The sequence below is a fragment of the Diuraphis noxia genome, unplaced genomic scaffold (genome assembly GCF_037042655.1).
Source record: "Diuraphis noxia isolate RWA-SAM2 unplaced genomic scaffold, SU_Dnox_SAM2 contig0002, whole genome shotgun sequence".
In the NCBI taxonomy this organism is placed as follows: domain Eukaryota; kingdom Metazoa; phylum Arthropoda; class Insecta; order Hemiptera; family Aphididae; genus Diuraphis; species Diuraphis noxia.
The window spans coordinates 36,965,717-37,067,226 of NW_028301712.1; the positions used below are offsets into that span (position 1 = coordinate 36,965,717).

A 101,510-nucleotide genomic window follows, 5' to 3' on the forward strand; every position below is an offset into this window, starting at 1 on the left:
AAGAATATATAGTATTATACTCAAACATGTAAAGTGTATTAAAATTGCATACACAGAGCGCCGTTTTGAAAAATGTTATTATCGTATTATTAATTTTTTTATAGTATACCTATAAAATCAACAAACGTATAGCTTACGTGTAGTACCTATTAAGTAAAAATACAAATTTTGAAGTAGATTATTGAATATTCGTTATTCTATACGTTTCTAAACTTAAAATTATTTGGTCAAACTTTCACCAAACTGAAGACCAGAATGTAATGATAACAATCATGATAAGTAACTATTTTTTTTACAAATATCTGACATTTGTATCCGCTTTTTTTATTAATCAAAATATTTGATCCATCTGTCACACGTGGTTATAAACTAATGTGAACTTATTATGAGGTTCCTTACAAGTATATCTCTCGAGTGATCGGTAATCTAGTTCTGTGTTTAGAAAGGAACGTCAAAATATTTACCGGAAACCAGTCTTGAATAGTATAAAATAAATGTATAATACTTTTTAATATATAAATAGAAGATAATTCAGTTGTTTCTACGATTGTATAGGTATTACCTATATATTTAGTTTTTTCTCAAAAAATAGAAAAAAAATATTTAAGTTTCAGCAGGATTTTTAATTTTTTGAACATTTTATTAATGTGAGTCAATAACGTTATCATAAATAACAGTAAAATAACCAACACAGTTTTGTGAGTAATTAAGAAGTCAGCTGCCTACCTTGCACTCAAAGCCTTATTAATTTGGACAGTCAAAGAGTAAGGTCGACTATCAATAAAATATAAATAGAAGATAATATACTAAATATTATTTGATAATAACAATATAACATCTTAGCGATCTAGCGAGACTATAGAATTCTAAATTGATTTATATTTTAATTTATAATAATAATATGTTATAATATTCTATGATGTAATTTGGTAATATTGGTAATTCATGGACAGTAAAAATAATACTACCTACTAAGTATACGTTTAGTATATATATTTGGTAAGTATTGCAATGCCATGGAGATGGTAGTGGGTATAAAAGTATATACAATTATATTACGTATACTGATGTGTTATATTTATGAGCATGTGCTAATAAATGTTATGTTGTATATTATATTGATTATAAATATTCATAAATTAAAAATTAAACACTAAAAAATAACGTGGGTATCTAATATATTCCGCACATCAATACTAACACTTGAACAGGACATCATACCTATTATTAATTAATTAATCGGAACAATGGTATTTAATTTAAACTAAACCTGTATATTTTATACTATACATGTTATTGAATAATTACCCAACAAATAACCTACCGAATACCGATATATTATTTTTATTAACGCAAAAGAGTATCTTGAGTAGACTTCACATCAGATTCAAAAATATTTTTAGAATTCATATCGTATCATAGTAAAAAATATTGATAAATGTAAATTATTTACTACACAATATTAATGATATTTGATTACTTTAATTTATGATTATTATTTAAAATAATGGTCAATATAAAAACGATTTCAAAAATGTATAAGAACAAATATAAACCTTTTGGGTGTTATAAATATTATAAAAATATTATAAACTATTTTTTTAAATTGTTTACCTATAATATTTGTAAAAGCCTAAAAGTTTACAACTTTTCTTATTTATTTTTTAACTTACTTTTAAATTGACCATTATTCTAAATTTGTATACAGAACAACAGAACTATAATATTTGTAAACTGTAGGTAAGTATAAGAAATAGTTATCAAAAATAATAATATTGTATAAGAAAATTAATTACACATCATAAATTAATATTATATATATATATGTACCCATATAATACATTAGGTATACAATTAAGAATAAAAATGTATTAGAATATTTCGTATTTTTAGACTTTTTTATGCAATAAAAAACAAAATCCAGAGTTATTGTTCCGGATTCATTATACATTGGACTATAAATTTGTCTAAGTTATCAAAGCATTTTTCTCCTCTGGCATTCATAGACTCTAAGTAGACGATGAAACACAGTATTATTTCTTTAATCTTTATTATAATTTATTTATTTGGTAACATAGTATCCAATGTCGCCAGTTAACAACAAAAAATAAACTACCTTTTAGTATTTACTATTTAGTAATTAAGTTCCTGGTTTTTCATGCCATAGAATATTTATCTATAAATATTATTTTGAACAAAAGATTCAAGTTCAATTAATTTAAAAATGTATAAATAAATTGTAGATACCGATACCGCCCTACCTATAATCATTTTTTAGATTAGGTACCTAATGTTTACCTCTACATAGACTAATTTAATTTTTTTAAATAATTTTGCAGCTTGGTGACACAATTTCCTACCAGTGTATGTTTGCTGTTTTTATAATTACTAATTACTATAATAATAAATTGTGTGTGAAGCAATTTTTACAATGGGAGTCTGTAACGATGAGAGAAAATATGACCGGTCTTATCTATTACAAAAAAAAAAAAAAAAAAAAAAACTGTAAATGTAAGAATATTTTTTTTTTTTTTTTTTTTATTTGAGTTAAACAATCTATACAAGTTATGTATAATAAGCTTAAGTGTTAACAAATTAAGATTACAGCCAGAAAAATATGAAGGAGAAGCCACCCACTGGTGACACTCCAGAAGAATATTTTACTCTATTTTATAATAATATAAAAATTATATAATATTATTTTATAAAAATAATAATTTTTTCTGTACTTTGAATCTGTTTAAAGTTTTTTTTGTTATTTGTTATTTCTAAAACGTTGGTAATTATTTAATAAATTCCTCAACATTTAATTTTGTTTATAATTTATATGAATTGGGTAGAATAAGGTACCTATTAGCCTTTTACACTAATAATGAAACTTGTCATACAACAAAAAGAATCCTGAATAATTAGGTATTAATGAAAAAACAAAACATTCCTATTAAATGTTAAAAAGACGTATAAGTCGTGGATGTCGCTCTGCTGTACATTAGGTTACAAGTGGGTTACTGTAATGGATGGAATTCAATTTTAATCCAATGATATTATATCATTGTATACGAAAAACGATTCTGAGCGAAGACGGTTTATCTGTCTAGGATATATTATAGATTATTAAACATTTTCAAATCTTAGATTTAAAAAGAACAATTTTTATGAATTTCTAGTTTAAAATAATTTGCGAATTTTCGTGATTTTTACGTATGTTGTCAAAATTCAAACTTTGAATGCTTATAAAAAAAAATTGTGACTATATGTATTTCTTTTATTTTTCAACTGCTGTTGTAAAAATATTTTAGGAGCCTTGTATTCAATTTTCAAATCTTGGATATAAAAGGAAAAATTTGTATGAATTTCTAGCGTAAAATAATTTGAACATCGCGGTAATTTTTACGTATTTAATCAAAATTTGAACTTTAAATGCTTATAAAAAAAAAAATTGTGACTATGAATTTCTTTTATTTTTCAACTGCTATAGTAACAATATGTTAAGAGCCTTGTATTAAATTTTCAAGCTTTTCTGCCAAACAAATACATTTTTATCGATATTAATTTTAAAAAAACTAATAATTATCGAAAATTTCAAATGCCTATGAATAGTTCAACTTAAGTCGAAAATTTTTGAAAATTGGTGGATAGAATATACTTATATAAACATTCGGTGAAATTTTCATGTATCTATGGTCATTTGTTTTAAAGTTACATCAAAAACCAAAATCGATTTTGTCGAAAAATGAGTGTGCGTAAAATTTCCCGTTTTTCCCTTAATTTTTAGTTTGTTTTTCTCGATTATTTAGAAAAGTATTAAGAATTTTTCACTTTTGACCCTCAAAAGTACCAACTAAATTCACTTTCTGATCAAACGAGGTACTAAAGTCAAAAATCGAAGCACTTTTACAGCCCCAAAACGTGATGACAGACACAAAAAAAAACACACATCATGGTAAAATCAATAAATTCATCGCTCCGCTCAGAAATTAAAATTGTGTTGCTTTGGAATTAAACTATGGTACAACCATAGAATCAAAGCATGATGTATTCAACAAATGATTTTTAACTAGTGATGATAAATCTAAAGGAAAAGGTTTGACTATGCTCAGATAAAAAATGTTCTGCTTGGTGGCTTGCTGTGTTTTGAATCTAATAGAAACATGATGAGATAAACATTGAAAACTTCAAAAAGTGGTTTGAACATTGAACACATTTTTTCAAACAGTATGTTAAACGGAACACAACATCCAAACAGTCTGGTACAAAAAAAGCTTCTAAATGAGTCAACAATCTGCATAATACAGGGTGTCATGAAATTAATAATTAAGATAAAGATTTTTGATAGAAAATGAATATTTAAATTTAACAATATATTTTAATTAAACTTTAATATTAAATTGTAACTGTTTTATTCCACCATTACCATGTTTAAAGGCGTAAATAAGTAAATAAATAATCTACATGATATATAAATATATAATCTTATTTCTGTTTATAGAAAACAAAATTTTTCAAAAAAAATACATCAAAATAGCTAAATTTTTAAATTTTTTTGTAAGTAGTTTATGTCAATTTTTAAAGCTAAGGATTGCAAGATTGAAAATAAGGTTTCTCATAGTGTAACCAAAAAATCATTCAACATAAAGCCTTTTAAGTACATAATTAATTAATATATATTATATTTTATATTACTCTGTGGAATTTTCAAATGGAGTAATTTTGGAAAAGATTAATAATTCAACCTACAGTAAAATTAAAATTGAATACTTTATATAAAATATAATATTATTTAAAAAATTAGTAATATAGGGCTATAGAGTATAGACCGTCTTTGCTCAATTACATTTTCATATGCAACGAACATTAAATTTTAATTTTAGCACCTTTTACACAGGCCCATTCGACACCTACTAAAAAATCTGAGCTATGCTCCCTTCCTTTTCTCCACAACATGTCAACATGTCCCTAGAGCAACAGTTCCCAAACTTTTAGGATCACAGAATCCTTAGGAAATAGTATGTGTTTTGCGGAACCCTAATGTCTTTACTTCCAACTCAACCCCATTTTTTCTAAAAAAACCAGTACTACAAAAAATGTTTCAGACATCACATACATCTGACAGAACCTTAGGGTTCCGCTGAACACACTTTGGGAAACACTACCCTAGAACATTTGACCATTAATTGCTTTAACATATCTTGAGACTTAACGCCGAAATATATGATGATTATTTTTATCCATATATGATATAAGATCATCAAGGACAATGTTAGACCATAATTAATAAAATATTAACTATTGTAAAAATAATTTTTCAAATTAAATTTTCTCAACAACTATCAAATATATTTATCACAGTTTAGTTTAAGTGATTATAAAATTTATATTTGTTTACCTTATTCTGAACATTAGTGTATTGAATAAATAAATATATAAACCAAAATATAACATAATATAATAATAGAAAACACAATAATAAAAACCAATAGGTAGGTACCATACAAAACAATATTACTAAAATATTATTGCAATATTTTGATAACTTAATAACTTATAAGTAAACATTGAAAATATATTTATGATTTTTTTTTTAATACAATTATAATATAGTAAATATAATTTATAAATATAGTTTTTATTGAGGTTCAATATTTTTCAATTATTGTTTAAATAACAATCAGCATTTAATTAAAATCAAATTCATACATGACAGATCTATTTTTCATTAAAAGGAGAATAAAAATGATAATTGGAACAGTACAAAAAGGAACAAAGTAGTAATCAATGTGCAATAGTGTGAAAGAAATTAATTGACAAAAATACTGATGAGAATTGAGAAGCATTTACTATTCAGTAAAAAACAGTTATTGATGGGAATTGGGGATTAGTAGATTTTAGATACAATAGACTGATTAGAGTATAAAGGTTCAAGAGATTGAGAATTAATTTTAAATGATTACAGAACATTTTAGTTTTTATCTTCAGGCTATTAAAAGTTGCAAAGCATATCACCATTTTCTAAAGTTAGAATGTATCATGAACAAATAATCAATATATCACAAATTAAAGAATCTTTATGTCACAATTTTTCAATAACTGAAGCGGAATAATTAAAAGTTATCATTATTATTGATAGTTCGATTAAGGTAGAAAAAATTAAGTGATAACATAATAAATTTACCATTTAAAAAATGGAATTTAATGATATTCTAAAGGACAAGAGAAAACCAATTTAATAAATTTAAAAAAAATTGTTTGTTTAAACTTTTAAATTATAATACCTATTTATCCAATAATCAAAAAATAGTGTTGAAACATCAACATTAGAAATTGTATTAACACCCTATAAAATATATTTTTCTTTGATTCAAGAATAGATTTTAGTTGAAAAATTGAAAACAAATATGGAAATAAATAATGGAACAATAATAGAAATATACAAGTTAAACAAACTGGATATCAAATTACAATATTTACCAAACAAATCCTAAACACTTCAATTTTGTCACTATATAGTCCACAAAATTAAGCGTTTTTGTAATATCACATGCTTAATAATTTACACAATGATCAGTCATTACTCAGCAATAACATAAATAACTTTTGTTTCTAATCATAGTATATTATTAGTGGTCACTCTAGCAACACAATTAGTAATACTATACCAAAAAACAAAACTCATAGTACCAACTTGTGAAGAAGGCCATCGAACTAACCAAGATAATGGTAAAAACCAATTAGTTGGAAGTTCTCTCAAAACAGTTTTATTGTAGTTATAATAAACAAATAGAAGATTTAAAATTATCTGAAACAAAAAAAATAATAATTCATTAATAATTATATAAATATAAATATTATTATCTTAATAAATAAAACATTAAATACCTAATTTTATGTTGATTACAAAAAATACTTATGTAATTGGTACACTCGTATGTGGTTTTGCAAAATTTCTAATGGGTTAGGTGGAATAGGACGGCCTCTCTCTCCAGACAGTGTGAACTGCCCAGAAGCAATGCGGCCCATAACTGGGATTTAAACCGGCAACGGTGCGCATCGCAACCAACACCTAAATCTATCTGGCCACTGCACCCCCAATATTATATAATAATATATTATATTATGCATTTTAATATTTATTCAACATATAAGCAGAGGCAATAAGAATAAAAATTGAAAGAGGGAATGAAAAACTACATTTTTCAACAAATTGCGAATTTATCAAAATTAAATTTATAATTTAAGATTATTTATTCAAGATTTATTAAATACATTTTTGGTACTAAATGTGTTAATATTTATACATTTTTTTAAATTTAAAATTGTCTATTCAAGTAAAATAGTATCTATGACGTATTATCAGTTTATAATCATTAACAGGTTATATATTTATAATTAACAATAACAAAAATAATGTTATAAAATAAAACAGTATAAGTTATTTGGTAGTAATCTCAAATACTTAATACAATTTTAGTTTTAAAAAAATAAACTGATGATATACTTACGGAGAAAATGTACAAAGACACTTTACAGATGAATTTGATCTTTAAATTTTTGGTTGAATTTTCCCTTACTGTAAAATTAATATTTAGAATATAAAAAAATTCTTAAAATATAATAATACATATAGTTTAAATTTATTAAAACATACTGTGGTTTTTTAATTGTTCATTTAACTTGTTGATTCTTCGTTGTAATTTTGTATGTTTTGCAAATTCTTTTACAATTGAAATTTCAGATTGTTCTTGTTTTAATAACGATATTTCGTCCACTATTTTTTGATGTTTGTTATTTATATTCGCAAACCATATAACAAACTATGAAAAAAATAAAATAAAATATAATAGGTATAAAATCATATGAATGTGGAAAATATACAATATTATATGTTTGTCATATCCTGCTTAATAATTGATATTTCTGATAATATTTCATAATTTACCTTTGGTATAAATTTGATTGAAAACATATTATAAAAACTAACAATAATTGACCAAACAAGCAAATTCATAACGATTTTATTAAAATAGATTATTATTAAATATTTCGAAGTTGAAATAATTAGTGTTGAGATTTTTGATTCTTAAACACAGGCAATATAATGTTTATAACATAAAATATTTATTCTTGAAGTTTTAAGTTTAAGTTTAAGCTAAATATAACATGATGGTATAAATGTATAATACATTTTATTTAGAAGTTCGAGAAATTGTATTACTTATTAATGAATAAATAAATAATGTGATAAGGTAATAGAGTGAGCTTCAATAATATTTGATTACAATATTTACCACAAGTATTTTCATTTTTCACTACTAGATGGCAATTGAGTATAGATATTTGTTCCGAAAAAATAAATAAATAATAATAGTTAGGTACCTATCTACTAATTATTGCCTTTTGCTTTTACCATTACGGCACGACATTACAAATAATTCACTCTAATTTTAAAAATTACAGAGTAAAATGTATTATTATGTACTAAAAATTGTAATGTAGTACGTTTGTAAGACGGTGACAAAAAATGCCAGTATGGTACCAAGCTATTAGCATTGAGTATAGATAGTACTATAGTATATAGTATACTATCTATACTCAATGCTATTAGCTAGGTGCTTCGATGTTTGCACGTACAATAAAATACCTAGGTATAATAAATAACTTACAATTTAATATTACACAATAAGTCATTAATAGGATAGCTATCTCTTACAGCTTAAATTCAAACAAGCTCCTGCGGCACAACAAGTCAAATGGGAAATATGCAAATTATAAAATCGTTATTTAAATATAGGTATCATATATTGTATTATTTATATGCTTGGGGATTGGTATGGCTCGGTGGTCGGCCTCAGTCGTTAACGAGTGATGTGTATCGGCGTGCATAATCCTTCGTAAGGAGATAAGGAAGTATGGAAATTAACTATTAACAAAGAGAAACGTGTCAATTATGATCAATAGTCGTGTTTAATGCTAAAAAAACCGCAATTTCCCAGGTTATACTTAATACTACTAAAAAAAATGTATTACATAGATGTTTGGCTCGTGTGTTACAAAAGAGGATCTGTCTAGCCTCTAGTGTTACCGTGGAAGAGATATTATAACTAATATAACCAAATACTATAGATCTATAGTATTTGATATAACTATATTCTGTTAAGCGAGAGAACACGCCGAGCGACGACCAAAACTAGTCCCCCTCCTCCCCCACACAATGGAACCGGTTTCTGTTGCAGGGCAACGCGGGGGTCGCACGGAATTGGAGTGTCGTCTACAGACTGAATAGTAATATCACAGATTACATAAAATAAAATAATAATTATTTTTTATATTTATATTTTATATTTTATATTTATTTTTTTTATTATTATTTATATAAAATTATATAAATAAATTATATAATTATATTTTATATAATCTGTGGTAATATACTGCCGATGCCGCCGAAACCAAAGAAAAGTAGCAACACTGGCTATGCGACCCTGGTACTTCGATCCTATACTCGGATCGTATGACATGACATAACCCAAGCGTCTAGATAGACACAGACCAACATTATTATTATTGTTCAATTTGATACGAGCGTGTTACCGTGGCGTTTCAAATGTCCAGTAGACGCATCCGTCTTTTTAATTTTAAACGGACGCGGCCCTGCGTATATGATTTAGAATTTAGATACGTGGGTATTATAAGCATAAAGAAACAATACAAGATATAATTGAATAATATACGATAAGTCGATAACTGTATTCGAACGAAATGTAATATTATAAATTATAATGGTATATATGATTCAAAACTAAGCGAATAGTACCGATTGGTTTTACAACAATGTGTGTTATTCTCATGATTATTTTAACTTAAAATCCTTGTACAAAAATCGTGTATCTTAAATCTTTTTAAATAAATATAATAAAAACGTATGAAGAACTATATAATAAATCTCAAGCTAGTAGACCCAACGAACATTTTTTTTTAGTGATACCTTCTATCATTTATTTTTGTAATACTGTATTGTGTAAATGAACACATCATTGTGTGTGTTTGTGTGTGCGCGCGCATCGCTATGTAACAATACCGCAAACTTTACACTTCTAATTATTAAAATAGATAATTCATTTTTTGGACTTTTCTTTTTTGATGGCTCATCTGCACACCGAGTGCTTGCGTTAGACTGTTAGACAAATAAATTATGAAAATCGGCCCAGTAGAACTTCAGATATAACTGTCACAAGAAATCGTCTCACGTTTAAATAATTAATAAAGATAAAGATTAAGTCTTAAAATATATAAATTATCAATTCTCTTCAATAAAATAGGAGTTAATAGCATTATAAATTCCCGGTTTTTAATTTTAAATATTTTAATGCAACGCAATAAATTAAATACACAATTTATTGAAACATATACATACACAAATGATTAGATGTAGAACATGTCCTATATGATTATGTTTATAATATTATAAAAATTAATAATATAATACCTGCAGGTATTATTGGTCAAGTAGAGATACTATACATTAAGCACAAATTTTAATTGTATTTATTAATTTATCGAAAAAATTATAAGGCTGTCGGAGTGGTATTCACGATTGAATGATGGGAATTATTATCAGGACCTTTTTTTATGGATGATTTTCGTAGCGCGCGTTTCAGGTTACGTCGTGTCCTACGTGAATCCGGCGAGGGCGGCGAAAAACAGAACAGCTTGTTTTCCGCCGCATTGGACGCACCGAACTGCGGTGGAACAGCATGGTCAGAATAGAATTCATTCGTACTCGCCGATCACGTAGGACACGGCGTCACATTGGTTAAACTCATACGCACAACTACGAAGAAAGAAATGCTCGACATCGCTGAAGAGGTGCGTAAAGCGTATCAGGGCCGGATTTAGGGGAGGGCTGAGTGGGCTGCAGCCTAGGGGCCCCCACAAATTCAGGGCCCCACCAATGTTATGATATTTAAATTAGGATACAGAAAAAATATTTTATTAAATATATAAATATATATTAAATACTAATATTTACACATATATAATTAAATAATATTGAACATTATATTTGGACATTTCAAAAATTTAACTTTTCTAACTATAATAATAGATGTATTCGCGTTTTGTTGGCAATGAACGGTCTCTAAGAATCTAGATAAATTAGGTTTTTATGCCATCCGTAATCGGTGTTAATTTTCAAAACGTTATTGATAAGTTTGTACAAATGAAATTAAAAAAAGTTCCAGGCATTTTAATTACCTGACATTATTATTTGTATTATTCTTTATTTAATTACTTACACCTAATATAAATTAGATGATGATATTACTTACACTATAGTCATACTTGATTTGATTAATTATTTATTATTAAATAAGTAGTTAAATTGTTACTACTATAGTAGTATACTAAATATGATAATAAATGTTATTTAATAAGTAAAAAAATATATTTTCTTATTTATGTGTAAGGGGCCCCCAGAATGCATTCCGCCCAGTGGCCACCATATACCTAAATCCGTCCCTGAAGCGTATGTACTTAACCAATGTTAATCGATATACGTACGCGTACGAAAAACTCGCGTATAATTCGTGATTATGTGAAACGGGTCTAATACAATATGTCTAACATGACATGGACGACCAATTTGTAAATGTGGACATTTATTACCATCGAATACGATTGTTTCATGTTTGTGTATAGCAGTGTTTCCCAAACATTTTATCTTTACCGCCCACTTCCAAAAAAAAAAATCCGACAGACGCCCCCCTTAAAAAAAATATTGTTAAAAAAGTATGCAATGAAAAATTAAATTTATTGTTTATAAATATATATATAATGTATAGGTACAAATCAAAAAAAATATCTTAATGAGATGGATGTGGTTGGTGTTTTGCTAGAAGTTCGTTGATATTAGGTTCGATTTTCGTAAGCAGCATTCTTAAGTCCCCACGATTAGTTATTTGTAACCGTTGTCTTTTTTTAGTGAGTAGATTGGTTACTGCACTAAATCCACGTTCAACCAAGTAAGATGATGGAAATGCGATCAGAAATTTTTGTACAACAGCCCACAATCCAGGATAAAGTATAGGTATCTGCTTTTGTAGCCAGAATACTTGGTAACCTTCCTTGAACTTTAATTTTAATTCCTCATTTGTAGTTACTTCTATCAATTCTTCTTCTAATTTTGCAGAATCTATGGTTTCTGTATTTGAAAATGGATCTAAAACCCATTTGGGTATGTTCATTTTAAGAATATCCTCAAATCGTTTGTTGAAATCGGAATGTAGTGCTTCCAGGTGTTGACAATATGTCATTAAATCTTCATCATTTTTTTGTGCCATTGATAGATTTGGAAACTGTATAAATTCTTTTCGTCCTAAATTTCTTTTGTACATAAGAAAGATCAATGTCGGCTCTTTCAAAAATTTCTTTTCAAGTGTTTGAAAATAAAATAAATCCATATTTTTTTTATTAGCATGAACTTTTATTAAATGTTCTTGCAGTCTCGATGGTTTCATAGCTTCATTTGAAAATACTTTTCGGCAAATGAGACACATTGGTAATGTTATATTTGTAGGCGATTGAATAAAACCATACTTCAAATATTCAATATTATACTGCCTACATTTTTTCTTCGATTCAGATGCCATGATGTGAAAAACGTTTAGAATTTAAATAAAATAATACACAAATTAACAAAAATTATTATAAAAACGACAACGAATAAGGTCGGCATTCGCGAGTGTACTAAAAACTAAATACAAAAATAATTCAGATAATTTAGATCACGTACCTACGTTGTTTCTGTTATCGCAATAACGACAGATTATCGACAAATGTCGACAGACGACGAACGATTAATCTAAAAATACAAAATACACAATTCAGATAATTTGGATCACGTACGGTGTTTCTGTTATTACGATAACGACAGATGAAACTATCACCGCCCCCTTTTTGTAATGAAATGCCCCCCAATTAAGCTTGTAACTTCCATTGCCCCCCTGGATAGGTCTAGCGCCCCCAAGGGGGCGATATCGCCCACTTTGGGAAACACTGGTGTATAGGTACCAGTCGGCTACAAATATATTATATTATTATAATACCGATGGCCCATTTTTTGCTCAATAAAGTGACATGACAGTGTGATGGAGAATGTAAATAGATTATGATGATGATGATAATAATAATAATATTTAATAAAGTTATTATGTTGAGCCTATGATACAGACAATATTATAAATTATAATAATTTCCCCATTTCGGTCACATAAAGTTCGTGGTAGGGAGAAACATGACGTAACGTAATAATATTATAATTTTCAGGGGCGTATTTTAGGGGGGGGGCGAAGGGGATAGTGGCGTATTTTGGGTGATTTCTCGGGGGGTGTCAACATTTATTGAACCTCAAAAACAAAATTTTTACTATTATTTACTAATGTAAAAAGACATTGAATTAATTTTAAACAAATTAATATGTTAGGAATTGACAAGAAGTTTTACATTTGATAAAAATAGTATACTATAAAATAAGTGACAACACTAATGTCCAATATATTAGGACTTTTTTTTAAATATCGGGGGGTGTCAAGACATGGAGGACACCCCCCCAAAATACGCCACTGGAAGGGGGCGATGGTCCCCCTGAATCCGTATTTATTTAAGGAATCTATTATATTATTTAAAATACAGTAGGATACACACTTCAATTTTTTATAATGTAGATCATTTTATAACGAATGCCTAAACGAAATCAAATTAACTAACAATTTTAATTTTCTACAAAAATGATGGTTATAAAATACGAATGAGTGATAAGAAATATTACAAAAACACATATTACAATAATAATTGAAGACAAACAACGAACGGACGCGTATAATTATATTATTATTATGTTTTATCAGTATCAGGGCCAAATTACTCATAGGTTAAAAACTTGGCTGAGAAATCAAATGGCCCAACAAAGACTGACCAGTTTGGTTTTAATGAATATCCATCAAGATATAATTATTGATGTCAATAACATTATTGATCGTTTTTCAAAATCAAAAAGAAACCTCGATTTTGTTATTTAATCAAAGTAGTATAATAATTTTAAAGTTTGTTTGTGATGTTAATTTTCAAAAATTTAAAAAAATGTATATAAAAATAAAAATATAAGAATACTTAGATACAAATATACAATAGTATCTAGTAGTCGAGATAACACATGTGATCATAATAGGTACCTAGTCTTGAAAATATTTTGGTAGTCGAGATAACACTTTTGTAGTATTGTGCACCTAAAGTCAAAATAATACGGAAGTACCCATATAACTGTATATTATATCCATTTCACGGTGACGCATACGCATCACGCATGTCGTAATTCAAAAATAAAATACTACGTTCGTGCGCGTGTTTTTTAAGTAAATCGTTCAATTTTATACGTGTCATTGTGTCAAACCATCATAGCGAGGGTGCGTGATATTGTGATAACTTCAAGCGTTTGGTATACGATACGCTTGGCTATGAATTGGGATTTTTGTCGGGTCCATATACTTAGTGAAAAATTAAATAATACACAAGTGTAACTTTCAAAACACAGACAGGTGTTAAAAAAGAACTACACCAAATATTAACCTGATTTAAATATAACCAAAAATGTTGAGCCTGAATTTAAAAAAAAATCGAGTCGCCCCCCCCCCCTAGAAGTAAGTTTAAATACGCCCCTGATAATTTTGTACATTTTACTTGCATATCACTAGAGCGCGGATTTATATGCATTAAAAATCAATCGAATATGCGCTAAAAAATCTTAAATATGCATAAATATATGCACTAAAACGTTAAAATATGCATGGAAAATAAAAAAATATGCATAAAAAAATCATTTTTGGAACATTAAATTAATACAATAGGTATATTATAAAAAAAAATTATGGAACAATACTAAAAATACTTTTCTTTATTTTTTCCACTTTCACTATTCAGGTAGCTTTAAATTTTAATCCATAATATAATATAAAAAAGGAATCAATTTATATCAAAAATGTCTCCTAAAATAAATGTACTTACCTATATTTTGATATCAATCAAAACAATCGAAACTATAAAAATATAATTTTTTTTTCTTATATTATAATTGAAAATAGTATAAATTTAAAAAAATTCCAAAAAAAAAAACAAAAAAAAACATCGAAATATGCATTAAAAGATGAAATATGCAATCGAAATTGTAAAATAAGCCCTTAAAATAGACAAATGACGAAATATGCTAATATACACTAACAAAGTTTCATGTTTTAAATCGTTATGTCATGAAACAATTAATGTTGTGCTCACTTAGCAGATCATACGATCAATCAGAATAAATACGCAAATGAATACAAATCCTCGCTCTACATAATAATCCAATATTTTACAATAAATTAAAATTGTATTTACATATTATTCATAACAACTAGTATGTTGAAATATTAACGACCGTATTAATTGTAAAATCAACATGTGCTAAAATCTTGTATTTCTTATCATACTCATAATTCGGTAGGCGTTTATTGTGGTTCTCCTTTTATTTGTATGAACGTTTTAAACTTTTAAAATGGAAAAGACCGGTATAATAATGGACTCGCTACCTTGACACCTTATAATGTAGCTACTTAAGAGCCTATACAGAGTTGCATGGTATCATTGAATCTAGGAAAAAAAAATCCCCGGAAAAAAAATCTCCAGAATAAAAACCGCCGGATAAAAAATCCCCAAAGATATACCTAACTGTTCTAAAATAATAATTAATAATAATACAAAATAATTTAAAAAAAATATAAAATTTTGATTTATTTAATAAAAAAATTAAAAATATGATTTATCCAGCATCATTTAAACATGAGATTGTCAAAGAAGACAATGTTAATATTATTTTAAGGCGTGATGCCAAATATATGGAAGATATTAACGTGTGGGTTGCTGAGTTAGGTAAACTTAATTATATACATTGGAGATCGTTCGTTCAAATATTCCCATTGGGCAGCGAATTATGTGTTAGTAAGTATTTTAAATTGTATTTATTGAATAATAAATAATTTATGTCATAGAATATAGAAATCCCAACTAAAATAAATTGAACATTTTTCAGTAAAAAATATCCATTTATTAAGGTATTCGCGTTATATAATTAAGCTTCAAAGCTAAAAATTCAAATTACTTGTAGAGACTATCTACATACAGTCGGTTTTAAAATTTATAGTACATATTATAAAAATAATCTTTTACTAAAAAATGTTCAATTAATTTTAGTTGGGATTCCTATGACATAATAATTTATACTATTATCTATGCAATATTATTGCTGGTCTCTAGCGGTTCGTTTCAGATATAAAAGCGTTTCTAACATCTTGCCTTACCGCCAAGCTTACAACATCAATCAGTTCGCCACGATATAAAAAAATGGAGGGGTGACAGAATGTCGCTTCTATAATATTCTATGCTATAACCACAGATTATAAAAACTGTGCTATAACCATGGTTTATTATCATGATTCAATGATTCATAATCTTAAAGCTGATAACGTTGTGATTATAAGTAAAAATAATAATAACAATTTAACATATTTTGTATTTATGGCAACTGATAAGAGAAAAAGTTAATTTTTTCACTAGTCAAGATTTTTAGAAAAAGAATAAGAAACTTCTTGTTTACCGCGCTGTCTACCTATATGTCCTCGTATATTGATCGTCTGATGTAGGGTATGGAAATATATAAGTGTAGGACTACTAGAATTAAAGTGGCATAAATTGATATTAAACAATAGAAAATTATATAGCATTTAGTAGGATGTACTTTTTCTCTGATTAGTGTAAAATAAACTGATATATAATTCATTGATGCTAGTTAATTTTCCATTATTTTTCTTAACCAATTTAATTTTTTGTGTAAACTACTAACAAATTATATTATTATCTTAAAATGGAACAAAAGTTACGCAAGAAAAGGTTAAAGTATGAATCTATGTTGAAGAAAGACATGAATATTGAAGCTAGCTCAAGTCCTTCTAGGGTAATACATTTATGAAATATTATTTATAAGCATAACTTATGCTGATTACCAAAGTATTATTTTTATCACTTACAATTTATAATGTAGTTTATTATTAATTATGATGTACAACTAAATACCTACTCGACTATAAATAGTTTTAATTATTTGGAATTTAGTCAATTAACTGGCTAAAAAATATGATCTCAATTTCAGGACCACACTAATCTCCACATTTTTCACTTATTCTTAAACATATTTCCTGAAAATCCATCATGTCGTTACTGTTAAATTATATAATTGTGTACATTTCTTCATATTTACTTATTGTATTATTTTAATTAAAAATGATTAGTTTTCGAATAGATTGCTTTTTAAATTATTAATTGATTAAATTAGTCATTAAATTATTCATTAATAATTATTTTGTTTTAGAATTTAATGGTGTGCAATTATGGTTTGGTGAATGGTTTAAGTAGAAACGATGTATTGCAAGTTTTTTCTCAATATGGTCAAGTAGAGCGCATAATTATGTTACCTCATAAATCATATTGCTTTATTAGTTTTCCCAATATACAGGAAGCAATAAATGCATGGGAAAAAGTGAATTGGAAAGTAAATAGTCTTCCTGAACAAAAATTGTTTTATTTGATTTATACCGTCTCAGGTAATTATTATATATTATTAAATATATAATTAATGTATTAAATATAATATCAAATACATTTAATTATATTTCCATTGCAGTCCCAAAATTAATAGAGATATCAACTTCAACCCCTCCTGGATTAGAAGTTATTGAAAATTTTATTACAGAAAAAGAAGAACATTTTATGTTACAATATTTAAAAAAACATTGGTCCAAATCAAGTAAATGTTTTGCTGTTAGTTATTCAAATTTTGTAAATAATTTTATAATTTTATTAAATTTGTAGGTTCAATGAAGCATCGTCAAGTAAAACATTATGGATATGAATTTGATTACGACAATAACGGAGTACGATTTGGTTCATGTGATCCAATTCCTAAAGAATTTGAATTTATTTTAAATGCTATATATTTGCGTTTAAAATGGCACCCTAATCAAATAACTATTAATAAATATTTACCTGGACAAGGTATAAATATTCAAAAACATAAATTATCTACTAAAAAATCTGCATAATATCTTGTTTTTAAATTTAAAATAGTTACAAGTTATTTTTCATTAAATATTTTTTTTTATTTGGGTTTATGTATACTTATTCTTTTGTGTTTTGGCAAACAATAGTATTAACCAGAGGCGTCAAATCCTATGTTTAGGTCAGGCCATGGCCCAACATATTTTGAAAATTTAGGATAGGGCTGTTCCATATTGACCACTTTCCTCTCCATGCTATGCCATTTTTACCAATATTAAGATATTGGGTCTCTTGAAATATTTTTCGCCCTACCAGATTTTTAGGACTTTTGCGCCACTGGTATGGATTAGCTTTTATGTAATTATTATGTGTTTCTTTATTTTTCAGGGATTCCAAGTCACATAGATACTCATGGGGTATTTGACGAATATGTTTTGTCTCTATCATTGAATTCTGATATTGTCATGGAATTCAGAAAAGGAAACTGTCATAGTAGTATTTTGCTTAGGTCCAAATCTCTTTTAATTATGTCTGGTGAATCAAGGTTTGATTGGACTCATGGCATAACACCCAGAAAATTTGATATGATTAACACAGCAGATGGTCATGATATTATTTGTCGTGGAACTAGAATTTCTGTAACATTTAGACAAGTAATTCAGAATCATCATCAAAACATTGAGGTAAATAAAATACTAGTTCTTAATTAATAAACTATTAATATACTACTTCTAGTTTACTAAATTACTATTTTAACAGCTACTATTTTATGATCTATGATCTTTATTATTTTTGGAAAACCATATTAATTCATTGACATAATAGTAAACAATGTGGTTAACACATGATAATTGATTACAATACATATCTTATAATATTAGTTTATATTAGTCTCTTCTCTAAACTAGCTTGAGTAATTGATGTACTACTTATAAAAATGTATAATTTAATTGAAAATTAACTAATATAATATGATTGTTTTCAGGTTAAAAGAAATTTATATGAAATATTAGGTTGTGATAAAACCACCCCTTTTGAAACATTGAAGGATAATTATAGAAAATTGCTTGTTAAGCTTCATCCAGATAAAAGTATTTTATCATCATCAACAGCTGCTTGTGCCGAATTGAATAAAGCATGGAGTGTTCTTAAAGATTCTGAATTAAAAAAAACATATGATGAGCAAATTGAACAATGTGATATTGATACAGAAGTAACAATCTTTGAAACTATAAATATTAGTGATTTAGAAAATAATGAAGTGGAAGAAGTATATTCCTACAGATGTCGTTGTGGAGGCATGTTTCTAGTACCTAAGTCAATGGTTGTTGATATTGATCAGAATGAACCTATATTATATCCTTGTGACGATTGTTCTTTATTTATTAAGATTATGTTACCAAACACTAATATTTTTTAATAAAAAAAAGTATAATGAGTCAATAAATAGTTTTTGTGTATTTAATGTGTGTATAAATAAATGACGATAATCATAATATAAATGTAACTATGATGAAAGAAGAAAATTGAATTGTCTTTGAAATGAATTTAAACATTTGATATATGTTAAGTATTTTAAATTCTTGTTAATTTAATTACAAAAGCACAACTTCGTTAAACAAGCAATTAATTTTGTCCTATATTACTAAATTAAGGCTATTTATAACCCCCTCCTCTTCGACATAAAAGTTAAAAAACTATTGTAGATAAAATATTTTTATATGCAAATATGTTAACTAGGGCAGAATAAAATAAAAAAGATTTAAGTTTTAAAGTAAGGTATCTATGTTAACAAAAATATCACTGTAATGTATGGAACACTAAAGTTAATAATAGTTAATTGATTATTTGATTATGACTTATTTCTTTGAAGCATGTTAGTGTACAAAAGATATACCAGTTAACTATAAAAATGGCCTAAAAATTAAAATCTGTTTTATGGGCCTTATTTAATGATAATATGAAAGGATAAGCGTAATTTGGCAGGTAAAAATATGCTCTACCTATAAACATCTCAATATAAAGAAAAAAATTGTAACTTTAAAAACTATTTTCGTTCACCACACTAGTTCAAACCACTATTTTTACAATCATTTTTTGGCAAAAATATAGATTAACGATCCCGTAAGCTATCTAGAATAAATTTGGAACAATTTCGAAAATGCATCCACCTCAAAATTGAGTAAAATATTGTTTGAATGGTAAAATGAATATCAACAAGTGTCACGCCTTCACTGTCAAGACCTTCACGAAAAAAAATTGTGAATTTCGAAATGTTTGGTTTATCGACATAATTGCTGTCATTAATATAAAAGGCTTAAAGGCTATGCGCAGTTTTGCAAATCAAAATACACTCCTTTTACATTAAAATACAAGTAAGTAACATATTTGTTACTTTAAAATCTATTTTCGATCACCACACTAGTTCAAACCACTTTTTAGGCGTAAAATTTTTTGAAATTATGGCTGTTATTTGATGTAAGTAGGTATATGCAGAGCATATTTTAAGTAATTTTCACTGGGTGGCACTTCAATAAAATTGTCTACCAGAAGAACATAGAAAGAAAATCAACTCTCCTATCTCAACAATTTTGATATAGGTTTATTAACTGTACTCTACTGAAAAATACATCTACACGTTGTATATAGGCTTATTATTATTATATAAAAATAACCGATTTTTCAATAATAAAACTTTGATAAAATAAGTAGAACAGAGATATTTCTATCAGTATCTGTATTTAAAAAAATTCGTGTTAAAATTTAAAATTATATGTTTGAATCTATGGAAAAAATTTTTTGTATAAATTCTTGATTCTGGTGTAGCTCTGGGTCAGGTAGTTTCCTTCTTCTCTCTTTAGATTCCAGAAACTTAGCATTTTAATGACAGCTATATTATAATAGTATACACTAGGTATACAGTCAACAAACAGGATAAGATCATTACTATTTATTAATACTAAAATTCGTCCAATATGGGCTTTTATAGCAAATTACGGACCGATTGAAAAATATTTCTCGAAGGACCGAGACTATCCAATCCGGCCCTGGACGAGTATAAGTATTTGATATTTCAATCACAGAACAATGCTATGAAATATGAATACTTCTAAACAATTGTATAAAAGTAGTATAAAATTTACCTATACAGTGTATGGTCGCCTCGCCTGTCTTTCATCAGGAGTACAGGACGAAAATTCAAAATATGTAGAAAATTAGAAATGTTGTAATATAGCACCTTATTCCCACCCAACCTTCAATTTACGGCGATGATCGACGACTTCCGAAGAAATTGATAGCATCGTTAAAATTACGTGTACTATTTTCGTACTACATCAGTAACACTATATCTATTCGTATAATTTATATTATCAATAGGTATATAATATAAACAATTCCGACAAAATAGTTGTGAGCATGTGCCATGTGACATGTTCTACATTCAATAAAATATTATTATTGTTTATTATATAGTATGGGATAAACTATACAAGAGTCGAAAGCTTAAAATAGTTTTATGTTCTTTATACATATAATATTATATACATAATAATTGACATTGGTACCTATCGGTCGTTATGAGAATGTATTAGTCAGTGGCAGCGTGGCACGATCACCTACCAGTGGGTAGCATTAAAATATCACTGGGGGGCACTAGTGCCCCGTACTTTGTATGTTAAAATGTGCTATGGGTATATAGTATGTATTACATATTTACATTATTTTACCACGGATAAAACTATACAATATAGATATTATTAGAAATATCTTTTTATTATTTTATAATATAAATAAATTTACAATCTGTATTTTTTTTTACTAGGTTTGGAGGCTTGACTGAAGGGTGCGTGGTGCGTCCATTGACGCTACTTCAAACGGGGTTTTTTTTGTTATTATTTAGCGAAGTAAATCACGAGGCCAATTTCGTTTTAGTCGACGGGAAGGGTTATCCGGGAGAGTCTTAGAGGAGAGGTTAGAAATTAGCGGGTTTGAATGATTATTTGTTTTAGAATGAAATTTTTTATAGTGTATTGAAGGGAGGGTGTGAAGAGTTGGAATGTTCAGGTCTTTATGGATTGTATGATTACTAACATACCAAGGTGCATTTGTCAGAAGACGGAGATGTCGGAGACTAATCGACTGAAAGGAATCAGAAATACCTATTATTTAAATGTTCCCCTACTAATCCCTTCACGTCCTAATCATGCATGACCATTGACCGGCCACCCTTTCAACCCACTCAACAATTTATGTCTTAATAGCAATATCCGGTATTCGTAAAGAATTATCTTCGTAGAACCATTTACCACCACCTATTAAAATTACATCTAAATGATGTTGATATTCAGTACATTCTAGAGCCGACTGTTTGTTATAACAAGTATCTGTAAACAATATCCTATCAGTGTTAGCACAATAGATTAACATAAAAAATTGTATAGTTGTAATACTAATCTGAGGTATTATTGTTGGCATCATATATTTCGTAATACGCATTTCTTAGGTCTTATCATGACAAAATCTATTTTGTCATGGGTCTTATATTATATAGGTATGTATTGAAATAAGATGTATAATTATTTAACACTTATACGACACCTACGGTATTCAATAAAACAGAAAATTCACATATTTTAAAACGTAAATTATTATTATTTTTATGTATTAAAATTAAGTGGTCCAACATATATAATATATAACTAATTAATTATTTTTAAACGCGTGTTATTCTGTTGGAAATTATTAAGAACACTTAAATTATGAAACTATTAATACATTTTTAAAGTATGTAGGTAAAATGTAATAGGTAACTATCAATACACATATTACGTATTAACCTTTTTAGTACTTTTTTTCTGATATTCATAAATACTATGTATATACAAAACCACAAAGATTAAAACTTGAAACGTATAAGGTTATTATTTAAAACGTTGAAATAATTTAGTTGTTTTTAAAATCTCTACTTATAGTATAGCAATATACTAATATACTATAGGATATAGTAATAGTCATTAGTCAATATTATTTTAGCAATTAAATATAATAGGAATATCCAATCGATAGAATGTAGTTCCCTGTATATGTATATTTTGTATAGGCATTATTGCATTAACGTTGGTAAAATTAAAATACTGAAATACAAAAACACACTATTTTAATATAAATCAAAAATTATCTTTAATTGATCACCTGCTAAAACAATATATTAGTTTTTATATACTCTTTATATTAAAATTTTCAGTGTCGTATATAATCGTGCTGTATGTAATATGATTTTTGTTTTATATTGTACCTAACTTTTGTTTACAATGTTTACATCCTTCTTAAACGCAATATCATTACGATAATCTATTACCTACCTCGTAGTACTTTAACTTTAAATTCAACACGAACCTATTTATCGTAGGTACCATATAACAAATCAAATTATTCCATAAATGGAACACGAGTGTGTTTTTGGCAATCTATTACCATACGTGCGTATCAAAAATGAAGTTAGACATGCGAACATTCTGCGATTTCCAGTCAATTCCAAATTGCCAGTTTTAGAATAATATCAACAGTTCACCCAGTTTATATATGTGTTGCCTTTTATTTCGGATGATTTAAATATGAATTCAAACATAAAAACGTATAGTGAAAAAATGTGGTTATTATATTTTTAGGGAATTTGTTGAAATATAAAAGTGTTGAAGATATTTTTTGTGTGTAATTTTTTTTTTTTAATTTTCAAAAGTTTATTTATTCTTTTAAAATATTTAAATATATAGTGCTTCAATTACATCATCAAATATGGCTGATGTAAATAGAATAATTAAACTTGATAGAGTGTACAAGAATTTGGATTATTTGAAAATAACGTTACCCAGCGATCCAGATTGGCAGTTGAGTACTTATAAAAAATTAGTAGAAAAGCAAAGAGATATGAGCAAGCAAGAAAATATGTAAGTTTACTTGATTCTGGATATAACTATCAAAGTAGATGGTTTAATGTTGATATGCCAAAATATGATAAATAAATTGATATAATTATTAGTGTTATTTTCTAGTTTATACATAATATATACCTAGGTACCTAGTTATAGAAAAGTATTCGTTATTATTTTATTTAGTTGAGTAAGTATTTACATTTGTATATAGTCGTGTATAAAATCATGATCTGTGTTTTAATTGAATTTAATCATCTGTCCCTATACTTATAAATTATAATATATTTTTTTATAGTTGTTAAACGGAACCTTATCCAAATGATAGATTAAGTAGTACATAATATAAAATTATTGTCAATTAATATTCCCTATAAAAAATTTAAAGCTATACATTTATTGGAAGAAAAATGTTAATAAGAGATAATTGTATTTAATGTTAACTGAATATCTTGTGAAGGGTAATTATATAATACGCGGAATACAAACTTAGAAGTAATTAATTATATAGAATTTATGAGACAAAAAAAGTATTTTAATCATAATTTACTTATATGGATGTTTTGAATAGCTGTTTATTATATTTGTTTTTAGATTGTCCTCTTAGAACTTCTTTGTAGAAGTCATTCTTGGTAACATATATTAGCTAGTGTCAGTGACCAGTATTGGTCGTTTTTGATAGTTGATATATTAAAAAAAAATTTTTTTCAATTAATTTAAAACAAGCACACTTATTAATGATCCAAGTACTTTCACTTTAACTTTCATCTAGTATTTGTTGGAAAAAATGATCAAAATAGAAAATTATAATAATTTCATATATAAATAAATTATTACCATGTATAACACTTACATATACTTATTAGGATAGATGATCCAGTTTCAATGGCATCATCGTTAAAAATTGGATATTTATTCGAAACTGCATTTCATAAACCTCCAAAAGAAACCAACGAATTATTAGATGAGGATTACGTATTGGAATTCGAAAAGGATATAGTTGTCGAAGAGTTCGACCGAAATACTGAGCTCTGGACAAACCGTGAAGTGCTGCTTGCGGCTAAAGTTCTAAGTGCAAAAAATCCTAAGAAACATGGTATAAAATTTGCTTCAGACAACCAGATGAGGAGAGTGTATGACATAATATTTGAAGTATTTAGATGTAAGGTTAAAACTATATATATATTTTTGAACTATGATTTCTGTTAAATATTGATGTGATTAATAGATACTCTTGTCATATTAAATTTAAAAAATATTTTTATTTTTTTTTAAATTAACTAACAAAAAAATAATTAAAATTACGATTAAACGGTACTAGACATATTATTACTTATTATTATTTCGTTTCTGCAGGGACTTTATTGGTCTACAATACGCTTGAGTGGGGAGGAAGCTTTTCTACCCAAAAAATAAATTTTTATCGATATTTATAGGAAAAAAAACTAAAAACTTTGAAAAATTAAAATGTCAGTAAACAGCTGAAAACAAATCAAAATATTTTGAAAATTTTATCAACAATAGAAAATGCCTATATAAACATTCAGTGAAAATTTCAAGTATCTGCGTATAATAAATTTAATGTATAAACGTGATATGCTATTAAATAAACTATTTATAGTCATTATAATCAAGGATGTGAATTTGTGAATTTAATGCATTCGCGTGTTTTATTTGTCACTTATTAGAAAAAATGAAGACCGGCCATAATTTATTTTACAGCAGTACCTAGATAACTACCTAGTTCTTTCGTGCATAGATACTCATAGTAATATTTTCCTGTATATTTTTACATACTTAAAGTTTTAAGCATATTATTGCTATTAGTATGCCTAATAGTCGTGTAATTTAAAAAAATAAAATAATAAAATTTTTTATCCATTGTGATTAAAAATGTAGTGAGGGATGACCGGTAAATGATGCGATGCCCCTTCGTTTCCTTAAATTATTAACCATTAATAAATGTATTCATGTTAACACTTTATATAATATAGTAATCCTGAAATCTTAGAATTGTAAAATTAGGAAAAATATATTAAAGTATTAGGTATTATTTATATTATAATGTGTTATGTGTACACCATATACTATTTTGTATACATACAGAATAAAAACGACTAAAAAAATATGAATTATATTAAACGCACACAGAAGTATAAATTATAGGTTGAAGTAATATTCATACATGACGCTTTAAAAATATACATCTAAATAATATGTCCTAATGACTAATATACAATAAATATAAGCATAAAAAAGAGGCAAAGAAAACTACTGGTCACAGAAACAGCCCATTCTCTTTGAACGCAAATTGCATTTTTTAGAATTATAAGAAATTTTAGATAACGTTAATTTTTAGTATGTTATAACATTTTTAATCTTATTTTTAGATAGAACGATTATCAATGACATTTTAAATAATATTGATTTTGAAAACATCTACCCAAATGTAAGATTGTTTTTTCTATTTATATCTTTAACACGCTCATTAATATATTTTAATTTTCATAAGTACTCCAAGATGACACTTCTTGTATGGCTGATATCTTTTGATTATTACCGTAATAAATTTAAGCCAAGAAAATTTGATGAAAAGGAAATATCGAGTTTCAAAAAATTACAATTGATTGAAATAGCTGACATTTTAAAAGAGATAAAAATTCAATTAGCCGCATCTTTTTCAAAATTTCGAATAAAACATTGTGCCTTATCACTGTCTGATATGTTACCAAGCCATTTACGTAATGAACGATTCAAAAAGTCTTCGGAAACAGTTATTAGTTGTTGGATAAACACATTCTTGACCAGGTGACTGCAATATTATATTATATACTAATTATATTATGTTAAATTTTTGAGTTAACTATTATTTGTTTTCACTTAAAGCACAGAGAATGTATTAACTGTATTAAGTAAATCAGGACTAACTCAAATGAAGAATTCTGAAGATTTACTACCCGAAACATTTAAAATGGATCATTTATTGCCTTATTTTATACACATTTATCCGAAAGAAAAATCAGAATTTTTAAAAAAAATACCACTGTTCCAGAAACATTTATTGATTTTACAGGTATTTATATAACATAAAACTAGAAATATAAATTAATAATTTATTCAATGAAATGTGAGGTAAAACTTCATAATGCTGTAGATATCTTAGAATTATTTTAATAACATTATTTATTTGTATTACTTATAGAATAACATGATGCTATAATACTATACATTATACAACTTAATATTTGAATAACTACTCCTGCACTTTCATGATTATTAATAGGTAGGTAGTTCTAAATTGTTAAGTAATATTTAGTTACATTTTGACTGAGGTATAATATGAATTTACTGTACCATATAGATCTAGGAACACCAAATTAAATGATTTTCTAAAAAATTATGTTTTGCTATTATAGCGTGTAATGTATATATTTCTTACTTGTTTACAGCTTGTGCATCATCGACGCAACTATAGACATTTGAACAAGGGGGTGCTTAACCACCAAGTTTTTTTGTGATATTATGGGACCTAACTTTTTAAACAATTTTTTAGGACGCTATAATTTTGATTTAGGGGGTACTAAAGACCCAAAGCACCCTCCTAGTTGTGTCAATGAGTTTGTTTATTTAAAAGTCAGAGTAAAATAATTATCTCGTTAGTTAAATATAATCTATAAGCATATTTAGAAAATATAAGCTAATATAATAAAAGCTAAGCTTTTACTTGGAAAAAAATGTATTTATTAGATTTAACATGTAATGTAGTAAGTTATTACATTATTTCTAATAACTGTATTTAGATTTACAATTAATTTGTTGAACAATATTTAATTTCAATTGTTACATGATATTTTTAAAATTACGCTAAGGTACTAATGCAGTAGGCAGGTACTAATATACCTATTATTACATATTATAGTATCAAGAAAGAATAATCTTAAAGTAAAACTTTTTAAAATATTGATGATTATAATTATTCAATCTTTTTGATTTATATATTAATATAGCAAAGTTTTATATAAATAATTCTTTTTTATGTCATGCCATAATTTTAATGTTATATTCAGGTATTTTGATGATGTTGATTTATAAAAATAATAAATAGCATGAATTAAACTATGTTTAAATATTGACGACTTAAATAAGATATGTATGCACAATTTTATTGATTATTTACCGAATTACGACTTATTCATCTTATCTATACGTTTAAAATGTTAAGTTGTAATCTATATACAATAGACTAGGTATATTATTAGTTTCACATTTTTTTAAGTCACCCGGTATATTAAACAATAATATATAACCATCTCTTTAACCTTAATATAATAAATAATGATTTGGCCATTAACCTTTTTTATAATCAGTAATCACTAATCTGCAGATAGTTGTAGACTTGTAGTGCACTTTGTTTTGAAAAAAAAATATAATAATCTTACTATGTATTATCAGAACAGTAATTTTCTAGTCGAATAATACATAATTACAAATACTTTTGTTCGAGAAAAAATAATATTAGCTCTTAGCGAAAAATATATAGATAGCAAATTTTAAGTAATTTTATCACATTAAGATAAAGACATTCACTTAAGAAATTACAATAATTACGATTATATCGATTACACGTACAAGCACTTGTCATTTGTGGTGTACTTAAACTATTTTGAGGATCACTATAATTAGTAAAGAAAAAAATTAGGTAGGTGCGTGTAAAAAGTTTTTATTATAAATTATAATACAAATAGTTTATTGACTTCAATGTATAAAATAAAAAATAAAATCAATTGATATTGTTATACATCGTCGTATTATTTACAATCATTATTTAATAGTGTCCAAACTATTTACATGATTTTTTTATCGTTATTTAAAAAATATACACGATTAAAATAATAGCATTTGTTTAAACAATAGCATAATATATAGTATTAGAGAAAAATAATTTTTACAATCTATGCTGACTTTTTGAAAACTAGAATACTCTGTTTGCACTAAAATCAATGTACACAGTGCTTTAATAAAAACAAAAATCACTCTTACAATTGAGTTATAGCAATGATATTTTTAATAAACGACGACTGCAGTATTTTCGAGCAAATGCGCATTTACAGCCTTTGCAAAAAAAAAATAAAACATTAACGATATTTTCAGTATTTTCGAGCAATATTGCACCTTTCGCGGCCTTTACAAAAAATATAAACGTAGAGAGATTTTTTCTCTTACACAGAACATCGTCCCACCATGACTATAAATTATAATAATATTATATTGTGTATATATATATGACGTATGTATAACTTTCTACACATCCGACGTATTTGGCAAGTCGTAAAAATATTGTGCGGGTGCTCGAATCGTATTCGTACAAACCGGATGGTCACCACTCACCCACATCTACCTCCGCTATACCTCCACCATCAGTGGTTGAACTCGATGGCGTACAGTCGTTTAGACCAAATCGTCAGTCTTTCTGAGCTGGGCCTGTATGGCGGCGAATGTCTTGCCCTTGGTCTCGGGAAGCCACAGGAAGCAGCTGATTATGGAGGTGAGGCTGAACAGCGACGATATCAGATAATTGCGGTACATGCCGCCATCGTCGGCCAGCACGGGGTAGATCTTGAGGGCCAGGAACGACGCGACGGTCAGGGTGATAGTGTTGACCGCGTTGGCTATGGACCGGGTGTTGGACGGGAACAGCTCACAGTTGATGGTGGACAGCAGCGAGCCAAGGCCCAGCGTGTGCGCGATGGACAGCCCGCCGACGGCCAGCACGCATAGCCACCCGTAATCGGTGACGTCGTACGTGGTGCACCTGTCCACGTAAAAGTACGCGAATATGGCCGAGTCGAACGCGAAGCACGAAGCGCACGACACGATCATTAGCGGCCTGCGTCCCACCCGGTCTGCCAGCAAGGTGGACGGCAACGCAGAAAACAGCACCGAGCACGCGAATACCAGCGACAGCTTGTTGGAGTCGACGGCCACGTGCATCTCCGCGAACGTGATGGACGCATACGATATGAGCGCGGTGACGCCAGCCATCACCCGGAACACGGACAGGCCCTGCACGATGATGAGCGCTTTAAGGCTCACCCAGTCGGTGAACAGTTCGGTGAAGGATGCGTTTCGCATTTCCTTGCATATGCACTCGACTACGACGTCCATCTCGTCGTCCACGGTACTGCCGGTTTCGTCACCGCGCAGCCAGACCAGCGCTTGTTTGGCGTCCGCCAGGCGGTTCTTCATCACGTAAAAGTGCGGCGATTCCGGTATGGCAGCGAACAGTGCGCAGAACACCACCGGTCCCGCCATCGCTGCGTACGTGAGCCGCGTGTAGTCCAGGTACATACCGGCCGCGTACACGTACAGTATGCCCACGTACATCATTATCTGAAACATCGTGCCCAGAGCGCCCCTGATCTTCGGCCCGGCGATCTCGCCCGCGTACACCGGCAGCACCGTGTACGCGCCGGCCGCCAGTAAGCCCTGCGCGAACCGCACGGCCAACAGCCCCTGAAATGTGTCGACGTACAACAGAGCCACCCACGTGGCTAGCGCCATTGGCCCGATGATCTGTAGGCTGGGTTTTCGGCCCCACCGGTCAGCCAGCACGCCGAATGGCAACGACCCTAAAATCAGGCCCCAGTCGATGACAGATACGAACCATGAGCTCTCGTCCACCGTCATCGGGATCGGGCTGTCAGGTCCCAGAAGTTCCTCCATGATCGGCGAAGTCCAGCCGAGTATGATGCCCACGTTCATTATGGACAGTGACCCTGCAGCACACGTAATACAATATATTGATATATTTTATTATAATCATTGTATTATGACATAATATGCTCGACGACATAATGCGCTGGTGATCCGTTTAACGTATACTCGATATTTTAAAACTATTAACGTTTTTGATAATATTTTTATACTAAATAAAGATGATTTTATTTGGCATATACATTTATTATTTATGATTTGGATATAAAAGGATAGTGAATTTGCATTTAGGGCTTACCTTTCAAGAGGTTTTATGTATTTATATACATTTTCCAGGTAAGTTTTATGTTAATAAGGTCATAAAGATATTGAGGTGCATAAAGTAGTGAATAATTAGATTAATAATTTATAATCATAATGCGAATATAGTTTTAAACACATTTTTTAATGCTTGTTTATGATTAATAATTATCTAAATAGTACGTATTATGTATATAATAAGTGCTTTTTTAATATTTGTTCTTAATAATAAAGATAATAAAAACATTATATATAACATAGGCATGTAGGTACTAAGTATTGTACATAATAAAATGATTTGGTTCGATTTAAAAATAAATAATAAAAAATGTGTTTATTGAAATGTAGCTTATTATCAAGAAAAGTTTTAGGTATTTCATATTTTAAGTAATCAGTTGGTACTTTTTAAAATAATTTTTAATTGATAAATTATTAAATATTAAATGAACTAGATATTGCCATTTAAAATTTTAATCAAATCTCATGATTTTGTTGCATATTATACCATATACTTTATATTTATTAATTATTTATAAACGTAGGTCAACTATAGAATTAGCCAATTTGTATTTATTTAGTTAATATGTACTTTACTAGACTTTAGACTTTTTATGTAAAGTTTATGTCATCATTATTTCTTATCTTGGGGTTATTACTATAAACTACAATAGGTACCTACTTATATTAATACATGTAACATGTATACATTTGTTATTTTTATCATTCTGTCTAGGACTTCTGAAGATTAAAAAAAGCTATAAACATCAGACAAAAAAATTAGTCTAACTTTGAAGTATTAACATTTCTCATTTACTATAACCCTAATAATACCTATCACGTTCTTATAATATACAAAATTCGATGTTGTATAAAAATACATAATATAATATAAATAGTTAGAGAATCGGTCTGTCCACTCGAGTTTGATTATTGATTAATATAGTTGTAGATAGAAACTAAATTAAAAATTACACAACACAATAATTAATAATGATAAATATTCTAAGAGATTAATTTAAAACGCATTTCTTAATACATCCGCCAGTCTTATATGATCAAGTAGGTACATAGATAATAATAGTAATGCATTGTTTATTTAAATAGTATTTCGCTTCTGGATATACTATGTAGGTATGTACTTACTAGTAAATAAGTTATAATTAATAATTATATATGATGCATTCACTTAAAAATACAATTTTGTGATTATAACACTTATCATTCTCAACTATCAAGAGTTAAGTAGTTAAACTACATTAGATGTAATTGATTAAAATTATTTATCAGAAATAGAATTGACAAAATAATAATATGTTTTAAAGTGGTACCTGAAGTATCTGACAATAAAAAAATTCTTATTGAAAATAATATGTGTACCTTGTTGGTTCCACTTTAAAATTTTAAATATATTTTGACTTTTGGTATTTAACTTTTTTTGATTAAATTCTTAACTAACAATAATAACTACACTTAATTGATTGATTGATATTATATTACATTAATTTGGAAACATCTTCAACATCGTACTTGGGAGATATACTTAAGATACCTAATTTAAAATTGACTCTTTTACGATTTATTATCAGTTATCTATAATATATTAAATTTAATTGTAAGTTTGTAACCAGTATTTTGTCCTTATTTTTTCGACTAAACTATCGCAATCAAATAATAAATATTTACATTGTATTGATTTTGTTTAATTTAATCAATGTATGAAATAAAAAAATATTGGATACTAATATTTTTGAATATTCTTTCAAATTTAACGATAATTTATTTGTAATTCAAAATATATTAAATATAGAGATTTTATATTTCTTGAGCATTATAAAAATGTTGAAAAATCACTTAATTTAATTATTTGTCTTATTTACTTTCTAGCAAGCAAAAAATTGCATAGCTCTGTGAAAATAATGGCTATATGGTGTTAATTTATATATGGCTATATCGTTCCACTGAATCTCAAATAGATATTAAAGTAGATATTTTTTGTATACAAAACTATGATAAAAAATGGTTTATTACTTTTTTACGGCTGTGATAGTTTAAATAAATTATTAAAAGTCAACTAAGTAAAATTTTATCGTTTATTTAAATTACACTGGATTTACCTGATGAGTCCAAAAGGTGTGGCCTGATAAATAATGATGGATAGTATAGGACGGTAAATTATTATACAAAAGTTCAATATTTCTGATGATGCAATTCGATTTTTCTTACCTGCAGTTGCGGCCAAAAATTGTCTCAAGATTCCTTTGTTTATCATTTTGTTTTTGTTCTTATATTTGTTGAGATTAAAACCGTTCGCAAATAAAAAAATAACTTTGTGAACAATAAAAAATGTTTACATAGATAATCGTCCAAGTTCGTCGAGCACAATTTTTGCGACTGTTACAGTCTTTTGGTAATAGTGTCGGCTAGTTTTTTTTCACTAACTATTTATTGTTATAAACATTATTGTCGCACGCATATGTGGCTGTATTCAAGAAGTATAAGACAGATTGACGGCTTGGACGAATGTAGAATACCGAGTGGCACCATAGGTCAGGCTCGGACACTTATCGGGACGGACTTCTTATCAGTTATCTTTGAACTTGCGAAAACCGACGAGTATTGACGACTATACAACATGAAATATTAAATCTAAACGATAAAATAATCCCTTTACTGACGAGTGTCACGTGTTACGTTATAAAAAATATAAACTATGACAATTACACCTATAACTTTAAATGCGTTTAAAGCATAATATAATATTCTGTGTACATCAATTTATATAAAAATAACAATTTAATATTTCGTTAGGTTAGGGTAATCTTTTGATATTGATTTTATCTGATTTACGAAATTAATTACATCTATAGTGCGCATTAAATTATTTTAATTCCTTATCATTCAATTCATATTTTGAAAGTTCTCTCTATGTAATAAGTTTCGGCACTATTATAGTTACTAATAAACAATAATGTATATAACCTCCCACAATACTAAATTAATTTTAATATTAATAAATATATATATTTAATTGTTTGATTATCCTTATCTATACAATATTATTCGCGTTATGATTACCTGCAGATGTTGATATACATAAAATATAAAAACAGAATATATTGATTTGTTTTGAAATATTCAATATTTCTACTAGACACTATAGTTGTACAATGTCTACTATACATTTTCCATTTCTTTTACACATTCTCAGACCACGTGTATTATAAATGAGAATTCGAATAGGGAAATGATAAAATATGTGAAATGTAGGATGAGATAATGTTTCTTTTTGAACTGTTAAAGTGTAGGTTCTACTAGACCGAAATGACACACTGAATCAGGAGTATTACATTATTATTATATATTATGATTACAGTAAACTCTTGATAATTTATCTAATAAGTTTCTAAGACAACCAGGGACAAGTGAATTTCGAGATTAATCTGCAAAATAGAAATTGAAAAAAAATTCAACAAATAAATTATCAGAAAATTATGTTATGTAGTATTAAATACTAAATAGTATTTAAAGAAAATTAGATCAGTATACACGTTGTGCTTTAATTCAAACATTCGTGTATAATATAATATTCATTTAATCATATTATGTACCTTGTACCTTTATATACTGTAATATGTAATATTTACATACATTTTTGGCAAATACTTATATATATATATATATATTGTATAGACTATATTTTTAAAACTATACTTAGTTCTATGGATAGCGCATATTATATAAATCAACCGGTTCAATCTATATTTTGACTTCGTAGTTTTTTAGGCTTGTCCTGTATGGTCGTATTTATGTATGAATAAAATTAATATAAAACCCACCATTGAATTCATGTCATCGGGGTAAACACTTTAAGAGGTATATAGTTTAATATCAGAATCATTATATCAATAACAATATGTATGTACTTACGAATGACGCATTATGACGTGGGCATAAGATACCTAACTGGATGCCACCGATCGGTGATCACGGAGGATTTTCTGGACACCACTACATTAGGCAGCTCGATTTTGACGATGCGGACGAAAGCTCTGTTCACCTATATACCCGAGTGGCCACGCTTGTACGTGCAGATGAACGACCGGCTATAGTGACGACACCGGCAGTACGGTTGACGACGAAATTGATTAGATCGCGACTCATGCCTAAGTGTATAATATATGCTAGTATATATTAGTATGTACTATATAGCAATGTTATAACTGAAAAGGGTATGTGCAACACAAGGATAACATTTGTGAAATGGGTTGAAAGATTCGCTTAAGCACTACTTTTTTTCTGAATTTATTGGCCCTCCGCATAAAATTCACCAATGTAAATCGGCAGATAGCCAATAGGTACCTAAAAGTTGAAATATATATCACGAAACCCACAATTCGTATAATATGATATATTGATAGCATAGTATTGTTAAGAATAAAAATATCTATTTCCAACTTTCGTCTTTCCATTTTTCTTAATTCATTAAAATATTAAATTCATAAAACCCTTTTATTCCGTGCGCATGCGTCAGACAAACAATACAATGCTCGCATATTTACTACGACGAAGAAAAAGTGGCCCCCTAAACTTTTAGTACCGTGGTACATTGTAATTTAAAAAATCTCAAACTCACGAATCTTTCACTGAGCTGTTCACCGACTGGCCTCGATCAGCCACCGTGCATGGCCTGTCCATGTTTTATGCGATGGTCGGCTCATAATATCTTATAAGCGTCAATCGCGTACGCGCAGATATACACGTGACCCGAATACTATAGCATACATTGTCTTGTCGATTTGGTTGATCCGATGGGTCGCCTGCTACGCATCATAAATCATGATCAGTGGACGTCTTAATTTGCATTATAAATGCGGCGTCGCGGCCATATTCGTGTATCTTTACGTGGACTCGTGTACGGTGGAACTGAGTACAAGTGGCTGTGCGTGGTGGCGGTCGGCTTGCTACTGTCCACCAATCACCATCATCAACTTTGAGCTGTTCCCGTCCTGCAACACCCATAACCAACGCTATTATTGCTGATCGTCACGTCTTTCGTAGCCCTCGAGATATATCCAGGCACCACTTCTCCATTGGGCACTTAGGGCACATGTCCGGGGCCCCTAGCTCCTGATAAATCACCAACCAATAAAAGATATTTATTGCCGATAAATAAACTTGTTTCGAAAAAAATCAAAGGATATAATCACTAATGTAGTCATAATAATACAGTCGACGCGAGTTGGTCGTCCATCGTAGGGGTCCCATTATAATATCACTGCCCAGGGTCTCAAAAAGGTCAAAGACGGTTCTAGATATATCGATTCTGTGCTAACGGGTGTTACCGATTTGCGCCAAAAAAAAGTTATGTTTTTTCAGACAGTCTATTTGCGCCAAATTCACCTGGTATAATAAATCATATAACTAAGTAATATATTTTTTCTCAAATAATAATTAATATAATTTTATTTAAATCATAGTTAATTATACGAATGTTTTTAAAATAATATCAATAATACACATTTTTTTGAAACAATAATTAGATTTAATACAAATTGTTTTTAAAAACTATATACTTAACTACTATAATTTATAACAAATAAGTGATAATATTTTTTATTGATTATAATATATAATAATATATATAATTTGCTTTATAATATATTACTTAGGTGAATTTATATTTATATTACATTTAACACATTTTATTAAAATAAAAATTAATGTTTGCAACATACCATGCTTTTTTATAATTTTTCCACCTTGAATTAATATTTTTGTTGGACATATTTTATTTGAAGATATATACACCAAAATATACTTATGGCCATTTTCAACAACCATTTTCTTCCTTCTTGTGCTTGTCGTGAACTCTATTCTTATAATTTTATAATTCAAATAATTATCATTAATAAATTAATTCTAAAATGTTATTTGGTGTAACATTACGGCTGTCTGATGAAATCACACTGCGAACGTTCTTTTGACGAATAACGATACATATATCCGGTAACAGAGTACCCCGATCGTACAACATAATAAAACTGATATAAAACTTGTTTGTTTATCTTTCAACGCAATAATATACAAAGCTTTAAAATCTATAGATTTAAAAAAATAACTTTACTATACGTTAGAGACACGACGTCTTTAAAATATAAGAAATAACCAAGTCGTTAATTTAAAATGTTTACGCAGGTAAATTTGGCGCAAATGGATTGTCTGAAAAATATACCTTTTTTATTTTGGCGCAAATGAGATGAACCTGCAAAAACGAATTAATTTTTTTTTGGCGCAAATGGGCGATGCCCGTACTTACAGTCTTGCCGATAACGGTACATGCGGTTAGGTTAGGCTACATGCGTACCACAACTATCTGATATAGTTTTTGTTCAGCCTCAAGACCATATAGTCAGGTAGCCCGAGACCAAAAACGCTAGCCCCCATGCAGGTCCAGGAACTCGGACTGAGTTCATTCGTTTCTGATGGACGATAAAGAGAAGAATGATGATTAATGATGACGATGAGATATAGAAGAGAAGGAGGAAGATGATGATTTCGAGTTTTTGGTTGAAAATGTTAAAATTAAGTACGTACTTACTATTAAGAAGTTTTAAATTTTTATTTGGAGTTCCAAGCTGACTAACTTCTTCTACATAAATTATATATATACCTAATATAAATGTACGTATTCAATTAGGTATATTATACAATATATTTATTTGTTACATATTGCATGCCATTTAAAGGCTATTATTTCTTATAGTCTGTATATTGTTCAAATCTATATACTCAATTTTCGGTTAAATTCATTGGATATATTATGTATTTATATACTTCTGTTAACATAATATCTAATGTACGTGTAAACTGCTATATAATATTATAATTTATAATATATGATGTTTAAATATGTTATAATATTATTCGTATTTTTGAAGTACATTTTATTATAGATGTTTATTATTGTATTGCGTGTTGCCAATATCATGGTGTAAACATTAGTTATGTGTATAAAGTATAACAAAGTTTCTAATCTTTTAAATAATAAATGTCAAACTTAAAGGTAGCGAGCGTAATACGTATTTTATTACGTTTAATTTATGTCAAAGTGGTGAATGATTTAATGCTTCAATAAATTATCTATTTATCTGAGTGCAAATCAAATTTATCTATAGGCTGCGCTAATAACTAATAATATATATATGGGCAATAAGTGCGTAATATATATTAATACGTAAGTACCTATTGAATTATTGCTTACATAAAAAACCCTGCAAAAAAATGTGGATTGTTACGATTTACGAATATATTAGTGTTGTTTTTACATTATGGTTCATTATTTATTTTGTTATTTAATTCCAATAAAAGCAAAGCTGTTGTCAGTGTTTTATGTATTACCTATACCTGCTATTTTAGCTGCCTGTAATAATTATCATATGTTTCATAGGAGTGTTAACTCTAGAACCGGCTCTAAAGCAGGGCAAACCGGGCCCTCCGTTTTAACTAGACTCATAAATGTTATCATAATAATATGTATTATTCGCAATCTAATTTTCAACTGTGTTTTTAAATTTTTATAAATAATTGCAAACCAATATTTTAAACTTGTTTAAGAGTGTTTTAGACTCCAAAATCAGTGAAAACAAAATAAATAAAATAAAATATATTAGGAAGTCATTATCGGTAGATTTACCTAGAATTTTAGTATAATCAAACAAATATTAAAATTAAACGGACTATACCTTATTTAATTAACGATGACAATACGAGTTTTCTTAGTCAAACAAAACGTATAATTGACTAATTTTAGGTATCACGGGCGTTTTGTTCCACTTATCACTGTGGCATGGGTACACAATAGAAGCCCACTAATGTAGTTAATAAATGTGTAATGTCACTAAGCAGAGTCTAAACTTCTTCAATTTATGTGAGTCTGTTCTTATTAATTGGACTTATAGTTCAAGTAAATAACTCTAGATATCGGCTTATTTGAAACGCGTTTCAGTTTGTTATTTGTGTAAATTGAATTCTGACACGCATAAAATAAAGGGCTTGTATGCACTGTTTTACAGGTTTATCGTATATTATATATCTATAGAAGATATAGTGCAATTCGTTTCTACCATAGATACCCAATGAGCCTCACTTTTACATAAGTACCAATAAAGATCATTTTAAAATATGTTTAAATAATATAAAACTTATAGAAATATAATAACAAAGCAATTTTAGGGAAAGTGTGTATTTCAAAAATAAATGTTTTTTAACAATCAGTTATATATTAATTAATTAAATATTATGATACATCACATTATAACAGGAACGTAGATATTGTTTGGGGCCCGCAATGCTGGACCGGACGATGAGTGCCAACAAGCTGTGTGGTAATGTGGCTCAGACGCATTTCACGATCCAGACAGCGGTCGCCTACCTGGCGTCTCTGTTGTTCAAACGAAAGCAATCACTAATCGTTTATGGAGCCGCTGACAGGTGGGAAAAAGCAAATTTTACGTCGCACCGGATACGGACAAACTCGAGTTGGGTCCCAGATTTCAAAAACAGAACGAATTGGGTCCCGGTATACTTTATGGAGTACATTAGTTGGGTCCCGGTATATTTGTTGAGGTACATGAGTTGGATCCCGGTATATTTTTTGAAGTACCTACATGAGTTGGGTCCCGGTATATTTTATGCAAAGGCGGTGGGCAAGTTAATGAAAATAATTAACTAAAATAAATTAAAGTTAAAGTTAAGATATAAAATAAAATTAACTTAACTCGGTAAAAAATGTTATTAATTTTTTTTCCAAGTCATAATATTCATAAGTCATAAATTGCACGAGTATCTTGGTTTGTAATGTTTGTATAAATACATTTACCAAGTTAAACTTTACCGCTGTAAACATATAACTTAAAATTATTATTATAGTACATACTACATTATTATTTATTAGTTTATTACTATTTACTAGAAAGTTATAGGCCACATCTATACAATAATGATAATTAACTATAAAAAGCTTCAGTTAAAAAAATACACATTTTAACTGAATAAGTTTATAAGTTAAGAACAAAAATAACTAACTAGTTAAGTTAAAAAAATAACTTTTTAACTGAACTTTAACTTTTTAACAAGTTAATGCTCACCATTGATTTTATGGAGTACATGGGTTAGGACTAGCCTTTTTGCGTTACCCAGGAGACACCACGTGGAGGTTGGCTAGAATGTTTCCCAAAAATTTTTTTTTTTGTTACGTTAAGGTAACGGTCGGATGTAAAAATTATTAATAATTAGATTAATTTAAAAAAATAAAAAATATCATATATTATTTAGTAATAAATATTTGTATGCTAGGGAATAAATTTAAATGACACTTCTTTTACAAAATTAAACCGGTTGAATTCTCCACTAGTAAAAGAAAGCATCTTTTCTCTTCATCGTCCATGATTGATTGCATCGTGTTATACGTCTTATTAAAATAATATACAATATATTCAGTGCCGGTGGAAGGCGTATGCGACCGGCACTGACAATATTACCACGGACCCAATTTGAGTATTATCAAATAATACCGCGAACCCAACTCGTGTTTTTTTTAAAGGATCAAATATCTCGAGACCTAACTCGCGTTTTCCCCCGGATACAGTGTATACTGTATAATATAATATTTTTTTTTTTTTTTTTTTTTTTATTAACATAAAGGCTTCAATTACTAGGATTATTAGCCTATAATTACAAAATGATAGTTATACAATATAAAAGTTGACATTGTCTTTATAGATTATCTTATTATTATACAATGTAAAATATTCAAATATTTACAGTTTTTTGTCTATATCTATTTGTTTGAAAAATTTAAGAATGTTGTCGGAGTTATGTTGATTGAGAGCTTCTTCGATTGACCTTGGATTGTTGAGAATAAAACGTGCGGTTGAAAATGTGGGGCAATCCATAACGATGTGTTCAATTGTAAGGTGGGTGTTGCATGAGTCGCACATTGGTTTAGGTTCCTTGGTGATTAAGTAGGAGTGGGTGATATTGGAGTGGCCTATTCTAGCTCTGTTGATAATTATTTGTTCTCTCCTAGATGCATTTTCAGGGTATGGCCATTTTGTAATTGTTTTTTTGATGTTCCTTAGTTTGTTACTGGTTGGAGTGTCGTCCCAGTGGGTTTGCCATGATGCGAGTATACGTTTTTGAGCTTCGTTTATTAGGTCATTGGAGCCTGGAGGTGCTTTTGGAAATGGAGGTGGTAGATGCTGAGGTGACCGCTTCATCGGCCATTGTGTCCGCTTTCTCGTTCCCAGGGATACCTACGTGTGATGGGACCCACATGAAATTGATTTTGATTTTCGATGATGCGATACATTCTTTGGTGAGTTGAATAAGTTCGTTCTGAGGGTATTGTTCTTGAAGTGATGTGAGTGCACTGAAAGAGTCGCTTATTATGAGAGAGGAGGAGATGTGGGAAGTGGCTACATGTTGTACTGCCGTGTATATCGCATATAATTCCGCCGTATATATGCTAGTGAATGACGGAAGTCGGAATTTTATGACTTCAGTACCATCTACTATTGCAAAGCCGGTTCCGTTTGAGCTTTTTGAAGCGTCAGTATAAATGAGCACGTCGTCGTAGTAGTATAAATCGATTAATTCGTGAAAATGAGATACAATGATTGAGTATAATATAATATTGTATACAGTGAATTCAATAAAACAATAACAATTTACAACGCATAACGTTGAATTTGATCGGTAAAGAGCGATTGAGCATAATATATGTTTTTAGCACAACACGATTGAACATAATATACCTTTTTAGTAACACGATTGAGCATATTATGCTTTTTAGCAACACAATAAAATTGAGTACATACCTTTTTAGCAACATGATTGAACGTATTTTATGTGACGTTGTTACATTCACATTGCCGACAATTTTTAATTTATTATTTTCACGTATTATTAGTTTATAACACCAATTATTATGTTACCAAACTTAAACGAGCCTAGAGCAGTGAGCCGAGCCCTGAAGCTTTATCGAAAATGTTACTGTTTAAAAAAATTAAGTGAAAATATCCATTTCCGAAATAATATAATAATAATTTGATCGGAGACTTAATTATTTCTATATTTTGAATTATTATAATTATTTAAACAAACATTTTTTGTACAATATAATAGTTCAAAATTGAAAATGACAACATTGCAGAGTTTTTATACTCAACGATGTAAGTTTTCTTTTGTATTTGTAAACATTTGATACGCCGACAAAGTTGTTCAATCATGTCGTAAAAACGATGTTTTATGCTTAATCGTGTAATAACCAATTTAAATCAGTTCTTTTTTAAAGCATAAAGGATTTATTATTATTCTAAATTTTGAAAAATTGTAATTTATAACTTTTTTCAACATAGTATTACGATAATATTTTATTTTATGTAAGGCGTAGGTATATTGATTTGTTTTTAATTTTTTACGAATATATATATAGCCATCGAAATATCGTAATGGCTGCTATGCTATAATATATACGTAAATAATAATTGCTGGTACGTTTTGAGTATTAACTTTTGTATATTTTCTATTTGTGTTCAAGGAAAAATGACTATTACAACTACTTCGTGAATTTGGGCGTGCAGAACTGCAAATTAATCACCGAAGATTTCCTCCAGTCGAACTCTAATAATCAACTTTCGCTGGACATCGTGTCCATACTGGCTACACCACCAAACACCAACACTGGGGTAAGATCGACATTTGTCGATTATATTTTAACAAATTTTCTCTGAGTGCTGGCATTAGGGCTTAAAGTAGCACAAAATTCGTAAGTACATTCTTGAAACTTTTAAAGTATATTATTATATATTTTATATTTATACACTCAATGGGGCTTATAAATTCATTTTTTTTCTGAAATAATTAATTCAATTAATCCTATTGTATTTTTAACTAGTAATGTCTAATACGAAAATTAATTAATTTAATACCTATCATAAGGTCAAATATTATGCTATTAATATTAGCAGACACATCTTATTCGCTTTGAATTGTTTTTTGTTTACAATATTTAAAAAATCTGTGTTTTTACTATTTGCGTAAAATAATTATTTTATATTTTTGAATTCATACTAATTAACACGTTCATTACTGTGGCTCTCTAGATACCTATATAATGTACAGCAGAGCGTTACCCTCTTACCCGGTTTTTAAAAATATTAATATTGTATTTTAGAAGCAAAAATATCATCAAATTATAACTATATAACCATAGTTCATAGTATTTTTCAAAACACTTATAAACAAAACTATTTATTTTCGTGTATATCTTATCTTTATAATTCAGGATGTCCAATTTATAAAATTTGTGAATATTATTTTAAATTTTATTTTCACTATATATAGCAGGTGTTCAAATAATCAAGTTAATTTTAAGGATAAGCTAGTATTTATGCATTATGCCGTTGGCTGTAAATAGACGCCTATAGTTTATTATTGACTATTCAAGTATTATAGTAGGTGGTCAACTATAGGAAAAATTGCGAGACTCTCGTGATTTGCAATATATAATATATATCTACTACTAAAATTTATAAATTATAGTGATTTAGTATAGAAATGATTTACGTACCTATACAGGTCACTGATCCAGTTCAGTTGGTGTGTTCGAAAGGTGGAGACCTTACGTTACTAAGGGCCGTAGCGTCGTTGGACTACACCGAAGAATCGTCGGATATACCTTGTATGTTGGACCAGAGAGACACTTTGCGGATGGCTATGTCTAAACCTCAGGTGCATATTATTCCGATTACAATATAATATGATTTTAATTTTAGCCCATCACATTAATTTTCTATATACTTTGGATTGAATAACTATTGCCTATCATGCCTCCAGTGCTTAAATATTATTTGCGTTATACATGTATATAACTTGAAAGTATTCGTTATAGGATGAATACCTATATTGACCGTGTAGTTTCCACACCACCTTTGCTTGTTTAACGATGTTATCACATTTCCAGTGTTGTTTAAAAGTAGGTATGAGGTATCACATGTGGGGCTTTTTTTTATTGTAGTGTCCCCTGTAGGCCTAATCCACACCATAAGCGAGAACACGCGAATGCCGGTCGACTACAATGATAATATTGTAATTTACATAGATTAGTACAGCACTATACAGTGAAAACTGAACTTCTAGCATATATGACATTATATTATGCATTTCATAATATTGTATTGAAACATTGAGGGGCATAAAACTATTTTGGATCTGTATATCTGTCTCTGAAAAATATAATTCTTCGTTAATAATTGCATTCATTGTTGAAGTGTGTATCTATGAAACTAAAAAGGTGTAATGGTTTTAATAGGTTTTATTTTTCACGAATGAAAAGAAACTATAGAAAAGTGAAAATAATTTTAAAATTTAAAAATAAGAACAGTGATCAGAAAATAAAAATATTATTTACGAAAGTAAAAACTGATGTATATACTATACAAATGTATTTAAAACAAAATTAAACATTTATAACATTAATCATAAATATTCTATATTTCTATTTAACCAGCATAATTTAAATATCTACTATTTATTATAATATTAAATATGAATAACTTATTTGTGTACGTTTTATGTTTTGATTGTGGCTAACGCACGATACTATATAAATTAATTTCAAGTAGGTAGGCATAGTGGGCTGTCCTTAGAGCTAGCGGACTCAATGGTAAATAATAATTCATGGTAGATACCTATAACATTTTAGATTAATTATGTTTGGGTGTTAATATTGCAGTCTTTATTGTATTATTGAAAGCATAAAATATATGAGAACATTATCATACTCGAATATTTATAGTAAACCAATGCTGGGGATGTATCTATTACATCCTATTATTTCTATTTTGGCATAATGGTACCTACATCAATAAACGATGGCAGCAAAGAATAGTATTGTTCACTCATAACCTAATCTGCTGTCGGTAATATAGAAAAAAAAAGTTTACCTATCCAGTATTATATCGACTGCACTAGTCGAGTTACCCTCATCATCATGACTATTGTTTTGTAGTTATTTATTATCTACATGAACGCGAATATATTTGAAATTCCGATCATGTGCGAATCATCTACATTGTAGATTCTACAACATATACCGTTGCGAGAATATTAAAATATGCTAGGTAAATGGTAAATCTAAATTATTAATTTCGGCGATGTATAAAAGTATAGAGTATGAAATATAAATGATAATTTTTTTTTTGCTCATCAACTCGTCTTTTTTATTGTACCTATCTACATAAAATCAAGGCTATATGGTAAAAGCACCCTGCCTTATGAAGGTGCTGAGTATGAATATTATACATTTAAAATGCCGACTTTTTATACCGATTATATTGGAGCTATATACTTATATATATAAATTTTTTTTAATTTATTAATTTAATTGTATCAATACACCGAGTATTTTTACAATGTCATAAATTTACAATTTTGATTATGATGTGTTTACATAGTACCTATTTACAATTTTTACTGATTTTTGGTTAATTATATGTCCAGATCCATGTCTGAATCTGAGGTATCTTCTTTAGGTTCAAGTAGTATATCCTGTGGTAGCCGTAGTTTTAAACTTAGGTTGATGGATCTTCTGCCGATTTTATAGTGGAGTGCTCCGTGTGCTTTGTTGAGTTTTTCGTGAAAATTTTTAAATTTCTGCGTTATCCATGCAGAAACGTATAGTAGGCCACTAGGCCCGTATAATTGTGGAGTTGTTTGTTCCTCATGAACCATGGAGTCTTTAGGGCTATTCTTAAACATTTATTTTGGAGAGTTTGAAGTTTTTTTATTTTTGTTTGTGAAGCTGATGCAGTGATGCCCATACCCGGCATGCGTAGGTTATAAGTGGTCTTATTATTGCTGTGTATAGGAGTAGAGAGCATTTCATCTGTATAGTTGAGCTGTGGTTTAGTAGGGGGTACAGTATTCTCAGCCTATTCTAACCTAAGCTTGTTCCATTGGATTTCCTGGTTGTTAATTTGTATTAAAGTTCATGTATTTTTTGGGGTAAATATTTTTGCTACACTTATAGTTGGGTTTAGTTTTAGTTTCCATTTTGAGAACCATAAGGATAGTTCGTCTAGGGAGTTTTGTAAATCACTTAAGTATTGGAGATTCGATATACGTATATATAATAAGATATGCTATACGTGATAGGTGCAAATCGTTGTGTACGAAACGCATTCCCGGTTGGAGCTGGAAAACGGTGGCATGGTCAAGGCTGTGGTCGAAGAGATGAACGGATGGGCGTACGAGAAGCATAACATGGACAATTATTCATCGGTGAGCGCCGACGACAGCAACAAGTTCAACACTTCGGTTGAGACACCTTGGCGGCCTACGGTTTTCCAACCGGTTCAGGTTTGTGTGCATTATAAATTATAATATAATATAATGAAATAATATAATACATATTTACCTTAATTGAAGAACCGTTTGTTTGTCAGGTACTAGGTAGTAAAAATTGTTGGTATATATTACTTACCCGATTCTTTGTTTTTGTTTATTTATTTTAAATAAACAGCAGTGCTTTTATTCGGGCATGACAGTTTTCAACCAAAATCGTATTCTTCGTACTGTTTTTAGCCAAAATAAAAAGTCGGGCGACAATTTGCTACCCTGTGGCATTCCAACTTGAATACAAAAGTAGAACGAAAAGGAGTTAAACCGCCGAACAACAAAAGTTCGGTTTTGAAGATAAGATTTAATTATTAAGAATAAGTATGGGACAGTTCTTAAATGCATGTTTTAGTTTAGAAAGCAGATCTGTATGCCAAACTCGGTCGAATGCTTGCGAAACATCTATAAATACACCAGGACAGTATAGTGATTATTTTCGAATTATGACGATATTAGATCTGTTAGTCTTTGTATATTGATGTATGGTTACTGAGAGTAAAGGATAATATCAAGTGTCTGAAGTATTGGTATAATTTTCTGGAGAATGACTTTTTCAAATATCTTGGCCAAAGTCGTAAATAGACTATAATTATTGGGAATGAGTATGATTGTTGATAGTTTTCATATTAAAGGATATAATGAGAGTCTGAACATGTAATTTAAAGTGTAAGTAATACAAATCAGAATTTTATCGGATAATTTTTTAGAATTTCGTTGGTTATTAAATCGTATCCTGGTGCTTTACTAACTTTTAATAATCATCACTGATCAGTATTTGGGTTATTGTATTTAATTATTATTATTTAATACTCATTTTATTGCTTTTTTCGCTATGATATATCTAAGATACCTAGGTTAAATGGTACACGATGGTCGGTGTATATGAAATTAATAAAACACCATTAAATCAAAAAATAGAGTATAATATAGGTCATATAGATATTTCTACTATTTAAAATAAGTGAAAAAAAATTGGAAAAAATGTCGAAATTATTTATGTACTCTTTAAAGAATCACAGAAAAGTATAGTTCAATATGTTTAAATCTAGTACAAAAATAATGTCAGGAATAGATACATAAAAGATTCAAGGACTAGAAAGGTAAGTTTTTCCTGCAGCGTTTAGCGTCAACTATATCAGACAGGGCATAATATTAATATATTATAATCGGCGTCTATTAATTATATACTCGACGTTTGGCACCGGTGCTGTTTGACGCTGCAGGGAAAGCGTACTTTAAGGCTTTTATTTATAGGTAACTATATACATATTACTAATAGTATATCCTGCCCAATGATTCTGTAGCGCACCCTCACGAGACCGATTCAACTATGACTATATATTAAATACTTTCAAAAAAAAAAAATTTAAAAAAAATGTATATTACATTTTTTTATGTTCATCACTGTAATGTGTTAACATTTATATTAAGATTCCCGACAAGGATCGGTTTGAAACCATGATACTGTATCCAGATAAGTCAATTGAGAATATGGAGAAGAATCATGTTACTGGAAGCCTTTATTTGGCAGCCGTCAAAAGGGTGGTGAGTAATATATACCGTAGGTAATTAATACAGAGCTCAGAAGTAGGAGTCCCATATTATATTATATACTCGTATGTTTTCTAGTAGATCAACCTAGAAATTCAAGCTATACAATTGTGAGTTAAAAATGAAAAATGCAAATTTTTCATATTTTCTAAAAAAGTTCTTTCTTAAGCTGTGTACCTATTTATATATAATATACATATATACCTATCTACGTTCAATAAAAATGAATATAAAACTTAATAATATACGAGTAATTAATGTAGGTTTTTATTGTTTTCGTCGCTCTTGACCATTAATTTAACGACAAGTGACAACGATGCTGATTTAATCTCTATCGATTTATATTCTCATGTACCTATTATCATTCCTATGACAATTTTAAGTGTTTTAGCTTTTTTTAAACAAGTTGTCAAAATGACGAAAAGTTTAATTATTACCAACCAAAAATGATTTATATTTTATATTTTGGAATTTTGAATTTTGAATTTTTAAAAATATTTATAAAAATTCTTTGCATATCTGACATCTTTTCATTCATGCATAATATATCATATTTTTTTTCCTTTTTATTTCTTATAACTTTCGAGTTCTAGACTGATTAAATTTCCAGTATGCAACTTATGTTCTTTATTGATGTTCTAGTCGTTATTCATAAATAAGGCAAAAATTAAATCAAAATATACACCTAGTTACAAACTATTATTAAGTCTTACAGCGTGTATTCTCGTGAGTAAAATTTAAATCATTTTTTAAGTGTGATTCCACTGCATAATCTTTATAAATAACAATTAATTATTATAATTCATGATGCGACACATTAATTATTCAGTGGGTTTTAGTGGTTTATTTAAAATAAGAAAAAATTAATACGTAAATTGTATGTTATTCATAAATACATGGTGTCATTTTTAAAGTTGTATCATTATTAAGTAGCATGCATTTTACAAATTAAAATTGTTCAGTAAACTAGGAAGCTAGTAGAAGTATATTTCTAACAGCAGGGCAAGAATGTATGAGGACAACTGGGCAAATACCTAATGCACAACATTGTAATGATTGATTTCAAGGAACTGATGACTTTTGACGCAAACCATTTGATACGAATGGCAGAGCAAAGAGGACTATTCGGCAAACCTGTTAAAGGACGCAAACAAAAAATTCCTAGTCCCATTATATTGCTGTCTTTGACCAATAGCGATGAACCCAGGTAATACTAATAATTGATGAATAATAATAAAAAATCCAACGAATACTTATCGATTATAAAATTGTGTAAACATGCAAAAACATATATATTTTAGAGTGATGTTGAAATTTGAGCAAATGCGCGTTTTGGTGCCTACACACGCATTTCTACAACGTTGTTCCAGAAAACCACCACAATGTCCTCGTTTTGGTAAACCTTATGATAAGACGTCCATAGCTACTCGCTGGTGGAAAATAAGCGTACACCATATAATCAAAGCACTGAGGAAACCTTTTTTTGCATGGAACAAGGTACAAATGGTTAGATTTGGAAAACACACAAATAGAACACCATTAAGATTGAAAAAAGTCACTACATTTTTCAAACCGCAAAAAACGAAACGGATTTATTCGTGTTCATAATATATAAGTTTGTGACGTATAGTATAATTAATATAATACATCAATAATATGTAATATTATATATTAAAAACATAAATATAAATATTTTATTAACTAACTTGCTTTTGTTAACAGCAATATGTGAAGGTTGTGTGTGCGCATCTTCATCACTTTAGTCTTAAAATTTGGTATTATATAATTTTCTTAAACTTTTGTGTGGTTGCCATTGTTTTAATTTTATTTAAATTTATTTGTTGTCCTGTATTACTTTTGAGAATTTTAATGTTACTGTCTTGTATGTGACGAATCGACACAGTTTTTGGCACAACCCTAGAATTCATTCCTCCTTCAATTCTTCTGATTTTATTACCTGATATGGGTAATCTGTTAACAAATTGAATATTTCCTGAATTTTGACTGGGAACAGAGAATGTTTGGTAACCACTGGGTACAAGTCCTTTTGGTGCTTTGTTTACTACTAGCTTGACTTTGGAAGGTGAGTCATATGCAACCTGTAAAATTAATAAATATTATAATTTATTAAATATAAAACTATAAGTTTACTTTTTTGGAAACAAAAAGAAATTGTGGTATTTTATATTACATATATTTTTTAGAGTATATTACATATTTATTTAGAATATTTCAATTTAAGTGTAGTGATGCAATAACTAATTATTATACATACCTGTTTAATTTTTAGACGCTCAGGAATCGTAGTCCTTGAAATAGTAGGGCATAAGACATCAAAATTGTCATCTTCATCAACAGGTTCTTCTTTGACAACCATTTTCCGTTCATTAAATTCATTTAAATTTGCGATGAAATAGGAACTGTTATCAATATTATGTTTTACTTCAACTTCTTCTTCTTCTTGAGGTTCATCTGCAAAGACTATTGGCATATCCAATATTTGATCAGGTGTTATTTCTTCCACAACAGGAGCAGCAGATTGATCTTGTAGAGACTGGAAATTTGAGCTGCATACCACAATATTCTTTTGGTCTGGCGTGAAAATTACAGGTGAACCATTCATAGATGTTAAAGATGAAGCTATAGTGTTTTCAGAAAATAATATATCATTAATGGATAAGAATATAATTAACAAACACTTCAACACTAATAAACACTAATATGTATTAATCGGAACATACTTGTTTGAGAAACATTGAAATTGAAGTTGTCTTGTTCCTGTAACAATTCTGCTAGAGTAGAAAATTTTTGATTCCCTAATTTTGGTATAAACATATTATCTTCTTGTTCTAAAAAAAACAAAAATTAAATAGATAAAATTAAGAACGCTTAACTTTTTTGATAACAATTACTAAATATCCTTGAGTTGAGTATCTTTTTTAAATATTGTTTCTCATTGCAATAGAAGTATACAGTGTAAACAGAAAATTAATAGGGGTGGGAGGTTCATCACAATAATAAAAAAAAAACTTTAAAATATTTTGGAAGTTTTTTACGTTTATAAATTGATTCATAAACTTTCTATATTTTAATTAGAAGGAGGTTGAACTTCCTATATTCCACTCACTTCCTACTCACACAATATATTTAAACTTGGGATAGTAACATTTTTGTGATTAAAAATAAGATAAAAAAGTAGATAAATTAAATATTTTCCGAAATAACTTACGAATACTGTTTGAGGTAGAGTCAGCATTTTCACACTGAAGATAATATTCTTGTTTAACAGAACTTGAAGGAGGTGGCATAAGTTCTTCATCTTTTGCTATTACATTAGAAGATAATGACGAATTTGATGTTTTGGTAACCTTGCGATTTGCAGTTTGTCTCTTAGGAGTTTGTTTATTGGCAGAAACCATAAGTTTTTGGCTTCCTTTGTTGAGGCGTGCTGAAGATTTATCTATAGAAATAAAAAAATTTAAGTTAAATTTAAAGACAAAAAGTAAGTTAGTTGTCAGAATGTGAAGTTAAGTACAATAGATTTAAAAGTATTAACAAAAGTTTTCATATCTTACTATTAGGTTTTTTTTTTGAGAATACGGGTTTTTTAAAATCTGTATTTTCAACATCAGGTTTACGAATTATTTTAGGGGAAGGTTCCAAAATGTCTTTCAAGAAATTTCCAATTTCTTCCTGTAAAAAAATATTGAATATATTGGTAAAAAGTTCATTAATAAGAAGACGCTATACTTGTATATGTTTTCTGTCTTATAACATACAACATACCAAATTTGTATTTAGCAGACCAAATTAAGGTTGTAAGAATGAAATGATCAGCTAAACTAAAATTTAATATGTTTTACATTTTTAAGAGGAGGCTATACCCGCATTGCTGTCTCCATCTTACAAGGTGTAACATAGAAAATCTTACGATCAGCAGTTCCAATTCAGCTCTGTTAGTTTAAAATATAGAGTGAATTAACCTCGTATAAAAATTGAAAGTAACATTATTATTTAGTTTATCACAGAAACTTTTTATTATATTTTAATTTTAGAGCGAGTTAGAGTATTTAGAATATAGAACAATTAATTATTTTTAAAATACTCTAACTCGCTTTAAAATTAAATTAATATAATAAAAAGCCTCTGTGATAACCTAGATAATAATGTTACTTTTAATTTTTATAAGAGGTCAATTCACATTTTAAACTAACAGAGCTAAATTGGAACTGCTGTGCATAAAATTTGTAATGTTACACACTTTTAAGATGGAGACAACACATGTGGGTGTGACGTCCTCTTAAGATGGAAACATCATGTACAAGTATGGCATCCCATTAAAAGTGAAAAGTTTAAATTATACCAAAACACATCGGTCAACAAGTTTTTGAGTGACTGCTTCTCTCATCTTAGTAGTATGGTTCATGACCAATTCATCATTTGCACCACCAACTAGTATATGATTGGTCTTACATTTCAACTTTACTCTTAATTCTTCCATATCCAAAACCCTATAGAATTTTAGAAACATGCAATTAAGAATAATTTATATTTAATGTACTAAAAAAAAATAAGTAACAACATACGGTGAAAAAATGCTTAGCTGGCCAGTCACAAAAACTGTAGGACAGTCAAGACCCAAAATACAATCACCTTCATAACCTCTTTTTACTTCAGATGAATTAACAATGAACCCAATACATACTAATCCTTCAACTTTTTCTAAAACAGCTACCTAAAATATATAAACAAATATAAGTCGATATTTATTACAATACATGTATACATGTATTATTAAAAATAAACATTTATTATTTTGTAGTAAGTAATATTATACCATGTAAATAAAGTTATGAATTATGACTGAAATGTTTCCACAAAGAAAAAAAACAACAAATATGACGAGATTGGATAGGACAAAAGTCTATATCAACTATCTGTGTTCTACACAGTTGCATAAAACTTATAAATAATTTTTTGTTTTTTTTTTTTCAACTAGTAGATTTGTATTCAAATCCAATTCTCCACACTAGTAATTAGTTACAACTCTCCTTTTTTTAGATCTTTAAAATTTTTAACTCTTACCTCATTTTAAAAAGATTTATAGATATGCCTTGTAGGATGACGCATATTAATATATCAACATTGGTACTATATTCAGATTAATACTCATATTTATTATTTTCTATTATAGTTTGTAAAAATATGAATTGATAAAATATAACTACTTGACAAGCTATAGCAGCACTGACTCCAACACCAGCCAGGATAATAGGCCTGCTGGAATCTTCAGATCGCACTGATACAACTTTACTTCTTGTAGCATCTACCATGGCTTCTAGACTAGTTTCTATATCTAATTCTTCCTCGCGAGAGTACTCTTCATAATCCCATGGTACTAAAATACAACAGTCACATATTAACTTGATTAAAAAATAATTAATATATATTACATACAAAGCATTTAATTTAATATATGAATATAATTTTTGTGATTTAAAAAAATTAATACATTTTTAGTTAATCTATTTTCAAGTATTAAATTAATATTATGAAGTTAAATTATTCCATAATCATGATAATTTATATATTTACAAAATAATGTATCTAAACTTTAAAAAAAGTATTAAGAAAAATTTAGATTTGTTGGTATAACATTTTTTCTGAGTAATATTTTATTTTAATACAGTAGGAGTCAAAAACAAATCAAATAATATACAAACAATAACATTTTTAAATTATAAATATAATTATTAATGAAGATAGAAGATAGTAAAGAGTTCGAATGAGACTTGGTCACATGGATGAATAGTAATCAGTTGCGTGGGGAGGTTGGAGGTTGAATTATATATTGTAACAAAAGCATGTTGTATTTGATTTATCTCAAAAATTGGATATTATTAAACGTTTACGAAGGGAAGAAAGTGCAGTAAGTAAGCACTGTTTAAATTTTTGTTGTTCGCTTAACCGTCTTTTTAATTATTCGTCAAAGCTCTGGTCCCGAGACTGAAGGTTAGTTGAGGTTCTACTGTATTAGGAAAAGAGTTGTAAAACAAGCCTGACAAGATAGAATCTAAAAACATATCTATTAGAGTATAGATATAGTATAATAATGACTTAAATAAAATATAATTCATCAACATATCATACTATTATTTTAAATAATATCATAAAAATTTAAATTTAATGTACAGTGTGATCACGATAAGTGGAAACACTCAATAACTATGTGCAGGCTTCATATATTTCAATTCTGCTTTTTCGGCTAACTAATAAACATTATTATACACATTTTCAAATAATTAGACTATTTTTTTGACACTTAACTTTGCGCATGCGCACAATAACTTTTTTTTTTAAATGGCATGATCCATTTTTGACCACAAATTATTTATTTTGGTATTTTTTTTATGAATTTTAGTGGTTGAATTTCTTTTCTAAGTCAAAAAATGACCGAGTTACAGCAATTTGATTTTACGTTATTTGCACGGGTATAACAGATTATAAAATACTTAGTTAATAATAAAAAAATAAAAATAACTAATCCAATTTATGAAATACCTGTTTACCTATTGTAATAACGTAAAATCAAATTGCTGTAACTCGGTCATTTTTTGACTTAGAAAAGAAATTCAACCACTAAAATTCATAAAAAAATACCAAAAAAAATAATTTGTGGTCAAAAATGGATCATGCCATTTAAAAAAAAAAAGTTATTGTGCGCATGCGCAAAGTTAAGTGTCAAAAAAATAGTCTAATTATTTGAAAATGTGTATAATAATGTTTATTAGTTAGCCGAAAAAGCAGAATTGAAATATATGAAGCCTGCACATAGTTATTGAGTGTTTCCACTTATCGTGATCACACTGTATACCATTTAAAAAATGTATTTACCTTTTGCTGCCAAAGCAACGTCTAATTCAGCTAAATATGATAAGGCATTCATCCAATCGTAAGTCCTTGTATTTGGTTGTGTACAGTACCCAGGAAAGTCTGGTACTAATATTATAACAGGATTTTTTGGTAATTTTAGCTAAAATATTTTTTTGTAACTTAATTTAATTGAATATAAATTATCATAAGTTTAAACATTTGTTATACTTACGGGTGGATAAGTTACCAACATATAGTTAAAAGGATCAACAGGTTCATCTAGATTAATAGATTTTAATTTAATTTCTTCTTTAGAACGTCCTATTGAATTTGCTGATATCATATCATTTACAAATGATGGAGCAATTTGTTTCAATTTCTATTAAAAAAATTATTATTCATAGTAAATAAAACAGAAAAATATAATTATTCAATTACCTCTAATATATCAATGTAGGATGCAAGATAGTCATCTGGTAAATTAGAAATGAATAGTCCATGCAACCATTGAGACAATGATATGTCCCAGTGAGTGTAATTAGTTAATAGGTGGTGCATTTCAGCCACTGATTTTTCGGTACAGATGATTTTTTGAACATACTCTTGAACTGTACCTTCAAACGTTAATCTCGATAAACGATTTGCGTATAAAATAGATAGAGCTCTTTCAAACAAAGTTCGTTCAAGTTTACTCCACCGCTGTCTATAACAAATAATTATATATTATTATTATATATATGAACATATTATTTATATTATGTCCTATCAAGTTAATTTTTAACGATATTAGGAAAAAAGTCCCCGGTGAGAAAGTCTCACGGAAAAAATGTCACCAAATTAATATTTGATTTAAATTCAGTTTTTTATTATATAAGTAATTATATAGGTACATAGGCCATAGGTAATACATGTTACATATTTTGTTGAAAATAATTAACAAACAACTAAATTAAATAGGCACATTTCTAGGATTAAAAATTATTCTCAACATATTCATGAAAGAACATAAAAACAAAATTATTATTCTTTACATAGTATCTAGATATTTTCCTTCAGTTTAATTGATACTTATAAAAAATGCATATAAATTATACAATATTCTTTTATAATAGCAAATTAAGTCTTTTTTGTATAAGTATTTATAAACATAATTACATGTTAAATTTATTGAAAATAATATAATAATATAAAAAATATATATGTATAACATATAACATGTCTAAAAATATTATTTAAAAAATATAAAAATGTATTTATTAAGACATGTGCCTCTCGTAAAATAATTAAAAATTGAATAAAATATGTCTTATCATATTTTTATAAAATAGGGAGTTTTTCCGTGGCACTTTTTTATCAAAACTTTTTTTAAATTTACCATTCACAATGTTAATAGCTAGGTAATAATAAATGTTTACATAAAATCTAACATTTTCTGGATAGCAAAAAGATCGAAGCATCATATAATTTTCAGTAGTATGCGACAATTTTTAATTGCATTTATGATCAAGCAGATCAAAAATTTTAATTTAGTAACTTAAAATTATTATGATATTAAAAGTTGTAAACATACTTGTTAATATTATCTTCCCACATTTCAGGGTCTCTAGGTAATTTAGAATTTCTATATGATTCTATTGATTTAGGTTCAACCTCAGGTCTATATGTTAATAACTTCACATCTTTGTCAATAGTTTCAATGTCAACGTCATCAGAAGAATTTTCACTAAAAATAAAAAAATAATTGTGTTAAGTTAATAAAACAATTCACAATATGGTAAGATAATGCATTAGGCTTACCTTTGAACAAATCTGTGTATAAATAATGTTTGAATTGTAGAACACAAATTGTCTTGCTGATATTCGGATGATGAATAACTGTGTTCGGTTAATGTTGAATTTTGTTGAAATTTCTACAAATTCACATACAATAGTCGGTCATTAAATTATTCATTCACAAACAAAAAATTTTTAATCGGAATAGGTACATACTTTTCTTTGGGATATGTGCTCTAGATACGACGTGAAATCCGATTTTAGTTCGGAGTCTACGTCGGAATCCATTTTGAAAGCTGTTTTGTCAAGACCCTAACAACAAAAACCTATAACTAATAACATTTAACTGTTTAACACCAATGTTATTGTGTTAATAAACAAATGTAAACAATATCTTATCAAAAGTCAAAACAATATGAAATAATAAAAAATCAAAAAATTAAGACTTCAGTTGAAATAAAAGATAAAATTTCGTTACACCACAACTACCATGTAATATGGGTAAACATAACAAAAAGAGATGTTTGCACTTGGAGAAATAAGTTTGATGTAATCATTGTAAGATAAATAAAAATGGGAGGATTTCATGGCGTAAACGATAAATTAAATTTATTTTCGAAAGAACCGCCCAATTTTGAATCATGAATGATATGATTGTATGATACAGCTGCAGTCTGTAGTTAAAGTTGTATACTAGTATACCACAGAAGACAGAACACAAAAGGTAAGTATTCTAATCTATTTAACAATTTTTATTATTGTGAAAATATTAAAATGTAATTGGAAGTATTAAAATATTATACATCATTACGTACTGTAAAATGATAATTTCACATTTTAAGCCATAAACAAATATTCAATAACATTTAATCATAAAACATTGATAGCTCGATTTCTCAAATATGTAAACATTTTTCTTATATTAATATAAAAAAAAATTATGAATTAATATATTTTACAATTAATTTAATAACTAATTATACAGAATTTATATTGTATAATTTTAATATTTTTACCTACATTAATAATAACCCATATACTCATTACTCAGTTGACTTACGACAAACGAATGCAAATTTCACATCAATATCAACTCGTAAAATGTCGATCATTGTTTTTAATCTTTGAGGTTTTAGCTTTAGCCTCTCAAAATTCATAAGTGTTGTATTGCTCTAAGGTCCGTACCACGATTTAAGATATTTAAGATATAATATCTTAAATCGTGCTTACCATTATCAGTTATCAGTTTATCACTTTTGGGGAGAGTGGTTCGACAGACAGTGTTGTATTAAGTTAGTAGGTATCAGGTATGTACCTACTTTTGTCTTTTACCACCGTGGTGGTACGGCTCATGGCGTCATGGCTCACTGTTAGCCGTTAGTTTTTTGTTCAGATTTTTGGAAAGGCTCGATTTCTCAAATATGTAAACGTTTTTCTTATAATTACAAAAACAAATTTTAATTTAAGAATTAATATATTTTACAATATTGATCAATTGATGACTGATAATACAGAATATATGTTGTATAATATATGATAATAAATATTTCTCAGATATATAGCGCTAAAAAAAAACATACAACCTATCTTTTTAACAATCATTTTAAAATTTACTTAACCAGTTATTCAATTTTTTAATTTAAAAACTTTTTTATAGTGACCAATTATAGTACTTAATTTAATTGAAGGTTCATGAAATTTTTATTTAATTATTTTACATTTATTCGTATTATTTTACTCGTTTGAAGACTATAGTAATTTTATTTAAATTATGAAATTTATGAATATACAAATTTTAACAAAACAATATCCAATATTATATTATAACACACGTAAGTTGATAATAAAGCCTTACACCTATTATATTTGAAAAATTTAAGAATTTAAACATTTAACTTATAACAAAATACTGAAATTGATTAGGTAGGTATGTATTTGTGAACCATATGTCACTATCTTAATTAATATTAATACACGTTTTCATTTTATACCTTTTTTTTTTTAAATTAAGTTTTAAGTAATTGAGATTTTGTGTAGTTTTATATTATTTTTGAAGTTTTAACAGAATAATATATAATATTATGTATAAACAGTGACATGTAAATAATGAATAATGGATAATAAAGTACTAACATTATACTAAATTTTCATTATCAATTTCTTGCATTTTATTTTTTTGCTTTTCAGCCAAGTTCAAAAAATCTTGCACAAAACTTATAGGTGGTAAACTCTTTGTAATTTGTACATACATAAGTATAAAATATATAGTTTTATACAGTTTTAAGTAACAATTGCCATTATAATAATGTTACAGACTGAATATTCTTTTAACATTTAAAAAAACTGCTTACACAAAACATAGATTCATTTTTTTAAAGATAAAGTACCTTGTACTTACCTATATTTTGTACTGTTCAGAATAGATATCATTAGTAATAATTGATTTATTTTAAAATTTTGTTAAAAATTATAAATTCTTCAATAACTTTGATATAAAAATTATTACTGAATAATATGTTTTAGAATAATTGATTTAATTCAGTTTTTGCTTTCTTGAGCATTATTAGTTGAACTGTTCGTCTGTTCTTATTACATTGTTATATAGTCGAGTATACTCAACAATTTATTGATTATTATTGATTTAAAATTAATTACTTTGAACTTTGAAGCCTCATTGTTTTTTAATTGTTAAAAATGATTAAATAAGTGTTATATCTATGTGACTATGTCCAGTAAAAGTTATTTTTTTAGGTATGTTTTAAGAAAGTACAAAATTATTTATGTCATTACAACTTATGATTTTATTAACTGAATATTTCTAGGTAATATATTATTCAGGTATTATCAATAGTTGTACTACTAAGCATGAACAGGGGACTCTGAATTAAAAAATATAATAACAAAGTAAATAATAGTCGAGCAGTATTAATATCTATTACCTACTTTATTGGTATAAAAAAACAAAGATAAAAATATGTAATAACATTTGAAATTTATTTTCCATATAGATATTTATCTTTCCACGAACCTCTTGCTTTATTTATTGGAAGTGTGCCTGATATTTGTTTTTGTTCTTCTTGCATTTCTAATAATTTTCTTTGGTTTTCTTTAAAAACTTCAAGTGGGTGGTCAAACTGTTTATAATATGAGAGTACTTCCCTTACATCATTTACTTCACTTGTAGAAATAACATTTAGAAACTCGGCTAATTGAATCAACTGTTGATCACCATCTTCACCTGTCCATCTGGGTATTACTAACGCATTTTCCCTTTGTAATTTTACTGAATCTACATTCCAATCAACCATAATAACTCTAGATAAATCACGGTTAATACGGTCAATATTCTTTACATGATGTCCATCAATATAATCAGTTGCATTTTTAACAAGTCTATACATAATAACATTATTTTTATCCAAACTGTCTAAAATTGGGTAAACATTAAATCCATTTGAAGCTGTGAATACAACTATTTCATAATTTTGAGATACTTGCTCAAGGAAACGATCAACATTTGGCCTCTTTTTAAATCTCCATCCAGTTGAATATGTCCATTCTGGGTGAACGAGCAGGTCTGTCATTTCTATAATCAATGTGTATGGTGGTTGGATATACGGGTATGGCAACGGATCAGGCAATAGTTTTTCATAAGAAGGCGCTCGCATTGATTCAAAAAAATCTCTGATTGCTAACCGTCCACGATTGAATACACGTACTGGATACATATCTTTTTCATCTTCATCTTTTTTGTAATGGTTGTCATCCATTAGAACATAAAGACCAGACCCAAGAACCATCATTAATGACGCACCTATGAAGAAGAATCCTATTTTTAGGTTCTTTATCGCCTTTTCTTTTTCTTTACGTCTTTCATCTTTATCCTCGCCAAAAATATCTAATGGATCGATCGCACGTGTCGTTCCTGATGTTTCAGCAGGTTTTTTTTCAGTTAATGAACTGTAAAATTTCTTATTTAACAATGACGAAAATGACGGTTGCACGTACGAGATCAGTTTGAATGTATTCCGCTCGCATTTGCAACATGCTGCTGTTTTGTTAAAAATAGTGGTGTTGCACAGTCGGAGTCCTCGGAATAAAAATTGTGCCATTCTGATGGTGTTCTCTCAATTGTCAATCTTTAGGCATATTATAGAACACTAGATATTACACACAATACACATATTATCACCAACTTTTAAATTGAACTTCTATGTTAAAAATCACTATTATTTAACTAACAATCGACAAGTAACATGTCACGTTATTAACTGCTAAGATGATACCTTATACCATCTTATACCTAGTATTCAGTACTCACACTAAAGTAGCATACTAAAAACTAAAAAGTAATGAATTACCATTTACCATACACATATTATATTATATATAGTATACTACATAGCAGATTTGATAGTCGATAGCATATCGATAGTTAGGTAGAAAATAATTTTAGATAACACAACATACCGGTGAACATAACCTCAATTGATATCGATAGTATTCGTCACTTAGATCATATACTAGTAAATGTTCTAAGATTCGTCTCTATTCGATACATAGCCACAGAAATCTGTGACAGCTTCCTAATTTTTATCAGAAGTTCATAACTTCATAACTTTAGTCTTTAATAAATAATAAATAATAATATAGTTTTAAATCATTAACTCTTGAAATTTTAAAATTATTACTTACGGTAATCATTAAATATTTAACAGATTCAAATTATCAATAACTAATTTAGGGCATTTAGCAACCAAAAGTTAGAAAATTTGTAAATTTCATTTTCTGAAAGTAATGACGAAATTGATACTTCTATAATAAATATATTAATATTAATAATTTGACATTTAATCGAGGTATATAATATATATGTATATATACATTATATAGAAAGATATAAATATTTTTTTATTAATGCTTGTATATACTGAAGTCACATCTTATCTAATTAGTTATTAAATGTTGATACTAATTGTAATATTTATTATTTAGGTTGTTGCCTTTTCAACATGGATTCTTCATCTGAATTTACAGAAATAAAGGAAGGTAAAGCAAAAATTCGAGTTCCTAGCTCTAGCAAAGTGTTTTATAATCCTGTGCAAGAGTTCAATAGAGATTTAAGGTAAAATTGTAAAAAAAATTTATAATACATAAGCGTTTAAAAATAAAAATATTATGGATGTTAATTTAAATATTATTGAATTATAAACTGATGTTAAATTTTCTTATATATATTGTTGATTTACCTAGCAAATAATTATACATTTAAAATGTTTTGTTCATCATAAAAGTAGTATACGTTTTCAGGATAAAGAGGTGTTTTTTATTATTATTTGATAAATATAATATAGCTTTAATAAAGTTTGTAATTAATTTACAAACTTCCTTAATCCCCTTTATTTACTTAATAAACTATAAACGATTAAAGTAGGCTAAAAACCTGTGTAGTTGAAGCTTTAATAAACTTAAAAAAAAAAAAACTATAAACAATGACAATTTATTGTTCAATTAAAAATGTACATTTTGTTAATACCAGTAGAACTTCGATTAACCGTCACTGTCGGGACCGGGGCTATGACGGTTAATCGAATAGATGGTTAACCAAAATTTTGCAAAAAATTGATCACTGATTAAATTACAATACATACATACATAGTACAATACATACACACATAAATTTATAGTTTGTTTATCACGTTTATTGCTTATATTGGATATGTACATATTACAAACTATTTTTATACACTTGATAGTTACTGTGTTGGGCACCACGACGAGTTTATCACAATCGTCTAATCGCCTAATTATTTTTTTTTCCGGCGATGACCGATGACGGAGAGTGACGGTTAATCGAAGTTCTATTGTATATAGTTTATAGCTTACACAAGTAATAATGATTTGGTATATTTCAGTATTGCTGTTCTTTCGGTATTTTCTGAAATCCATCACAGTGAAAAATTAAAAACTAGAAAAAGACAAAGATCCCCTGATGAAAAAAATACAACACAAGAAGTTGAGCCTGTAAAACTAGAAATTGGAACACAATCTGAAGTTGGTTGGATGTATTATGTTTAATTTTTATACATTGTATTTAATTAATTTACCTAATCAAAACATTTGAATATGTTTACAATTATTATTTTTATCTTTTTAGTCAGGCTTAGAAATATTAGAAGCATTAGCAGCAACTGGTTTACGAGCTATTAGATATGCTCTTGAAGTTCCAGGAGTTAAACAAATATATGCTAACGATATATCAAAAACAGCTGTACAAATAATGAATCAAAATATTGAAGAAAACAATGTTAAAAATTTAGTTACATCTACCCTTTACGATGCTGCGTAAGTTTTATTTAACAAATCATCAATATTCAAGTATATTTATACATTTATATCAAGATAAATAAATAAGTTAAACAATAGGAAATTAGGATTATAATAATACTTGTGGGCCGTGATTATAAATATCATAAATTTAAAAATACTTTTCATTCCATTTTCAAGTATGATGTTTTTGTATCAACTATTTTTTAAATAGGTATATATTGCAAAAATGTGTTTCAAGTTAATATTTAAAATAATACTTGTGGCCAAGTGTCTTTGAGTGTCTGCGTTGCCCAGTCTTTCTTGTTTCTGTACAGGTGATCTGTAATTTTTAGCTACAAACTACTTGCACACATACATTACATGTTCCATATCAACCGTAACTCCCTATAAACAACTAATAGCCATAGTTACCGAGCTTATGATCCATAAAAAAATAAAATAATAATAATAGTAGTAATAGTTTATAATTCATCACATAATGTGTATATTATTGAGATTTAATAGCAAGGGTTGAAATCAATCTAAAAATATCAAACTAATTTGTCTAACATTGTAAAATTATACTATTTACTTGATTTTACCTAATAGTTAGTCCACACAGATTGATACGGTTTACTTTGGGTAAAATTCGCAAACAAAAATTACAATTCTATTATAGGTATAGCGTGTCAAATAAATTTGTGGACCCAGTCTAGAAATGCCTTACGGTGGGTAAAGTCAATAACCACTAGTTTGTTTAACGTGGACTTTTACAGTTCAATACATATGTAATAAATGCATCATGCTTAATATATATATATATTTTTTTTTGTACAGACATGTTATGAGAAAAAGGCAATTTGAATCTGAAACTAAATTTGATGTTGTTGATTTAGATCCTTATGGATGCCCAACAAATTTATTAGATCCAGCTGTATGTAGCCTTGCTGATAATGGTCTGTTGTTAGTCACTTGCACTGATATGGCTGTTTTAGCTGGTAATACACCAGAATCGTGTTACGCCAAATATGGTTCAATATCTTTAAGATCTCCTGCTTGTCATGAAATGGTATATTTTATATATTTTTAAATGTATTTGATGTGTGCTTATTCATATTTATTTCAGGCATTAAGAATTGTTTTGCATACAATTACAAATGTGTGTACTAGATATGGTCGTTATATGGAGCCATTATTATCAATAAGTGCCGATTTTTATATAAGGGTATTTGTAGTTATACGTACTAGCCCCTTTATGTGTAAATCAATGTCTAGGTAAATATAGTATATACAATTGTGGTGTTACTGTGGCACCGGCTTATATTTTATTTGGTGGGACAAAGTATAAAAATTAGTTACCTCCACCACCCAATAAAAATATGTGTTCGGTACCACTGTTATGTTAAATAACGTAAATAATAATATGTAAATATTACTTTGATACAAATATTAAGGAAAAATTTAGGGAGATTGTTCTTTTAATATTTTTAACTAAATGCCTGTTTATTATTTATAGCAAAATGTCAACAGTGTATAAGTGTAGAGGATGTAATATGACAACTTTATTGCCATTGGGTTCTGCTAAGTCAGATTCGAAAAATATGAAATTCACTCTTTTGTCTGGCCCACCAGTTGACAAAAAATGTGAACATTGTGGATTTCCTCATTTAGTAAGTGGTTTATTTTAAAATCTATAAATAATACCATTTATAAAAATAAAATATTAATGCAAAATATTTGAATTGATATTAATCTTTAATTTGAGTATTATGTATTGGAATTTAATAATTATATTATTAAGGTGGGAGGACCTATATGGAATGGTCCTTTGTATAACACTGAATTTCTCAATAAATTGTGTAATTACATAAAAACTGAAGAAGCTGAAAAAAAATTCAATACTGTTAGGCGAATGAGAGGAATGTTGGGTATGATGCAAGAAGAGTTATTGGATATTCCGTTGTATTATACAGTACCATCACTTACCAATACTGTCCATTGTGAAGCAATGCCATTGAGATACTTTTTGTAAATACTAATAAGTTTCTTTTTTTCTAATTTATTAATAAAATAATAAATATTTTTAGTTCTGCACTAGTGGGTGCAGGATACCGCGTGTCTTCATCTCATTGTGCACAAAATAGTGTTAAAACTGATGCACCTCAATCAGTTATTTGGGATGTAATCAGAACTTGGGTCCAAACTCATCCGGTATCTGAAAAACGATTACAAGACTCAGTTGCAGCTAGATCAATTTTGTCCAAACAATCTACAACTGAAATAATATTTGATAAAAAATATAATACAGTACCTAAATCATTGCAGGGATTAGTACGTTATCAACAGAACCCTGCACCATACTGGGGTCCAGGAACTAAAGGAAATTCTAAGTAAGAATTTTATTTTTATTCCTATTGACTATTTCTATTTCTAAAGCTAAGAAGAATGTAGTTTTATTATTTGAGCTAGATGTAGTAACAGTTTGTTATCCATGATAAATTACTTATGTGTCTGTATCCATGTGGATTGAGAGTATATTATTCATATCATCTAAATGCTTTTTTAACTGTTATTATTGACATGGATAGTTAACATAATTGAATTTTTGTTGTTATAAAAACTTCACAAAGTTGTACTATAGTTAAATATATATATACAGTGAAAACTCTTTACTACAAAACTCGTTATAACGAAAAACTATATTACATATAAATATCATTAAGTTAACTTATAATTAGAGCGCGGAATTTTATGCACTTATAAGTATCGAAATATGCCATATAATATGCAGTAAAAATCATGAAAATATGCAAAAAATATGCAGTCAAAATCATGAAAATATTTAAAAAATATGCATACATTTTTATTTATTTAAAATTTACAGTAAAACTTATAATAATTAATTATTTAAATGCTTAGTAAAAAAAATTTAGGGAATTTTCTTAAAACCTTAATTTATTTTTAAAATTTTATTTATTATATGCATTTCAAGTTTTTTTTTCTGTGAAGTTGTGTCGTTTATCGGCTAACATATTTTTAAAGACTGAGAACGAACGTTCGACGTCAACCGAAGTTATTGGGGTATATTTGAAGCAACTTAGTATTGTCGGGTCTTGATAAAGATCTTCGAGCTGAACGTTTTCGCCTAATAACACTGAATTAATTTTTCGTAGAATCTTCAGACCTTAATTTTTGTTGGAAAGCTCGTAATTTTGTAGTAAGTGTTGGGTTTCGATCCAGAAATAGAATGAATTTTTAATCGTAATCGATTATTTATCTTATAAAGGTTTAAATTAATATTTAGTGACTATGAAATTTAGTTTTAATTTTTCTACTTGACAAAATATTATTTTATACATTTTTTTAAATTTTCGCTTCAATATGCAATAAATTTTGAATTTTGTCAAAATATGCAAAAATATGCAATAACCTTTAAATATGCAGAAATATGCAAAATTTCACCATTAGCTTCAAATTATGATGATTCGTGGACATAACTGACAACAATCCAAAAATATTAAAAGGAAAAAAATATGAAATTACATAGAAATCCGCGCTCTACTTATAATGGTTAGTTTGATTTAAAACCTATTAATTATTCTCTATTACGAAAACGCTCAATAACGAAAGAAATCACATGGTCCCTTCAGATTCGTTATAGAGAGTTTTCACTGTATATATTGTATATATATTTAGTTAGTTTAGAACACTTGTGTTGGATTGGTTGGTTGTACTAAAATAAATTGTCATAGGATTATTATTAGTTGAATAAAGTAACTTTATTTTTTAATTGAGAATTTTGTACTACTGAATATAGAAAAAAAAAAGCGGGTAATTGGATGTCGCTCTGCTGTACATTAGGGGGTGGGGTGGACTTCTGACTAAGGTTGGTTAAATTTGAATGCAATGATAGGTATCATTGTATACGAAAAACGATTCTAAACGGAGATGATTTGTCAGTCTAAGATAATATAATATATTTAAATATTGACATATATTCTATTTTGAAACAAATATTTTATTTTTCAATTAGGACGCATTTTTCATAAGGCATGGTTAATCAATTTTTCCAAAAACATTGTATGTAATAGTTATCATAATTCATAATACCTTATATTATCATAGATATACCTGGTTTGAGGATAAATCGTTATCGTTACGCGATTTTATAAAAATTTAAAATTCAAACGCTCAAAACATTTTTGCTATTATGACGCTTCAAATTTTCTCTATAGCTATTTGAAGCAAAACTTATGGAAAACTTAGTGTTGAATTTTTTTTTTAACCTTAGATATAAATACAAACAATTTTATGAATTTTGAACTACAAAATAATTTGCAAATATTCATGGTTTTGACGAATTTTTGTCAATATTTGAACTTCAAATGCTAATAAAAAAAAATTGCGCTTATGTATTCGTATAATTTTTTAATCACTATAAGAATAACTTATGAGGAACTTTGTATTCAATTTTCAAGTATTTTGATTGGGCCAAAAAAATTTTATCTGCACTTCAATAAATTTCAGTTGTCTATAAATATCTCAGAAAAAGTCAAAATATTTTGAAAATTAAATCATGTAAAGATATATTTAGTATCTACGACTTATACTTTTTGAATAATAACAAATATTTAAAATCGTTTGAGGATAAATCATTATCGTTACACTATTTCGTAAAAATTTAAAATTTAAACGCACTTAAAATTTTTCCTATAATGATGCTTCGGGTTTTTTCTATAGCTACTTGAAGGAAAACTTAGTGTTGTATTTTTAATCCTTAGTTATAAACACAAAATTTTTTATGATTTTTCAACTTCAAAATTACTTGCAAATTTTCGCGTTTTCGACAGATTTCGTAAAAATTTGAACTGTAAATGCTTATAAAAAAAATTATGTATTCTTCACTATAATGGTAACTTATGAGAAACTTTGTATTAAATTTTCAAGTTTTTTGGTCGTCCAACATTTTTTTACCGGCACTTCAAAAAAAAATTCTCAAAAAAATTGAAAATTTCAGTGGTCTATAAATAACTCAAAAAAAGTCAAAAATTTGTGAAAATTAAACTGTATATAGATAACACTAACATAAACATTTGGTGAAAATATTTTCAAGTATTTACAGTGATTAGTTTTTGAATTACACCCATATAAAAAAATCGATTTGATCGAAAACTGGTTTTGCGTAAAAATTTTCCGTTTTTCTGTCATTTTTTTTTGTTTTTCTCGATTTTTTTGAAAACTATTGAAAAATGTTTACTTTTGACCTCTATAGACTATAATGCACCAAGAATATTCACTTTTACATCAGAAACCACCTCCAAAGTTTGAAATTGCATTATTTTGACTAGTTATGCACACAAACACAAATAAAAACACACATCTTTGTAAAATCAATACATTCATCACTCCGTTCAGAATCTAAAATAAAAATATATATGATATGAATTAATTCATAAACTGATCTTCTGGAAATCTAAATTTGACAAATGCATTTAATGAATCATTTCTTGAATCATCTTTACTTAATAGTTTGTTTGATTTTTAGATAGGATCTACCATTGCATTGACTTGACCTTTTTAATCTTCAAAAGTTTGTGTTATCGTATTTTACTACCCTTTATCATCACCCAACTGGTAAATATTTGTTCTGGCAAAAGATACACATTTTTGATACATTTCTTTCGAAATTTTTAAGCGACTAGGTTTCAAAAATATGTTCTTTATTTTATCCACTTTAGAAAACTTAAATCATATAATTTCATATTAAATGCGTGTGCAAGATGTGTCAGGTATAGTATTTTTTAATAAAATATATTATTAGCCACAATATAATTACATTTAAATCAATGCCATATATTATATTAATTATTATTCTACAATGTGTATAAACTATGGTGTATAATTTTAAATTCTATTTGTTTCAGACAGAAAGTTATCTTAAGTTCTACAGAAGTCGAATGTGAAACGGATATCAAATGTTCTAAGTAGTTAAATTTTATATGCATCCTGTATGAACATGTTTGTTTATTAAAACAGATTATTTTTATTAAATAACTCTGGTTAATTTATGGAATTTAAATTTAAATTGATACCATTGTTTTAAGATATCTATTACTGGTTGTTAGTGATTAATGGTTATGTTTTATGTATGAATTTCTATTTTATTGAACCAATATTATTAAAGATTACAAATCTAATTAATTACAACCCATTATTTTATAAAATCCATTTTTGTAGTTTATTTGATTATTTGATTATTTTTTTGATATTACCTATTATGTTTAAGGGATTGAATTTTATAAATGTATTTTGTAAAACAAAATAATTAACATACCTATCTATATAGTAAAAAAAAATAAAAAATACTACTGTCTAAAACTGCTACCTGTCTTTAATGTGGACCACAAGTCACAACCAGCAAATTATTATTTTTTTTACAGTAAAAATTATTTTTTTATGCATATTATACAATAAAACAGAAAAAATTAAAAAAGCGGGTTAGTGGATTTTGCTCTGCTTCATAGTAGGTTTCTAGTGAATCACTGTAATAGATAATATTAAATTTGAATGCAATGATATAGATATCATTATTCATTATAAACAAAAAGAACGATTCTGAAAGGAGACAATTTGTTAGTTCAGGATTTTTTAACTCAATAATTTGTAAATTTTCAATTTAATGAATTTTATCAAAATTTGAACTTTAAATATTCATTAAAAAAAGCGTGCTTATTTATTTTTAAATTTCTCCAACTACTATTATATCAACTTATTGGGAACCTTAGATTAAACTTTCAAGCTTTTTGATCCAATAAAAATTTTAAATACAGTAATTTGTTTTAGAGCTCCTTCAAAATCTAAAATTAATTTTGTTAGTAACCTATTTTGCGTACAAATTTCTGCTGTTCCTTATTTTTATTTTTTTGTTTTTCCCAGTGCTTTTGAATTTTTCTGAGACATATAGATCTTATTCCCCCCAATGCACTAACTAGAATCACTTTTCTACAGTAAAAGCTAAAGTTGAAAATTGAAGCATTACTATTTATTTCGACTATCTACCTTTTGTGTACACACACAAAATAAATAAGTAACAAACAAACAAAAGCACATACCATTGTAAAATCAATATATTCATAACTCCGCTCAATGTCTAAAAACATAATCGCTACTCACAGAAATTTATGATTATCCTACTGTTTTGTCAGGGTTTTATTTGGATTCTAGATACTTATATTGTTTAAGCTGTATAACATGCTACATTATATGTATGAAATATAATAAATTGTAAATAACGGTTAATCTAGAGATATTTATTTCAAGTAATTATTGTGATTAAAATTTATTATTTACTTAATACTTAATTATATTTTTTGAAACTATAGGTACTTAGTTCTAAATAAATATATTGTCGTAATGATTTTTAATTTTGATATGTATGATGTTACTATTTCATAAACGTTAAAACTTATAAAGAATAACATTCTGCGCTAGAAAATAATAAAATTCAGTACTTATTTAAATTAATAAGCGAATGATAATTATGCTTATTTTGAAGTGGAGGAAAATCGTTAAGATTAATTTTGTTTTGTTTATTTTTTAAGGTAAATGCATTAATGAACACTGGAGGAATATTGTATGTTTCATTTTTGGAGGAAAATGCATACGGTCATAACGTGCATCTACTGCACTTACCTAAAGTATGCAAGTGGGAATAGTGTGATATATAGGTAGATAAGTCGTAGGTATCTACTACAGATTTAGTAGGTGCTAAAGCACTATATGTATTGTAGATGTACCTACTTAGGTAGGTACTTACACATTAAAAACAATTCAGATTGGTAACTACATATTATAATATATTGCCTACTAAATATATATATTGTTTTTGTAGATCTTAAAATGGAAGAAAATACTCACTAATTTCTTACTACCATAAAAAAAAATATTTCGAAATCAATTCCTACCTACATAAATGAATATGTACCTACGTAGTAATATGTGTACAAAACTATAATTGTTTTAAAAATAGAGAAGAAAAGTGAGGGACAAATTATGAAATTATTCCCAGAATTATATTATGAAATAATATATAATTAAATATTATATTACTATAATAGTATAAAATACTATAAATATTATGTTAGCAAAGAATACTGATGTTTATAAAGGAAACAAATATGAGTAAGTCAACGTCAAGTGTTGTTCTTAGTGCTCAAATTAGGAAAAATTCATAAGATGCGCTCAATCCAATGATTTAAAACTGCGTTCCAAACGCACAATACTAAACACAGACCCGTGGGGGCTATGCCCCTCACACTCACACCTTTAATAACCTTTGTTCTATAAATCTATATATTATGAGTATAGTAAATAGTATTGGGTGGTTAGGATAGATCATTCCAGTCAGTGGCGTATTTTGAGGGGGTGTCCTCCATGTCTTGACACCATTTAAAAAAAAAGTCCTAATATATTGGACATTAGTGTTGTCACTTATTTTATAGTAGGTATACTATTTTTATCAAATGTAAAACTTCTTGTCAATTCCTAACATATTAATTTGTTAAAAAATTAATTCAATGTCTTTTTATATTAGTAAATAATAGTAAAAATTTTGTTTTTGAGGTTCAATAAATGTTGACACCCCCCGAGAAATCACCCAAAATACGCCACTGATTCCAGTGGCCGCGAAGACCTAAAAATATTTAAAGAGGCCCAATATCTTAATATCGCCAAAAATGGTGTACTGGAAAGAAGAAAGTGGTCGATATGAAGCGCCCCCATCATATATTTTCAAAATATGTCGGGTACCTAATGACCTGATCTTAACATGTAGGGTTCGATCCTTTGGTGCCATTGGATCATTCTGATTTTGTGATGAAAAATTATTACTAATATAGGTACCTAACACATCTAACTATGTGTTGTATTTAGTAATGTAGTTATTTTAACATTGAAAAGTTTTCGACAATGTACCTATTCGTTAATAACATATTCCCTTTTATCAAAATGAACAAATGTAACAAAATAGCAGAATAATATATAAGTAATATATATGTTTTAAAGTGTTACTGATCTTATAATTATAGAATGATTTGTGACGAGATTTTAGTATAATATGTGTTCTGTTGCTTTCTAGAGATTTTGAAAGTTCAAGTCTTTAAGATATTAATCTCGGTATTTTCGTTTCTTTAGTGGCTCTGACGCCTCTGACAACGAAGTTTCAATAGCTCATAGTAAAATAATACCAAAGCAAAAGGTTGAATTACTTTGTCAACGTCAGATTTGATAAATTGACGCACGAGCTATTTTGGCAGTGGAGAAAATGCCGCAAAGAGTAAGAAATATTGTGAAAAATACAATTGAAGTATAAAACTTATTATTTAACAGTTTTCTTACGTGGAAAAACTGCATAATAAGATATAATTTTCAATACAATTGAAATGTATATTATAATTTTATAAACGAGTAACCATCGATTGCGACTTTACAACACCCTACTGTAGGTACCTACTTAAAGATTAAATGATTTTCATACTATTAAGGTATTAATGTTTATCATTTTATATTAGGTATACTCGAATAAATTAAAAAATTGAAAGCGTTCCTATATTACCTATAAAGTATAAACTAATAGGTAGGTAGGTACAAGGTACACATAGGTAAGATAATATTAAAAAATCCTCATCACTTATTTATATGATATTAAAGCTTGTAATTTGGGCAATTATAATTATAATTGTCAATTGTCATCCAAATATATGGTGTCTAAACCTATTCATAATGTATAATGTATATATATATATACATATTATATAAATTGCGATTTCTTAGTAATTTCGAATTTTAATAATAATGGAATATTAAATATATTTAGCAGAGTTTTTTCTTCATTAAATTTTATTATATTCATCGATATTTTTTATTTCATCGTTTATCTGATAAATGAAACGGATACATGTTATCTACATGATATAATAATAAAAATATTTAACTATTTGTTGGACTAGAGGGAAACTGTTTGAATCCTTCTGTAATCATGCTAACACAATATTTTGAAATTATGTTAATTATATGGTACATATAGTAGGTATTCTAAATATTAAATAAGCCATAATAACGTTCAAATAACAATTATTGGATAAACATATTTAGTTGAATTTGTGTAGGGGGAAGGGAAGGAGAGTTTGACATTTGTATATACTATACAAATAAATGGTTAGTTGATTTCAATTATAAATCAATATACAGTCTAAATCTGGCAGCCCCGGACGCCGCCGTGTAAATAAACGTAAAAAAGCGGGCAAGTCGTGGATGTCGCTCTGCTGTACCTACAGTAGGTTACAAGTGGGTTACTGTAATGGATGGAATTAAATTAGAATCCAATGATATTATATCATTGTATACGAAAAACGATTCTGAGCGGAGACGGTTTATCTGTCTAGGATATATTATAGATTATTAAAAAATTTCGTGATTTTTACGTATGTTGTCAAAATTAAAATTTGAATGCTTGTAAAAAAAATTGTGACTACGAATTTATTTTATTTTTCAACTGCTATTGAAAAAATATTTTAGGAGCACTGTATTAAATTTTCAAGCTTTTCTACCTAACAAATAAATTTTTATCGATATTAATTTAAAAAAAAAAACTAATAATGATCGAAAATTGCAAATATCTATGAATAGTTCAACTTAAGTCAAAAATTTTTGAAAATTGCATGGTGGATAGAATATACTTATATAAACATTTGGTGAAAATTTCATGTATCTAGGGTCATTTGTTTTAAAGTTACATCAAAAACCAAAATCGATTTTGTCGAAAAATGAGTGTGCGTAAAATTTCCCGTTTTTCCCTTAATTTTTAGTTTGTTTTTCTCGATTATTTAGAAAAGTATTAAGAATTTTTCACTTTTTACCCCCTAAAGTACCAACTAGATTCACTTTCTGATCGAACGAGGTACTGAAGTAAAAAATCGAAGCACTTTTACTGCCCCAAAACGTGATGACAGGCACAAAAAAAAATTAAATAAATAAAAACACACTTCATGGTAAAATCAATACATTCATCGCTCCGCTCAGAATCTAAAAGTATTTAATATAAAATAACAAGTGTGAAATGACGTAATAATTTTATGTTGTAAAATCTACAAATATTATAATTTAATATTTATATCCAGCAATTGTTCACAGAATAATCCATCTATAATGGGCGTGTTGGGATTAAAAATACATCATATGGATAACTAAGCCACTCCAGTTCTCTAATATTCACAAATGTAAAAAACATAATATCAAACGTTGATTTAGAAGTTGTTTTTATGTATTTTTCAAAATTTTTGTTTGTATACGTGGCTATCATTTTAATAAATTGTTCATCAGAATTCGGAAACATCTTTCTGTACTTATAGCATTTCAATTTTGAACGTCTTAGTTTTCGTGATGTAATTTAATTTAATGAATAATGGAATACCAACAATGTTTAACAGCAGTGTTGTTTAATTTTAATTACCTACTACCTATACCTAACGCAACAGCATAAAGAGCAAACCCTATATTTTTTCTAATGCTTAATTTTAAATTAATTTAAAATGTATTTGTTTTGGTGATATGATTATATAATCATAATGCAATCAATTAAGGGTATATAAATTAACATATTAATAAAAAATATTTTATCCCAGTGACTATTTAGATTGTTAATTTTTATTATTTTTTACTTGGAAATGTTAATTACTACGATTAAAATTAAAGTAAATTATTGTTGAATAAAACGGCGTTAGTTAAATTGTTATCGAAATGCAGAATTAATACTATTGTGAACTTCTCGACCTCTATTTTAAATTAATTCAATTAAAACTAAATGACGGTTACCCATTTATACCACGATCGTTATTCGTCGTTTATTTGTTTTCTAATCTTATAAAATAATGTGAAAATGCATAAGTATTTTATGTATATTAAATAATATAATTGGGAGACAGCTTGCTTACGCTTTTCATTATCTTACATTTTTATAAAAATAAAATAATATTTTATATACGCTTAACACGGTTACATAGGCGTGTCTACGGGTTATTCCTGTTATGCATAGGCATGTCCTGCGAAATTTGATCCAACTGAGATACATTATAAATTGTGGTGCATAATGTAAACTTTTTTTGTAAGTTACTGATTTCGTATTAAGTTTTTTGATTTTCATCACGTGGACTGCTTGATAATATTTATACTTCCCTTGTTACCATTGATAATAGAAATATATTAATATGACATAAAAATGTCTTGTATACATACAATTTTAAAATAATTTATATAATTACTAGATTAATATATCATCACAAAAACTTACAAGGTAGGTAACGTTTAAATATATATATATATATATATATATATATATGTGTATATGACTTTATTTTAGAAAATATTACGATCTATAATACAGGTGTACAATAAATTACAGTGAAACCACTGAAACCTCTAAATACCGGACACTCTCGGTCGCTTAAATGTCGTCCGCTATTAAGAGGGGAAATACAGTGAGTACACATTTCACCGTTCCCAAAATTCCGTCCGTTATTTGGAGGTGTCCGTTAAAGGAGGTTTCTCTGTATAATTATGGCAGAAATGAGAAAAACCAAGAATGAATGATGGAATGGTAGAAAATCTCACAATAGAGGCACCTATAGTGACTTTAAATTATATCTACAATGTTGGTATTGGTAACTAGAGTTTAAAATATCCTTAAAATTGTGAACATTTTTAATGTTTCTTAACATTGGAGATTATAAACGCACTTTAAAATTTTTTTTACTGATTCAGTCTATACGTTCTGAATTTTTCAAATGTCTCCCTGAAATGTAGTCAAAGAATTTAAGTAATGGGTCTTAATAAGTCTATTTATCACTGACTGTTGTTTTTCCACGCTAAATTCACAATTGAGTTATTCTGACATACCACATACCCCATTTATACATAACGTATAGCCTTTTATAGTCCTAACTCACTTGAGAGTAGTCCAAAATGCTCATAGATATGCATTTTTATGTCCACATTATCTACTAAAAATAAGTTCCATTAATTTGATGATCTCCACTATTCTTATAGTTCTTTCCAATTTTCACTCAATGTTTATATATTTCAAATAACAAATAAAGTGTCTAGATTTGAGGGATTCTAGAAATCATGTATTTTCGAGGGATTTTCAACAATACCCCAATAAAATGGGACTATTTTAGGTGTTGCCATGTTGGTTATTTTAAATGGTGTCTAATATAATATTAATTTATAGTACTCTTACTTTATCATAGTGCTGATGGACCTGTATGGGCGATAGGATTGCAAATAACCATCACTGCATTTGAAACGACCTAATTTATTAGTTGTTATAATTTGAACTGTCTGATGAATTTGTTTGTTCATTACTGTAAAATGCGTGTTCCTTGCCCAGACGTATGATCTGTAATACTTTGCCACGCTTACATTAAAGCAATTGCAGAGGTAAGAAGGATTATTTTTAAATGGAATCACCCTCTCCCCCACCTTAATTACTATGCTATTCTCGTAACGCAGAAAAAATATGAATGCGGCTCTTGGGCCAGACAGGTAACGTATTTTACATAGGTTGTCCTAGAAACGTTATAATTGCAACGGTGGTGTTTTTATTTTGATTGTAAGTTTTTAATTTTTTAATTTTTATTTAGATAGGTAACTAGGAAAAAGTACAGGAAGTACAGTCAATCTTTCAATATATTATATAATATACTATTTACAATAACTGTATTATAATATATTAAATTGTATGCATCACAAAATAAATTATAAGAAATAAGTAAACATGTCATGTACAGGGCATGTTGTATAATTACTATTATGAATTATTATTAATTTATCATACCTACTGCTAGATCATTAAAATCTTATAAATTATTTAAACATTTGATAATATAAATTTTAAAGTTTTCTACTTGATCATCAGAATTCAACATACAATATAAGCTATAATATTATTTTGATTTATAAAAAGTGCTGAAAAATAAAAACACAAAAAGTTAACATAATATTTTTAATTTTAAAAGCATCCGTCTCAGTGAGATGCTCAAGCATCATTATGTGTAATATAATAAAACGATAATATACAAAACTACAACCAGTCTACTATTAGAATACACCGATTTTATACATAATATAACTATTATAACCGATTACTATACTATAAAAACTATAATGTTATTATTATATGAGTGTGATGTAACGAAACGTATTAACGGAGCTGTAGAAAAAGCTCATCTTCCAAGCAAATAGCTTGTGTATAATTTTAGGGTTAATACCGCACAGAATCACTTTGTTGAATTGCAGTGATTTATCGTTGCTTTCATATTTAATGACATCCCCTCTCTCCACAGTTATAGTCGTCCATCTAACCTAGAACTGCCTGGCGCCTCGTAATATTCCTTTATTTATTTTTTTTCATAAAAAATAAAAATACAGTGTATTGTTTTGCTCATTGTTCGGGTGAGTGAAAAGGCGCTTACGCACCGCAGGTCAGACGGCGACACGCGGAGAAATTGTATTTATCGCCATCGAGCGCGTTCTAATTAAAATATTCAGTGTATACATATTTTAATGGCTATACCTACACCTACCTACCTATACCTCCAGTGAGCGATTATCTACGGACGCCCCAAGTTTATAATAAATTGAATTACGACCCAAAACAGTCGACGGCACAGCGGTGTGTTCCCGATTTGATTTCTATTAGAATATGTATATGTAAGCTATTATCTACCGTCACATTATTGTATTGTGCACTGCAGTGCGCATTTCCCATAATATATTATAATAATTTACCGATAATGATGTACGTAATATTATTAAATCGTTAATCGAGTTGTCGGCCTCCCACACGTCATTGCAGCGGTTTAATTCATTCGACAATAATAAAATAACTGGTGGTGCGACTACGTCCAACAGAATTAGCGCGACTGAAAAATCGTCCGCCATCATTCCGCGGGTTTCGACGGGAACTTGAACACGCACACGCCGTGACGACTACACACTCGTGACTTTCTTAAAAACGTTTTATAAACAAATGTTGATGATGCACCGCTGGACGACGACCGGTGGTGGCGAATCGTCATCGTCAGTGTTGCGGCTGTCGGCGATCGGCAAATGCTTGTTATTGTTGTGCTGGTGCTGCGCCGTAACAACTTGTATCGCGGACTCGGGAGACTTCGACGACTATCGTTTCGACGGCACCCTTTGCGAGTTTTACCAGCTCATCGAGCCCGGCAACAGGTCGTACTACTTGTACTCGCCCGGTTACCCGGACCCGTATCTGGCCGACGACCAGGACCGGGAATGTCGGTGGTTCGCCAAGACGCCTTCGCCCGCCGACCGGTTGGTGTTGGACTGCCACGTGTTTGATTTGCCCGAGGTATTATAATACTATATAATATTATTTATCTGCTAGATAATTATTGTTATACTATAATGTACCCGGTAGCTGCAGCTCCACTGCAGTGCACCCATATATTATTCTGTGCAGTCATGTTACACCGGCAAATATAGTAATATAATGAGACTGCTCTCTGCAACGCAACTGAAGACCCCTATAAGTAATAGGTATCAAACGAGTGAACAATTGAAATCTCCATTGAAAACCCTTTAATAATATGTTTGTTTGTTCGTTAGACCCATACATGAATGTGTCTCTGTGGTATACGATCATTGTTCCGCTTTTAATCTCTAACTCATTTAAATTGATATACGTGTTAAATATGTTAATTTTTAGTTGTTGCGGTCTAAGTTTGCAAGCTTCATACTAAAAATGATATACATGTCATTAATTGCACGTCGAAGATGAAATATATAAAGCAAAGTTACATTTCTCAAAACCTTCAATGGAAAGAAATTCACTCACCTAATATCTATTATAACATACCTAAATACATATATTATATATGTTATATGCCTTTTATCATATTACACATGCCAAACTATATTCCTGTCCTTTTATCTTAATTACTGATAAATATAAGCTCTCTTCGACCTCTATCGTATACAGCAAAAACCTCTCTATAACGGAATCGCTTGAGACTAAACATTATTCCGTTATAAAGAGTTTTCCGTATTGAAAGGTACAAATTGCATATATTATTTTCACCGGGACTATTGACATTTTCCGTTATTAGGAGGATTCCGTTTAATAGAGGGTCCATTATAGAGAGGTTTTACTGCAGTAATTAATTTAAACACAAACTTGTAAATAATAATAAATAAGCTGTTAATAAATGTATAAATAAAACAACTTTGTACGAAACGTTTTGTATTTTACATAATTGTTCAATGTGTTTACCGGATGTACGAATTGTACGATTTTCTATTTAGAGTTTCTTTTGTGAATCGGATGCATTGATTGTGTCTCGAGTTGGCGACACAAACTTCACGGACGGCGTCAGGCACTGCGGACCCAGATCGTTCACAGCAGTCAGTCGTACAAACAGGATGTACATCAAGTTCGTGGCAAAACGTCAGAGCAAAAGTGGACGATTCATGTGCTCGGTGGGAGCGAAACGTGTGGATTTTTGGATCCCGGAGACCGTGACAAATCCACAGTTTTGCGAGTGCGGAGAGCAAGACAAGGTATAAAATAATAACTATAAAATCAATATTATATGATTACACTCAGGTCAGTAGGTTAACAAGGATCTCGCTTAGGAGTCGATAAATTGTTATGTAGGGGAGGCTTAATTATAACTATAGAATCCCACATAAGTTTGGCAAGTTAGTTCCGTGGGTATATGATGTTTAAGAATTGTCAGTAACCTTCATACAAATTACAATATTATTATGCTACATGGTTATGATATGCGTATTTGATGAAGCACAGAACACTGAAAGTATTTTTAAACTTTCTTGAAATTTCGAAGAAAGGTGCAGCTGCCTCAACTACTCCGTATGTGTACTGAGGCAGATTCTTGTCATGTATTATTATATTTTGTAAACTTAAGAATCGTGTAGTTTTGGTGCAACATAATTGCGGGGCAAAGTTCAAAAACTAACTTTTGTTGCCTCTAGGAATTAGGTACATATACAAACATAAATAATATAAGGATAACTCTTAACCGGGGCGGCTCCTGCTATTTCAATATAATACATCATATTAACATATATAGGTTAACTTGAATACACACATACATTATGTAGCATAATTTATGATTGATATAAATATGTATATAATGTAACGACATTCTAAAATAAATCCATCGACTTTCACCATCATTCAAAATAATTGTTAAGATACCTACCTACCTATATTCAGTGTATAATCTTTATGAAATTGTCAGAATACAGGAAACATTTTAGTTAGGTACCCAATAACTAAATTAGTTATTTGTATGCCAATTATATGAGTATAATATTATGTTTTGAAATTTTTATCTTCGCAGGGAGTGTTTGCCAACGATAAAACAGGTGGCGTGAATGAGTATCCGTTAATAGCTTCGCTGATCGACGGGCAGACGGCCAACCTCTTTTGCGGCGCAACGATCATTAGCAGGCACCACGCGCTCACTGCTGCCCACTGTCTGACAAATGTCAATCCGTTTCAAATTGCCCTTTTGGTTGGCGACCACGATATGACCTCTCTAGGTAAGCGTACATTATATTATTAGTAAACGGCGAACATGCGCCTGGTCTAGGGAGTTTTTAGCATGTGCCAAAGGGAAAAACTATCCAGTGAAAACAAACATATTTTTCATTTCCGTCGAAGTGAAATAAGATTTGATTTTCGTTACCACTAAATTTAGGCAATCTTAGGTAAACATCATAAGATCTAACTGCTTTTTTTCCAAGATTTCGTAAAGTACACAATATTATACATATAAGTCAATTTACACGCGTTATTCATCATTTAATTAATTTTCTATTATGCTTAAAATATTTAGTATTCGTAATTATATAATTTGAATGTTAAAATCTCTCAGCTTTCGTGCTTTTTAACAAAATCTAAGTACCGCGAGTCCTTCTTATAAAATAATATTCATAAATTATTTAAGAATCACAGTAACTTTTACAAGTTAATGCGAGGAAAGGCGTATAATGAAACAATAATGTCTCATTAGAAATTCGTTTTAATTCTCTGACTCTTCGTTTATTTTTTTTTTTTTTTATTTAAATAAGGCTTCAACTCCTGAGGTTATTAGCCTGCAGTAAATACAAAATAGTAGTTATAGAGTATGATCTTAAAGCTATGGGGACACATTATGTTTGACAATAGAGGGATTTTGTAGAGTATATGTACATTCAATTATTTTTCTAAATTAATTTTTCTAATCCTCTTCTTCGTTTATTATTTTCATGATTTATTTACATTTAGTTAATAAGCTATTTGACTAATATTAAACCTTTAAATGTACCTATATACATTTAAAAATTTATAAAAACTGTGAACGATGTTAAATTAAAACATTGAGAAGCCTAAGTAAATTAATAATTTAAGTTATATTTTATTATGTTTATGTACCAAAAAAGAAAAGAATTATTTTTTATGAGAATCTTTATTAACTTATATAAACAAAAAATTATCAGTACCTATGGTAGAATAAAATGAACAGTATTTTAAAGTATGGAAAACTCTAAAGTGTGTCAAAATAAATATTTTATTGAAAATTTGTGTATTACTTATTATTAAAATGGTTCAGCAAATTACGTTCTATTAAAAGTAAATACAATTTCTACATAAAAAAAATAATACGACATTGGAATGGTATTTTTTTTTAAATTTTATACTACCATTACTCTGTAGTAATATTCAATGTGCAATATTGCACATTTGTCTGCATTTGTTTAATGTAAAAATCAGAAATAATTTTGTCATACGTTACATTTTTCAACGATCTTATATTTTTGGAAGCATTTTTTCTTGAAGACATTTTCAAATTTTTTAAAATTATATCAACTTAGAACTCATATATCATTATAATGTAATTCTTTATACTGATTAACATAATATAATAATATGTGTACTGATTGCCAGGTAGCGATGGTGATCCGTCATCATTGGTCGTGGTCACCGAAATTTATATACACCCGTTGTTTGATCAGTCATCCATTGCACACGACTTGGCCATCGTCGAGACTCACGAAGTAATTCCGTTTTCGTCTAAGGTAGGACCAGCGTGCTTACCATTCAAGCACATCTACAACGATTTCGATGGTGATGTCATCAGAGTATTTGGTAGGTAGTCAATGATTCACTGTACCTATATTAATGTCGTTTTTGTTAAATCCACTGTCGAATTGTGTTTATTTTGTTTACCAGCTGCTTTCATTATAAATATTATTTCTGTTAACGCAGGTTGGGGGACTGTAAACTTTGACGATCATCCCGTATCTGGCAATCTCCAGAAATCGTACCTCAAGGTTGTGCCGACGTCACAATGTGTCGAAAAGTATAAAAACGAGACCTACCGCAATCAGTTGTGCACATACTTCACCAAAGTCAATTCTTGTCAAGTGGATTCGGGTAGCCCACTTTTATGGTCTGACCCATCTACTGGGAGATTGAACATCATTGGAGTAGTTAGCAACAGGTTTGTCTGCGATGAATCGACACCATCTACGCACACCAAACTGACGACTGTCAATAACATGAATTGGATTAAAGTGATACTTACAGGTAAGTTGGGAATTCCATTAAAACAAGATGGTTGAAATTTGTTTTAAAAAAGAGATTTAAATATTTATTTTTCAGGACAATATTACTGCAGTTGATTACATGCTGTTTCACCTGTACTCTGTAAGTGCATGCAAAGTTAATTACTATAAAACAATGTTTTCATATTTTTTGAGAATTCTTAATAAAAATCTGAACCTTCCAGTCCTACATTAAAAATTTAATTTATGAGTGATATAATGAATACATGTTGTTTTAGTTCAACGATTTTTATTATATATATTTTCCAAAGTGTTTTCACTGGTTGATTCTTTCCTCGAGCCACCGCATTATAATGAATTAAAAAACATCACTTATGCTCATTATACTATTATTTTTGTTTAGATTGTCTAATTTCTAAATTAAAAATATATATAAATAAATATATTTAAATTTCACAGTGTTGAATGTACAACTTCGATCAATACAAATTTCTAATATTGGGTGAGTTTGTTTTATTATATTTCCATTATTATATTGGCTTATGTAACACGGAGAGATTCTAAATATATTAGTGTATTAATGAATTGTTAACAAAATAAACAAATGGTGTCAAATTGACTAAATTGCAGTGTTTATATGAACTGAAAGAAATCGTTGGCTTTGATAAACTTTAAATAATATATTTTCGTATTGTTTACCGTTATATATAATTTTAGTTTTCTACGTTTCATATACAATACTTTTTTATTTATTTAAAGTGATTTGCGAACTGTAAAGGTTATTAGCTGTTTTTTTTACAGTCAAAAAAACAAATTTTTTTATAATATTAACGATTTGAATAATACAATTGATTTAAAATACAGGTGTTAACTATGTTAGAATTTTGAGATGAGATTGCATTTGGTGATAAATTGAATGCCCTTTGAGATTTGTTCTTCGTTGAGACTTTCTTTGATAAATGTAGTTTTTACTATTGTAAAATTGGGCGGCACCATTTTCGGCCATTCTGAAATGACCGTTTTCGGCCGGCACACTGTTTTGGTCACAAATGAAATATTCTTTTATGAGAGAGGAGAAATAACACGAATATAATTTATTAAGCGTAGGCACTAGGCATGTGTTATAACTTATAACTATAAAACAATTTAAAATCCACATAATTGTATACTTGTTGTGTAAATGAATAATATAATATAACTTTTATTTTGTATACTTTTTAACTTAATTCAATATATTATAAATTAATAATCGACAATATTGTTGACGCATACTCGTATACAATAATTTTTGATGTCATTAAAAATCTGAAAACAGTCATTTCAGAATGGCCGAAATAGGGAAATAAGGTTCATTATGGCTGTGTACCGCCCTCGACGACAGCTGATATAGATAGCCAATACCAGAATGTAATCATCAACCAATAAATGTATTCTATCTTTATAATACGGAATGTAATACTACAACACTGTGTAAAATATTGGAGGAAAATAGTCATCATTTTAGTCGAAAATAATCTGGAGTAAAATGGAAACCAACCTTTTTTTTGTGGAGGAAAACGGTATCTCGTTTATGTACGAAAATAGAACCGTCCAGTTTCTCTAGGAGTAATCAATTGCGTGACAATATTGTTTTGTGGTTTTTGTCTTCATATTTTATAGTCTTATTATAGACTACCTAGGTAGGTACCTAGTGTAATTCATCAGAAGTTTGTATAGTGCAGTTAATGTAGGAAGAATAGGTGCATCATGTAAAATATATTATACAATACTACCTATTTTTCCAGTTAAATCTATACCATAAGGTGGAATGAGTTTGATCATTCAATTTTTTTCTAACAAACATTTTTTTCTACCATGAAATATTTATTTGGCAATTTTTAAGCCTCCAATGTTTCTCGTGTTTTTTGATACCCGATCAAAGTCACCCTAAAACTAAAAACCTCAATAACTCAAAAACTACCAAACCGATTTTTTGTGGGGCGAGAATGATCACTTGGATGACTGTTCCCATTTTTATACGCATTTACAGGACAGTATCAATATCACACTAATGTGGATAAGTTTGATAATTATTTATCCTAGTTATAACTAATGTAAAATGAAAAAATAATTTGGTTTGGGAAATAATCAGTTAAGGGTAGAATGTAGAATAATTATTAAAAATTAAATGTTACATATTTCAGTTGGTTATTAGTAAAATAAGTATAGAACTAAAAAAAATAATCAAAGTGGCTCCACTTTACGGTATCTAAAGAAATAAAGCGTTACGTCATTATATTTTTGATAGCTGAAACCTTAAAAAATATCATTGAATACATGAAACCAAAATAAACGCAATTATATATGACCCTAACCCAATACATTCTTATTATTTAGATGATATTGTGTCTGAATAATAAAATATTAGAACATTTGTGCTTAATAATTCTGAGTTTAAACAAACAGATGTAGCCACCAAACTCGCCCATTTGTCCTCAGGTGCCCTTGCCTTACCTATGCTCTCCTTTAATAACATAAAGAGAGTCATAGAGGATAACACATCACGAAAACGTCAAATGGAGTGGAATGAAACTTCCACCAAACTAAATGAAATCAAGAAATCCATTCAACCGTTTCCCTCCCCCTCCCAACATCATAAGAAAACAAGAGACCTCCATCAACCGTCTAAGAATAGGACACACTCGCCTCACTCACTCCTATTTAATGAAAAAAGAAGTCCCACAATCTGTACTTGTTGTGGGGTTCTCCTCTCGGTTAAACATATTTTAACCGAATGTAGAACTTACGAAAAGGAAAGAAGACAACTCCAAATCTCCGACCACCTCGCCGAAGCACTCAACCCCGAATCAGCCATCGTCTTCAGAATGATAAAATTTTCAATAGAAACACAACTTATTAACAAATTGTTATTATATACACGTCCTGTTTTACCAATAATAGTATTATATATATATATATATTTCTTTTTCCCACTATTTAATAACATGTAAATAATTTTGAATATTTTTTAGTTTCGCGTAATACAATTTATATTTATATTACCATATTTACAATGTATAGTGAACACTATGAAATATATGACTCGAAGGATACCACTAAATGTATTATTTATATATTATTAATCAGTTGCTAAAGAATTGCCTTGTCAAAACAATAATACTGAATTGAGAGGCTGATTCAATATGATATCCACTATTTCTTATCCACTATACATTGTCATTTCAAATCATATTTATTCGTGCATATTAATCGGGAATACGCGATACAATTTGTTGTCAACATTTCACAATCTTTTTTTTAGATTACTGTGAATTATTTTAATACTTTTGGCCTTTTGGGTCATTGGTAATAAAATAAATAAATAGACAAATAATTGTATTTTTTGAAGATGGCTATACAATTATTATCAATGGCGTGGCTATCTTGTCATGTATTTGATGATTGATGAATGAAGAATCAATGGTTATTAAAAAAAGAAAATATTGTAACTCTTTGCCTAAGCTTATTCTTTATTAACAATAAATTGTTCTAATATTTGTTTTTTCAAACATTTTACTGTACACATTAATTCAATATTATTGGTATTCAAATACCTACTAATACATATATATACAATATATTATTATATTTTTTATTATAATATATACCTTGATATTTTAAAATAAACAGATAAATTTCATAAAAATATTACGTATGTAATGTTATTATTTATTAAAAGTTTTCAAATATTTATAGTTATCATATATTTTGTTCATAAATATTGATCAAAAAGATGAATTCAGTTTTACAATTTATTTTTTACAATATAACTAAACTAGTTGTATAACTCAACTTTTCCAGAAAAAAAAAATCAAAAATTATAAAATACGGTGTTAAATAGGTGTATTTCTATTATTTTAACGTAGGTATCTCATTTCATGGTCAAATCACCGTCTATGTATCTCGCTTTGTAAATAATTCGACAGAGGTGATCGATCCTCATCCTCTGGTGAATTAGATAAAGCAGTGTTTCTCAACCTTTTTGATACCACGGAACACCAAATAATAATATGTTTTTCATGCGGAACCCTAGGGACCCGCGGAACACAGGTTAAGAACCACTGAGATATAGTATTTTCGAGCTATCCCCATATAATAATGAGAAATAGGGTTTGACCATCATAGGTGTACATTAACGAGGTGCACTACTGTGCCATGTTGACATGCGACTATCAATATATTTGGTATCGGATGAACCGGTCTATGAGTAAAAGGCCTATGTAACATACGCTATGAGTGAAAATAACTTAAGTCTATAGTACCATAGACAGTTATTTAATGTTAAAACTTATCCGAATAATAACTTTTAGAATGACATTAATATATATGGTAGAACATCAAAAAAGAACAAGTTGGTGCAGGTGGACAATCAATTAATGAGATGATAAGTAATATCAATTACAAATCTAGCACTACAGTTGGAAAAGATAGGTCGTAACTCGTAAGCATATGAGAGATTGTGATTGAACTTTAATTGAACATGTGGTTCGGTAGTAAATTATGATCCAGGTAGTGGATCATAATACGATTATAGGTCGGTACTCATAAAATCATAAAAGCATTAAAAACTAAACTTCTTAATAAAATTAGCAAAGAATGTTTGTATGGACTTTCTTCAATGTTTATTAAGCAATAATTAGTGTAAGTTCAATATTAACAAAATTGTGACTCGTCTACAACATCTACGAGAAAGATGGATGGAATTTTAAAAATATATAGGTACTATAATCAAATATTAAGAATGCATCAAGTATTTGTTTAGTAAAAAATACACTTACTACATTTTTTTACATTTTTAATTCCACAGGAAATCATAGTGCTCACACTCTGTATGTAGGTATATTCATTGTTTTTTATAAAAATATTTTTGACTTCACTTTCAATATAAGTTTGAAAATAAATCTTGTTGATCTATTTTAAAAATATCTTGTTATAATTATTAAAAACCAATTATAATAGAGAGTTACATTGTGAATAGGTGGTTTCTCTCAGTCATTAATGTTTTCTGAGGTCAAGCATCTCTGATGGATGATAATTTGGTATTTTTCGTGACAACTTCTCATCCAACATGCACGCAGTGTTCCAAAACTAACCGCGTAATAGGTACTACAAAAAATATTAATAGTCATATACTTTCATAAGATACGTAGGTATCTTAAGTACCCGTAGATGCTTTATGCTTGCTCAAGACGTCTCAAAAAACTAATCAATTTTTAATTTTGACCTCTCAAAAGTACCAACTAGATTCACTTTTCTATCAGCTGATCTTAAAAATCGAAGCATTTTTAACATTCCGAATGATAAAGACAGACAGAAAAAACACTGATCATTGTAAATACAATACATTAATTCACTTCGTTCAGAATCTTATATAAAACATTCATATTGATAGTGTAAAAACTATTATTAATGTTGATGTGTATTTATAATGATATGCACAACAGTATAAAATATGTTTAACCATAAGTTATATTGACATTTTTGAACAGATTTAGTATTAAGTTTTGAATCAACTCACAAAGACAATTAATACGATTTTAATGTAGGTATGCATAAAGTTCATATATATACAGGTTTGGTAACATACAGAGAAGATAATTAACCATAAATAACTTCTGAACATATGTAAAGCAGATGGATTACAATACACAAATGATAATTTACAAAATCAGTTCAAAGTGAAACCTACACATTATTTAGTAGCTGCTATTATAATAATTCTCAAAGCAGAAATAGAGTGTCTAATATAGTATTACTAATTACTATAATTTGTATTTCTATTTGCCATGTAAATGGAAATAAATTGCAACAGAAATATTTTTTATAAAATATGTTATAGTAGGTACTATTTATTTTTTCCAACGTGAAGATTGGTTTCTAACAAATTTTTCCACAATAAACGTCTTCTCCATTTTTCTCTATCATTTACCATATTCTTGAGCTCCCTGTAAGAAGTGACTTTTGCACATCTCCTTATTCTCTTTATAATATCTATCAATGCTCATTTTTCATTTATTGTCTTCGTTTGATCTTCTATCAGTCCATTATTCTCTGCATATTTTTCTAACACCACATCCAGAGCTTCTAACATATCTTTCTCTTTCTTATTAGTTATGCAGGTTTCACTTTCGTATAATGTCATACTCCAGACGTTTGTTTTTAATTTTTATAAGCTGTTTCTTTGTTGCTATGTGTATTTTTCTCTTTTTAAGGAATTATTCTTTGCTTTACCTATCTTGCTATTGATTTCTTTGGTTGATTTCCCATCGTTTGTTATTATGCTGCCTAAGTATTTAAAATAGTTTACTCGGATAATGTAGTAAACCCAATAATGTAATAATAATGTTATAATGTAAATTTATAAATACAATGTAGAATAATTAATTACACACGTAGTATAATTTATAATGAGGTAATGAGACATAGAATATTATGTGAAATGTTTAAAAGCCTATACATAGCAAGAAATATAGATCAAAGGTGAAAACAACAAGTAGTTTTTCCCTTTACGCGTAATAATGCGATCCAGCAATATTAGGGAGTAAAATTAGAATATTATAATATCACGCCATTATAAGTCATCGATAAAATCCACTTTAATACGGGTAGAGCACTTACTATGTTTTAGAAGATAGTCAGCACTGCTCGGAGGCTTAACAAGCTTACAACAGTTTACTTTATGATATATTTGTGATTAATGTATAATAATAAATTGTTTTTATTCTATAATAATACGAACCAGTATTAAATTATTTTACCTATCATTCTCAACACAACATCTCAAAACTGACGAAGACATGTTACGTCGTTTAAATAATCAGTTGTAATTGTGTTCAATAACGTGTCCTACACGACGATCACTACAATAATTTCTTTGTTTTCTAATGTCATAATATATAATATAGTATATACATAGTTTAATTATTCTCGACAGTTATAGTAAGCAGTAAGTACGAATAATCTTATTTTTAAGATAATAAACATTTTTTTTATTAAAACCTGATGAATATTATATTGGAACCATTATATGTTATATACCTAATTCGTTTAAGATGATCGAAATAAAAATATAAAAATATATTTTAATTATGATTTAGAACAAAATAGTTTTTAAACTATGTAGCGTTGTTATTATAATCTACGAGTATATATTAACAGCATTGTTAACTGTTGATAATTATATCTACCTATAAATACGCTAAAACTTCCGTATATAGTGTCATAGTGCATTGGATTTTTAACTTGCTTTTGACTGCTTGTAACCTGTTACCAAATAATGTAAAACTTTAATTAAAAACAACTTATATGGACTTGTGTATAGAGGTAAGAATTTGAACTTTGTAGTTTATATAATATACTATATTGGATTAAGAAAAAAGTAATACAATTTAAAAAAAGAAAAATCAATACATTATAAAAATCTAAAAATATTAATACCCTTTTTACAATTTGATTTCTAAATAGGGACATTTATTTTTTATATTTTATGATTCTTGTTAATTTATACCTGCGTAATTTTTTATATTCTGGAAAAAATATTTAAGCTTGAATATAGCTTATTTGTATTTATTTATTAATCAATATATTTTTTTTAGTTAAGTATTTATTTTGTTAAGTGTCTGAGAACAATGGCTTTATAATAGTATTATAATTTTCTATACTATAATATACGTACAGTTTATGCTGTTAAAATTATATGTATATGTTTGGTTCAACAAGTTATGTAGTTGTCTGTTTAGTATAAAAATAAATTATATTACAATTACATCTTATAGTTTACCACTGTTTATATATATATATATATATAAAACGTAATATTTTATCTCGTAAAGTATAATATTTTGTGTTTGTTAATACCTATTATTTACCAGATATATATTTTAACTAAACACATAATAAATAAAAATACAAGTTTTTATTTCAATTTAAATATTTTTTATGGTAATTTTAATGATATATTATGTTATATACCTGCACTTAAACAGATATCAAAAATATGCAATAATTATACTAATTTGCTTTTTGGTTGGTAACAACTTAATGATCATAATATATATTTTATGAATGTACAATTGTAATAATTTATTGATTGTACCAATACGTATATAATATTATAATATAATATGTACTATATTATATCAATGAAGTTAAAAATACCTACATATATTCAAATAAAAACCAATTTTTTGTATTATTTTTTGTACTTACAGATAAATTAATTTAGAAAAAGACAATAGCTTAATATTTTATGTGATCTATTATCATATGTATCGTATACTTTCTGATAGTCAGAAAACTAGAGAGAATGTTAATATAGCAATAATGTAATATAGTGTAATATAATGTAATATCGCTGTTTTAAAATGTAGTAAATTTGTATATAGGATCATTGTCAAACTATTTCAGATGGAGTTAACCTACATGCATAAAATATATTTGAAAGAAAATAGCTGCTGGAAAATAAATCCCTTACTACCCTTGTAAAACAATCGTTATAATGAAAAAGCTGCAGAGTTTGGAAAAGTAAGAACACGTTCTAGTTTGTATTTTGCAAACGTTACGTACCTTATACCTACATAATCTATATCAAATAGAACGTGAAAAACAACGAAATTGGCTTTGAATTCAATCAACTTGATACGTAATTACTCTTACTACGATTATATTGGATAATTGATTTATTATATAGAAAATCCAATTGTATGTTTTATTATTACATAAGATTTAATTATTATTCAATGAATAAAAAAATAATTTAGATAAACAACCGCATGAAAGTGTTCCTGTAAAATGCTTTCCAAAGAGGGGTAAAAGATATAGTAGGTATGTAATAATAATATATGCTTACCTAATAGAATATAGAAATTGTTTTGGACCTATAATAGTAACTTTGGAATACAAAGATCAGTTATTATTAAATTTAATGGTTAGAATAATAAACCAACCGTTTAAATATTTGAAAAAAATCCAACCATCATCGGAGTTAAATATTTGCATCATAGTATACAACAATTAGCCATAAGGTACATAATATAGAACGGCATACTTTTCAAATTATTTAAATTTTTATTATTGGATTTTTGGTTTTTGAGATTATGGAAATTTTCAAATAGTAAACCTCGGAAATTGTAAGGTCTTATATACTCTTATATGTACATATATTAAAGAAATTATCGTTAAATTTATAAACCGTATAAAAGCTACATTGTTTATAATATTCATAAATCAAAATTTGATATTATTAAAGAGCTAATTAAACGCCATAACGTAATAATTAGGTAGTTTATGTATCTAAAGTAAATGAATTATAGATACAATTCCAGACTAACATACCTATTATTCATAGACTTAACTGTTAGAAAGAGTAGCTAAATCAGCTAAATCATTATCTAAACAAATAATATTTTAAATATATGAATAAAACATCTTACATTGAATTTTCGTTAAAAAAAGCTATTTATTTAGTTTTTAGGAATTACAAACATCTTTACAACATATATTTAGTTTTATTTATTGGTAATTTGTACAATCGTACCTGTGTTTAAAAAAAAACTTTACGTCTATAAATATTATTATTTGTCTTCTTAAATTAAATTTGTTCTGAAAATAGTTTTTTATGATTATTTTTTTTTTTTAATGGGAAAAAGAAAATATCTCTTAGTTTTTAGACTTTTAATAGCATTTTATTAGTTTTATAATAATGTTTATCCCAAACACATTTTCGGGAAGACACGTAATATTTTAAAGTACTTAAGAAAAGTGTCAAACAGAAGCCTGTTTTATCTTTATAATCTTGAGATATTAGATTGGAAATTCAATACTTACCTTTCCATAATTCTAATATTTTAAAGTTTGTTATAATTTGTGTTAAAAAAAAAAAACTCTAAAAACACCATTACTCAAATTTGAAATATTTTTGTTTTTTAATCTGGTTTATTCTATAAGTAAAATATAAAAGCTTAAATAGAACTATCTTTTTTAAACCATTAAATTTGTACCATAGGGTTATAAATTCAATAGAACATATTTATTAATTTAATAAATCAAAATCAACTCACAAAATAGGGTTTTTATTGTAATATATTTTATAATTGCACAATGATTTTCAATTTATAATAATAAGATAACAATAAGTTGATATCAAACGATAGGAATTTGCAGTGAATAAGTTGTGTCGTATACGCCGATCGCTCACGACGTACACTAATAAAAATGCACTATTAAAATATTATAACACTTAATATAATAATGTCTGTTTTGTTCTATACTGGCCACATCAAGCGATCATTGCTAAACAACGAACTTTTGTCTACTCCTATCTCTTATATATATGTATATAATATACTACATTACTACAGCTTAACCACTTTATCCTAATTTATATTTTAGTACATCTTATTTTAGTCAACTAAAACTTACTGACTTAAAGAATTAATGCTTAATTTTGTTTTGTTATATATTACATAAATATTTTCTTAACCTTGTCAATAGTTTTATTTCTTATAAAGTTTATATGTCGCAACAGCCAAAAGGTAACAACATATATTTATCCTGACTTCATGTCTCGTGTACGTTAATATTATATATTATGCTTAAATGCATTATATTATAGTTATTTGTTAATAAAATACATAATATATTACTATCAAAGCTATTTGATGCAGATTTGCAGACTCAAAGTATACGTTCTTATAGCCATATATAGGTATACTTGAACTAAAAATTTTGAGAAAATGAAATATACTTTTAAGTTTATAATTATAATACTATAGTACATATAGTAGGTAACGATAATAACTCACAAAAGCTTAATATATAACAGCTGCTTGCTATTAAAATACATACAATATTTAATATACTATTATTATACTTATGTATAAAAAAATATATTTAAATATTTTGCCAGATTTAATTTAGTCTCGTAAAGTCGTAAAGGAAGTTAATATTAGTTAAGACAAAATTATTAGGCATTAATATAATTATGCTTTAACCATTAATAATTCATTAATGTAGAACATAAGAGTCATCAAAATATACAAGTTTTTTATGGCTAAAAAATTCCAGAACTTTATATGATGACAAATTTGTAATTATCTATTTTTTCTAGTAGTTGATCGAGAAATTACATTAAATATTTAACATCGAGTTCTTGATTAAACTCACTGAAGGTTGCGCCCCATGGGTGTACCGCGTTCCGTAAAAAAAATTAATTCATGGTAAGAAGGAAAATATTTTTTTTATTTTGATCATGTACTGCAGGCTCTCGGGACTTAAGACACCTTGAAACAAATTCATCACCGTAAGTGTTTAGCATGTCTCGTGTAAAAACAGTAAACCGAACGACGGTAACGTATAAGCCATGTACATTTTTTGGTATACTTATATTTAAAAGGGATAAAAAAGAAAGAAACTATATACCTTTATAATTTACAAATCAATCCCGGAGCATACAGTTTTATATATAGCTATTAGCTATACATAAAAGTTACACATTTTAGCTGTAGAAAAATACAGTGTTTCTTTGAATTATCTGTCCATAATAGTTGTACAAATAATTGGATGATTTATTCTTGATGACGGTTCCAAATTTTGCTTTTTATATATAACACACCAACTGACTTCACCCTAGTGAGATGACTAGCCATCAATTAAGTATGTGACAAATGTATCTTTGAACCATAATGGTACGTAATTTACAGGTAGCGCGATAATGACTTGGCTGCAGCCAGTGAGTGGCGTTATTTTTTTGGGTAAGATGTAAGATAGGCATTTGTCATTTGCCCTTGTCTTGTTTCAAAAGCATATGCTTTTGAGTGTGTGTTTGATTAATTGTTCCACAACCAAGTGTATCACACTAATGGTTTTTAAATTTGGTATAGATATAATCCTATACGCGAGGATGTGCAGCTAAAAGTCAAATTTTTAAATTTTGAATTATTTTTAAAAAGAAGCTCACATAGGTATTTGTCGGCTCAGAAAAAACGAATATATTTTTGTATGTGTAAGGTTGTCATCAGTGTTACTGAAAATAAAATAGTTATTATAATTTTATGTAATTTAAAACGTATATCTGGTCAAAACCACTCAAATGACTGTGTTAAACATACCTATGGATATATTTTATATTTTATGGAATTTATTAAGATAATAGGGTAAACCCACTGGTATTATTTAATTTTTAATGGTCAATGGCGTGCAGGACCAACAATATATTTACACTTGTGGCCGTGTATGTAATAGTTTTACGATGTGGTGTGATACGGTACGTCCGAATGGATGACCCGTATTGTAAATAAATGATAACACGGAGTTTCTTAGTATTAAGTATTTCTATTTTTATGATTTGTTAATGTGAAGCGTTAATTTGCGCTGACCGGACTTAAGTAGGCGAGTCGATGGAATCGGGGGCGCTTGTGAGTAGTCGGTTGGATACCGGACCCTATTTACAATATGGTTTTAAAGTTGCCTATATTAGTTTGTACAATGATAATGTACAAGCTTAATTAAACGGTATTCCGACGGCGACCTGGTCTGGAAAGGTCAACTTATATAAGTGACGTACCGAGTTTATATAGGTGGTGGCCATGAAAAGGGCCGTTTTTAATTGTCGTTGCCGGGCGTTTTGGGGCGTCAACCACTATGCGATTTGAATCATTGTTACAGTTGTAGTATTGCAGGACTCGGACCGATGATAGGTGTTGTTATGATCGTCGTCGTCAATTTCTTGTTTGATATGCTTTCTTGTCGCCGTGGAGGTTGGCCCGAAGTTTCTTAATGTCTGAGCTTGATTTGGTATAAGCTATTGACAGTTAGAAAATAAATGAAATGGACTGACCTGTTAGTGAAAGTGCACTGGTTAATAATACACCCTTCGAGCTATCTATACCGGTGCTGGTTAGTTGAAGTTTTGTTGGATTGATGAATAAAAACCACACCGCCCCCTAGTTGTTTCTCTTTAGTTGGTGTGTTTTTCATCCGTCATAACACTGGGGCATAATTGTTTAAAATACACTTTTGTAAATGTGTTCTCCATATTAAATGTGTTGTACTTGTTTGTCATACACTCAATTTGGTGATCTTGAAAAAGACCTTTTTGATGTAGTATCGATTTGTTCCGTAACAGGTGTAACATATGTCTACTCTGGGGTATTTAACCCACGAGCTCTGTTTTTTATTTAAGGCCCACGAACACATATTAAGCAAAGTGAGTATTTTTTTATCCTTTAATACATGTTTTTATTATGAATGTGTAGTTTGAATGTTATCTAAATTAATCTAATATTTTAACCTGTCTATATTATGTATTTTTAAATGAGAACTATCAATTATCATTGTTTGTTCTTATAAATTAGTTAATACTCAATATTTGATATTTTAAATGTCTATAAGTACTGTACATATAATGGCATTCAAATACATGTAAAATCTAAGATGTTTAGATCAATAAATATATAAGCTAATTTTTGTGTTTGTCCAATCCAATAAAGTAATTACCTATATGTTTTTATATTTTAAAGCTTATCAAATTGTATGATTGTATATAAAAACATTTTTTTTTTTTTTTTTTTATGATCTTGAAATTGCTAATAATTTCTGCTTCGATACCTATCTAAGGCCATTAGCATTACATTTAATATTATATTAGGATAAATTTATTATACCACGTATATTGCATGTTTTAATTTATGGGACAATTCTAGAACAGATGTTATGTTGCGAAATATACAGATGTACATACAGGGTGTCCCAAAGGGATCTGACATTCTGACAAATGAAATAACTTTTGTTTTAATCAATATTATTTTTAAATTTCATTTAAATATAATCCATAATCACTTGCGCTACATTTTTAGAATACATTTTTTATTTTTTAATACTGAAAATAAAAATTTTAAAAATTGATAAATTTTTTTTCGAAATATTCAATATAGCCAATTTGTAAATCTGATTTTTAGAAAAATTTATATGGTATAAACACTTATTTAAGTCAAATGGCTGATTTTTTACAATTTTTTTAAATATCAATATTTTCGTTAGGTAAATTATAGTAATTTATAGTTTATACATCACATATTATTAAAATAAATACAATAAAAAAAGGCGGGTAAGTCATGGATGTCGCTCTGCTGTACAGTAGGTTGCAAGTGGGTTACTGTAACGGATGGAATTAAATTTGAATCCAATGATATTATATCATTGTATACAAAAACCGATTCTGAGCGAATACGGTTTTTCTGTCTAGGATATAATATTATAGCTTATTAAATATTTTTAAATCTTAGCTTTAAAATGAAAATTTTTTATAGATTTCTAGTTTAGAATAATTTGCGAATTTTCATGATTTTCGTGATTTTTACGTATGTTGTCTAAAATTCAAACTTTGAATGCTTGTAAAAAAAATTGTGACTATGTATTTTTTTATTTTGCAACTGCTATTGTAAAAATATGTTAGAAGCCTTGAATTAAATTTTAAAATCTTAAAATTAAAAAGAAAAACTTTTATGAATTTCTATCTAAGATAATTTGAACATTGCCGTAAATTTTACGTATTTAGTCAAAATTTGAACTTTAAATGCTTATAAAAAAAAATTGTGCCTATGTATTTTTAATATTTTTTAACTGCTATTGTTACAATGTGTTAGAAGCGTTGTATTCAATTTTCAAGCTTTTTTACCGAACAGATAATTTTTTATCGATATTTATTGAAAAAAAAACCAAAAAAGTTGAAAAATTAAAATGTCAGTAAACAGCTCAAAACTAATTTAAATATTTTGAAAATATTATCAAATATATAAAATGCCTATATAAACATTCAGTGAAAATTTCAAGTATCTGAGGTCATTTGTTTTAGAGTTACACTAAAATAAAAAAAATCGCTAAAAGTGAAAATCCAATGTTGTAAAAATTTAAACTTCAAATGCTCATAAAAATTTAATTTGAATTTCCGGTGGACATGTTTTTTGTGATAAAGATTGAAAAATGTGTAAGGAATCTTATATTAAATTTTTAAATCTTAGTTTAAAAAAGCAAATTTTTTATTAATTTCTAGTTTAAAATAATTTGTGAATTTTTGTGATTTTTACGTATTTTGTCAAAATTCAAACTTTTAATGCTTATAAAAAAAAATTGTGACTACGAATTTATTTTATTTTTCAACTGCTATTGTAACAATATTTTAAGAGTCTTGCATTAAATTTTCAAGCTTTTCTGCCTAACAAATAAATGTTTATTGATATTAATTTTAAAAAAAACTAATAATGATTAAAAATTGCATATACCTATGAATAGTTCAATTTAAGTCGTCGGTTAAAACGGAAAAAAAAAGTCAAATTTTTTCAAAAATTTCATGGTGGATAGAACATAGGTACTTATATAAACATTCGGTGAAAATTTCATGTATCAAATGGTCCATCGTTTTAAAGTTACATAAATAATCAAAATTGATTTTGTCAAAAACTGATTGTACGTAAAATTTCGTGTTTTTCCGTTAATTTTTAGTTTGTTTATCCCGATTATTTAGAAAAATATTCCCCAAAGTATCAACTAGATTCACTTTCTGATTTAACAAGGTACTGAAGTTAAAAGTCAAAGCATTTTTACTGCCCCAAAATGTAATGACAAACACAAAAAAAAAAATATTCATGGTTTTGACAAATTTTTGTAAACATTTGAACTTCAAATGATAATAAAAAAAAATTGTGCTCGTGTATTCTTATAATTTTTTAATCACTATAAGAATAACCTATTAGGAACTCTTTAATAAATTTTCAAGTATTTTGATAGGGCCAAAAAATTTTGATCGACACTTCAAAAAACACACATCATTGTAAAATCAATACATTCATCACTTGTTCAGAATCTAAAAGAGATTCTGTATTCTTACAATTTGAATATTGGTCAAAAGCTTTTATATTAGATTCTATTTTATTAATTTCTTTAGCGGATTGTAATTTGATGGGCTTAATTTGAATTGAATTAATCCTAGGCAACGTTCCTGTCTGTGTTTCGACTGTTTCGAGCAATACCCTAACGACTGTGTAAACGTAAGGGTGAGGTGAATAAAATTGCGAATGATACGTACAATGAAAGCTTTCGGCTGCATTGGTGTTCTAAAAAATTAAGATAATACAACAGAAATTCATATAAAATATTTTATAATATTTTAAAAATAATATAGTAATAATCTCCGGTTTGACGAAGGAATTTCAGACCTTACTTGTAGGAAATTAGCAGTCATTTTCAATATAATTGTGTAGAATGTAGTCAGAAATATAAAACCGTAATCGCGAGGATAAGTTGATATTAAATCGTGAAATGCATCAATTACTTCTTCTGGGGAAATAAATAACAAATCAAAAAAAATTATCGACCATTTCCCTAGTTCATTATTATTGTCAATGAAGAATAATTCAATAATACAATTATTATAGATACTTTGAAAAGAGACGTTCACCAACAATCTACAAACAAATTATCATATTTAATTCGAAAAAAGAACTGTATATTATATAACACTGTTACTTGTTAGTTTATAAATACCATAATATAGTCATAAATGTTCCTTTCGCCACCATGATTGTACTAAATGAAATCTACAACCAATTATTTTAATATTTCCAAAAACGTCTGTAATTACCTGATGAGCTCCAATTTCAAAATCAACATAAAATGTATCAATTTGTAAATTTTTCCGCATAATTTAAAACATACATTTTTTTTAAATTGTCACATTTTTATATAAGTAGATATAGTTTTATTTTGTAAAAAAAAGTAAACCAGTAGTAGTATCCTACTAACCTACGTATAGTATCCATTTTCATACCCATGCATATTGTGTACAGCTGAATAAAATATTTAGGCGCATAATTAAATGTGTTATCGCCAAAATATTCAGTACAATTATTCGTCATGAATTGTATATATATATTTTTTTTATTGATCTAAAACCCTGCGACTAAGGCCATTAGGCCATTGGGCGTGGGGTGGTATGGTAGGGGTTATTTTTGTGTATTGAGTTTGTAAGTTTTTTAAGTGGGTAGGGTTGTAACACGTGTTTGTGTATGTGTGGCAAGGATATTATGTTGCCAAAAATCCCGGGTGGTCACCCATCCGGGAGCTAGCAACTGCGGCCGGTACGTACACTCAGCTAGTGCGTTTCTGCAGATAGAGCATACGACCGCGCCTCACCAAGCCACAATTCATATATTGTTACATAGTTAAACATACAAAATTATCATCGGTTGGCATGTAAATGAATTGTTGACCCTTATATACATATTTAAAATATTCTTCATACTGAAAGTTATTTAATCGATAAATTGCTTTATCTAGAGAAGATGGTAATTTAGGATAGATCTGCTTCCGTTTATCATATTACATTGCTTTCTATACATTTCATATATTTTGATTATTTAAATTTAATGTTGAAGATGATTTTAAAATTCAGTGCGAATAATTTTATCTGGTCGTATATGGAAATTGATTTTTCAGCTTTTCTTTTGCAATTTTCTCTCAACATTTGTGGTTCTATTTTCTCAATTGAATTTTAAATGTGATTATGTTGTCCAGAAATTTCAATCACATTACATTTATCTAAACATGAGAATGTTATTTCTGGAATTTATTATTGGTACACCTCCATTTTAAAAAAATATCTTTTTTTCGTTCTCTGATTAATTTAAGATTGTATAAATTCACTAAAGCCAATTCTTTGTCTCTTTCTGATAAAATAATTGTTATATTTTCGAGATCCACATTTAAAAAAAATAAAAACCACGCACGCACTATATGAAACGCACTGTATATGACACGACTATAGTTGATAAAATACTGATATTATTTCTACAATAATTTTGGAATTTTATCTTAATTATCTTATATTTTCCCCGTGCTAAATGTTTAAAACGTTGGAACTTTATTGCTTCAAAACTAATTTATTAATCGATAACATTGTCGGTAAAGCTGTGCTGGGATCAAGGCTCGCGTTTGATATAATAATAATTGATGTTATAATACATGAACAAAACCAATAACCTTAACTGTTGAGGCTTTAATATAATAATAATAATAATAATGATAATACGTAAAAACATTAAACAATAAATTATACATTTTCGGCAACGCGAATGTGGCAACGTCGCATAAAATATGTTTTTATATGTTCAATCGTGTCGCTAAATCGTGCTTTCGTGGGTTAAAAAAAAGGTAGTTGTATAAATTATATAGTTATAGCCGTTATAGGTGTTTAATAAATTAATTTTCTCTAGCATTTTACAATAATGGTCGCGGGGACAAAATTTCATACCGTAATAATTATTATCTAACTATATTACGATTGTCAATAAGTTTTTGGACGGTCAGCTAGTTGGAATCATCTGATCATATGAAAAAAAAAAAATGTTTTTGGTGCCATTTTCATTTCCACATTCTATTGAGGAGTTATTAATTTTGTCAATCTTATACATTCAGTGATTTTATTAGGACCACTTCACAGAGACGATGACACCACGCTTAAACTATCACATATTACCAAGGAAAAATTTTGAAGACTAGAGATAGTTACTATATATAAAAACTACAAGAAGCAACGTTCCCGCTCAACGATATAACACCACTACGTTATGAACCATACATTACACACATACATACAACTCAAGTATATGTTGATGTTCTTAGAAGTCTTTAATCTAATTTTGATGACAATTTGTAAACACTAAACACTTTAGACGTTTAAAATATAAATAAGATTAACGTACGGAGTTATGGTCCATTTTTTAC

The 101,510-nt window shown here is 28.1% G+C and overlaps 8 protein-coding genes, 1 long non-coding RNA gene and 1 pseudogene across 17 annotated transcripts; 4 read left to right on the forward strand and 6 right to left on the reverse strand.

Moving 5' to 3' along the window:
• Nucleotides 1-5,430: 5,430 nt before the first annotated feature.
• LOC107161540 (guided entry of tail-anchored proteins factor 1-like) lies at nucleotides 5,431-8,201 on the reverse strand. Its single transcript, XM_089221532.1, has 4 exons — nucleotides 7,937-8,201; nucleotides 7,646-7,811; nucleotides 7,500-7,567; nucleotides 5,431-6,796 (listed from the first exon to the last, which is right to left on the reverse strand). Exons 1-4 carry the CDS (start codon nucleotides 8,003-8,005, stop codon nucleotides 6,605-6,607), a joined length of 495 nt encoding a protein of 164 aa, XP_089077658.1. The 5' UTR covers nucleotides 8,006-8,201; the 3' UTR covers nucleotides 5,431-6,604.
• A 3,581-nt stretch (nucleotides 8,202-11,782) lies between these two features.
• Nucleotides 11,783-12,970, reverse strand: LOC149058411 (protein ZBED8L-like). 2 transcript variants are annotated; one of them, XM_089219834.1, is made up of 2 exons: nucleotides 12,785-12,970; nucleotides 11,783-12,375 (listed from the first exon to the last, which is right to left on the reverse strand). In XM_089219834.1, the coding sequence occupies exon 2, from the start codon at nucleotides 12,330-12,332 to the stop codon at nucleotides 11,856-11,858; it is 477 nt and encodes a 158-aa protein (XP_089075960.1). In that variant the 5' UTR covers nucleotides 12,333-12,375; nucleotides 12,785-12,970; the 3' UTR covers nucleotides 11,783-11,855. The 2 variants fall into 2 exon arrangements, with proteins under 2 accessions (XP_089075960.1, XP_089075959.1); XM_089219833.1 differs by lacking the exon at nucleotides 12,785-12,970 and having other exon boundaries at nucleotides 11,783-12,724.
• A 3,622-nt stretch (nucleotides 12,971-16,592) lies between these two features.
• LOC107161557 (tRNA (carboxymethyluridine(34)-5-O)-methyltransferase alkbh8-like) lies at nucleotides 16,593-19,579 on the forward strand. Of its 3 annotated transcripts, XM_089221216.1 has the most exons (7): nucleotides 16,593-17,032; nucleotides 17,447-17,527; nucleotides 17,591-17,678; nucleotides 17,759-17,881; nucleotides 17,947-18,129; nucleotides 18,520-18,815; nucleotides 19,118-19,579. In XM_089221216.1, exons 1-7 carry the CDS (start codon nucleotides 16,943-16,945, stop codon nucleotides 19,550-19,552), a joined length of 1,296 nt encoding a protein of 431 aa, XP_089077342.1. In that variant the 5' UTR covers nucleotides 16,593-16,942; the 3' UTR covers nucleotides 19,553-19,579. The 3 variants fall into 3 exon arrangements, with proteins under 3 accessions (XP_089077342.1, XP_015363491.2, XP_015363492.2); XM_015508005.2 differs by having other exon boundaries at nucleotides 17,447-17,678; XM_015508006.2 differs by having other exon boundaries at nucleotides 16,596-16,722; nucleotides 17,447-17,678.
• Nucleotides 19,580-23,855: 4,276 nt separating this feature from the next.
• Nucleotides 23,856-49,791, forward strand: LOC107161550 (protein NSUN7). Its single transcript, XM_089221535.1, has 12 exons — nucleotides 23,856-24,080; nucleotides 24,929-25,224; nucleotides 26,453-26,511; nucleotides 26,575-26,870; nucleotides 26,949-27,135; nucleotides 39,397-39,566; nucleotides 42,676-42,823; nucleotides 43,716-43,868; nucleotides 46,293-46,496; nucleotides 47,967-48,080; nucleotides 49,154-49,293; nucleotides 49,388-49,791. Exons 1-12 carry the CDS (start codon nucleotides 23,929-23,931, stop codon nucleotides 49,692-49,694), a joined length of 2,226 nt encoding a protein of 741 aa, XP_089077661.1. The 5' UTR covers nucleotides 23,856-23,928; the 3' UTR covers nucleotides 49,695-49,791.
• Nucleotides 28,763-33,707, reverse strand: LOC107161549 (facilitated trehalose transporter Tret1-like). Its single transcript, XM_015507993.2, has 2 exons — nucleotides 33,300-33,707; nucleotides 28,763-30,838 (listed from the first exon to the last, which is right to left on the reverse strand). The coding sequence occupies exons 1-2, from the start codon at nucleotides 33,343-33,345 to the stop codon at nucleotides 29,511-29,513; spliced, it is 1,374 nt and encodes a 457-aa protein (XP_015363479.1). The 5' UTR covers nucleotides 33,346-33,707; the 3' UTR covers nucleotides 28,763-29,510.
• Nucleotides 35,009-43,836, reverse strand: LOC149058412 (uncharacterized). The gene is made up of 3 exons (XR_016190591.1): nucleotides 43,708-43,836; nucleotides 35,710-36,082; nucleotides 35,009-35,239 (listed from the first exon to the last, which is right to left on the reverse strand). It is a non-coding gene; the product is annotated as an uncharacterized LOC149058412 (long non-coding RNA).
• Rcd1 (Reduction in Cnn dots 1) lies at nucleotides 49,650-57,212 on the reverse strand. Its single transcript, XM_089221534.1, has 14 exons — nucleotides 56,949-57,212; nucleotides 56,757-56,869; nucleotides 56,530-56,682; nucleotides 55,398-55,662; nucleotides 55,192-55,338; nucleotides 54,981-55,119; nucleotides 53,315-53,484; nucleotides 52,673-52,821; nucleotides 52,450-52,597; nucleotides 51,662-51,779; nucleotides 51,316-51,546; nucleotides 50,828-50,935; nucleotides 50,362-50,726; nucleotides 49,650-50,185 (listed from the first exon to the last, which is right to left on the reverse strand). The coding sequence occupies exons 1-14, from the start codon at nucleotides 57,018-57,020 to the stop codon at nucleotides 49,865-49,867; spliced, it is 2,499 nt and encodes an 832-aa protein (XP_089077660.1). The 5' UTR covers nucleotides 57,021-57,212; the 3' UTR covers nucleotides 49,650-49,864.
• A 1,222-nt stretch (nucleotides 57,213-58,434) lies between these two features.
• Nucleotides 58,435-70,340, forward strand: Trm1 (tRNA methyltransferase 1). Of its 4 annotated transcripts, none has more exons than XM_015508026.2 (10): nucleotides 58,435-58,564; nucleotides 61,728-61,857; nucleotides 62,648-62,786; nucleotides 62,890-63,077; nucleotides 63,879-64,110; nucleotides 64,168-64,316; nucleotides 64,558-64,711; nucleotides 64,843-65,069; nucleotides 65,129-65,431; nucleotides 68,966-70,340. In XM_015508026.2, the coding sequence occupies exons 1-10, from the start codon at nucleotides 58,504-58,506 to the stop codon at nucleotides 69,027-69,029; spliced, it is 1,647 nt and encodes a 548-aa protein (XP_015363512.2). In that variant the 5' UTR covers nucleotides 58,435-58,503; the 3' UTR covers nucleotides 69,030-70,340. The 4 variants fall into 4 exon arrangements, with proteins under 4 accessions (XP_015363512.2, XP_015363510.1, XP_015363511.1 ...); XM_015508024.2 differs by lacking the exon at nucleotides 58,435-58,564 and adding an exon at nucleotides 61,256-61,591; XM_015508025.2 differs by lacking the exon at nucleotides 58,435-58,564 and adding an exon at nucleotides 61,256-61,526.
• Nucleotides 59,658-61,092, reverse strand: LOC107161568 (mitochondrial import inner membrane translocase subunit TIM50-C pseudogene; annotated as a pseudogene).
• A 7,584-nt stretch (nucleotides 70,341-77,924) lies between the features above and the next one.
• LOC107161553 (venom serine protease-like) lies at nucleotides 77,925-85,649 on the forward strand. Of its 3 annotated transcripts, XR_016190407.1 has the most exons (8): nucleotides 77,925-78,471; nucleotides 79,425-79,679; nucleotides 80,486-80,687; nucleotides 82,075-82,275; nucleotides 82,396-82,716; nucleotides 82,792-82,836; nucleotides 83,154-83,196; nucleotides 85,173-85,649. XR_016190407.1 is itself a non-coding variant. In XM_015507999.2 (7 exons), the coding sequence occupies exons 1-6, from the start codon at nucleotides 78,127-78,129 to the stop codon at nucleotides 82,809-82,811; spliced, it is 1,344 nt and encodes a 447-aa protein (XP_015363485.2). In that variant the 5' UTR covers nucleotides 77,925-78,126; the 3' UTR covers nucleotides 82,812-82,836; nucleotides 83,154-83,317. The 3 variants fall into 3 exon arrangements, 2 of the variants coding, with proteins under 2 accessions (XP_015363485.2, XP_015363484.2); XM_015507999.2 differs by lacking the exon at nucleotides 85,173-85,649 and having other exon boundaries at nucleotides 83,154-83,317; XM_015507998.2 differs by lacking the exons at nucleotides 83,154-83,196; nucleotides 85,173-85,649 and having other exon boundaries at nucleotides 82,792-82,957.
• Nucleotides 85,650-101,510: the final 15,861 nt, after the last annotated feature.

Bases quoted from the DNA above. Each gene is read 5' to 3' on its own strand.
- LOC107161540 (XM_089221532.1), bottom strand. From the start codon at position 8,005: ATGAATTTGCTTGTTTGGTCAATTATTGTTAGTTTTTATAATATGTTT. The intron at 7,568-7,645 runs GTATGTTTTAAT...TTAATTTTACAG, and splicing joins TGAACAATTAAAAAACCACA to TAAGGGAAAATTCAACCAAA. The intron at 6,797-7,499 runs GTAAGTATATCA...TTTTTGTTTCAG, and splicing joins TGTCTTTGTACATTTTCTCC to ATAATTTTAAATCTTCTATT.
- LOC149058411 (XM_089219833.1), bottom strand. From the start codon at position 12,641: ATGGCATCTGAATCGAAGAAAAAATGTAGGCAGTATAATATTGAATAT.
- LOC107161557 (XM_015508005.2), top strand. From the start codon at position 16,943: ATGGAACAAAAGTTACGCAAGAAAAGGTTAAAGTATGAATCTATGTTG. The intron at 18,130-18,519 runs GTATAAATATTC...TTTATTTTTCAG, and splicing joins TAAATATTTACCTGGACAAG to GGATTCCAAGTCACATAGAT. The intron at 18,816-19,117 runs GTAAATAAAATA...GATTGTTTTCAG, and splicing joins ATCATCATCAAAACATTGAG to GTTAAAAGAAATTTATATGA.
- LOC107161550 (XM_089221535.1), top strand. From the start codon at position 23,929: ATGGCTGATGTAAATAGAATAATTAAACTTGATAGAGTGTACAAGAAT. The intron at 26,512-26,574 runs GTAAGATTGTTT...AATTTTCATAAG, and splicing joins TTGAAAACATCTACCCAAAT to TACTCCAAGATGACACTTCT. The intron at 27,136-39,396 runs GTATTTATATAA...ACATTATAACAG, and splicing joins AACATTTATTGATTTTACAG to GAACGTAGATATTGTTTGGG.
- LOC107161549 (XM_015507993.2), bottom strand. From the start codon at position 33,345: ATGATAAACAAAGGAATCTTGAGACAATTTTTGGCCGCAACTGCAG. The intron at 30,839-33,299 runs GTAAGAAAAATC...CGTGTGCTGCAG, and splicing joins ATTTTTGGCCGCAACTGCAG to GGTCACTGTCCATAATGAAC.
- Rcd1 (XM_089221534.1), bottom strand. From the start codon at position 57,020: ATGGATTCCGACGTAGACTCCGAACTAAAATCGGATTTCACGTCGTAT. The intron at 56,683-56,756 runs GTAAGCCTAATG...TTTTATTTTTAG, and splicing joins ATACACAGATTTGTTCAAAG to TGAAAATTCTTCTGATGACG. The intron at 52,598-52,672 runs GTATGTTGTTAC...AAAATTCTATAG, and splicing joins CAGCTAAGCATTTTTTCACC to GGTTTTGGATATGGAAGAAT.
- Trm1 (XM_015508026.2), top strand. From the start codon at position 58,504: ATGAAATTTATGAATATACAAATTTTAACAAAACAATATCCAATATTA. The intron at 63,078-63,878 runs GTAAGTTTTATT...TTTTTTGTACAG, and splicing joins TCTACCCTTTACGATGCTGC to ACATGTTATGAGAAAAAGGC. The intron at 64,712-64,842 runs GTAAGTGGTTTA...TATATTATTAAG, and splicing joins ATTGTGGATTTCCTCATTTA to GTGGGAGGACCTATATGGAA.
- LOC107161553 (XM_015507999.2), top strand. From the start codon at position 78,127: ATGTTGATGATGCACCGCTGGACGACGACCGGTGGTGGCGAATCGTCA. The intron at 82,276-82,395 runs GTAGGTAGTCAA...CTGTTAACGCAG, and splicing joins TGATGTCATCAGAGTATTTG to GTTGGGGGACTGTAAACTTT. The intron at 82,717-82,791 runs GTAAGTTGGGAA...TTTATTTTTCAG, and splicing joins GATTAAAGTGATACTTACAG to GACAATATTACTGCAGTTGA.